General features: G+C 46.3%; 3 protein-coding genes and 1 pseudogene across 3 annotated transcripts; 3 read left to right on the top strand and 1 right to left on the bottom strand.

Annotated features, from left to right (window-relative positions):
- The first annotated feature begins 12,460 nt into the window (after positions 1-12,460).
- On the top strand, positions 12,461-13,744 carry LOC149445463 (gastrula zinc finger protein XlCGF66.1-like). The gene is made up of 3 exons (XM_089653795.1): positions 12,461-12,720; positions 13,213-13,404; positions 13,491-13,744. The coding sequence occupies exons 1-3, from the start codon at positions 12,556-12,558 to the stop codon at positions 13,680-13,682; spliced, it is 549 nt and encodes a 182-aa protein (XP_089509921.1). The 5' UTR covers positions 12,461-12,555; the 3' UTR covers positions 13,683-13,744.
- Positions 13,745-34,803: 21,059 nt separating this feature from the next.
- Positions 34,804-36,391, top strand: LOC149445462 (uncharacterized). The gene has a single exon (XM_089653771.1). The coding sequence runs from the start codon at positions 34,804-34,806 to the stop codon at positions 36,118-36,120; it is 1,317 nt and encodes a 438-aa protein (XP_089509897.1). The 3' UTR covers positions 36,121-36,391.
- Positions 36,392-56,243: 19,852 nt separating this feature from the next.
- Positions 56,244-133,682, bottom strand: LOC149445460 (uncharacterized; annotated as a pseudogene).
- On the top strand, positions 96,972-98,195 carry LOC149445461 (uncharacterized). Its single transcript, XM_089653755.1, has 4 exons — positions 96,972-97,315; positions 97,432-97,530; positions 97,620-97,846; positions 97,926-98,195. Exons 1-4 carry the CDS (start codon positions 97,231-97,233, stop codon positions 98,193-98,195), a joined length of 681 nt encoding a protein of 226 aa, XP_089509881.1. The 5' UTR covers positions 96,972-97,230.
- Positions 133,683-144,179: the final 10,497 nt, after the last annotated feature.

Genomic DNA, 144,179 nt, shown 5'->3' with positions numbered 1-144,179 from the left:
GTACAGAGTGGTGGTGGGTTCCTGGGGCTTTGAATTCCAGCACCGGGCACTGCCAGAGCCTGTGTCATGGGAAGGTATTGAAGTGTCTCGTGAAGATGTTCAGCACTGACCCCTGACTACCTTTTAGTCGATAATGCACCAACAGACCTCCTCTAAGAACAAGTGACCACCAAGGGGTGAAGGACCGCCCTCCTTCATTCCACTTGGTATACTGGAAAACAATGAGATGGTAAGAAGGTGAAGGTTGTCTTCCTTTCCTGATAGGAGTTCTGTAAGGAGGTCTGGAAAGTAAATACAGCAATGTAAGGGGCCCTATGCTCCATACTCCTGACCCCGGCACTCCATCATTGTGTTGGCTGCATAGTGTAATGATTGCCCATTGGCTGCCTGTGTAGTGTCATCATTGCCCTTTGTAGGCCATGTATGGTCAGGATGGTCCTTGTCTTGTCTATTTATTGTCAGTGCTGTTTGTTTAGAGGACCATATTACTAGAATTTATCTCCACAATGAGGAGAATTATCCGGCCCCGGAAGTGGGGGAATGTTCTGCCCCTGAAGGGTTTCATCTGGGTTCCCACACTATATATGTGTGTATCATCATCTGCTGGAGATAAAAGACGTCACAGTGACTATGGAGGAAGAGGACGGACATGACTGTGGAGGAAGAGGACGGACGTGACTATGGAGGAAGAGGACAGACATGACTATGGAGGAAGAGGACGGACGTGACTATGGAGGAAGAGGACGGACGTGACTGTGGACGAAGAGGACGGACGTGGCTGTGGAGGAAGAGGACGGACGTGACTGTGGAGGAAGAGGACGGACGTGACTGTGGAGGAAGAGGACGGACGTGACTGTGGAGGAAGAGGACGGACGTGACTGTGGAGGAAGAGGACGGACGTGACTGTGGAAGAAGAGGACGGACGTGACTGTAGAGGAAGAGGATGGACGTGACCGTGGAGGAAGAGGACGGACGTGACCGTGGAGGAAGAGGACGGGCGTAACCATGGAGGAAGAGGACAGGCGTGACTATGGAGGAAGAGGACGGGCGTGACTATGGAGGAAGAGGACGGGCGTGACTATGGAGGAAGAGGATGGACATGACTATGGAGGAAGAGGACGGATGTGACTATGGAGGGAGAGGACAGACATGACTATGGAGGAAGAGGACAGACATGACGGGGGTTACTGGGTGTAAATAGGAAATAACAACTTATTACCTCCTCTGCTGCCACTTCCACAAATGTTTCCGATCTGCTTCCTCCCAACTCACCTCTCGGAATGTCCTTCCTGTACCTGACATCACTTCCTGTCTGTACCTGACATCACTTCCTGTCTGTATCCCATAGAGAAGTCCTGTCTGGGGAGAAATGAGATCACCATCTTGTGGATTTCATAGGAACTGCAGCCCCGAGAAACGTCCCCTAATAACATTCCAGCATTGTATCTACCTTACAGGGATACCAGGGAAGATCAAAAAGAACTAAAAAAGTAAGAAACAATAAACCTAACTCTTATGCAACCAACTGTTTATATAATATATTTTACTACAGATAGAAAAGTCTTAAAGACACAGAACACAAGATAAAAACAAAATACATAATAAAACAGAGACCTCCAAAACAGATATTTTTGGGTAAAATATGCAAAAATACATCCTAAAGTATAAAAATATCTATCAATCCACTCATAATGAAGATGTTGGACATAAATGACAAGGATGTAATGGTCACAGAGGAATGGTGGTGGAGATCTCTCACAGTAAGAACACTTCCTTGAATGGTTCTATAAATAAAGAATGAATCCTGGAGGGAATAAAGCTGTAAAGCAATAAATAATATATAAACTGGGCCATCCACTTCATCCATAAAGACATTGTGATTGAAGATCTTCTAGATCACATAGAAGGAGGACTCATCCATGATTTCATACATTTGTTTGGAAGGATAGAACAATCCTCAGAAGGGAACATGTAGGATGACAGGAAAGGCTCCTGACTGGTGAGATCCTCCAAACATAATGATGACATCCATGAACTGGAGCGAGCTCGTTGGGGTGATAAAGCCAATCTGGAAACACTGTGTAGACGTTCTCCAAGAACTCAGCACACTCCAGGTGTGGAGAAAGTCTCCAGGTGGGTTTAGCCTGCCATTTATCATAGGTAGAAATGTCCACACATGGACTTCCACAGGGACCCCCGAGACTACATATAGAACCTGTACAGTGTCCCCTGTAATGAACTGCTTCCCACCAGGCCTATAGCAGAATGACAGCTGAGAGGGATCTCTCCCATCCTGGGTGGACATCATATGAAGTCCTCCAAGTCTAGTGGCTCTGCTGTATCTTGATATGTCACCTGCTGTGTCCACCAGATAACAGATCATTGTACCAGGCCAGCCCAGTACCATGTGATTGCTGTGACCAATCACAGTGATCACATGACAGTTGTACACAATGAATGGCTTGCATTCATAGCCATTCATTGTGTACTATTGTGATGATCTCTGTGATTTGTCACTGGCTCACTACCTCTGCTGGAAGTTTACTCCAAGCATCAACTACTCTTTCAGTAAAATAATACTTTCTGAGATTAGTTGTGAACTTTCCTCCAGTTAGTTGGAGGTCATGTCCCGTGTTCTTCATTTTGGTTTCATATTGAAAATCCTGCCCTCCTGAACCTTCTTCACTCCCTTGTTGTATGTAAAGGTTTCAGTCATGTCTCCCCTTTCCCTTCTCTCCTCCAGACTGGACATGTTACGTTTCTGAAGTCTCTCCTGATATCACTATTTGTATTCCCCGTCTCTGGACTCGTTCTATCTTATCAATACCTTTATGTAAGTGAGGTCTCCAGAACTGGACACAGTATTCTAAATGAGGTTGCTGGTGACCCCTCTAGTGATAGAAAGATCTATATAGAGGAATCAGGACCTCCTTCCTCCTGCCAGTGACCCCTCTAGCGATATAAAGATCTATATAGACGAATCAGGACCTCCTTCCTCCCGCCGGTGACCCCTCTAGTGATATAAAGATCTATATAGAGGAATCAGGACCTCCTTCCTCCTGCCGGTGACCCCTCTAGCGATATAAAGATCTATATAGAGGAATCGGGACCTCCTTCCTCCTGCCGGTGACCGCTCTAGTGATATAAAGATCTATATAGAGGAATCAGGACCTCCTTCCTCCTGACGGTGACCCCTCTAGTGATATAAAGATCTATATAGAGGAATCAGGACCTCCTTCCTCCTGCCGGTGACCCCTCTAGTGATATAAAGATCTATATAGAGGAATCAGGACCCTCTTCCTCTCGCCAGTGACCCCTCTAGTGATATATAGATCTATATGGAGGAATTAAAAAGAGAACAATCCCCTGCGCTTGAATGGAAAAATCCCTACCCCTAAGCTGCTAACACTTCCCTTCAACCATAAAGTCTAAATAATCGATATATAATGGTGTAGCGCTAAATAAATACTAACATAAGTGACCAAAATCAGACTAAATATGATGAATAAACAATCAGAAGTGAAAAAGTGTACCAATAATAAATTAGTGCACACACACAATCAATATAAAAGGATAACCCCAACTACAGGGACCAAACTAAGTGAATAACATAATTAGTGCATGTGTACAAAAACATCTGTGAAAATATTATATATATATCCACTAATAAAAAGTCCACACACTGTTCCAATAATGTTGATTAGTGCTCCACAGCAATAACTTGCATTTAAATAAATGTGAATCCAGTGCCAACAACTCGTGAATCCAAAAACATCCAAAGTGCCCCCTCAACTCCTAAAAGTGACCACAAGGGCCAGCTCGCTTTAGGGTAAGACACGCTTTCCCAGGAATAGCCTCGTCACCACCGGATGGACCCTCCTGGATATCCCACAGGCTTTTATCCTCCTGAGTCCTCCAATCCCCTGGTACTTGTAATAGTAGTTCACCCACACAGGATCATAACTCATTTGTGATCTCATACCTGAGAGCTTGGTGAGCACAGGGTCCACAGCATGTCACTCCACCTCCGATCACCGACCTGCACTCCCGATCCACTGCTGGCTGCACTCAGAGTCCCCGTACAAGCTACCCTGAGAGCCAGGATCCTATTCCTGGGAAAGCGTGTCTTACCCTAAAGCGAGCTGGCCCTTGTGGTCACTGTTGTGGACTTTTTATTAGTGGATATATATATAATATTTTCACAGAGTGTTTTTGTACACATGCACTAATTATGTTATTCACTTAGTTTGGTCCCTGTAGTCGGGGTTATCCTTTTATATTGATTGTGTGTGTGCACTAATTTATTATTGGTACACTTTTTCACTTATGATTGTTTATTCATCATATTTAGCCTGATTTTGGTCACTTATGTTAAAAAGGTTGTGAGAACCACAATCGGGCTCAGGGTAGGATTTCTGCTGCTGTTCCTAATTTTGAGATATGGATTGCGTGCACGCCGGAAAATAATTACACGGACAACTGTCCAGTACAACCACTTTCACATCATCTCATCTCTGTTTATTGCAGGGCGGTGCTTAACCTTTTATACATAGAAAACAATAGAGTACACGTCACTATTACGTATATACAGTCACATTCTAAAGGCACATTTTGCTTGGCTGAAATATAGGAGAAATGTAGAAACTTGATGCTTGCTTCTCATCCCGTTATCTATTCACTCCCCTTCACATACTCAAAGCCTAAGTGAAATCCTCTCAGTGCGAAGGGAGGGGTTGAGAGCATCACTCTGAGCAAACAAGTTAAGGAGGACTGCAAAGCCCAGCAGACAAAAATATATACGCAGAACACATATATTTAGAAATATGAAAAAGTATAAAAGTAAATATGTATAAAATGTATATTTTAAACAGGAAACAGAATAGGCATTTTACCAAATCCATCAGAATGTTAGTATTTATTTAGCGCTACACCATTATATATCGATTATATGGAGGAATTGGGACCTCCTTCCTCCTGCTGGTGACCCCTTTAGTGATATATAGATCTATATGGAGGAATTGGGACCTCCTTCCTCCTGCTGGTGACACCTCTAGTGATATAAAGATCTATATAGAGGAATCGGGACCTCCTTCCTCCTACTGGTGACCCCTCTAGTGATATAAAGATCTATATAGGGGGAATCGGGACCTCCTTCCTCCTGCCGGTGACCCCTCTAGTGATATAAAGATCTATATAGAGGAATCAGGACCTCCTTCCTCCTGCCGGTGACCCCTTTAGTGATATATAGATCTATATGGAGGAATCAGGACCTCCTTCCTCCCGCCGGTGACCCCTCTAGTGACATAAAGATCTATATAGAGGAATCGGGACCTCCTTCCTCCTGCCAGTGACCCCTCTAGTGATATAAAGATCTATATAGAGGAATCAGGACCTCCTTCCTCCTGTCGGTGACCCCTCTAGTGATATAAAGATCTATATAGAGGAATCGGGATCTCCTTCCTCCTGCCGGTGACCCCTCTAGTAATATAAAGATCTATATAGAGGAATCAGGACCTGATTCCTCCTGCCGGTGACACCTCTAGTAATATAAAGATCGATATAGAGGAAACGGGATGTCCTTCCTCCCACCGGTGACCCCTCTAGTGATATTGAGATCTATATAGAGGAATTGGGACCTCCTTCCTCCCACCAGTGACCCCTCTATTGATATAAAGTTCTATATAGAAGAATCTGGACCCCCTTCTTCCTGCCGGTGACCCCTCTAGTGATATAAAGATCTATATAGAGGAATCGGGACCTCATTCCTCCTGATGGTGACCCCTCTAGTGATATAAAGTTCTATATAGAAGAATCTGGACCTCCTTCCTCCTGACGGTGACCCCTCTAGTGATATAAAGATCTATATAGAGGAATCAGGACCTCCTTCCTCCTGACGGTGACCCCTCTAGTGATATAAAGATCTATATAGAGGAATCAGGACCTCCTTCCTCCTGCCGGTGACCCCTCTAGTGTTATAAATATTTATATAGAGTAATCAGGACCTCTTTCCTCCCACCTTTGACCCCTCTAGTGATATAAAGATCTATATAGAGGAATCAGGACCTCCTTCCTCCTGCCTGTGACCCCTCTAGTGATATGTAAATCAATATAGAGGAATCAGGACCTCCTTCCTCCTTCTGTGGACCCTTCTAGTGTTATAAAGATCTATATAGAGGAATCAGGATTTCTTTCCTCCTGCCGGTGACCCCTCTAGTGATATTAAGATCTATATAGAGGAATCGGGACCTCCTTCCTCCTGCTGGTAACCCCTCTAGTGATATATAGATCTTTGTGGAGGAATCAGGACCTCCTTCCTCTCGCCAGTGACCCCTCTAGTGATATGTAGATCTATATAGAGGAATCAGGACCTCCTTCCTCCCGCCGGTGACCCCTCTAGTGATATAACAATCTATATATAGGAATCAGGACCTCATTCCTCCTGACGGGGACCCCTCTATTGATATAAAGATCTATATAGAGGAATCAGGACCTCCTTCCTCCTTCTGTGGACCCATCTAGTGAAAAATAGATTTATATAGAGAAATCAGGACCTCCTTCTGTGATGATTGTGTGCAATAGAGACACGGACGTTGTACATGACAGCCATCTTGTTCGTTCTCAGCCATATTCTCTCCTGTCCTCCCTTTGTCCATGGAATGCATAGCTGTATGTCGAACGGAGGTCAACAGGATCTCTTATCGTAAATAAAACACAGATAGATCATCTCCAGGGCTGTAAACCATTAATTAGTCTGGTTCCAGGGGGTCTGCTGGAAAACCACTTTCCTCTGCCTGATCACAAAACAATAACTCAGTCATGACCTGTTAGGATATAAGAGATAGAGCGTGCCATAAAACGTACATTCCACAAGTCATTTTTCATACAATTCATAAACTTCAGCAGGAACTGGGCACATTAATATGAAGTATATATTCGTATAGATCATTTTAATATGTGTCACACAAGACCTTACATCACTATGTTAGTGCCTACAAGACAGAAGAAGCAGTCTCTTTCCTCCTGGGTGACAAGGGTTTGCCATGTTTGGTATCTTTGCATTTGGAATATAATTCTGAATATTAATCTGTCAGTTGCTAGGATGCTACCTGTACCTATTGGAGGTTATTGACTTTAGTATGAAATTGGAAATGGGTACTAATAGGATGCAGGAGATCCGCTGAGACATAGAAAGGGAAATGGGAGCTAATAAGCTGCAGGAGATCTGCTGAGAAAATGAAAAATTAAATGTGTATGAAATGGATGGATTTGCAGACACTTCCAGAAGATGATGTTCATTATGAGTGGATTGATATATATTTTTATACTTTAGGATGTATTTTTGCATTTTCTTCCCTGGAAGGATCAGGTTTGGTGGGATCTGTCTCATTAGCTATACATTTGTATTTTGTGTTTGTAAAACTTTTCTATATGAGCTACCCCCTCATCACCCCTCTCCCTCGACACAACCCACAGGGACTTCATCACTGCTCAAACTCCCTCCAACCCCATCCCCTCTCACACAGCTACCCCCTCATCACCCCTCTCCCTCGACACAACCCACAGGGACTTCATCACTGCTCAAACTCCCTCCAACCCCGTCCCCTCTCACACAGCTACCCCCTCATCACCCCTCTTCCACAGCCCCACCACTGCTCTGACCTCCACTTCCACCCCACCCAACATTCCTCATATTGAAGCCCTCTCAACACTCCACACCTTCGACCTTACTACCATCGAGCAAGTCTCCAAGGTCCTCTCTGATGCCCACCTCACCACCTGCCCCCTCAACCCTATCCCCTCACAACTCCTACGACCTCCCTCCCCCTCTATCCTACGCTCCTTCACCCACATCTTTAATCTCTCCCTCTCCTCCGGCACTTTCCCCTCCCCTCTGAAGCATGCACACATCACCCCCATACTTAAAAAGCCCTCCCTGGACCCCAATGACCCGAACAACCTCAGACCCATCTCCCTGCTCCCATTCACATCCAAACTCCTTCAGCGCTTAGTCTACACCCACCTATGCTCTCACCTCAATGACAACAACCTCCTCGATCCCCTACAGTCTGGCTTCCGTCCCCTACACTTCACCGAAACTGCCTTACTCAAACTCTCCAACGACCTGCTAATCGCCAAAGCTAATGGCCACTATTCAGTGCTCCTACTCCTTGACCTCTCTGCGGCCTTCGACACCGTCCACCACTCCCCTTCTTCCTCAAAAAACTACACTCCCTCGGCCTCATAGATTCCGCTCTCTCCTGGCTCTCATCCTACCTGTCACAACGCTCTTTCAGTGTTACCTATAATGCTACCACCTCCCCCTCACTCCCCCTCTCTGTTGGAGTCCCTCAAGGCTCTGTCCTCGGGCCCCTTCTCTTCTCCATCTACACCTCCTCCCTTGGCCAACTCATACACTCTCACGGCTTCAACTACCACCTCTATGCTGACGACACACAAATCTATCTCTCAACCCCCCACCTCACCCCCTCGGTCTCTGCCCGAATCACACACCTACTGAGCGACATATCAGACTGGATGTCGCTCCACTTCCTTAAACTGAACCTCTCCAAAACCGAGTTTCTTGTCTTCCCCCCAGCCTGGACACCACCTCCCATTGACTTCTCAATCACATCCAACAATGCCACCATCAAACCCGCCCCGCAGGCCAGAGTAGTTGGTGTCATTCTGGACTCCAACCTATTCTTCCAGCCCCAAGTCCAATCATTAAGTAACTCATGCAGACTCCACCTCGCCAAAATTTGCACGTTCCTAACCCCAGAAACCACTAAACAGCTCATCCACTCCCTCATCATATCACGACTCAATTACTGCAACTCCCTCCTCACTGGTCTGCCTCACCGCTGGCTATCCCCGCTTCAGTCGATCCTGAACACGTTTGCCAGACTCATTCACCTTTCCAACTGCTCCGTTTCCGCCACCCTCCTCTGCCAATCCCTCCACTGGCTTCCGATTGCGCAACGTATCAAATTCAAAATCCTAACACTGACGTACAAAGCTGTCCACCATACTGCCCCGAACTACATCACCGACCTAATATCCAAGTACCACCCAACACGCACACTCCAATCCTCACAAGACCTCCTTCTCTCTAGTTCCCTGGTCTCCTCCTCCCATGCCCGCCTCCAGGACTTCTCCAGGGTGTCACCCATCCTCTGGAACTCCCTACCCCAACCCATCAGACTATCACCTACTCTCCTCTCCTTTAGGCGCACCCTGAAAACCCACCTCTTCAGGGAAGCCTACCCCACCCCCTGCTAACTTGCCGATCTCCTCCGCTCTTCCTACCACTCCATCCCCCACAGCGATCTCCTCCTGTACCTCCATCCCCTCCCTCCTAGATTGTAAGCGCGAAAGAGCAGGGCCCTCAAACCCCTCATGTTTTGCATTGTATTGGTATTGTACTGTCACATGTTCTGTCCCCCTTTGTAATGTACAGCGCTGAGCGAACTATTGGTGCTTTATAAATACTGTAAAAATAATATATGTAATAAGAGATGTTTGTTGAACAGTTGGTTACATAAGAGTTACATTTATTTCTTCTTCCTTTATTCAGTAATGTTTAATCTCCTGTAGTATCCCTGTAAGGTACATAATATACGGGAATGGGGATTATGGGATGGATCTCGGGGCTGCAGTTCCTCTGAGCTCCACAAGGTGGGGATCTCACTTCTACCCAGACAGGAAGTCTCTCTGGAATGCAGACAGGAAGTGATGTCAGGCACAGACAGGAAGTGATGTCAGGGACAGACAGAAAGTTCCAGATGAGAGTTGAGGTAGGAAGAAGTATAGAGGAGACGTTGGTGAAAGTGGCAGCAGAGGAGGTAATAAGATGTTATTTCCTATTTACAACAAATGTATATAAATCTGAGGCTCTTTTAGGAATGTTTTCGGCTTTAAAAAAATGAAAGGCGCTTTATAGCAACTTAAATGTGTAATATGTGTAACATTGTTCTGTTTATCTCCTCCTCCCCTCCCCCGCCTGTCTCCAGCACCGCACCCGGGGACTAGCAGGGAGGGGAGAGACTTTGCAGTGTAATGAGAACCGATTGGCTGCTACTCAGGAAAGGGGAGTGTCCAGCTTATCCTTTCTCCCTTTCACTCCCAGAGCCATATTTTGCACACATTAAAAAAATCATTTTATCCTGAAGATGACACAAAACCCCCAAACTATCGATTTTCTGAAAGTAGAGACTTTAGAGAATAAAATAGTGGCAGTTCTAATTTTTTATGTCACAAAATATTATCACAAAGTCTAGGAAATGCCAAATTTCAGTAAAAAATACACTTAAGCTGATTTCAGGGCACAAAAAGCAATAAATGACCCATTTATGTGTAAAAATATAAAAGCCGAGGTTGCAGCGAGTAAATAGATATCCAACATGTCAAACCTTAAGTTGTGTGTGCTGAAATGGTGACAACCTTTAGTCCCCGGTATTATCTATAGGGGACACATTTATAGCCCCTTCTAGGTCATCAGTATAGAGTACGGAGGAGGTCTGCTCCTAGAATTATCCTCTCATTCTGGTGTGACCGGCGATATGTAACGTGTATCACAATCAATGTTATCACGTGTAGGCGCTCCAGCGTGTGCTCTTGCGTTTGGGTGCGCATATATGTGGGGGTGGGGGGCCTCAACATGTTTTAAGGGAAGAAGTTATGTACTTGGGTGTAACTTTAATTCTTTACAATTAAAAAAAACATTTTTACTTAAGGGGACAAAGTCCTCTATGTGATGACTTTTGATGACAGGTTCTCTTTATTGAGACATCCAGGGTCTAAAAGACCCCCAATGTTCCCCTGTACTCCATTGGATGTAATGTAGAGCACATCGCACCGCATTACATTCTTTGCTGGCCTCGATGGTTGGGAAATCTGTCATAACATCACTTCTGGGTCAGGACAAGAAGGGAGTGAACATGTCCGCTCTCCTCCGCCCCCTCTACCCTCCGACACCCGCTGACCCGGGCCCACAGATGGGCAAGCAGAGCCGGGGAAGCATAGTAGGTACAGGAGAGGTTCACACACACGGGGTGGCAGAGGCTGGCACCTGAAAGGAGAGCCCTGCGGCTTGCCCTCAGCAGGGATAAAGAATAAACACAATACTTGCCCGGCCCCCAGAACTACATGTCCCGGGCGTCGGGTGATGTAAAGTGACCATCCCTGCATGATGAGCCGACATTGACCTCACAGCACTGCCTCAGAGCAAACTAGTCATAGGAAGGATCAGATTTATCATTCCTTGTCTGCAGATCTAATACTCATCAAAACCAGTTCAGAGACCAAACAAACCCAACAGAGAAAAGGGGCCCCGGACCTCAAAATTGTAGTAAACACTAAACAGTCCAAACAAAATGTCTTCCCATGGGGGGAGTAGTTCTTCAATGTCCAGCAACCCTCCTATTCCCCCCTCACATCCACATCCTATTATTGTGTGACCAATACCATCCAAATCATTCTTACTTTCATTTCCCAAAGTTATCCGTCTACAAGGAGACCTGTATAGATCACATGATGGCACCAATGAGGATGGAGGAGGACCGGAGTCACATGACTGAGAAGATACTAAACCTCACCCTGGAGATCATCTACCTGCTGACCGGAGAGGTGAGGAGGATTCTGGGAGGTCACATGACATCACTCTTATCTCTATTAATAAAACACATACCTGACCGGAGAGGTGAGGAGGATTCTGGGAGGTCACATGACATCACTCTCATCTCTATTAATAACACACAGACCTGACCGGAGAGGTGAGGAGGATTCTGGGAGGTCACATGACATCACTCTTATCTCTATTAATAAAACACAGACCTGACCGGAGAGGTGAGGAGGATTCTGGGAGGTCACATGACATGACTCATCTCTATTAATAAAACACAGACCTGACCGGAGAGGTGAGGAGGATTCTGGGAGGTCACATGACATCACTCTTATCTCTATTAATAAAACACAGACCTGACCGGAGAGGTGAGGTGGATTCTGGGAGGTCACATGACATCACTCTCATATCTATTAATAAAACACAGACCTGACCGGAGAGGTGAGGAGGATTCTGGGAGGTCACATGACATCACTCTTATCTCTATTAATAAACACAGACCTGACCGGAGAGGTGAGGAGGATTCTGGGAGGTCACATGACATCACTCTTGTCTATTCTGGTCAATAGACCATTTTATTTTTGCACACATTTAGATGATGTCAGGTGGTTGATATTGTTTTATTTGTCTCCTGATCTGTAGGATTATGTTGTAAAGAAGAAGTCTAGTGGGGAGCCAATCTCAGGAGGATGGAGCAGAACCCAGAGCCTCACCATGGTGCCTCCATCTCATTCTCTGATACCTGAGAGGGAGAAAGAGCAGAAGATTCTGGAACTGACCACCATGATGGTCCATCAGCTGACAGGAGAGGTGAGCGGTGCCGGGAATTCTGGGACATTCTCCAGTAACAGACAAGGGATGTGTCTGGATGGTGACTGTATCATTGTGTGTGTCAGGTTCCTATAAGGTGTCAGGGTGTCACTGTCTATTTCTCCATGGAGGAGTGGGAGTATTTAGAAGGACACAAGGATCTCTACAAGGACGTCATGATGGACAATCAGCAGACTTTGGGTTTTGTGAAGATTGTAAGGAAGGAATTTCCCCGGAATGAGACGATATTGAAGCTCACCCTGGAGATCCTCAGCCTGCTGACTGGAGAGGTGAGTGTAATGAAGGGGTTAAATCTGACTCAGCTGTACACTGGGAGGTATTCAGAGTCACTTGAAGTCTTCTGATGTTCTGTAATCAATAACAACATCCACACAAGTACTATGAATACATAAAGTGTCCGGACTCTATGAGATTTGGTTATAGCACAAGATGGCGGCATTGGTTATAGAAGAGAACAATCTCAGCTTTAGTCCAATCAGTGAGACCCATGATTACCAGCATGCCACGCCCACTGACCACTAAATCCATGGGTGACATTTCCTGGTGGGTCAGTGAGCCTTACTAGTAAACCATTAGTGACTCTATTATATGACTTCTAGAAGGAGCTATAAATCTGACCCCATTGTCATCATATCATTGGATGGAGATGTCTGTCCTTTGCTGAGTCGGCACATTGTGGCCAATCCCTGGAGAATAAATCTAGAGCTGACCATAGAAGTGAGGGATTATGGGAGAGTGAGATTTATCTTTGTATCACACAGAACTGTACAGGAGTCATGAAGAAATCTACCGACAATGACACCAGAAGGAGATCTCATCGTATGACCACAAGATCCTCGAGAATCCAGAATCCCATCACCATCCCCCCACCTCCATCCCTGATCCCTACAAGACAGAAGACACAGAAGATTCTAGAAGTCACCAAGAAGATGATGGAGCTGCTGACAGGAGAGGTGAGCGGTGCCGGGAATTCTGGGACATTCTCCAGTAACAGACAAGGGATGTGTCTGGATGGTGACTGTATCATTGTGTGTGTCAGGTTCCTATAAGGTGTCAGGGTGTCACTGTCTATTTCTCCATGGAGGAGTGGGAGTATTTAGAAGGACACAAGGATCTCTACAAGGACGTCATGATGGACAATCAGCCGCCCCTCACATCACCGGGTAAGAGGAGACTTTATTGTAAAGGAGAGAGCAGTACGGAGGATCCACCTAGATCCCCCATCATCTGATAAACACATAGAAACAATGGATTCAGTCAGTGTGTGTGTTTCCTACAGATGGATCCAGTCATGGGAACCCACCAGAGAGATGTCCCCGTCCTCTGTATTCCCGGGATTCCACACAGGAAGGTCACACCATCCCTCATTGTTGCAAGGTTGGTGGGATGGAGCATCTAGAACATGGACTTGTGGAGATGATATGTGGAAGTGTATGTGACCTTACATTTTACAGATGATATTTTCTCTCATTTCCTTGATTTAGAGTGGAGATCCAATCGATATAGAATTTGAGGTGAAAGCAGAAGAAGAAGAGGCGTATGTGAGGGATGATCAGCAGTCTATGGAGGAGGATGGAATAACGGGGACATTTATAGAGGAGGACACTCCTACAGAGATCAGCACAGGTGGGTCATGAACACTAAATCCATTCCTCCACCCATACTGCTCACTGATTGGTCCAGAGTAGGGCGGGGACTGGGTGATATCAGCCTGTAATCCCCTGGTCACTTTCCTGAGCTGTGTTCCCCGTCCTGTATTCCTGGATTTCTCTCGGATAATCTTCCTTCTCTGTGCTGCAGACAAAAGAATCCAGGACTTTCCTACAGCAATCCCCCCTTATCCCCCCCATCATGTATTATACATGGTGATCATATCCCCCCTTATGTATTATACATGGATATCATATCCCCCTTATGTATTATACATGGAGATCATATCCCCCCTTATGTATTATACATGGAGATCATATCCCCCCTTATGTATTATACATGGTGATCATATCCCCCTTATGTGTTATACATGGAGATCATATCCCTCCTTATGTATTATACATGGAGATCATATCCCCCCTTATGTATTATACATGGAGATCATATCCCCCCTTATGTATTATACATGGAGATCATATCCCCCCTTATGTATTATACATGGAGATCATATCCCCCCTTATGTATTATACATGGAGATCATATCCCCCCTTATGTATTATACATGGAGATCATATCCCCCTTATGTATTATACATGGAGATCATATCCCCCCCTTATGTATTATACATGGAGATCATATCCCCCTTATGTATTATACATGGTGATCATATCCCCCCTTATGTATTATACATGGAGATCATATCCCCCCTTATGTATTATACATGGAGATCATATCCCCCCCTTATGTATTATACATGGAGATCATATCCCCCCTTATGTATTATACATGGAGATCATATCCCCCCTTATGTATTATACATGGAGATCATATCCCCCCTTATGTATTATACATGGAGATCATATCACCCCTTATGTATTATACATGGAGATCATATCCCCCCCTTATGTATTATACATGGTGATCATATCCCCCTTATGTATTATACATGGAGATCATATCCCCCCTTATGTATTGTACATGGAGATCATATCCCCCCCTTATGTATTATACATGGAGATCATATCCCCCTTATGTATTATACATGGAGGTCATATCCCCCCTTATGTATTATACATGGAGGTCATATCCCCCCTTATGTGTTATACATGGTAATCATATCCCCCCTTATGTATTATACATGGAGATCATATCCCCCCTTATGTATTATACATGGAGATCATATCCCCCCTTATGTATTATACATGTAGATCATATCCCCCCTTATGTATTATACATGGAGATCATATCCCCCCTTATGTATTATACATGGAGATCATATCCCCCTTATGTATTATACATGGAGATCATATCCCCCCCTTATGTATTATGCATGGAGATCATATCCCCCCTTATGTATTATACATGGAGATCATATCCCCCCTTATGTATTATACATGGAGATCATATCCCCCTTATGTATTATACATGGAGATCATATCCCCCCTTAGGTATTATACATGGTGATCATATCCCCCCCCCCTTATGTATTATACATGGAGATCATATCCCCCTTATGTATTATACATGGAGATCATACCCCCCTTATGTATTATACATGGAGATCATACCCCCCTTATGTATTATACATGGAGATCATATCCCCCCTTAGCTATTATACATGGTGATCATATCCCCCCCTTATGTATTATACATGGGGATCATATCCCCCTTATGTATTATACATGGAGATCATGTCCCCCTTATGTATTATACATGGAGATCATATCCCCCCCTTATGTATTATACATGGAGATCATATCCCCCCTTATGTATTATACATGGTGATCATATCCCCCCTTATGTATTATACATGGAGATCATATCCCCCCTTATGTATTATACATGGAGATCATATCCCCCTTATGTATTATACATGGAGATCATATCCCCCCCTTATGTATTATACATGGAGATCATGTCCCCCCTTATGTATTATACATGGAGATCATATCCCCCCCTTATGTATTATACATGGAGATCATATCCCCCCCTTATGTATTATACATGGAGATCATATCCCCCCTTATGTATTATACATGGTGATCATATCCCCCCTTATGTATTATACATGGAGATCATATCCCCCCTTATGTATTATACATGGAGATCATATCCCCCTTATGTATTATACATGGAGATCATATCCCCCTTATGTATTATACATGGAGATCATATCCCCCCTTATGTATTATACATGGAGATCATATCCCCCCCTTATGTATTATACATGGAGATCATATCCCCCTTATGTATTATACATGGAGATCATATCCCCCTTATGTATTATACATGGAGATCATATCCCCCCTTATGTATTATACATGGAGATCATATCCCCCCTTATGTATTATACATGGAGATCATATCCCCCCTTATGTATTATACATGGAGATCATATCCCCCCTTATGTATTATACATGGAGATCATATCCCCCTTGGGATTTTTAATATCAGACCCGATATTGTTTATAAATATATTAATAAGTCGGGGTCCCAACACTGAACCTTGGGGTACCCCACTAACCCCTTCCATTGAAGACACTGAACCTTGGGGTATCCCACTAATCACACTGAACCTTGGGGTACACCACTAAACACACTGAATCTTGGGGTACTCCCACTAAGAACAGTGAACTTTGCGGTACCCAACTGGCACCCCCAGACCATTCAGAGTATGAATCATTACCCACTACTCTCTGAATACCATCTTTTAGCCAGTTTTCTATCCATTTACATTCAGATTTTTCCAGCCCATAGACTTTACCTTACACATTAGCCGTGTGTGGGGAACTGTGTTTAAGTATACCACATCCACCGCCACCCCTCTGTCCAAGTATACCACGTCCACCATCACCCCTCTGTCCAAGTATACCACGTCCACCGCCACCCCTCTGTCCAAGTATACCACGTCCACCGCCACCCCTCTGTCCAAGTATACCACGTCCACCGCCACCCCGCTGTCCAAGTATACCACGTCCACCGCCACCCCTCTGTCCAAGTATACCACGTCCACCGCCACCCCTCTGTCCAAGTATACCACGTCCACCGCCACCCCTCTGTCCAAGTATACCACGTCCACCGCCACCCCTCTGTCCAAGTATACCACGTCCACCGCCACCCCTCTGTCCAAGTATACCACGTCCACCGCCACCCCTCTGTCCAAGTATACCACGTCAACCGCCACCCCTCTGTCCAAGTATACCACGTCCAACGCCACCCCTCTGTCCAAGTATACCACGTCCACCGCCACCCCTCTGTCCAATTATACCACGTCCACCTCCACCCCTCTGTCCAAGTATACCATGTCCACCGCCACCCCTCTGTCCAAGTATACCATGTCCACCGCCACCCCCTGTCCAAGTATACCACGTCCACCGCCACCATTCTGTCCAAGGATTTGCTCACCTCCAATCTAACCTGTTTCATGATGGTTTAATCCCAGCTCACCTCTACATGTTGTCTACAGTAAACATTTAAGCTTCCACTGATTACAGAATACTAATACTGAGAGTCCTGACCCTTATACTATATAACTTGTACATTACATACTCCTGACCCCTGCACTATATACTCTATGTTGTACATTACATACTCCTGACCCCTGCACTATATACTCTATGTTGTACATTACATACTCCTGACCCCTGCACTATATACTCTATGTTGTACATTACATACTCCTGACCCCTGCACTATATATTCTATGTTGTACATTACATACTCCTGACCCCTGCACTATATACTCTATGTTGTACATTACATACTCCTGACCCCTGCACTATATACTCTGTGTTGTATATTACATCCTCCTGACCCCTGCACTATATCCTCTATGTTGTACATTACATACTCCTGACCCCTGCACTATGTACTCTATGTTGTACATTACATACTCCTGACCCTGCACTATATACTCCATGTTGTACATTACATACTCCTGACCCCTGTAGTATATACTTTATGTTGTATGTTACATCCTCCTGACCCCTGCACTATATACTTTATGTTGTACATTACATCCTCCTGACCCCTGCACTATATATTCTGTGTTGTACATGACAACTTCTGAGCTCTGCACTATATACTCTATGTTGTACATTACATACTCCTGACCCCTGCACTATATACTCTGTGTTGTACATTACATACTCCTGACCCCTGCACTATATACTCTATGTTGTACATTACATCCTCCTGACTCCTGCACTATATACTCTATGTTGTACATTACATACTCCTGACCCCTGCACTATATACTCTGTGTTGTACATTACATACTCCTGACCCCTGCACTATATACTTTGTTATACATTACATACTCCTGACCCCTGCACTATATACTTTGTTGTACATTACATACTCCTGACCCCCCCCCCCCCTGCACTATATACTTTATGTTATACATTACATACTCCTGATCCCTTGCACTATATCACTGGTCGGCAAGCCGTGGCTCGCGAGCCACATGCGGCTCTTTACACACTCTAATGCGGCTCTTCTGTGTGCCGGGCGCCCGCTCCCCTCCCTCCTCTCGGGCGGCCGCCCCAAAAGTCAGGACTCTGCAGCTAGCCCAGCAATGTGCAAACTTCGGCCTGCGGGCCGTATATGGCCCGGCGGACCTTTTAATCCGGTCCGCGGAGCGTGGCAAACACTGGCTGTCAGGATGTAGGCGGGGCAGCGTGACGAACTTCTCTCCTCTCACAGTCCGCCCTGAAGACCGGAACGGCGCGGGAACACGGCGAGAGGAACGCGCGGAGCAAAGGTAAGTGAATTGACACAATATGGGGGATGAATTACTATATGGGGGATGAATTACTATGGGGGATGAATTACTATAGGGGGGATGAACTACTATGGGGGATGAATTACTATATGGGGGATGAATTACTATGGGGGATGAATTACTATATGGGGGATGAATTACTATGGGGGATGAATTACTATGGGGGATGAATTACTATATTGGGGATGTATTTTCAGTTTTAAAAATGTGGCTCTCAAAATAAATTTCAATCGTGGTTTTGGCGAGATTTGGCTCAGTTGAAAAAAAAGGTTGCCCACCACTGCACTATATACTCTATGTTGTACATTACATCCTCCTGACCCCTGCACTATATACTCTATGTTGTACATTACATCCTCCTGACCCCTGCACTATATACTCTATGTTGTACATTACATACTCCTGACCCCTGCACTATATACTCTATGTTGTACATTACACACTCCTGACCCCTGCACTATATACTCTATGTTGTACATTACATCCTCCTGACCCCTGCACTATATACTCTATGTTGTACATTACATACTCCTGACCACTGCACTATATACTCTATGTTGTACATTACATCCTCCTGACCCCTGCACTATATACTCTATGTTGTACATTACATACTCCTGACCCCTGCACTATATACTCTATGTTGTACATTCCATACTCCTGACCCCTGCACTATATACTCTATGTTGTACATTACATACTCCTGACCCTCCCCGCACTATATACTCTATATTGTACATTACATACTCCTGACCCCTGCACTATATACTCTGTTGTACATTACATACTCCTGACCCCTGCACTATATACTTTATGTTGTACATTACATCCTCCTGACCCCTGCACTATATATTCTGTGTTGTACATGACAACTTCTGAGCTCTGCACTATATACTCTATGTTGTACATTACATACTCCTGACCCCTGCACTATATACTCTGTGTTGTACATTACATACTCCTGACCCCTGCACTATATACTTTGTTGTACATTACATACTCCTGACCCCTGCACTATATACTTTGTTGTACATTACATACTCCTGACCCCCCCCCCCCCCTGCACTATATACTTTATGTTATACATTACATACTCCTGATCCCTTGCACTATATCACTGGTCGGCAAGCCGTGGCTCGCGAGCCACATGCGGCTCTTTACACACTCTAATGCGGCTCTTCTGTGTGCCGGGCGCCCGCTCCCCTCCCTCCTCTCGGGCGGCCGCCCCAAAAGTCAGGACTCTGCAGCTAGCCCAGCAATGTGCAAACTTCGGCCCGCGGGCCGTATATGGCCCGGCGGACCTTTTAATCCGGTCCGCGGAGCGTGGCAAACACTGGCTGTCAGGATGTAGGCGGGGCAGCGTGACGAACTTCTCTCCTCTCACAGTCCGCCCTGAAGACCGGAACGGCGCGGGAACACGGCGAGAGGAACGCGCGGAGCAAAGGTAAGTGAATTGACACAATATGGGGGATGAATTACTATATGGGGGATGAATTACTATATGGGGGATGAATTACTATAGGGGGGATGAACTACTATGGGGGATGAATTACTATATGGGGGATGAATTACTATGGGGGATGAATTACTATATGGGGGATGAATTACTATGGGGGATGAATTACTATGGGGGATGAATTACTATATTGGGGATGTATTTTCAGTTTTAAAAATGTGGCTCTCAAAATAAATTTCAATCGTGGTTTTGGCGAGATTTGGCTCAGTTGAAAAAAAAGGTTGCCCACCACTGCACTATATACTCTATGTTGTACATTACATCCTCCTGACCCCTGCACTATATACTCTATGTTGTACATTACATCCTCCTGACCCCTGCACTATATACTCTATGTTGTACATTACATACTCCTGACCCCTGCACTATATACTCTATGTTGTACATTACACACTCCTGACCCCTGCACTATATACTCTATGTTGTACATTACATCCTCCTGACCCCTGCACTATATACTCTATGTTGTACATTACATACTCCTGACCACTGCACTATATACTCTATGTTGTACATTACATCCTCCTGACCCCTGCACTATATACTCTATGTTGTACATTACATTCTCCTGACCCCTGCACTATGTACTCTATGTTGTACATTCCATACTCCTGACCCCTGCACTATATACTCTATGTTGTACATTACATACTCCTGACCCTCCCCGCACTATATACTCTATATTGTACATTACATACTCCTGACCCCTGCACTATATACTCTGTTGTACATTACATACTCCTGACCCCTGCACTATATACTTTATGTTGTACATTACATCCTCCTGACCCCTGCACTATATACTCTATGTTGTACATTACATACTTCTGACCCCTGCACTATATACTTTATGTTGTACATTACATACTCCTGGCCCTCCCCGCACTATACACTCTATGTTGTACATTACATACTCCTGACCCTCCCCGCACTATACACTCTATATTGTACATTACATACTCCTGACCCCTGCACTATATACTCTATGTTGTACATTACATCCTCCTGACCCCTGCACTATATACTTTAAAGGCAAATTTGTCTTTTTTAGATTTTTGATCAAATCAAACATTACATAACAGGAAAATTATAAGAATATCAACAATAAAATGGGCAAGAATAAAGCACAATATAGGTAGTAGTATGATTCATGGGGATGGAGAAATACGTATCCAACCAGAGCTACAAAAGAGGTGTCGCCAAACAGGTGATATTCAACAATAACAAAATCATACCATAAAGCCTAGAAAATATACCCAATCAGAGAGCAAGGGAGAAAAGGGGGGGAGGGAAGGAGAATGGAGACATCAGATTGAAAGATATTGAAGGAAGAGAGGAAAGTAAAGGGAGAGAGTCAGGAGACAGGCATAGTGACAAGTGCAGACAAGGGGGGAGGGAAGGAGAAGGGAGACATCAGATGGAAAGATATTGAAGGAAGAGAGGAAAGTAAAGGGAGAGAGTCAGGAGACAGGCATGGTGACAAGGGCAGACAAGGGGGGAGGGAAGGAGAAGGGAGACATCAGATGGAAAGATATTGAAGGAAGAGAGGAAAGTAAAGGGAGAGAGTCAGGAGATAGGCATGGTGACAAGTGCAGACAAGGAGGGGAGGGAAGGAGAAGGGAGACATCAGATGGAAAGATATTGAAGGAAGAGAGGAAAGTAAAGGGAGAGAGTCAGGAGACAGGCATGGTGACAAGTGCAGACAAGGGGGGAGGGAAGGAGAAGGGAGACATCAGATGGAAAGATATTGAAGGAAGAGAGGAAAGTAAAGGGAGAGAGTCAGGAGACAGGCATGGTGACAAGTGCAGACAAGGGGGGAGGGAAGGAGAAGGGAGACATCAGATGGAAAGATATTGAAGGAAGAGAGGAAAGTAAAGGGAGAGAGTCAGGAGACAGGCATGGTGACAAGGGCAGACAAGGGGGGAGGGAAGGAGAAGGGAGACATCAGATGGAAAGATATTGAAGGAAGAGAGGAAAGTAAAGGGAGAGAGTCAGGAGACAGGCATGGTGACAAGTGCAGACAAGGAGGGGAGGGAAGGAGAAGGGAGACATCAGATGGAAAGATATTGAAGGAAGAGAGGAAAGTAAAGGGAGAGAGTCAGGAGACAGGCATGGTGACAAGTGCAGACAAGGGGGGAGGGAAGGAGAAGGGAGACATCAGATGGAAAGATATTGAAGGAAGAGAGGAAAGTAAAGGGAGAGAGTCAGGAGACAGGCATGGTGACAAGTGCAGACAAGGAGGGGAGGGAAGGAGAAGGGAGACATCAGATGGAAAGATATTGAAGGAAGAGAGGAAAGTAAAGGGAGAGAGTCAGGAGACAGGCATGGTGACAAGTGCAGACAAGGTGACCATCCATCGGTATCCCAGCAGGCTGATCCCACTGGTTGTACCCCAGCATGGACTACAGAGCCTCACCGAGGAACACACCAGGGGGAGTGGGGCACAACTCCATTAAAGCACAACAGGGGAACACAAGTCTCGGAGTAATAAAGAGGAGGAGAAATGGGGCCAGACTGACCACAACTTGTGTTTATCGTAGGTATCATTAGCAAATGCCAGCATTTCCTCCATACACATGGTATCATGAAGTACCGAGACCCACAGGGGGAGAGGCGGGGGAGTAGCCAATTTCCAAAAGAGAGGTATCAATTGGCAGGTCGCGGATAGAAAGTAACACAGCAAATATTTCTTCTGCAAAGCCAGTGAACCCGGTAAGATAGAGAGGAGAGCAATTTCCGGGGAGGGGGTCAAGGACTCCCCATAAATCTTGTCATATAGAGCAAAGACCTGTCACCAGAAGGGGTGTATTAGGTCGCAGTCCCACCAGATATGGAGCTTTGGTACAGCCCCAGCATAGATTGGATGTACAAGGAACTATTCTGTGTAAAGAGACGGGGTCTCTGTACCATCGAGAAAGGGGCTTAACCCCTTCCATACCGGGCAATTTTACACCTTCCTGCCCAGGCCAGTTTTCACGTTTCAGCGCTCTCACACTTTGAATGACAATTGCGCGGTCATACAACACTGTACCCAAACTAAAATTGTATCATTTTCTTCACACAACTAGAGCTTTCTTTTGGTGGTATTTAATCACCGCTGGGGTTTTTATTTTTTGCTAAATTAACAAAAAAATCAAAACATTTTGAAAAAAACACACGTTTTTCTTTGTTTCTGTTATAAAAGTTTGCAAATAAATAATTGTTCTTCATAAATTTAGGCCGAGATGTATTCTGCTACATGTCTTTGGTGAAAATAACCCAAATTAGGATGTATTATTTAGTTTGTAGGAAAGTTATAGAGTTCACAAACTATGGTATATATCAAATATTGATCAATCCTGAAGTACTGACAGCCAATCTAATTTCTTGAGGTCCAAGAATGTCAGAACAGTACAGATATCCCCCAAATGTCAGGACGGTACAGATATCCCCCAAATGTCAGAACGGTACAGATATCCCCCAAATGTCAGGACAGTACAGGTATCCCCCAAATGTCAGGACAGTACAGATATCCCCCAAATGTCAGGACGGTACAGATATCCCCCAAATGTCAGGACGGTACAGATATCCCCCAAATGTCAGGACGGTACAGATATCCCCCATATGTCAGAACGGTACAGATATCCCCCAAATGTCAGGACAGTACAGGTATCCCCCAAATGTCAGGACAGTACAGATATCCCCCAAATGTCAGGACGGTACAGATATCCCCCAAATGTCAGGACGGTACAGATATCCCCCAAATGTCAGGACGGTACAGATATCCCCCAAATGTCAGGACGGTACAGATATCCCCCAAATGTCAGAACAGTACAGATATCCCCAAATGTCAGAACAGTACAGATATCCCCCAAATGTCAGAACGGTACAGTACAGATATCCCCCAAATGTCAGGACGGTACAGGTATCCCCCAAATATCAGGACGGTACAGATATCCCCCAAATGTCAGGACGGTACAGGTATCCCCCAAATATCAGGACGGTACAGATATCCCCCAAATGTCAGAACGGTACAGATATCCCCCAAATGTCAGGACGGTACAGGTATCCCCCAAATGTCAGGACGGTACAGATATCCCCCAAATGTCAGAACGGTACAGATATCCCCCAAATGTCAGGACGGTACAGGTATCCCCCAAATGTCAGGACGGTACAGATATCCCCCAAATGTCAGGACAGTAAAGATATCCCCCAAATGACCCCTTTTTGCAGAGTAGACAGTCCGACGTACTTCATAAGAGGCATAGCGAGTTCTTTGAAGTTGTATTTTTTTTGTCATTTTTCAGAAAATTAAAAAAATTAGTTTCACTATTTTTTTTTACATACTGTCACCAGTGCAGTACAGCCTCATCATATAACTGGCATGGCGGTGATCAGAGACACTGACTGGTGACAGTATGAAAAAAAATATATATTTTTTTTTTATTTATTTTTTTTTAAATTTTCATATTTCACTATGTGAAGTGATCAGTATTTTTTTTTTTTTTTTTTTTACACAATTTGCTTATAGCAAAGAATTACTTTGCTATAAGCAAGCATTTACCTGAATGACATTGATTTCAGTCAGGTTTTTTTTTTGTGCTTAGCTGTGATTTGGCCACAGCTAATCACATGACATGTGCATGTGATTAGCTGTGACCATTCACAGCTAGACACTAGTATACAATGGATGGCATGAATGAAGCCACCCATTGTATAAAACTGTCATGTGACCTGCTGTGATTGGTCACAGCAGGTCACATGGTATCGGTAATGGGGTCCGATACTCAGATCTGTCATCAGCTGTGTCTGAGGTACATGGCCGGTTACAGATTGTGCCGCTGCGTGGCTCTGCAGGAGTGCAATCTGCGCCTGTGCGGGATGACGCCATATGGCGTCCACCCAGAACGCTGATGACATTTGCCGGCCGCCATTCGGCCATAGGGCGGGGGGCAAATGGTTAAAGTTCTTTTCTTGTGAATAACAAGAAATAGAGGTGAAATAGAATGACGTGGACCAGTCAGCTGCCAAGATGTCTTTATCGAGATCTCGCGCCCACGCCTTGGTGTAGGGAGGGAGATCGGAATAAAGAGCATTGTGTAGACCTTTATATAAGGAGGTTAGGGCATGTCTAGGCAGATTAGAGAGGGAGCATAGCCCCTCAAACTCAGTAAGCGGACGATGAATGTCGGAGTTTGCAAAATGTGGATAAGTGTAAAGTGGTCAACCAATCCCGAGATCCGCCCCGCAGGAGCGGAAGACCTGATTGAGGGCAGATGAAGTCTCGGGCTACGGGCCATAAGGTGCGTGTAAAGGGACCAATGACAGAAGAGCCCAAGCCCTGAGGGAGAGCAGGGTTGTCAAACGGGTGATAAAGGAGAGGGATCAGACGATAAAAGAGCAACAATGTCCTGTTGGTACCACAATCACATTACAGCCACAGTCAATGGGGACAGGTCGAGAAAACGCCGGTGGTCTCGACTATAACCCCACGGCAAAGCCCGAAGATCGACCGGAGACAAATCTTGTTCAATCATACAAGAGGCTTTAAGGAAGGGCCTGGGAAACCAGTCAAGGATCCGGGCCAGCAGTATGGCTCTGTAGTGTAGTTCAAAGTCCGGTAAACCTACTCCGCCTCTGGACTTTGGGTATGAAAGCACCCTATATTTTAATCGTGAGAAACCTTGGCGCCAAATCTAATTGAAAGGGAATGTAGGGAGAGGAAGAAACTCTTAGGTACAGTAATTGGTACAGTCTGGAAAACGTATAGTAATTTCAGTAAGGTGTCCATTTTGAGGGTGTTGATGCAGCCGAACCAGGGCAACGCCAAAGCACCCCAGGACGCCAGATCCTTTCGGATATGAGAAACCAAGGGTAAGTGTGACGGAAGCGTAAGAAGGACAGAACACACAAGGCAGATGGCAAACACTTAAAGCTTTATTAAAACCGACAACAGTCACTCAATGGGGAGTAGTGCAGGGAGAGAGAGTCCAAAATACTTGTAATCCAGCCCCGGTGGGCAAAGTTAAAGTCTCCACAGCAATTTGTAATCCAAGAGGCAGTTCATAAGCAGTCAGGGAAGCACAAGGGAAGCATACACTCACGCAGGGCTGATGCGGTGGTCTCAGGCAGAGCTGATGTGGTGGTCTCAGGAAAAGCTGACAGCATTTCAGGCAGGGCTGATGTAGCTTCAGGGGTCCCCCTTCCTTCAATGGGGCTCAGGCAGAGCCAGGGGGCCACTATAGTCCAGCCGCAGCTGAACCCCTCAGTAGTTGCACAGCAGAAATAGCACACAGGAGAGACCAGCACTGACCTCTTAAACCCCCTGAGCAGGACGAGAGGTGGAGGGGGGTCATTAGCAGGATGGCAATGGAGGGACTGGCGTAATTGAGTTTAGGGACATTTTGGATGACACTGGAGAGAATGGACAGGAATGGAACTACAGTAATTTAATTTGTAGCTGTAAACAGAAAAGACTGGTTGGACAGGATGGACACTGAAACACAATAATTGAATTTTCAGCTGTAAACAGAAAGGACTGGTTGGACAAGATGGACACAATAATTGAGTTTGCAGCTGTAAACAGTGTAACAGTGGGGAAAATACATTAATACAAAAGTAAGGCAATAATTAGTGGGGAAGATATTATAATTAGGCAAACGACTGGTTGGACAGGATGGACACAATGTAGGACATCTGGGCACAACACAATATTTAGATTTGTAGCTGTAAATAAGATAACAATGGGGGAGGATACACTAATTTAATTTGGGACCTTTGTGGAGGGGCGCGAGCCCAAACCTATCTGTTCTAAAGTAAGATGTAAGAAACGCTAATCAACGTGATTGAACGCTTTCTCAGCATCAAGTGAGAGGAGGCAAGCCTTTAAGCCATGTCACTTGATATAAGAGATGAGATGGATAGTTTTAGAGGTGTTATCCCTAGCCTCACGACCTGGGACAAAACCAACCTGATCACAATGAACCAAAGTTGGTAAAAAAGGTGAGAGGCAGTTCTCTAAAAGCTTCGCAAAAAGCTTAACATCTAGGTTAAGTAGAGAGACTGGGTGGTAGCTACCGCAGAGAGATGGGTCTTTATCCGGCTTCGGGATAACCGAAATGTTGGCCAACAAAAAGGCTGAAGAAGGCACATTCAGATCATCGATGGTATTAAAAGCTTGGGCTAAAAGCGGGGCCAGTGAGGCGGCAAAAAATTTGTAAAAGCAAGGGGTAAACCTGTCCAAGCCCGGGCACTTACCTGCCTTCAGGGCCTTGATCGCCCCAAGGACTTCCACAGTCGAGAAGGGCTCTTCCAGAGCCAATGCATCCTGAGTATCTAAGACAGGCAGTGCCGTCTCCGTAATGTATTGAGACATAGCCGTAAGAGAAGAAGCAGGAAGAGTATCAGGATGCACTGCGGATAGGTTATAACGCTGAGAATAGTAACGCTCAAACGTGGATGAAATTCCTCGATTATGGTAGTTTAGTATTGTCGGGCGCCTTGATGTGCTGGATCGGACGATGGTATGGCCGGGGGTGGAGTACTCGTGCTAAGTGTTGACCACATTTATTTGTTAGGAAGTAGTAAGTGTTGTGTGCTTTGTCTCGTGCAATAAGAAAAGAAGAATCTAACAGTTGAAGTAAATCTCTGTGAGCATTAGTTATGTCCACCACAATCCTCGGGTCTATCGTGCTCTTATGAGAAGATTCCAGGCACACAATGAGTAAGAACAAGCGATGCATTTCTGCCGTTCAAGACTATTTTAAACAAGAGCCATGCTTAGTAAGAACTCTAATAACACATTTAAGAGTCTCCTATTGATTAAGAGAGACAGTTGTGTCTGAGGAGTGATCAAGAACAAAATGTTGTATAGTCTGCAAAGCCTCTGTGGTACACAAAGAATCCTTGAGCAGAGTATCATTCAAGCGCCAAGAAATGTGGTGCAAAGATGATGATCGGTCCTGAATCGTAAGATGTATTGGGGCATGGTCAGACCACAGGAAGTGACCGATGGAGGAAGAAGTCGGACAATCAAGGAGAGACTGCGTCACAAAGAAATAGTCAATACAACTGTATGACGTGTGAGCCACAGAATAATAACTATATTCGTGCTCCGAAGGGTGTTGGGTTCACCAAACGTCCACAAGGTGTAGGTCATGCAGGCGCGACTTAATAAGGGATAAGATCGATGAAAGGTGAGAAGATTTACCCATGGAAGAGTCCAGGTCTGGAGAAAGAGCTACGTTAAAGTCCCCTCCAACAATGTAACAGGGACCCCCAAAATCGGACAGCTTAGAGAGGACCTTTGCAAGAAATGGAGCTTGATCTTGGTTGGGAGCGTATACATTCGCCACTGTGAAAACAAAATCTTGGAACTTTAATTTGAGGAAGAGGTACCGACCCACTGGGTCTATTAGTGAGTCCAAGACCTCCGGGCCAAAGGTATGATGAAAAGCAATCGACACCCCTAGAGATCTAGCCAGCGGGTTAGTATTACTGAGTATAATAATGATTGCGGAGGACTGAGATACCATCGGAGTGGAAATAAGTTTCCTGAAGGAGCATTATCTGCGAGCCATCTTTGTGAAAATGATAGAGCATCTGACCCCGCATCGCCGGAGTGTTGAAGCCCCTACAATTAATAGAGGAACATTTAATTTGGAGTCATAGTCATTGGCAGTGGAGCAAATAGGAAAAAGACGCATCACAAACAAGGCTGCGCAAAACCTCTCCCGAGCTCTGAGGAAAACCCACCTCTTCAGGGAAGCCTACCCCACCCTCACCTAACAGCCGCTGCCCTTCCCTCCTCCTACCACTCCATCCCCCACAGCCATTTCCTCCTGTACCTCTACCCCCTCCCTCCTAGATTGTAAGCTCGAAAGAGTAGGGCCCTCTTACCCCTTGTGTGCTGTTTGTTGTTACTGTTCTGTTTCATGTATTGTCCCCCCCTCTATTGTACAGCGCTGAGCAAACCCTTTGGCGCTATATAAACTCGATAAATAAATAAAATAAATAAATAAAAGAAAGAAGAAGAGAAAGGATAAAAAGAGGAGAAGGGAAAAGAAGAAAAAAAGGGAGGGAGGAGCAGAAAAAGAATGAAAAGCAGAAGAAAAAAACTAACAGACAGACAAGCTGTCTGAAAACACATACAGTGTGGTACAACACAGTACACTGAAGACCTAGGTGGGGAACGTCAAAGGCGCATGAATCCGATCCCGACCCAGGCCTCCCACAGGCAATTAATAACTTCAGGGAGGGTCCCCCTCAGACAAGAATGACCCCCCTTATAAAACATACTCAATGAACCCTCAAACAGGCATGAAAAAATAGACACCTTCCTCAATAGATAAACATATACACATAACCAGGTGCAGATGAGGTGAATAGAGGGAGGGCCCAAGGCCCCTGAGACCATGGCTGGAGGCACCCCAGTCCACCACAGCAAACGGCGACGGTGTCACCCGAGAACAATCCTTGAGCCATGGCCCCAGGGCCCGGAAGGCAACGAGCACAAATATAAAAGTCACTGAACCAACAGGAGCAACCAAAAGAGGCAATCAACCCATAAAAAATAGGAAAAAGGGTGCAAACGTCTCAAATTACTTGGACAGTAGATCATCTTTCTGGGAAGAGGACCTGGAATGCTTCTTTTGGACGGACCGCTGCCAGGGAGAGGGAAATGGGAGACCTGGTGTCGGGAGCTGAAAGGACCAGTCCGGGAGGGACACCTGAGGTAGCTCGAGCACACCTAGGAATGTGGGACAGTCTCCAAGAGTGCAGAATTGAGCGGATTTACCATGCTGTGAAGCTTGAAGTTGAAACGGAAATCGCCAATGATAGCGGATATGCCTTTCCTGCAACATCTGAGTGAGAGGACGCAGAGCCCTGCGCATGGCCAGAGTCTGGTAGGAGAGGTCAGGAAGTAGCATCACCGGCACTTCATTGAATACAATGGTATCCTGCAAGCTGGCTGCACGCATGATGGCGTCTTTGATCTTGAAGTAGTGAACCCTGCACAAGGTGTCATGAACAAAAGATGGATCAGGATTCCTGGTGCCCAGCGTGCGATGTACTCGATCCATCTATATAGGTGTCTTTAGGTTGCTGTAAGAGTTGATTGAAGATAGCGGTAACCACCGCGGCTAAATCTTTAGATTCAATGGATTCTGGATGCCCCTAATCTGCATCTTGTTACGGCGGTTTCTGTTCTCAATGTCATCTTGTTGGTACATGAGATGTTGTATAGGGACCGTGTGGGAGTTAAGGGTCTCTTTGTGGGTTTGTAAGGCGTTAGTTACGCCATCAGCGGTACTTTCAATCCTTTCGAGACACGTACAAACGTCTTGTTTAAGAGCAGAAATTTCCTGTTTGTACGCTCAATATGTTTCACACATTGCTCAAAATCCGTCTTCATAGGGAGAGATTTGATGTAAGTGTGTAAGGATCGCATGTGGGACTGCAGATCCCAGCTATCCTCAGAACAAAGAGAAGCCGGAGAAGGGCTGCAGGACCCCTGTGTGTCCTGTGGTCTTAGTGTAGAAGAGGGGCTGTGGGACCCCTGTGTGTCCTGTGGTCTTAGTGTAGAAGAGGGGCTGTGGGACCCCTTTGTGTCCTGTGGTCTCAATGGTGAAGAGGGGCTGTGGGACCCCTTTGTGTCCTGTGGTCTTAGTGTAGAAGAGGGGCTGTGGGACCCCTGTGTGTCCTGTGGTCTTAGTGTAGAAGAGGGGATGTGGGACCCCTGTGTGTCCTGTGGTCTCCATGGTGAAGAAGAGGGGCTGTGGGACCCCTGTGTGTCCTGTGGTCTTAGTGTAGAAGAGGGGATGTGGGACCCCTGTGTGTCCTGTGGTCTCCATGGTGAAGAAGAGGGGCTGTGGGACCCCTGTGTGTCCTTTGGTCTTAGTGTAGAAGAGGGGCTTCAGGACCCCTATGTGTTTTGCGGTCTTAGTGTAGAAGAGGGGCTGCAGGACCCCTGTGTGTCCTGTGGTCTCAATGGTGAAGAAGAGGGGCTGCAGGACCCCTGTGTGTCCTGTGGTCTCAATGGTGAAGAAGAGGGGCTGCAAGACCCCTGTGTGTCCTGTGGTCTTAGTGTAGAAGAGGGGCTGTGGGACCCCTGTGTGTCCTGTGGTCTCAATGGTGAAGAGGAGGGGCTGCGGGACCCCTGTGTGTCCTGTGGTCTTAGTGTAGAAGAGGGGCTGTGGGACCCCTGTGTGTCCTGTGGTCTTAGTGTAGAAGAGGGGCTGTGGGACTCCTGTGTGTCCTGTGGTCTTAGTGTAGAAGAGGGGCTGCGGGACCCCTGTGTGTCCTGTGGTCTTAGTGTAGAAGAGGGGCTGTGGGACCCCTGTGTGTCCTGTAATCTCATAGCAGAAGAGGGGCTGTGGGACTCCTGTGTGTCCTGTAGTCTCAATGGTGAAGAAGAGGGGCTGCGGGACCCCTGTGTGTCCTGTGGTCTTAGTGTAGAAGAGGGGCTGTGGGACTCCTGTGTGTCCTGTGGTCTCAATGGTGAAGAAGAGGGGCTGCGGGACCCCTGTGTGTCCTCTGGTCTTAGTGTAGAAGAGGGGCTGTGGGACCCCTGTGTGTCCTGTGGTCTTAGCATAGAAGAGGGGCTGTGGGACTCCTGTGTGTCCTGTGGTCTCAGTGGTGAAGAGGGGCTGTGGGACTTCTGTGTGTCCTGTAATCTCATAGCAGAAGAGGGGCTGCGGGAACCCTGTGTGTCCTGTAATCTCAGCAGAAGAGGGGCTGCGGGACCCCTGTGTGTCCTGTAATCTCATAGCAGAAGAGGGGCTGTGGGACCCCTGTGTGTCCTGTAATCTCATAGCAGAAGAGGGGCTGTGGGACCCCTGTGTGTCCTGTGGTATCAGTACAGGAGAAGGTGCTTTTGCAGGATCCCCAGGGAGGAGAGAGAGATAGAGCCCCGTGGGCTTACCTGCCCATCTTCCGGCAGCCCTGTGTATAAGAGGGATGAGGAGGGAAGAGCCATCAGCGCCATCTTTGAGGTTGGGGCACCCGAGGCCTCAGCCGTGGATTGGGCCAGGAACCAGCTTATTGGGCCGCCAGACCGGTCCCCGTTGCTCCCTGGGGGGTCCAGTGTTGTTTCTTGCACATGAGGAGGGATGCGGAGAGCCTGGGAGGGAGATAGGAGCCTGTGAAGGAGGTCCAGGCCAAGAGCTGTGCAGAAATGCTGCATAGCTTGTCATGCGCCAAGCCACGCCCCCCGCTCTATATACTTTATGTTGTACATTAGATCCTCCTGACCCCTGCACTATATACTCTATGTTGTACATTACATACTCCTGACACCTGCACTATATACTCTGTTGTACATTACATCCTCCTGACCCCTGCACTATATACTCTGTGTTGTACATTACATACTCCTGACCCCTGCACTATATACTCTGTTGTACATTACATCCTCCTGACCCCTGCACTATATATTCTGTTGTGCATTACATACTCCTGACCCCTGCACTATATATTTTGTTGTACATTACATACTTCTGACCCCTACACTATTTACTTTGTTGTACATTACATACTCCTGACCCCTGCACTTTATACTTTATGTTGCACATTACATCCTCTTGACCCCCCCCTGCACTAGATACTCTGTTGTATATTACATCCTCCTGACCCCTGCACTATATACTCTGTTGTACATGACATCCTCCTGACCCCTGCACTATATACTCTTTGTTGTACGTTATATACTCCTGACCCCTGCACTATGAACTCTTTGTTGTACGTTGCATACTCCTGACCCCTGCACTATATATTTTATGTTGTACGTTGCATACTCCTGACCCCTGCACTATATATTTTATATTGTACATTACATACTCCTGACCCCTGCACTATATAATCTGTTGTACATTACATACTCCTGGACCCTGCACTATATACTCTATGTTGTACATTACATACTGCTGATCCCTGCACTATATACTCTATGTTGTATGTTACATACTCCTGATCCCCGCACTATATATATATTTTATATTGTACATTACATTCTCCTGACCCCTGCACTATATGCTCTATGTTGTACATTACATACTCCTGACCCTTGAACTATATACTGTCTGTTGTACATTACATACTCCTGGCCCCTGCACTATATACTCTTTTACATTACATACTCCTGACCCCTGCACTATATACTCTATGTTGTACATTACATACTCCTGACCCCTGCACTATATACTCTGTTGTACATTACATACTCCTGACCCCTGCACTATATACTCTATGTTGTACATTACATACTCCTGACCCCTGCACTATATAATCTGTTGTACATTACATACTCCTGGACCCTGCACTATATACTCTATGTTGTACATTACATACTGCTGATCCCTGCACTATATACTCTGTTGTATGTTACATACTCCTGATCCCCGCACTATATATATATTTTATATTGTACATTACATTCTCCTGACCCCTGCACTATATGCTCTATGTTGTACATTACATACTCCTGACCCTTGAACTATATACTGTCTGTTGTACATTACATACTCCTGGCCCCTGCACTATATACTCTTTTACATTACATACTCCTGACCCCTGCACTATATACTCTATGTTGTACATTACATACTCCTGACCCCTGCACTATATACTCTGTTGTACATTACATACTCCTGACCCCTGCACTATATACTCTATGTTGTACATTACATACTCCTGACCCCTGCACTATATACTCTGTTGTACATTACATACTCCTGACCCCTGCACTATATACTCTGTGTTGTACATTACATACTCCTGACTTCTGCTCTCCCCCTCCCCCCACTGCTATATATATATACATAATATGGATTCTCTTTTGTTACACCCATTTCCTCCCAGCTGGACATTTTATATTGGATGATGTGATTGGAGCACAGACTTTTACATGGTGATAATAATGTGATAACATCCTCCAACTTTGGACCCTTAAACAGAAAGTGATAATGAGGGAGGAGTCAATACCCCAATGATGGTGGTCTTCAGGATCAGTCCAGTCTTCATCTTGGTTGTTCCCCCATCCTTACTCTCTGACTCTGGAGGGGCTCAGCCCCGCTGTTCTTCATGACTAAATCATGGACTAAATAAGGAAGTGCAGTACTTCTTGTGTTGGGAAGATGGTGATGAGTGATAGAGGGGGTGGGGACCCTCGTCCTATAATCCCCTCATCACTGTCCCTCCTATAAAAGACAGTTCTGGTTGTTTCCTCACTCTCTGACTAAGGTCCATGAATAAAGAAATGACCTGGTAGGAGATCAAAGGAGCCATTTCCTAGTTCCCTTGAGGGTGGAATTGTAAGCTCCTCACAGACCAAGCTGCCTGATGTGGGCGGAGTCCTGGTTTGGGGGAACCAATCCGCTCCTGTCTAGTAATCCTCTTTGTCTTTGTATTTTAGTCCATGGCCGGGAGATGAGGAAAACCTCCGAGGATTGTCTCACTTTGACTCCGGACTGGAAAGTAGAAGATGAGGACATCACACAGTATAGTCCAGGAGAAAACCCGGCTCCCTCCAATGTCCATCCGGCACCACCCAGTGTAGATGGACCATCAGATTCCTCGTATCCTGAGGAACCTCAGACTGTGCGAGACCGGGCCGGCCTTCCAACAGGGAAGAGCTTGTCCTGTACAGAGTGCGGGAAAGGATTCCGTTATAAATCCAAACTCAATGCGCATAAAAGATCTCACACGGGGGAGAAGCCGTATTCCTGTCCTGAGTGCGGAAAATGTTTTTCACAGAAGTCCACTCTTTACGCACATCAGAGATCTCACACAGGGAAGAAGCCATATTTTTGTCTTGAGTGCAGGAAATGTTTTTCGAAGAAGTCCACTCTTTACACACATCAGAGATCTCACACAGGAGAGAAGCCGTATTCCTGTTCTGAGTGCGGAAAATGTTTTTCACAGACGTCCGCTCTTTACACACATCAGAGATCTCACACGGGAGAAAAGCCGTATTCCTGTCATGAGTGTGGGAAATGTTTTTCACAGATGTCCACTCTTTACAAACATCAGAGATCTCACACAGGGGAGAAGCCGTATTCCTGTTCTGAGTGCGGGAAATGTTTTTCACATAAGTCCAGTCTTCATCAACATCAGAGATCTCACACGGGGGTGAAGCCGTATTCCTGTCCTGAGTGCGGGAAATGTTTTTCACATAAGTCCAGTCTTCATCACCATCAGAGATTTCACACGGGGGACAAGCCGTATTCCTGTCCTGAGTGTGGAAAATGTTTTTCAGTGAAGTCCAATCTTTACACACATCAGAGATCTCATACAGGGGAAAAGCCATATTCCTGTCCTGAGTGCGGAAAATGTTTTTCATTGAAGTCCAATCTTTACACACATCAAAGGTCTCACATGGGGGAGAAGCCGTATTCCTGTTCTGAGTGTGGAAAATGCTTTTCAGAGAAGTCCTATCTTCATAAACATCAGAGATCTCACAAAGGGGAGAAGCCATATTCTTGTCCTGAGTGCGGGAAATGTTTTCCACAGAAGTCTCATCTTCACACACATCAGAGATCTCACACAGGGGAGAAGCCATATTCCTGTCCTGAGTGTGGGAAATGTTTTTCAGTGAAGTCCAGTCTTTACACACATCAGAGATCTCACACAGGGGAGAAGCCATATTCCTGTCCTGAGTGTGGGAAATGTTTTTCATGGAAGTGCAATATTTCCAGACATCAGAGATCTCACACGGGTGAGAAGCCACGTTCCTGTCCTGAGTGAGGGAAATGTTCCTCACTGAAGTCCTGTCTTCCTGTACATCAGGGGTCCCACACAACCCTGGAGGTGTATTAGTGCCTTGAGTGCGGGAAATGTCTTCTAGATGAATTTTGCTGGACATCCCAGCTCATGTGGGGAAGAAGCACACCCTGATGTACACACACCTGGGAAGGAATGGCACAAACAATTGGCACTTCCTACGTTGTCCCAAGTCTATGTAGATGAATGCTGATTAATATCACATAAAAGTCCCAATAAAATTCAGTGAATAAAACCGATGTCCGTCTGCTAGAGTCCATCCGGGGGGGACAAGCTTGTCCTTGGAGCAGAATCTGGCTGCCGTGTAAAGAAGACAAGTGGGGCAGGAAAAAGCCCCTTTAAGTGTAGCCCCCCTAATACATGTCTTGGTATACAAGGCAGGCCCCTCCCATAAAGCCAGAGTAAGCAGGCTCATCAGTAACACATCACCGGGAAGAACTCCAGAGTGATCGGTGTGTGCCGCTGTCTATGGGGGAGGAAGGTGGCCAGCGGACATCCCACAGCTGGAAATCAGGGCTGGAACGCACTGTGGACCGCAGTGCTAGCGTGATGACGTCACCTGGGACAAAAACACCATGTTCCTTAGCATGTGCAATGTCTAACAGTCGTGTTCTCCTTTGTCAAGGAGCTTTGAGATCTTCCCGGTGATGTGTTACTGATGAGCCTGCTTATTCTGACTTTATGGGAGGGGCCTGCCTTGTATACCAAGAAATGTATTAGGGGGGCTACACTTAGAGGGGCTTTTTTCTGACCCTCTGATATACACCTCAGATATACTCCATGGATGATCTTCACCATGGAAGAAACAGTTCAGCAGCTGGTCCTGATCACCACTTTACAGCTTTACCAGTGTGTTGTGATCACCATACCAGCGTGTCCTGATCACTGCCATACCAGCAGGTCCTGATCACCATACCAGTCGTTCCTGATCACTGCCATACCAGCGTGTCCTGATCACTGTCATACAAGCAGGTCCTGATCACTGCCATACTTGTGGGTCCTGATCACCATACCAGCGGGTCCTGATCACTGCCATACCAGCGGGTCTTGATCACTGCCATACCAGCGGGTCTTGATCACTGCCATACCAGTGGGGCCTGATCACTGTCATACCAGTGGGTCCTGATCACTACCATACCAGTGGGTCCTGATCACCATATTAGTGGGTGCTGATCACCATACCAGCGGGGCCTGATCACTGTCATACCAGCGGGTCCTGATCACTATACCAGTGAGTCCTGATCACCATACCAGCGGGTCCTGATCACCACCATACCAGGGGGTCCTGATCACTGCCATACCAGCCGGTCTTGATCACTGCCATACCAGCGGGGCCTGATCACTGTCATACCAGTGGGTCCCGATCACCATAACAGCGGGTCCTGATCACTGCCATACCAGTGGGCCCTGATCACTGCCATACCAGCGGGTCCTGATCACCATACCAGCGGGTCATGATCACCATACCAGCGGGTCCTGATCACCATAGCAGTGGGTCCTGATCACTGCCATACAAGTGGGTCCTGATCACTGCCATAGTAGTGGGTCCTGATCACCACCCCTTTATATCCTGATCACTGCCATACTAGTGGGTCCTGATTACTGTCATACCAGTGGGTCCTGACTACTGTCATACCAGCGGGTCTTGATCACTGCCATACCAGCAGGTCCTGATCACTGCCATACCAGCAGGTCCTGATCACTGCCATACCAGCAGGTTCTGATCACTGCAATACCAGCGGGTCATGATCACTCCCATAACAGCGGGTCCTGATCACCATACCAGTGGGTCCTGATCACTGCCATACTAGTGGGTCCTGATCACCGCCATACCAGTGGGTCCTGATCACCACCCCTTTATATCCTGATCACTGCCATACTAGTGGGTCCTGATTACTGCCATACCAGTGGGCCCTGATCACCATACCAGCGGGTCCTGATCACTGCCATACTAGTGGGTTCTGATTACTGCCATACCAGTGGGCCCTGATCACCACCCCTTTATATCCTGATCACTGCCATACTAGTGGGTCCTGATCACCACCCCTTTTTATCCTGATCACTGCCATACCAGTGGGTCCTGATCACCACCCCTTTATATCCTGATCACTGCTTACTAGTGGGTCCTGATTACTGCCATACCAGTGGGTCCTGATTAATGTCATACCAGCGGGTCTTCATCACTGCCATATCAGCAGGTCCTGATCACTGCCATACCAGTGGGTCATGATCACCAGACCAGTGGGTCCTGATCACCATACCAGTGTGTCATGATCACTGCCATACCAGTGGGTCCTGATCACCATACCGGCGGGTCCTGACCACCATTCCAGTGGATCCTGATCACTGCTATACCAGTGGGTCCTGATCACCATTCCAGTGGGTCCTGATTGCCATACCAGTGGGTCCTGATCACCGCCATACCAGTGGGGCCTGATCACCGCCATACCAGCGTGTCCTGATCACCATACCAGCAGGTCCTGATCACTGCCATACCAGCGTGTTTTGATCACTGCCATACCAGCGGGTCCTGATCACTGCTATACCAGCGGGTCCTGATCACTGCCATACCAGCGGGTCCTGATCACTGCCATACCAGCGGGGCTTGATCACTACCATACAAGCGGGACCTGATCACTGCCATACTATCGGGTCCTGATCACCATATTAGGGGGTGCTGATCACTGCCAAACCACTGGGTCCTGATCACCGCCATACCAGTGGGTCTTGATCACTTTCATACCAGTGGGTCCTGATCACTGCCATTCCAGTGGGTCCTGATTGCTGCCATACCAGTGGGTCCTGATCACCGCCATACCAGTGGGTCCTGATCACCGCCATACCAGCGGGTCCTGATCACTATACCAGCAGGTCCTGATCACTGCCATACAAGCGGGGCCTGATCGCTGTCATACCAGCGGGTCCTGATCACTATACCAGTGGGTCCTGATCACCATACCAGCGGGTTCTGATCACTGCCATACCAGTGGGCCCTGATCACTGCCATACCAGCGGGTCCTGATCACCATACCAGCAGGTCCTGATCACTACCATACCAGCGGGTCATGATCACCATACCAGCAAGTCCTGATCACTGCCATACCAGCGGGTCATGATCACCATACCAGTGGGTCCTGATCACCATAGCAGTGGGTCTTGATCACTGCCATACAAGTGGGTCCTGATCACTGTCATACCAGCGGGCCCTTATCCCAACCATCATCTGTGAGGTGAGAGAGCCATTACAGCTGTGAGTAGATTTCAGCCTTGGCACACAGTTCACACACATTCACAAAACATTGCCAGCCAGCTCACAGTATCTGTGATCTTTGCCCAACAGTGTCTAGTGTGAACCAACCACAGCCAGCCATCAGTCCCTCACTGCAGTGATGTCAGACTGCTGTACACCAGCACCAGTGTCCTGATTACTACCACACCATCATCCTGATCACTGCCATACCAGTGGGTCCTGATCACCACCATACCACTGGTCCTGATCACCGCCGTATCGGTGGGTCCTGATCACCATCATACCACTGGTCCTGATTACCACCATACCAGTGGGTCCAGATCACCACCATAGCACTGGTCCTGATCACTGCCATACCAGTGGGTCCTGATCACCACCATAGCACTGGTCCTGATCACCACCATACCACTGGTCCTGATCACTGCCATACCACTGGTCCTGATCACCGTCATACCAGTGGGTCCTGATCACCACCATACCAGTGGGCCCTGATCACCACCATACCAGTGGGTCTTGATCACCACCATACCAGGGGCAACAATATGTCCAAAAAATTGTTCCCAAGCGATGCAAGCGGCAAGCACCAGCCGGCTCTTGGCAAGAGAAGATGATCAAATATACACTTAATGTCCCATGTACCAACAAGATGGTGCAGAAAACAGTGGTCCATACTGCATTTCAACTCATACAAACACCAGTTTAACCTCTTCATGCCGGTGCCTCCCGGCCCTTTTTTTTTTTGTATTAACAATTTTTATTGGTTTTCATGCGATTACAAACAGTATGATTTAAAGAAGATAAGGAAAGAAAATAAGCATAACAGAAAGGTACATCGATGGCAAAACTACATATGGTCAGGACCAGTGGTATCACATAACAGTGCGGAAGTAATCAGGGTCTTACATTTTGGGCCGGCATAGAGGAAATGAAGGTATCCCACGGGAGCCAAATCATCTCAAACACAGCAAACGAACAACTATGTGATGCAGTCAAATACTCCATCTGTCTTACATCAGCAATAAGTTTGTACAAAATCGGCAATGAAGGGGGAATAGAAGACAACCAACACAAAGGAATGCTTCTCCTGGCCGCGGTCAGAACATGTACAGCAAGTTTTCTGGCCAGTTTAGGTAAACCTGGGAATGGCAAGCCCAGCAAAAAATGCAGTGGGTCAAATTGGAGAGAGATATGCAACAACGATTGCAACAAGGAGCGAACCTCTTCCCAAAAAGGAACAATGGAGCTGCATGTCCAAAAGATATGATAGAGAGAACCGGGATCTCTACTACAGCGCCAGCAGGCAGGAGAAGCATTCGGATTATAAGCATGAAGAACTTCAGGAGTTTTGTATCATAACATCATGATCTTGTATATATTTTCCTTAAAAACCACACAGACAGAAGATCTAGATGCATTTTCCCAAATTTTCTTCCACGTTAACATATCAATATCACGTTGTACAAATTGAGACCACCTACGCATGTAAAGGTGAGTGTCATTGGATAAAGGGGGGGCATCCATAAGGAGTTTATAAGTATTAGAGATAATACCCCTTTGGTGGGGACCCTGCATACATAAACGTTCGAAAGGAGTAGGCTTCCCCAGGATCAATGAGGGTGATAGGGTAGAAAAAAATGGCGTATTTGAAAATATATATATAGGTGATGAGAAGGTAGAGAAGCTTTTTTCTGAAGATCCGGGAATGAGTGTAACTTACGAGTCATTGGGTGTACCAAGTGACGCAATTGAAAAAGGTTAGCTACTACCCAGAGAGACATCCGGGATATGGCCATATTGTCTGGAAGAGTAGGGTTATAGAGGATATTTGTCAGTGGGGAGCATTCAGAGGCCAGTGTGAATTTAGCCTTACATTTCTTTCAAACAGTGAAAAGTGCATGGGACCAAGGAATAGGTGGCGGAAGGAAGAGACATCCACTGCTGAGGTCGACCAAAGGAGGGAACATGGATGAGCTGGGGACAGTTGAAATGATTCAATCTCAGTCCATGTGTTAGGAGGATAGTGGGTGGACCATGACATGAGAAAACGAAGGTGAGTTGCATAGAAGTATGTTATTATATCTGGCGCCCCCAATCCCCCCCTAGAGCACGTGGAGAGCAGAACAGAACGTGCAATCCTGTGCCGCTTATTGTGCCAATTAAAATGTAGGAAAGATTTCTGAAGGGAGTGAAGTTTGGACATAGGAACGGGGACGGGGAGAGTTGCAAACAGGTATAAAAGATTGGGTAACACGGTCATTTTTAAGACGTTGATGCGTCCGAGGAAAGAGATGGGCAAGGTATCCCAATGTTTCAGAGAGCGAGAAATTGCTATAAATAGTGGGGGGAAATTGGCCTCGTATATGGATTGGTAAGAGGAAGTAAGATTAGTACCTAAATATTTTAAAGAATGGGTGCACCACCGGTAGGGAAAGGCTTGCTGAAGCGAGGTTAGAACAGCAGGTGGAACATGTATTGGGAGTGCCTCAGTTTTGGACGTGTTGACTTTGTAGCCTGATATAGCCCCAAATTGTTTCAGAGTCTCATGCAAAATCGGTAAGGTGGTGTGGGGGCTCGTAAGTGTGAGGAGGATGTCATCTGCAAATAACGATAATTTGTACTCATGGGTATGGGATTGTATCCCGCGAATATCCGGATTCATCCTGATGGCGATGGCTAATGGTTCCAGACAAAGAATGAACAGCAAGGGAGAGAGTGGGCAACCCTGACGTGTGCCGTTTGACATCTGAAAGGGAAGTGAAAGAAAAGAAGCTAATCTGACCTGCGAGAAGGGGGATGAATAAAGGGCCTTCAAGGCTGCTACAAATGGGCCTCTAAAACCAAATCTCTCCAAGACCATGAACATATAAGGCCAACTTAAACGGTCGAAAGCTTTTTGAGCATCTAAGCTCAATAACACAGCAGGGGTAGAGGATCGGTTAACCAAGTCAACCAGATCAATAGATCTCCTGGTATTATCTGCAGCATGTCTGGCAGGTACAAAGCCCACTTGGTCCCTATGTATGAGTATGGAAATAATTCCGGACAGTCGGTTGGCCAAAATTTTAGTGAAAATCTTATAATCGGAATTAAGTAGGGCAATGGGGCGGTAGTTGTCTACAATAGAGTGATCCTTATCGGGTTTAGGGATAACCAAGATATATGCACGGGAGAATTCAGTCTGGGGTGTGACCCCCTTGAAAAGATCTCGATAAAAAGAGAGGAGATGAGGTGCCAGAATACCAATAAAAGATTTATAATAGGAGTAGGGCAATCCATCCGGTCTTGGGGCTTTACGAGAAGGGAGATGTTTAATTGTGTCCAGTAATTCCTCTAGCGTAATGTCAGCATTAAGGGTGGCAATGTCTGAAGGTGATATTCTCGGAAGTGACAAAGGGTCAAAAAAATTATCAAACGATGACTGTGTGAGGGGCGGGTGAAGATCTGGGGTCAAACAGTTATACAGTTTCCCATAGAATGAGCCAAAAAGGGTTGCCATATCCCGAGGGTCATAGGTAGGGCTTCCATTTAACTGTATTAAAAGGTCAGGCATCGTAGAAAAATTCCAGATTTTTATGGTCAGTGAGAACAGTTACAGGATGCAGTACACCCACACATCAGTGAGGAGGGAAGATTGTCTGCAATGTGAGTGTTATCCTTTTTTACTCTTTGGAAATAAAACAAGTGGATTTAATACTACACTTAGAGAGTTTTTCTTTGGCTCACTGGATTGGTGAGCTATCACTCTTCAGGACTGCCCTGACTGAATAGGGGCTCTTTGGAACCCTGCTGAGGAGATCCAGGGAAGGAAGGAAGCTGCTGGCCTTTACATACTAAGGATCCAGGTGATCCTGCAAGCCTGTTGGCCCTTCGGGGTCAGTAGGAGGAGGTGAGGGGGCAATTTAGCCATATACGGAAGGAGTTTGGCACAGTCACGGTTTTATTCATTATCACAGCTGCACACCGCATGTATATATATATTTTTCTTTTCACCGAAAGGACATTGTTCTCATTTTATACACATATGTGGTTTTATTTGTGTGGCACTGTGTGAGCACTGCTAAAGTTTTTTTCTTATTGGACATTTTTTTTGAAGCATTATTTATCGAATGTATGCACAATATGTTTATGGTCATGGTTTGGCACAAAATTTTTTATTTTTATTAAGGGTTGGCACTAATATATATCACTGTTGATATTTTTGTCATTTGTATTACTATTGAGTTGTAGTTGTTTTGAGCGCTGCACTACTTTTTTACAAGTTACAGGATGATTAGCCCCTTCTAGCAGATGCCTCCATTCAGAAAAGGCTTCCTTAATTGCCAGTAGCTCTTTATTCCCAATGTCGTAATTACTTTCAGCTGAGGACATCAAACAAGAAAAGAAGGCACAAGGATGAAGCTGCATTTTTTCACCACTTCGCTGAGACAGGATCGCTCCCACGGCAGAATTGGAGGCATCCACTTCCACTATAAAGGGTAGTTCAGGATCGGTATGTACCAAGATTGGTGCAGAAGTGAAAAGAGTTTTCAGTTTTTCAAACGCAGCTTGTGCCTCAGAGGTCCACATGAAGGGTACCCCTTTCTTTGTAAGCTGTGTGATTGGAGCTATCACTCTAGAAAAGTTTATTATAAATTTTCTGTAAAAGTTGGCAAACCTGCCGAAACGTTGAATCTCCTTAACATTTCCAGGTGCTGACCAATCTACCACTGCTTTGATTTTCTCGGATCCATGCTCACGCCCCCTGAAGAAATGATATAGCCTAAGAACTGGATCTGGGTCTGTTCAAACTCACATTTCTCCAATTTAATGTAAAGTCTATTTTTCCTTAATCTTTCAAAAACTGTGCAAACATGTGTGCGGTGCTCCTCCCAATTATCGTAAGAGATAAGGATACCATCCAGATAGGCAATTACAAATTGGTCCAACAGATCACGAAAAACATCATTGATAAAATGCTGAAACGTTGCAAAGTCCAAACGGCATTGTAGCAAACTTGCTCATCAGAGATGGACGTGGAGTTCCCCTGTTTTATTAGAAGTATTCCTCAATCCTTTATTCCTTACCCCCTCCCTTCCTGAGAGGCACAGGGACAGATGTGTAAGTCTTAAAAGTTGCTGGCAGACTGGAGCAGCAGGGGGTCCAGCACTACAAAGCCCCCCCCTCCATAGAGACAGCAGACTCTCTTTCCAAGGAACCTGTTTGATTTCACACCTCGGGGAAGGATGGCAGAACCTTCTCAAGAGTTCAAGGCATTCCCCAGAAGCACAAACATGATAACATTTTTAACAGATCTGGTTTTCCGTTTCATATCATGGATTATGACAGATGTTGGTTCTAATTCAGAGTTCGCTCGACTGACCCCTCCCTAAACAGCGTATTGGTCAGTTACTCAGAGCCATTCCCCTGCTGGGGGACTTTTAAAAACTCAAGCTAACAGGCCTAAAAAAAAAAAGCTAAAGAGATCTCCTAATTTTAACATCGTAACAGCAGGAGATCAAAGACCCTTCGCTCTGCAACTTAGATCTGCTTACCTTAAGGCTGAACATGACAAGTAACTTAACCTTTTAACTTCTCCTTGTTATCTCTTTGCTGTGCTACTTTCTATGTATATACAGTTGCAAGAAAAAGTATGTGAACCCCTTGGGATTACATGGAGTTTTGCATGAATTGGGCATAAAATGTGCTCTGAACGTCATCTAAGTCACAACAATAGAAAAACTAGTCTGCTGAACATAATACTACACAAACATTAGATGTTGCCATGGTTTAATTGCACATAACATGTAAACATTCACAGTGCAGGGAGGAAAAAGTATGTGAACCTTTGGACTTAATAACTGGTTGACCCTCCTTTGGCAGCAATAACCTCAACCAAATGTTTCCCGTAGTTGCAGATCAGACCTGCACAACGATCTGGAGTCATTTTGGACCACTCCTCTTCACAAAACTGTTTCAGTGTAGCAATATTCTTGGGATGTCTGGTGTGAATCGCTCTCTTAAGGTCATGACACAGCATTTCAATCGGGTTGAGGTCAGGACTCTGACTGGGCCACTCCAGAAGGCGTATTCTGTGCTGTTGCAGCCATTGTTTTGTTGAATGACTTGTATGCTTTGGGTCATTGTCCTGTTGCATCACCCATCCTCTGCGGAGCTTCAGTTGGCGGACAGATGGTCGTAAGTTTTCCTGCAAAATGTCTTGATAAACTCTGGAATTCATTTTCCCATCAATGACAACAATCCATCCAGGCCCTGAGGCAGCAAAGCAGCCCCAAACCATGATGCTCCCTCCGCCATGTTTCACAGTGGGGATGAGGTTTTGATGTTGGTGTGCTGGGCCTTTGTTTCTCCACACATAGTGTTGTGTGTTCTTCCCAAACAACTCAATCTTGGTTTCATCTGTCCACAGTATATTTTGCCAGTAGTGCTGTGGAACATCCAGGTGCTCTTTTGCAAACTTCAAACGTGCTGCAATCTTCTTTTTGGACAGCATTGGCTTCCTCCGTGGTGTCCTCCCATGTACTCCATTCTTGTTTAATGTTTTCCTTATTCATCTTACCAACCGATCAACAACTGCTGCTAGACTCATACACCTCACCAACCGATCAGGGACTGCCGCTAGACTCATACACCTTACCAACCGATCAGTGACTGCTACTAGACTCATACACCTTACCAACCGATCAGAGACTGCTGCTAGACTCATACACCTTACCAACCAATCAGCAACTGCTGCTAGACTCATACACCTTACCGACCGATCAGCGACTGCCGCTAGACTCATACACCTTACTAACCGATCAGCGACTGCTGCTAGACTCATACACCTTACCAACCGATCAGAGACTGCTGCTAGACTCATACACCTTACTAACCGATCAGCGACTGCTGCTAGACTCATACACCTTACTAACCGATCAGCGACTGCTGCTAGACTCATACACCTTACCAACCGATCAGTGACTGCTGCTAGACTCATACACCTTACCAACCGATCAGTGACTGCTGCTAGACTCATACACCTTACCAACTGATCAGCGACTGCTGCTAGACTCATACACCTTACCAACCGATCAGAGACTGCCGCTAGACTCACACACCTTACCAACCAATCAGCGACTACTGCTAGATTCATACACCTCACCAACCAATCATTGACTGCTGTTAGACTCATACACCTCACCAACTGATCAGTGACTGCTGCTAGACTCATACACCTTACCAACTGATCAGCGACTACTGCTAGCCCCACCAACCGATCAGCGACTGCTGCCCCTCTCTGCCAATCCCTTCACTGGCTTCCACTAACCCAACATATAAAATTCAAAATACTAACCACAACTTACAAAGCCATCCACAACACTGCCCCCAGCTACATCACCAACCTCAGCCACAGATACCGCCCAAATCACCCACTCCGCTCCTCCCATGATATCCTCCTCTCTAGCTCCCTCATCACCTCCTCCCATGTTCTCCTCCAGGACATCTCCAGAGCCTCTCCCATCCTATGGAACTCCCTACCACAGTATGTCTGGTCAGTCCCCACCCTGTCTGCCTTTAGGTGATCTTTGAAAACTCACTTCTTCAGGGAAGCCTACCCCACCTCCACCTAAGAACTGTACTTGAATCACCTCCACCAGATCATCCCTTCTGTATCACCTCCCCCTTCCTTCAGATTGTAAGCTCCTTGAGCCGGACCCTCCTATTCCTTCTGTACTGAAATGTGTTGTAATTGTACCGCCCCCCTTATATTGTACAGCGCTATGCAGACTGTTGGTGTTATATATATCCTGTATAATAATAATAATAATCATATACTCCTGACCACTACACTTAGTTTGCAGGGCTGTATATAATAGTCTCCTGGCACTCTGGGCCATTATTCATGATTAACTGTAAACTGATGACCTGTAAAGGCTTTTGAAGTCACCTATGAGAAATGTTTCATCGTTACACCGACACACACAATTTTTTTTTCTACTCTTTATTATATTTTTACTTTTAACAAGATTGTAGTCATAAAATCAGAAAATAGTAAAGGCAGAAATCCGATTGGTTAGGAAGATCCCTTGTCTGGAATGTGGGGGCGGAGTCATTATTATTGGTGTACAATACAATACACAACGTGTTCCATTATTATAACAAAGTATTGTAGAAAAGATCCCAACATAGAAAATGGGGGAAAGGAGGAAATAAAGGCGGATATGAAGGGGAATCTGTGTACGGGGAACACCTTAACAATCACCACCATTTTATTCTCCAGGGCCTCTGATGTCACAGAATAGATGTTTGGGGGTTTATCTCATCTTCAGGACCAAAATCTGCATTTTCCCATGTGTGCAAAATCATGCCGAAACAGCTCTGGCAGTGAGAGGGTTAATGTGGGCTAGATGGGATCACTCTGCTGGGGTGACATTAGAGCTCCCCCTAGCTGCAGCCTGGTAATAACATTGCTGGGAGGTCTATTCATTTCTCTGCTCCATACTTCCCGTCTTTATAGAAACGTCTCCTGACATTTGGGGGTCTATTCATAGAATGTGTAGAACCATTCACCTGGTGAAAGTGCATGTCCATTCCTCCTGTGTGAATGGGGAATGGTGAATGTTAGGAGTCTATTTGCTGAGCTGGATGAACATTTCCCATTGATTTCAAAAGAAACATGTTGCCCTTGTACACTAGGTGGTGCTGATTACTATGATACTTAGCGCCATCTAAAGGCCAAACAAGCAATTTTGGATTTTAAATCAATGATTGGATTAATGATATGGTATTATTTATTTATGTTCTTCAACTCATAAATGTATGAGAGTGATCTCCGGTATTTGTATGACACCCCCCCTCACATAGTACACTAATAATATGTTGGGGGGGTGATCTCCGGTATTTGTATGACACCGCCCCTCACATAGTACACTAATAATATGTTGGGGGGGTGTGATCTCCGGTATTTGTATGACACCGCCCCTCACATAGCACACTAATAATATGTTGGGGGGGTGTGATCTCCGGTATTTGTATGACACCCCCCCTCACATAGTACACTAATAATATGTTGGGGGGGTGATCTCCGGTATTTGTATGACACCGCCCCTCACATAGCACACTAATAATATGTTGGGGGTGTGATCTCCGGTATTTGTATGACACCGCCCCTCACATAGCACACTAATGATATGTTGGGGGGGTGATCTCCGGTATTTGTATGACACCGCCCCTCACATAGTACACTAATAATATGTTGGGGGGGTGTGATCTCCGGTATTTGTATGACACCCCCCCTCACATAGCACACTAATAATATGTTTGGGGGGTGTGATCTCCGGTATTTGTATGACACCGCCCCTCACATAGTACACTAATAATATGTTGGGGGTGTGATCTCCGGTATTTGTATGACACCGCCCCTCACATAGCACACTAATAATATGTTGGGGGGGTGTGATCTCCGGTATTTGTATGACACCGCCCCTCACATAGCACACTAATAATATGTTGGGGGGTGTGATCTCCGGTATTTGTATGACACCGCCCCTCACATAGCACACTAATAATATGTTGGGGGGTGTGATCTCCGGTATTTGTATGACACCGCCCCTCACATAGTACACCAATAATATGTTGGTGGGGGTGTGATCTCCGGTATTTGTATGACACCGCCCCTCACATAGCACACTAATAATATGTTGGGTGTGTGATCTCCGGTATTTGTATGACACCGCCCCTCACATAGTACACTAATAATATGTTGGGGGGTGTGATCTCCGGTATTTGTATGACACCCCCCCTCACATAGTACACTAATAATATGTTGGGGGGGTGATCTCCGGTATTTGTATGACACCGCCCCTCACATAGTACACTAATAATATGTTGGGGGGGTGTGATCTCCGGTATTTGTATGACACCGCCCCTCACATAGCACACTAATAATATGTTGGGGGGGTGTGATCTCCGGTATTTGTATGACACCGCCCCTCACATAGTACACTAATAATATGTTGGGGGGGTGATCTCCGGTATTTGTATGACACCGCCCCTCACATAGCACACTAATAATATGTTGGGGGTGTGATCTCCGGTATTTGTATGACACCGCCCCTCACATAGCACACTAATGATATGTTGGGGGGGTGATCTCCGGTATTTGTATGACACCGCCCCTCACATAGCACACTAATAATATGTTGGGTGTGTGATCTCCGGTATTTGTATGACACCGCCCCTCACATAGTACACTAATAATATGTTGGGGGGTGTGATCTCCGGTATTTGTATGACACCCCCCCTCACATAGTACACTAATAATATGTTGGGGGGGTGATCTCCGGTATTTGTATGACACCGCCCCTCACATAGTACACTAATAATATGTTGGGGGGGTGTGATCTCCGGTATTTGTATGACACCGCCCCTCACATAGCACACTAATAATATGTTGGGGGGGTGTGATCTCCGGTATTTGTATGACACCGCCCCTCACATAGTACACTAATAATATGTTGGGGGGGTGATCTCCGGTATTTGTATGACACCGCCCCTCACATAGCACACTAATAATATGTTGGGGGTGTGATCTCCGGTATTTGTATGACACCGCCCCTCACATAGCACACTAATGATATGTTGGGGGGGTGATCTCCGGTATTTGTATGACACCGCCCCTCACATAGTACACTAATAATATGTTGGGGGGGTGTGATCTCCGGTATTTGTATGACACCCCCCCTCACATAGCACACTAATAATATGTTTGGGGGGTGTGATCTCCGGTATTTGTATGACACCGCCCCTCACATAGCACACTAATAATATGTTGGGGGGTGTGATCTCCGGTATTTGTATGACACCGCCCCTCACATAGCACACTAATAATATGTTGGGGGGGTGATCTCCGGTATTTGTATGACACCCCCCCTCACATAGCACACTAATAATATGTTGGGGGGGTGTGATCTCCGGTATTTGTATGACACCGCCCCTCACATAGTACACTAATAATATGTTGGGGGTGTGATCTCCGGTATTTGTATGACACCGCCCCTCACATAGCACACTAATAATATGTTGGGGGGGTGTGATCTCCGGTATTTGTATGACACCGCCCCTCACATAGCACACTAATAATATGTTGGGGGGTGTGATCTCCGGTATTTGTATGACACCGCCCCTCACATAGCACACTAATAATATGTTGGGGGGTGTGATCTCCGGTATTTGTATGACACCGCCCCTCACATAGTACACTAATAATATGTTGGGGGGTGTGATCTCCGGTATTTGTATGACACCGCCCCTCACATAGCACACTAATAATATGTTGGGTGTGTGATCTCCGGTATTTGTATGACACCGCCCCTCACATAGCACACTAATAATATGTTGGGGGGTGATCTCCGGTATTTGTATGACACCCCCCCTCACATAGTACACTAATAATATGTTGGGGGGGTGTGATCTCCGGTATTTGTATGACACCGCCCCTCACATAGTACACTAATAATATGTTGGGGGGGTGTGATCTCCGGTATTTGTATGACACCGCCCCTCACATAGCACACTAATAATATGTTGGGGGGTGTGATCTCCGGTATTTGTATGACACCGCCCCTCACACTAATAATATGTTGGGGGGTGTGATCTCCGGTATTTGTATGACACCCCCCCTCACATAGTACACTAATAATATGTTGGGGGGTGATCTCCGGTATTTGTATGACACCCCCCCTCACATAGCACACTAATAATATGTTGGGGGGTGATCTCCGGTATTTGTATAACACCGCCCCTCACATAGCACACTAATAATATGTTGGGGGGTGTGATCTCCGGTATTTGTATGACACCGCCCCTCACATAGCACACTAATAATATGTTAGGGGGGTGTGATCTCCGGTATTTGTATGACACCCCCCCTCACATAGCACACTAATAATATGTTGGGGGGGTGTGATCTCCGGTATTTGTATGACACCGCCCCTCACATAGTACACTAATAATATGTTGGGGTGTGATCTCCGGTATTTGTATGACACCGCCCCTCACATAGTACACTAATGATATGTTGGGGGGTGTGATCTCCGGTATTTGTATGACACCGCCCCTCACATAGTACACTAATAATATGTTGGGGGGTGTGATCTCCGGTATTTGTATGACACCGCCCCTCACATAGCACACTAATGATATGTTGGGAGGGTGTGATCTCCGGTATTTGTATGACACCGCCCCTCACATAGCACACTAATAATATGTTGGGGGGGGTGATCTCCGGTATTTGTATGACACCGCCCCTCACATAGCACACTAATAATATGTTGGGGGGTGTGATCTCCGGTATTTGTATGACACCGCCCCTCACATAGCACACTAATAATATGTTGGGGGGTGTGATCTCCGGTATTTGTATGACACCGCCCCTCACATAGCACACTAATAATATGTTGGGGGGTGTGATCTCCGGTATTTGTATGACACCGCCCCTCACATAGTACACTAATAATATGTTGGGGGGGTGTGATCTCCGGTATTTGTATGACACCGCCCCTCACATAGCACACTAATAATATGTTGGGGGGTGTGATCTCCGGTATTTGTATGACACCGCCCCTCACATAGCACACTAATAATATGTTGGGGGGTGATCTCCGGTATTTGTATGACACCGCCCCTCACATAGCACACTAATAATATGTTGGGGGGTGTGATCTCCGGTATTTGTATGACACCGCCCCTCACATAGCACACTAATAATATGTTGGGGGTGTGATCTCCGGTATTTGTATGACACCGCCCCTCACATAGTACACTAATAATATGTTGGGGGGTGATCTCCGGTATTTGTATGACACCGCCCCTCACATAGTACACTAATAATATGTTGGGGGGTGTGATCTCCGGTATTTGTATGACACCGCCCCTCACATAGCACACTAATAATATGTTGGGGGGTGTGATCTCCGGTATTTGTATGACACCGCCACTCACATAGCACACTAATAATATGTTGGGGGGGTGTGATCTCCGGTATTTGTATGACACCGCCCCTCACATAGTACACTAATAATATGTTGGGGGGGTGTGATCTCCGGTATTTGTATGACACCGCCCCTCACATAGCACACTAATAATATGTTGGGGGGTGTGATCTCCGGTATTTGTATGACACCGCCCCTCACATAGTAGACTAATAATATGTTGGGGGAGGTGTGATCTCCGGTATTTGTATGACACCGCCCCTCACATAGCACACTAATAATATGTTGGTGGGGGTGTGATCTCCGGTATTTGTATGACACCGCCCCTCACATAGTACACTAATGATATGTTGGGGGGGTGATCTCCGGTATTTGTATGACACCGCCCCTCACATAGTACACTAATAATATGTTGGGGGAGGTGTGATCTCCGGTATTTGTATGACACCGCCCCTCACATTACACTAATAATATGTTGGGGGTGTGATCTCCGGTATTTGTATGACACCGCCCCTCACATAGTACACTAATAATATGTTGGGGGGGTGTGATCTCCGGTATTTGTATGACACCGCCCCTCACATAGCACACTAATAATATGTTGGGGGGGGTGTGATCTCCGGTATTTGTATGACACCGCCCCTCACATAGTACACTAATAATATGTTGGGGGGCGTGATCTCCGGTATTTGTATGACACCGCCCCTCACATAGCACACTAATAATATGTTGGGGGGTGATCTCCGGTATTTGTATGACACCCCCCCTCACATAGCACACTAATAATATGTTGGGGGGTGATCTCCGGTATTTGTATAACACCGCCCCTCACATAGTACACTAATAATATGTTGGGGGGTGTGATCTCTGGTATTTGTATGACACCGCCCCTCACATAGCACACTAATAATATGTTAGGGGGGTGTGATCTCCGGTATTTGTATGACACCCCCCCTCACATAGTACACTAATAATATGTTGGGGGGGTGTGATCTCCGGTATTTGTATGACACCGCCCCTCACATAGTACACTAATAATATGTTGGGGTGTGATCTCCGGTATTTGTATGACACCCCCCCTCACATAGTACACTAATAATATGTTGGGGGGTGTGATCTCCGGTATTTGTATGACACCGCCCCTCACATAGCACACTAATAATATGTTGGGGGGTGTGATCTCCGGTATTTGTATGACACCGCCCCTCACATAGTACACTAATAATATGTTGGGGGTGTGATCTCCGGTATTTGTATGACACCGCCCCTCACATAGCACACTAATAATATGTTGGGGGGGTGTGATCTCCGGTATTTGTATGACACCGCCCCTCACATAGCACACTAATAATATGTTGGGGGGTGTGATCTCCGGTATTTGTATGACACCGCCCCTCACATAGCACACTAATAATATGTTGGGGGGTGATCTCCGGTATTTGTATGACACCGCCCCTCACATAGTACACTAATAATATGTTGGGGGGGTGTGATCTCCGGTATTTGTATGACACCGCCCCTCACATAGCACACTAATAATATGTTGGGGGGGGTGTGATCTCCGGTATTTGTATGACACCGCCCCTCACATAGTACACTAATAATATGTTGGGGGGCGTGATCTCCGGTATTTGTATGACACCGCCCCTCACATAGCACACTAATAATATGTTGGGGGGTGATCTCCGGTATTTGTATGACACCCCCCCTCACATAGCACACTAATAATATGTTGGGGGGTGATCTCCGGTATTTGTATGACACCGCCCCTCACATAGTACACTAATAATATGTTGGGGGGCGTGATCTCCGGTATTTGTATGACACCGCCCCTCACATAGCACACTAATAATATGTTGGGGGGTGATCTCCGGTATTTGTATGACACCCCCCCTCACATAGCACACTAATAATATGTTGGGGGGTGTGATCTCTGGTATTTGTATGACACCGCCCCTCACATAGCACACTAATAATATGTTAGGGGGGTGTGATCTCCGGTATTTGTATGACACCCCCCCTCACATAGTACACTAATAATATGTTGGGGGGGTGTGATCTCCGGTATTTGTATGACACCCCCCCTCACATAGCACACTAATAATATGTTGGGGGGTGTGATCTCCGGTATTTGTATGACACCGCCCCTCACATAGCACGCTAATAATATGTTGGGGGGTGTGATCTCCGGTATTTGTATGACACCGCCCCTCACATAGCACACTAATAATATGTTGGGAGGTGTGATCTCCGGTATTTGTATGACACCGCCCCTCACATAGCACACTAATAATATGTTGGGGGTGTGATCTCCGGTATTTGTATGACACCGCCCCTCACATAGTACACTAATAATATGTTGGGGGTGTGATCTCCGGTATTTGTATGACACCGCCCCCCACATAGTACACTAATAATATGTTGGGGGGTGTGATCTCCGGTATTTGTATGACACCGCCCCTCACATAGCACACTAATAATATGTTGGAGGTGTGATCTCCGGTATTTGTATGACACCGCCCCTCACATAGCACACTAATAATATGTTGGGGGGGGGTGATCTCCGGTATTTGTATGAGAAGATCAACATGTGACATGGCTGAATGAATGCTGGTCATATTAGTTCATCTATTCTCTAAGTGGGGCGGTATCTATTGGGCCAATCCCTTTTACAAACCACACATAATATCGCCCTTCAAAGTGAAAACAGAAACGATTTGCACAAAATCAAAGAGTAGAAATATTTTCCGGTGGATCCCCTCTACCCAGACCCCATATGTAGACATAGAGCAACAAGCTGTGTTCTCTCTCGTGCCGCACTCCTCCAACCACCCAAACCCACACAGAAGCCAAGGGAAATAATGAGAGGAAAGTTCCCCCCTAGTTTGGGGCGGAGTTCTCCTTCCCTCCTGTTGGGGGATGGGAGAAGGATGGACTGAAGACAGAGAGACGCTTCGGGGTCACCACTGTTCTGTAGAGCCTTGAAATGAAGGACATCAACTTCAGAAGTTCTTGTTGTCTGTGTAAAGTTCCCCGATAACGAGATCTGGGCTCTCCCGGCTTCTAGCTCTGTAACCCGCTATATCAATATCAGGAAACGCAACTCCGACACCCAAGAAGGGCTGAAGTTGTGTCCTTCATTTCCAGGATCTACTGACCACTCTGCACCCCGACATTTACTGCACTTCATCCATGTCTTTGGGGGCCTCTCATCTCCTTATCAACTGTTTCTTCCATGATGAAGATCAGCCATGGAGTATATCTGAGGTGTATATCAGGGTGTCAGAAGGGGACAGGAAGGAGCCCCTCTAAGTGTAGACTCACTAATAAATATATTGGTATACAAGGTCAGCAACAAACAGTAAACAGGCTCATCAGTAAAACATCCCCGGGAAGAGGTCCAAGCTCCTTGAGCACACATGACTGTTACAGACATTGCACATGCTCAGAAACATGTTGCGTTCTTCCCAGGCAACATCATCACGCCAGCACTGCGGTCCACACTGCGTTCCAGCCCTGATTTCCAGCTGTGGGATGTCTGCTGGCCAGCTTCCTCCCCCATAGACAGCGGCACACACCGATCACGCTGGAGTCCTTCTTCCCGGTGATGTGTTACTGATGAGCATGCTTACTCTGACTTTATGGGAGGGGCCTGCCTTGTATACCAAGAAATGTATTAGGGGGGCTACACTTAGAGGGGCTTTTTCCTGCCCCGCTTGTCTTCTTTACATGACAGCTAGTGTCTGCTCCAAAGACAAGCTTGTCCTCCCTGGATGGACTTTCAAAGACGGACATTTCCCGCACTTAAGACACTGATACACCTTGAGGGTTATGTGGGACCCCTGATGTACAGGAAGATAGGACTTCAGTGAGGAACATTTCCCTCACTCAGGACAGGAATATGGCTTCTCCCCCGTGTGCAATCTCTGATGCCTGGAAAGATCAGACTCCTGTGAAAAACATTTCCCACACATAGGACAGGAATACGGCTTCTTCGCTGTGTGGCATCTCTGATGTTTGTAAAGACCAGACTTGTCTGAAAAACATTTCCCGCACTCAGGACAAGAATAAGGCTTCTCACCTGTATGAAATCGCTGATGTGCATAAAGATTGGACTTCTGTGAAAAACATTTCCCGCACTCAGAACAGGAATACGGCTTCTCCCCCGTGTGAGATCTCTGATGGATGTAAAGAATAGACTTCCTTGAAAAACATTTCCCACACTCAGGACATGAAAATGGCTTCTCCCCAGTGTGAGATCTCTGATGTGTGTAAAGATTGGATGTCTTGGAAAAACATTTACCACACTCAGGACAGGAATACTTTTTCTCCCCCATGTGAGACTCCTGATGTTTGTAAAGACTGAACATCTCTGAAAAACATTTCCCACACTCAGGACAGGAATATGTCTTCTCCTCCATGTGAGATCTCTGATGCCTGTAAAGATTGGACTTCAGTGAGAAACATTTCCCACACTCAGGACAGGAATATGGCTTCTCCCCAGTGTGAGATCTCTGATGTGCGTAAAGACTGGATTTGTCTGAAAAACATTTTCCACACTCAGGACAGGAATATGGCTTTTCCCCTGTGTGAGATCTCTGATGTGTGTAAAGATTGGTCTTCTGTGAAAAACATTTCCCGCACTCAGGACAGGAATATGGTTTCTCACCTGTGTGGAGCCTCTGATGTATTTGAAGATTGGACTTTCGTGAAAAACATTTCCCGCACTCAGAACAGGAATACGGCTTCTGTCCCGTGTGAGATCTTTTATGAACCTTAAAATTGGATTTAGATTGGAAACCCTTCCCACACTCAGTACAGGAGAAGTTCTTCCCTGTTGGAAGGCCGGCCCGGTCCCGCACAGTCTGAGGTTCCTCAGGATACGAGGAATCCGATGGTCCATCTACACTGGGTGGTGCCGGATGGACATTGGAGGGAGCCGGGTTTTCTCCTGGACTATACTGTGTGATGTCCTCATCTTCTACTTTCCAGTCTGGAGACAAAGTGAGACAATCCTCGGAGGTTTTCCTCATCTCCCGGCCATGGACTAAAATACAAAGACAAAGAGGATTACTAGACAGGAGCTGATTGGTTCCCCCAAACCAGGACTCCGCCCACATCAGGCAGCTTGGTCTCTGAGGAGCTTAGAATTCCACCCTCAAGGGAACTAGGAAATGGCTCGTCTGATCTCCTACCAGGTCATTTCTTTATTCATGGACCTTAGTCAGAGAGTGAGGAAACAACCAGAACTGTATAGGAGGGACAGTGATGAGGGGATTATAGGACGAGGGTCCCCACCCCCTCTATCACTCATCGCCATCTTCCCAACACAAGAAGTACTGCACTTCCTTATTTAGTCCATGATTTAGTCATGAAGAACAGCGGGGCTGAGCCCCACCAGAGGTCAGAGAGTGAGGATGGGGGGAGAACAACCAAGATGAAGACTGGACTGATCCTGAAGACCACCATCATTGGGGTATTGACTCCTCCCTCATTATCACTTTCTGTTTAAGGGTCCAAAGTTGGAGGATGTTATCACATTATTATCACCATGTAAAAGTCTGTGCTCCAATCACATCATCCGATATAAAATGTCCAGCTGGGAGGAAATGGGTGAAACAAAAGAGAATCCATATTATGTGTATATATAGCAGTGGGGGGAGAGCAGAAGTCAGCAGTATGGAATGTACAACATGGAGTATATAGTGCAGGGGTCAGGAGGATGTAATGTACAACATAGAGTATATAGTGCAGGGGTCAGGACTGTGGAATGTACAACATAGAGTATATAGTACAGGGGTCAGGACTGTGGAATGTACAACATAGAGTATATAGTACAGGGGTCAGGAGTATGTAATGTACAACATAGAGTATATAGTACAGGGGTCAGGAGGATGTAATGTACAACATAGAGTATATAGTGCAGGGGTCAGGAGTATGTAATGTACAACATAGAGTATATAGTACAGGGGTCAGGAGCATGTAATGTACAACATAGAGTATATAGTGAAGGGGTCAGGAGGATGTAATGTACAACATAGAGTATATAGTGAAGGGGTCAGGAGGATGTAATGTACAACATAGAGTATATAGTACAGGGGTCAGGAGCATGTAATGTACAACAGAGTATATAGTGCAGGGGTCAGGAGTATGGAATGTACAACAGAGAGTATATATTGCAGGGGTCAGCAGTATGTAATGTACAACATAAAGTATATAGTGCAGGGGTCAGGAGTATGTAATGTACAGCATAGAGTATATAGTGCAGGGGTCAGGAGGATGTAATGTACAACATAGAGTATATAGTGCAGGGGTCAGGAGTATGGAATGTACAACATAGTATATAGTGCAGGGGTCAGGAGTATGTAATGTACAACATAGAGTATATAGTGCAGGGGTCAGGAGTATGTAATGTACAACATAGAGTATATAGTGCAGGGGTCAGGAGTATGGAATGTACAACATAGTATATAGTGCAGGGGTCAGGAGTATGTAATGTACAACATAGAGTATATAGTGCAGGGGTCAGGAGTATGTAATGTACAACATAGAGTATATAGTGCAGGGGTCAGGAGTATGTAATGTACAACATACAGTATATAGTGCAGGGGTCAGGAGTATGTAATGTACAACATAGAGTATATAGTGCAGGGGTCAGGAGTATGTAATGTACAACATAGAGTATATAGTGCAGGGGTCAGGACTCATAATATTATTATTCATCAATCAGTAGAAGCTTAAATGTTTACTGTAGACAAGTTGCAGAGATCCCACACCGCTGCCTCCCATCTCCTGAGACTGCACTCAGTGACTTGGGTCTGAGACACTACAGACATATCCCTCCACCCGGCACAGCCAGCAGATAACAGAGAAGGTCCCCTGGAAGAGTCAGGCACAAGGCAGGAGACCCCAGTCACATGTCCTGGGTGCCTACATTATGCAATGCTTAGAGTAAAAATGAACATTTTGCTGCCAGCTGAACCCCAGAACCTCCATAAATCCAGTCTAGATACATAAATTGTGTCTGCAGCACAGAGAAGGAAGATTATCCGAGAGAAATCCAGGAATACAGGACGGGGAACACAGCTCAGGAAAGTGACCAGGGGATTACAGGCTGATATCACCCAGTTCCCGCCCTACTCTGGACCAATCAGTGAGCAGTATGGGTGGAGGAATGGATTTAGTGTTCATGACCCACCTGTGCTGATCTCTGTAGGAGTGTCCTCCTCTATAAATGTCCCCGTTATTCCATCCTCCTCCATAGACTGCTGATCATCCCTCACATACGCCTCTTCTTCTTCTGCTTTCACCTCAAATTCTATATCGATTGGATCTCCACTCTAAGTCAAGGAAATGAGAGAAAATATCACATTAAAAAATTCACACATCCCCCCTACAAGTCCGTGTTCTAGATGCTCCATCCCACCAACCTTGTAATAGTGAGGGATGGTGTGACCTTCCTGTGTGGAATCCCGGGAATACAGAGGACGGGGACATCTCTCTGGTGGGTTCCTGGTATTAGGTGGCTCCATCATATCTTTGTGTCCTTCTGAAAACTCCTCCATCACTCCATACTCCTCATCCTCCTCTTTATACTCTTCTTTAACATCAATATTATCATCCCCGAGGATTCCACTCTGAAAGATATAATAAAACATTCATTGTAACAAACATGCTGTGTATAAATCACACCTACCAATAATTGTCATCATCTACCTGATGATGGTGAGGGATGGTGTGACCTTCCTGTGTGGAATCCCGGGAATACAGAGGACGGGGACATCTCTCTGGTGGGTTCCCATGACTGGATCCATCTGTAGGAAACACACACACTGACTGAATCCATTGTTTCTATGTGTTTATCAGATGATGGGGGATCTAGGTGGATCCTCCGTACTGCTCTCTCCTTTACAATAAAGTCTCCTCTTACCCGGTGATGTGAGGGGCGGCTGATTGTCCATCATGACGTCCTTGTAGAGATCCTTGTGTCCTTCTAAATACTCCCACTCCTCCATGGAGAAATAGACAGTGACACCCTGACACCTTATAGGAACCTGACACACACAATGATACAGTCACCATCCAGACACATCCCTTGTCTGTTACTGGATAATGTCCCAGAATTCCCGGCACCGCTCACCTCTCCTGTCAGCAGCTCAGTGATCTCTCTGGTGACTTCTAGAATCTTCTGCATGTTGTGTCTCCCAGGGTTTAGGGAGTCACATGGAGGCACTGTGATGGTCATATGATCACCTGACTTCAGAGGAGGAAATCTCTGTATTGGGGAACCAATAGGAATATCATGTTAGACTCCCAGAATCCTCCTCACCTCTCCGGTCAGGTCTGTCTTTTATTAATAGACATGAGAGTGATGTCATGTGACCTCCCAGAATCCTCCTCACCTCTCCGGTCAGGTCTGTGTTTTATTAATAGAGATCAGAGTGATGTCATGTGACCTCCCAGAATCCTCCTCACCTCTCCGGTCAGTCTGTGTTTTATTAATAGAGATGGGAGTGATGTCATGTGACCTCCCAGAATCCTCCTCACCCCTCCGGTCAGTCTGTGTTTTATTAATAGAGATGGGAGTGATGTCATGTGACCTCCCAGAATCCTCCTCACCTCTCCGGTCAGCAGGTAGATGATCTCCAGGGTGAGGTTTAGTATCTTCTCAGTCATGTGACTCTGGTCCTCCTCCATCCTCATTGGTGCCATCATGTGATCTATACAGGTCTCCTTGTAGACGGATAACTTTGGGAAATGAAAGTAAGAATTACACTCACCGGCCACTTTATTAGGTCCACCTTGCTAGTGCCCAGAAAATCTCCCCCACACCATGACACCACCAGCCTGAACCATTGATACAAGGCAGGATGGATCCATGCTTTCATGTTGTCTATGCCAAATCCTGACCTTACCATCTGAATGTCACAGCAACCAGTCTGCCCATTCTCCTCTGACATCAGCAAGGCATTTTCCTCCACACAACAGCCGCTCACTGGGATATTATCCCTTTTTTCGGACCATTCACTGGAAACCCTAGAGATGATTGTGGGTGAAAATGCCAGTAGATCAGCAGTTTTTGAAATACGCAGACCAGCCTGCCTGGCACCAACAACCACACCACATTCAAAGTCACTTAAGTCCCCTTTCTTCCCCATTCTGATACTCAGGTTGAACTTCAGCAAGTTGTCTTCACCACGTCTAGATGCCTAAATGCATTGAGTAGCTGCCATGTGATTGGCTGATTAGCAATTTGTATTACCCAGCAATTGAACAGGTGGATTGAATAGGGTGGCCAGTGAGTGTATTTGGATGGTATTGGTCACACAATAATAGGATGTGGATGTGAGGGGGGAATAGGAGGGTTGCTGGACATCTAACCACCTCAATACCGGACACTTCCACCCCCTTCCTGACCAGAACACTTTTCAGATGTCAGTGCTGTCGCAGTTTGGATGACAATTGTGCGGTCATATACAGTACTATTCTAGGCTCTGCCTAGTCTGTGCAAAAATTGTGTCCCATCCCAACGTGTCCAACTGCAAGAAAATCCATCCAAATTCAATATAAATCCCTCATAAATACTGAATAGAAAAATAAAATCATCAATATTAATAGTTCTTTTATATCAGTTGATGTGCTTGTGCCTCTCCAATCACACTGCGCCAACCAACCGTGCGGAATAAAGTGCCTTGTGCCTCTCCAATCACACTGCGCCAACCGACCGTGCGGAATAATGTGCCTTGTGCCTCTCCAATCACACTGCGCCAACCGACCGTGCGGAATAAAGTGCCTTGTGCTCCTCCAATCACACTGCGCCAACCAACCGTGCGGAATAAAGTGCCTTGTGCTTCTCCTTTCATCAAAGTGCAGATCTTGTGCTTCCCTCCAGTGCCCCCCCTCCAGTGTAACCCCTCCGGTACTCCCCCTCAGTGCTACCCCTCCAGTGCCCCCCCTCCAGTGTAACCCCTCCGGTACTCCCCCTCAGTGCTACCCCTCCAGTGCTCCCCCTCCAGTACTACCCCTCCAGTGCTCCCCCTCCAGTGCTCCCCTTTCAGTGCCCCCCTCCAGTGCTCCCCCTCAGTGCTCCCCCTCCAGTGCTCACCCTCCAGTGCTCACCCTTCAGTGCTCCCTTCCTCCACCACAGGATGTGGACTCTTGCACTGGAATAAGAGTCCTATGTGCTGTGTCATGGTCCTGGTTAGTCTGGAGCTTGTAGTCCTCCTGGATGATTGTGTACAATTCCCCCCCCCCAATATATCATACAACTGATGGTTTATCTCATGATGTATGCAGGGAGGAGATAACAACAATCACCCACATGGTGTCATTCCATTTATTACAAACTTCCTTTACAGCAAACCATATACCTCACATTTGTATATAATATACAAGCAAAATGTCCGACCGAAAGTGTCCCATCCACATGAGTCTCACCATTCGGGAATTACATCACCGCAGCTGTCACTGACGCATTTCCCCTCCTCTAGGGGGCTGTAAGAGGATTGGCTACTGGTGGTAGATGGTCCTATTTATACTGTGTGTCTCCATATCTCCGAGACCACTTCCCCTTCCTGTCCTAACCCGGTGTCACCTCCGTGTCCTCCCGTGGCCTTGCGTGGTCATGCAACACTGAACCCAAATGACATTTGTATCATTTTTTAGACAGATAGAGCTTTCTTTTGGTGGTACAGCATTAATTCACCACTGGGGGGGGGGGTCATTTATTGCTAAACAAATGAAAAAAGACTAAAAATTTTGAAGAAAAAAAATTTTTTCTTTGTTTGTTATAAAATTTAGCAAAAAAGCTATTTTTCTCCTTCACTGATGGGCACTGAAAAAGCTGCAATGATGAACAGGCACTGATGGGCACTGATATGCTGCACTAATGGGCACTGATATGCTACACTGATGGGGCTGCACTGGTGGGCACTAATAATCAGTAAATGTCCCCTGTCACAGGAAAGCTGGGAATTGTTTTTCCTTTCCTTTCCTCAGACAGTGACAGCGCTGAAGACAGGAAATCCCAATAACCGGCTTTGGTTAACATGTGATCAGCTGTGATTGGATACAGCTGATCACATGGTAAAGAGACAACATCATTGGATCTTTTCCCTGATCAGGGATGTGTTGAGCTCCCCACCAATCACCATGCTGCGTCCCCCTCCACCTGCACAGCAAGAGTGGGAGGACATCATACAACGTCCTTCCAGAAGGAGAGAGGTCCTGTCCGCCGTCATTGTACAATAGGCCGGGTGGGAACCAGTTCAGGACTTCTGTCCTCCTGGAAACACATTTAGTTTGGAGTGTTTAGTGTTTGATGCATATTTGAGGTCCCGGGACCCTCTTGTCCATCCAGATCAGAAATCCCCTTTTCTCTGTTGGGTTTGTTTGGTCTCTGAACTGGTTTTGATGAGTTTTAGATCTGCAGACAAGGAATGATAAATCTGATCCTTCCTATGACTTGTTTGCTCTGAGGCAGTGCTGTGAGGTCAATGTCGGCTCATCATGAGGTCCAGGAAGGGGAACTTGATAACTATTGACTAGAGTTGCCTGATAATCAGGATAATTGGCAGAACTCCGGCTGCAAGGCTCCAATCTCCAGCAGCCTGTTGACTGACAGGAGTGATGTCACTGTCACTCTCTGCAGTAAGAGAAGGGATTGGATGGGATAGCAGGAGGATGGTGCTGGTGGGGTAGAGAGCTGTGGGGGAGGAGTCTGTTCTCTTCCCTCCAATGACAGCCCAGTGTGCGTAGGAGGACAGTAGGGGGTTTCTCTTGGTTGCCAAGTATTGTCTGGAATCTAGGACATTGTACAGGGTGGCGGTGGGTTCCTGGGGCTCTGAATTCCAGCACCGGGCACTGCCAGAGCCTGCGTTATGGGAGGTATTGGAGTGTCTCTGAACGATGTTCAGCACTGACCCCTGACTACCTTTTAGGCAATGCTGCAGAAACAGACATCCTCTAAGAAAAGTGCCCACCAAGGGCCCAGAGTCCTTCAACTACTCTTCATCCTTAAGGCCCCAAGCTCCACTACCCTTCCGGGGCCCCAAAGTTCCTTATCTGTAGTACCCCCTGAGAGACCCCTCAGCTCCTCTACTTCCCTCAGACTCCTCAGTATTTTCCTCCCTCTGACACCAATGATGGAACATATTCTTCATGGCCGGCTGGGGAATGTTTTCTTCCTCCTCACCAGCAATGTAAGGGTCTCTATGCTCCATACTCCTGACCCCGGCACTCCATCATTGTGTTGGCTGCATAGTGTAATGATTGCCCATTGGCTGCCTGTGTAGTGTCATCATTGCCCTTTGTAGGCCATGTATGGTCAGGATGGTCCTTGTCTTGTCTATTTATTGTCAGTGCTGTTTGTTTAGAGGACCATATTACTAGAATTTATCTCCACAATGAGGAGAATGTTCCGGCCCCGGAAGTGGGGGAATGTTCTGCCCCTGAAGGGGTTCATCTGGGTTCCCACACTATATATGTGTGTATCATCATCTGCTGGAGATAAAAGACGTCACAGTGACTATGGAGGAAGAGGACAGACATGACTATGGAGGAAGAGGACGGACGTGACCATGGAGGAAGAGGACGGACGTGACCATGGAGGAAGAGGACGGACGTGACCATGGAGGAAGAGGACGGACGTGACCATGGAGGAAGAGGACGGACGTGACTATGGAGGAAGAGGACGGACGTGACTATGGAGGAAGAGGGCGGACGTGACTATGGAGGAAGAGGGCGGACGTGACCGTGGAGGAAGAAGACAGACATGACTATGGAGGAAGAGGACAGACGTGACTATGGAGGAAGAGGACGGACGTGACTATGGAGGAAGAGGACGGACGTGACTATGGAGGAAGAGGACGGACGTGACTATGGAGGAAGAGGACGGACGTGACTATGGAGGAAGAGGGCGAACGTGACTATGGAGGAAGAGGGCGAACGTGACTATGGAGGAAGAGGACGGACGTGACTATGGAGGAAGAGGACGGACGTGACTATGGAGGAAGAGGACAGACGTGACTATGGAGGAAGAGGACGGACGTGACTATGGAGGAAGAGGGCGAACGTGACTATGGAGGAAGAGGACGGACGTGACTATGGAGGAAGAGGACGGACGTGACTATGGAGGAAGAGGACGGACGTGACTATGGAGGAAGAGGACGGACGTGACTATGGAGGAAGAGGACGGACGTGACTATGGAGGAAGAGGACGGACGTGACTATGGAGGAAGAGGACGGACGTGACTATGGAGGAAGAGGACGGACGTGACTATGGAGGAAGAGGACGGACGTGACTATGGAGGAAGAGGACGGACGTGACTATGGAGGGAGAGGAAGGACGTGACTATGGAGGGAGAGGACGGACGTGACTATGGAGGGAGAGGACGGACGTGACTATGGAGGGAGAGGACGGACGTGACTATGGAGGGAGAGGACGGACGTGACTATGGAGGGAGAGGACGGACGTGACTATGGAGGGAGAGGACGGACGTGACTATGGAGGGAGAGGACGGACATGACTATGGAGGGAGAGGACGGACGTGACTATGGAGGGAGAGGATGGACATGACGGGGGTTACTGGGTGTAATTAGAGAATAGCATTTTATTACCTTCTCCTCTGAGCTACCCACTATCATCCTTGGAGATTTCAACATCCCTGTCAACATTGACAACCCGGACACATCCCATCTCCTCCACTTAACCTCCTCCTTTGCACTTGCACAGTGCATACAATCCACCACCCACTCCAATGTAAGTATCCTGGACCTTGTCTTCTCCAACCGCTGCGCTCCCCACAACCTCACTAACTCCCCCTTCCCTCTCTCTGACCACAACCTGATCACCTTCTCTGTCTCCTCGTCCTCCAACACCTACCCCTCCAAATGTCACACTACTACCAGCCGAAACCTCCGCAACCTTAACCCTGCCCCCCTCCACTCTGCAGCTGATCAACTCTACGACCGCATCCTCCCCCTGTCCTGTCCCGACTTGGCTATGACTGCCTACAACAACGCGCTGTCAACAGCCCTTGACTCACTAGCGCCTTTAACCACACGCAACATCAGACCTCGACCGCTCCAGCCTTGCCAGACTGATCACACCAAAACCCTCAAACGACACAGTCCTGCCCTGGAGTGACTATGGCGCAAAACCAAATCCCAACAAGCCTTCACCCACTACAAATCTGCCTTCCACACCTACACCTCCTCCCTCCACGCAGCCAAACAAGCCTACTTCCTGACCCTCATCAAGGCCCTCTCCTCCAATCCTCGCCGACTCTTCTCCACCTTCAACTCTCTACTCTCGCCACCCCCACCTCCACCCAGCACCTCACTCACTGCCCTTGAGATTGCCAATCACTTCAAAAACAAGATTGACACAATTCTCAAGGACATTGCCGCAACTCACACGCCCTCTCAACCCGTCCCCCTCACACAGCTACCCCCTCATCCCCCCTCCCCCTCGACATAATCCGCAGGGACTTCGTCGCTGCTCAAACTCCCTCCAACCCCGTTCTCCCTCACTCAGCTACCCCCTCATCACCCCTCTCCCACGGCCCCACCACTGCTCTGACCTCCTCTTCCACCCCATCCTACATTCCTCATACTGAAGCTCCCCCAACACTCCACACCTTTGACCTTACTACCATCGAGGAAGTCTCCAAGATCTTCTCTGATGCCCGCCTCACCACCTGCCCCCTCGACCCTATCCCCTCACAACTCCTACAACCTCTCTCCCCCTCCATCGTACGCTCCCTCACCCACATCTTCAATCTCTCCCTCTCCTCCGGCACTTTCCCCTCCCCTCTGAAACATGCACACATCACCCCCATACTTAAAAAGCCCTCCCTGGACCCCAATGACCCGAACAACCTCAGACCCATCTCCCTGCTCCCATTCACATCTAAACTCCTCGAGCGCCTCGTCTACACCCGCCTAAGCTCTCACCTCAACGACAACAACCTCCTCGATCCCCTACAGTCCGGCTTCCATCCCCTACACTCCACCGAAACTTCCCTACACTCCACCGAAACCACCCTACACTCCACCGAAACCGCCCTACACTCCACCGAAACTGCCCTACACTCCACCGAAACCGCCCTACACTCCACCGAAACTGCCCTACTCAAACTCTCTAACGACCTGCTAACCGCCAAAGCTAATGGCCACTATTCAGTGCTCCTACTCCTTCACCTCTCTGCGGCCTTCGACACAGTTGACCACCCCCTCCTCCTCAAAAAACTCCACTCCCTCGGCCTCAGAGATTCTGCTCTCTCCTGGCTCTCATCCTACCTGTCACAACGCTCCTTCAGCGTTACCTATAATGCTACCACCTCCCCCTCACTCCCCCTCTCTGTTGGGGTCCCTCAAGGCTCTGTCCTCGGGCCCCTTCTCTTCTCCATCTACACCTCCTCCCTTGGCCAACTCATACACTCTCACGGCTTCAACTACCACCTCTACCGCCGACGACACACAAATCTATCTCTCAACCCCCCACCTCACCCCCTCGGTCTCCGCCCGAATCACACACCTACTGAGCGACATATCAGACTGGATGTCGCTCCACTTCCTTAAACTGAACCTCTCCAAAACCGAGTTTCTTGTCTTCCCCCCAGCCCGGACCCCACCCCCCATTGACTTCTCCATCACATCCAACAACGCCTCCATCAAACCCACCCCGCAGGCCAGAGTACTTGGTGTCATTCTGGACTCCAACCTATCCTTCCAGCCCCAAGTCCAATCTTTAACAGACTCGTGCAGACTCCACCTCTGCAACATCGCCAAAATCCGCACGTTCCTAACCCCAGAAACCACTAAACAGCTCATCCACTCCCTCATCATATCACGACTCGACTACTGCAACTCCCTCCTCACTGGCCTGCCTCGCCGCTGGCTATCCCCGCTTCAGTCCATCCTGAATATGGCTGCCAGACTCATTCACCTTTCCAACCGCTCCGTTTCCGCCACCCCCCTCTGCCAATCCCTCCACTGGCCTCCAGTATCCTCCACCCCCCTCTGCCAATCCCTCCACTGGCCTCCAGTATCCTCCACCCCCCTCTGCCAATCCCTCCACTGGCTTCCGATTGCGCAACGGATCAAATTCAAAATCCTAACACTGACGTACAAAGCCGTCCACCATACTGCCCCGAACTACATCACTGACCTAATATCCAAGTACCACCCAACACGCACACTCCGCTCCTCACAAGACCTCCTTCTCTCTAGTTCCCTGGTCTCCTCCTCCCATGCCCGCCTCCAGGACTTCTCCAGGGTGTCACCCATCCTCTGGAACTCCCTGCCCCAACCCATCAGATTATCACCTACTCTCCTCTCTTTTAGGCGCACCCTGAAAACCCACCACTTCAGGGAAGCCTACCCCACCCCCTGCTAACTTGCCGACCTCCTCCACTCTTCCTACCACTCAATCCCCCACAGCTATCTCCTCCTGTGCCACCATCCCCTCCCTCCTAGATTGTAAGCTCGAAAGAGCAGGGCCCTCGATCCCCTCATGTGTTGCATTGTATTGGTATTGTTCTGTCACATGTTCTGTCCCCCTTTGTAATGTACAGCGCTGAGCGAACTATTGGCGCTTTATAAATACTGTATAATAATAATAATTACCTCCTCTGCTGCTTCTTCCACCAATGTCTCCTCTCTACTTCCTGTCTGCACCTGACATCATTTCCTGTCTGCACCTGACATCACTTCCTCTCTGTCCCTGACATCACTTCCTGTCTGTCTTCCATAGAGACTTCCTGTCTGGGTAGAAGTGAGATCCCCACCTTGTGGAGCTCAGAGGAACTGCAGCCCGAGAAGCGTCTGGTAGTGTGACCCCGGCCTTGTGCTGGGTGTGTATGGACTGTAGATCCTTATAGAGGGGTCACCTCCACTCCCACCAAGGGGGACAGAAATATATGACTCCTCGGGGGAGGGGTTTTGGCCCCTTTGATTTTGCAGTAACATTGATTGCAGATTTAGTCCTGTAGGACATCTGGTATATGGATACAAAGCCCCCCAGCTGGGAGTAAAGGGTGGAAATGGCTGGTGACCCCCAGATTTGGGCAATGATGTCATCACTATAAATGGATAAAACCCGCGCTATGTGTAACAACTCCAAACCTACAAAAACCTTCTAGCGGACTGCTGCTGTAACAAAGGGAAGGATTCCCTGTCATCTAGAAGAGCATTATGTGTCACAGCGCTGTCCTATTGTGTGTGCACAGAAATCATCACAAATACACTACAAATATGTGGAGACATTCAGAGATAAAGAGCTCGGGGCTCCAAATCCTATTCTCTGCACATCCACTGCTTCCACTTTACACCCACTTCATTGGTCTTATGGGGTTTATCAATAAATGAAGGAAACTGAACCGTGTGCAAATCCATCCACAACATAAAGTGCTTTGTGCTCAAGATGCTGCTCCATGCACATCCACTGCTTCCACTTTACACCCACTTCATTCATCTCATCAGATTTGCTGCTATAGGAAATCATCTCAAATCCTGTGCAAATCCATGGAGACAGACAATATTGTGTGCTCAGTATAGTGTTCTCTGCAAGTCCACCGCTTCCACTTTGCATCTACTTCAATCCACTTATTTTACTACAAAAATCCACCAATCAGTGAAAAGTTGATAAGGTGTGAAAGTGCTCCGCCCTCCAAACTGTGTCAGCTATAGTGTAGCCACGCCTTCTTCCACCTCTTGTACACGGGATGGTGAGGGCGCCCCCTAGTAGTGCTTCCTCCTCACCACACCAATAGGACTCCCAGCTTTTCAGCTCCCAGAGTCAGAAACATCCTTCACACTCTCCTCATCTCCGATGGTAAAGGAACCGGATCCTCCTCGCTCACTCCTGCAAGTCTGCTGCGGGTTCTGTCAGTCTCCCTCCTAGACTCCGCCTCCGACCGCCGTTCCAGCAGGAGCTCCGCCTCTAAATACACACTCAGGGAGGAGAGAAAAGGGAACCCGACATCGTGTGACACCTTTTATTACATGGAAATACGAAAATCAACGGGACTAATGCAATCACATTTATCCGCTGAGACATAGAAAGGGAAATGGGTGCTAATAGGCTGCGGGAGATCCGCTGAGACATAGAGAGGGAAATGGGAGCTAATAGGCTGCGGGAGATCCGCTGAGACATAGAGAGGGAAATGGGTGCTAATAGGCTGCAGGAGATCTGCTGAGACATAGAGAGGGAAATGGGTGCTAATAGGCTGCGGGAGATCCGCTGAGACATAGAGAGGGAAATGGGAGCTAATAGGCTGCGGGAGATCCGCTGAGACATAGAGAGGGAAATGGGTGCTAATAGGCTGCAGGAGATCCGCTGAGACATAGAAAGGGAAATGGGTGCTAATAGGCTGCAGGAGATCCGCTGAGACATAGAGAGGGAAATGGGTGCTAATAGGCTGCGGGAGATCCGCTGAGACGTAGAGAGGGAAATGGGTGCTAATAGGCTGCAGGAGATCCGCTGAGACGTAGAAAGGGAAATGGGAGCTAATAGGCTGCAGGGGATCTGCTGAGACATAGAGAGGGAAATGGGTGCTAATAGGCTGCAGGAGATCTGCTGGAACGTAGAAAGAGAAATGGGTGCTAATAGGCTGCAGGAGATCTGCTGAGACATAGAGAGGGAAATGGGAGCTAATAGGCTGCAGGAGATCTGCTGAGACATAGAGAGGGAAATGGGAGCTAATAGGCTGCAGGGGATCTGCTGAGACATAGAAGGGGAAATGGGTGCTAAAAGCCTGCGGGAGATCTGCTGAGACATAGAAAGGGAAATGGGAGCTAATAGGCTGCAGGGGATCTGCTGAGACATAGAGAGGGAAATGGGAGCTAATAGGCTGTGGGAGATCCGCTGAGACGTAGAGAGGGAAATGGGTGCTAATAGGCTGCAGGAGATCTGCCGAGACATAGAGAGGGAAATGGGCTTTAATAGGCTGCAGGTGATCTGCTGAGACATAGAGAGGGAAATGGGAGCTAATAGGCTGCAGGAGATCTGCTGAGACATAGAGAGGGAAATGGGAGCTAATAGGCTGCAGGAGATCTGCTGAGACAGTGAAATGTGTATGAAATGGATGGATGTGCAGACACTCCCAGAAGATGATGTCATTATGAGTGGATTGATATATATTTTTGCATTGTCCCCCCCAGAAGGATCAGGTTTGGCGGGATCGCTCTCATTAGCTATACATTTGTATTTTGTGTTCTGTGTTTGTAAGACTTTTCTATATGTAATAAGAGATGTTTGTTGAACAGTTGGTTACATAAGAGTTACATTTATTTCTTCTTCCTTTATTCAGTAATGTTTCATCTCCCGTAGTATCCCTGTAAGGTACATATTATACAGGAAGGGGGATTATGGGATGGATCTCGAGGCTGCAGTTCCTCTGAACTCCACAAGGTGGGGATCTCACTTCTACCCAGACAGGAAGTCTCTATGGAATGCAGACAGGAAGTGATGTCAGGCGCAGACAGGAAGTGATGTCAGGTACAGACAGGAAGTGATGTCAGGCACAGACAGGAAGTGATGTCAGACACAGACAGGAAGTTCCAGATGAGAGGTGAGGCGGGAAGAAGTATAGAGGAGACGTTGGTGGAAGTGGCAGCAGAGGAGGTAATAAGATGTAATTTCCTATTTACAACAAATGTATATAAATCTGAGGCTCGTTTAGGAATGTTGGGGGCATTAAAAAAATGAAAGGGGCTTTATAGCAACTCAAATGTGTAACATTGTGCTGTTTATCTCCTCCTCCCCTCCCCCGCCTGTCTCCAGCACTGCATTCCAGGACTAGCAGGGAGGGGAGAGACCTGACAGTGTAATGTGAACCGATTGGCTGCTCCTCAGGAAAGGGGAGTGTCCTGCTTATCCTTTCTCCCTTTCACTCCCAGAGACGTTTTTGCATTTTTTGCACATAAAAAAAATCATTTTATCCTGAAGATGACACAAAACCCCCAAAAATATCGATTTTCTAAAAGTAGACACTTTACAGAATAAAATAGTGGCAGTTCCAATTTTTTATGTCACAAAATATTATCACAAAGTCTAGGAAATGCCAAATTTCAATAAAAAATACACTTAAGTTAATTTCAGGGCACAAAAAAGCAATAAATGACCCATTTATGTGTAATAATATAAAAGCCGAGGTTGCAGCGAGTAAATAGATATCCAACATGTCAAACCTTAAGTTGTGTGTGCTGAAATGGTGACAACCTTTAGTCCCCGGTATTATCTATAGGGGACACATTTATAGCCCCTTCTAGGTCATCAGTATAGAGTACGGAGGAGGTCTGCTCCTAGAATTATCCTCTCATTCTGGTGTGACCGGCGATATGTAACGTGTATCACAATCAATGTTATCATGTGTAGGGGCTCCAGCGTGTGCTCTTACATTTGGGAGTGCATATATGTGGGGGAGGGGAGCCTCAAAATGTTTTAAGGGGAGGAGTTATGTACTTGGGTGTAACTTTAATTGTTTACAATTAAAAAAAAACATTTTTACTTAAGGGGACAAAGTCCTCTATGAGATGACTTTTGATGACAGGTTCTCTTTATTGAGACATCCAGGGTCTAAAAGACCCCCAATGTCTCCCCTGTACTCCATTGGATGTAATGTAGAGCACATCGCACCGCATTACATTCTTTGCCGGCCTCGATGGTCAGGAAATCTGTCATAACGTCACTTCTGGGTCAGGACAAGAAGGGAGTGAACGTGTCCGCTCTCCTCCGTCCCCTCTACCCTCCGACACCCGCTGACCCGGGCCCACAGATGGGCAAGCAGAGCCGGGGAAGCATAGTAGGTACAGGAGAGGTTCACACACACGGGGTGGCAGAGGCTGGCACCTGAAAGGAGAGCCCTGCGGCTTGCCCTCAGCAGGGATAAAGATTAAACACAATACTTGCCCGGCCCCCAGAACTACATGTCCCGGGCGTCGGGTGATGTAAAGTGACCATCCCTGCATGATGAGCCGACATTGACCTCACAGCACTGCCTCAGAGCAAACTAGTCATAGGAAGGATCAGATTTATCATTCCTTGTCTGCAGATCTAAAACTCATCAAAACCAGTTCAGAGACCAAACAAACCCAACAGAGAAAAGGGTCCCCGGACCCCAAAATTGTAGTAAACACTAAACAGTCCAAACTAAATGTCTTCCCATGGGGGGAGTAGTTCTTCAATGTCCAGCAACCCTCCTATTCCCCCCTCACATCCACATCCTATTATTGTGTGACCAATACCATCCAAATCATTCTTACTTTCATTTCCCAAAGTTATCCGTCTACAAGGAGACCTGTATAGATCACATGATGGCACCAATGAGGATGGAGGAGGACTGGAGTCACATGACTGAGAAGATACTAAACCTCACCCTGGAGATCATCTACCTGCTGACCGGAGAGGTAAGGAGGATTCTGGGAGGTCACATGACATCGCTCTTTTCTCTATTAATAAAAAACAGACCTGACCAGAGAGGTGAGGAGGATTCTGGGAGGTCACATGACATCACTCTTATCTCTATTAATAAAACACAGACCTGACCGGGGAGGTGAGGAGGATTCTGGGAGGTCACATGACATCACTCTTATCTCTATTAATAAAACACAGACCTGACCGGAGAGGTGAGGAGGATTCTGGGAGGTCACATGACATCACTCTTATCTCTATTAATAAAACACAGACCTGACCGGAGAGGTGAGGAGGATTCTGGGAGGTCACATGACATCACTCTCATCTCTATTAATAACACACAGACCTGACCGGAGAGGTGAGGAGGATTCTGGGAGGTCACATGACATCACTCTTGTCTATTAATAAAACAGACCTGACCAGAGAGGTGAGGGGGATTCTGGGAGGTCACATGACATCACTCTTGTCTATTAATAAAACAGACCTGACCAGAGAGGTGAGGAGGATTCTGGGAGGTCACATGACATCACTCTTATCTCTATTAATAAAACACAGACCTGACCGGAGAGGTGAGGAGGATTCTGGGAGGTCACATTACATCACTCATCTCTATTAATAAAACACAGACCTGACCATAGAGGTGAGGAGGATTCTGGGAGTCTAACATGATATTCCTATTGGTTCCTCAGAGATTTCCTCTTCTGAAGTCAGGTGATCATATGACCATCACAGTGCCTCCATGTGACTCCCTAAACCCTGAGAGACACAACATGCAGAAGATTCTAGAAGTCACCAAGAAGATGATGGAGCTGCTGACAGGAGAGGTGAGCCGTGCCGGGAATTCTGGGACATTATCCAATCACTGATAGTATCATTAGGATCTGTACATTATCTGCATTGTTACCATTGATGGGTTTTGTATTATGCATTTAGAGTGGAATCCTCGGGGATGATAATATTGATGTTAAAGAAGAGTATAAAGAGGAGGATGAGGAGTATGGAGTGATGGAGGAGTTTTCAGAAGGACACAAGGATATGATGGAGCCACCTAATACCAGGAACCCCCCAGAGAGATGTCCCCGTCCTCTGTATTCCCGGGATTCCACACAGGAAGGTCACACCATCCCTCACTGTTACAAGGTTGGTGGGATGGAGCATCTAGAACATGGACTTGTAGAGATGATGTGTGGAATTTTCATGTTAGCTTATATTTATATATTATGTGAAATTTCTAATTTTCTTGATTTAGGGTGATTATATAAAAGTTGAGGTGAAAGCAGAAGAAGAAGAGGCGTATGTGAGGGATGATCAGCAGTCTATGGAGGAGGATGGAATAACGGGGACATTTATAGAGGAGGACACTCCTACAGAGATCAGCACAGGTGGGTCATGAACACTAAATCCATTCCTCCACCCATACTGCTCACTGATTGGTCCAGAGTAGGGCGGGGACTGGGTGATATCAGCCTGTAATCCCCTGGTCACTTTCCTGAGCTGTGTTCCCCGTCCTGTATTCCTGGATTTCTCTCGGATAATCTTCCTTCTCTGTGCTGCAGACACAATTTATGTCTCTAGACTGGATTTATTGAGGTTCTGGGGTTCAGCTGGCAGCAAAATGTTCATTTCACCATAAGTGTTACTAGACCTAGACACCTGGGGTGTGTGCTTTGGGTAGTCTTCCCCATGTCCGGGTCTAGTAAGATGTCTGACAGAACATTTCTCCCAGGGTTCCTTGCTCTGTGGTCTGCTGGCTGTGCCGGGTGGAGGGATATGTCTGTAGTGTCTCAGACCCAAGTCACTGAGTGCAGTCTCAGGAGATGGGAGGCAGCGGTGTGGGATCTCTGCAACTTGTCTACAGTAAACATTTAAGCTTCCACTGATTACTGAATACCAATATTATGAGTCCTGACCCTTACACTGTATAATTTATATTGTAATTTACATACTCCTGACCCCTGCACTATATACTCTGTTGTACATTACATACTCCTGACCCCTGCACTATATACTCTATGTTGTACATAACATACTCCTGACCCCTGCCCTAATGCTCTGTTGTACATTACATACTCCTGACCCCTGCACTATATATTCTGTTGTACATTAAATACTCCTGACCCCTGCACTATATACTCTTATGTTGTACATTACATACTCCTGACCCCTGCACTATATACTCTGTTGTACATTACATACTCCTGACCCCTGCACTATATACTCTATGTTGTACATTACATTCTCCTGACCCCTGCACTATATACTCTATGTTGTACATTACATACTCCTGACCCCTGCACTATATACTCTGTTGTACATTACATACTCCTGACCCCTGCACTATATACTCTATGTTGTATATTACATACTCCTGACCCCTGCACTATATACTCTGTTGTACATTACATACTCCTGACCCCTGCACTATATACTCTATGTTGTACATTACATACTCCTGACCCCTGCACTATATACTCTGTTGTACATTACATACTCCTGACCCCTGCACTATATACTCTATGTTGTACATTACATCCTCCTGATCCCTGCACTATATACTCTATGTTGTACATTACATACTCCTGACCCCTGCACTATATACTCTGTTGTACATTACATACTCCTGCCCCTGCAGTATATACTCTGTTGTACATTATATACTCCTGACCCCTGCACTATATACTATATATTGTACATTACATTCTCCTGACCCCTGCACTATATACTATATATTGTACATTACATTCTCCTGACCCCTGCACTATATACTCCATGTTGTACATTACATACTCCTGACCCCTGCACTATATACTCTGTTGTACATTACATACTCCTGACCCCTGCACTATATACTCTGTTGTACATTATATACTCCTGACCCCTGCACTATATACTCTACGTTGTACATTACATACTCCTGACCCCTGCACTATATACTCTATGTTGTACATTACATACACCTGACCCCTGCACTATATACTCTATGTTGTACATTACATACTCCTGACCCCTGCACTATATACTCCATGTTGTACATTACATACTCCTGACCCCTGCACTATATACTCTGTTGTACATTACATACTCCTGACCCCTGCACTATATACTCTATGTTGTACATTACATACTCCTGATGTCAGGGCTCCCAGGTGTGACCAGAGTTGTGTGACTGACGCAGGGAAACGCAGACTTCAGATATGTGATAAACAATGTAATTTATTAACACTAACAATACAAACATAAACGCAGTGCAATACTAAACATAATACAGTGCAAACAAACCAAACCAACCACCCACAGATAACAGTACATACAAGCAAGCGTCGTCAGGCAGGCCGGGTCAATATCAATAGGGCAGGTAGGTACAGGGGGAGCAAGCAGAGATTGGTCGGGGTCACAGGCCAGGTTCAGCAGGTAGCAAGCAGCGTAGTACAGAGGGTCAGGCAGAGGGATGGTCAGGGTCACAAGCCAGGGATCAGAACAGGTAGCAAGCAGCGTGGTACAGAGGGTCAGGCAGAGGGATGGTCAGGAGCGAGCCGGGATCAGAGCAGGAGAAGTCAGCAGCGGTTCAGATCAGGCAGGGTCAGCAAAGGAACAGAAACAGGATGCAGGACAGAAACAGGATACAGGGCTCAGGACAAACACAACACCAAGGCAGAGTCTGTGGGTCTGGCCATCCCTTAAATACCCCAGCATAATCAGTTCCAGGTGTTAGCTGGCTGCAAAGTTGAGTCTCTGATTGCTGGGAGCATCCGCTGGCCAGCCCTGGTACTGCAGATCAAAAGGCAGGTGAGTCCCACCATTGCTGGCCAGTCCATTCCTGACACCTGACCCCTGCACTATATACTCTATGTTGTACATTACATACTCCTGACCCCTGCACTATATACTCTATGTTGTACATTACATACTCCTGACCCCTGCACTATATACTTTATGTTGTACATTACATACTCCTGACCCCTGCACTATATACTCTATGTTGTACATTACATACTCCTGACCCCTGCACTATATACTCTTTGTTATACATTACATACTCCTGACCCCTGCACTATATACTCTATGTTGTACATTACATACTCCTGACCCCTGCACTATATACTCTGTTGTACATTACATACTCCTGACCCCTGCACTATATACTCTATGTTGTACATTACATACTCCTGACCCCTGCACTATATACTCTATGTTGCACATTCCATAGTCCTGACTTCTGCTCTCCCCCCTCCCCCCACTTCTATATATACACATAATATGGATTCTCTTTTGTTCCCCCCATTTCCTCCCAGCTGGACATTTTATATCGGATGATGTGATTGGAGCACAGACTTTTACGTGGTGATAATAATGTGATAACATCCTCCAACTTTGGACCCTTAAACAGAAAGTGATAATGAGGGAGGAGTCAATACCCCAATGATGGTGGTCTTCAGGATCAGTCCAGTCTTCATCTTGGTTGTTCTCCCCCCATCCTCACTCTCTGTCCTCTGGTGGGGCTCAGCCCCGCTGTTCTTCATGACTAAATCATGGACTAAATAAGGAAGTGCAGTACTTCTTGTGTTGGGAAGATGGTGATGAGTGATAGAGGGGGTGGGGACCCTCGTCCTATAATCCCCTCATCACTGTCCCTCCTATAAAAGACAGTTCTGGTTGTTTCCTAACTCTCTGACTAAGGTCCATGAATAAAGAAATGACCTGGTAGGAGATCAGAGGAGACATTTCCTAGTTCCCTTGAGGGTGGAACTGTAAGCTCCTCAGAGACCAAGCTGCCTGATGTGGGCGGAGTCCTGGTTTGGGGGAACCAATCAGCTCCTGTCTAGTAATCCTCTTTGTCTTTGTATTTTAGTCCATGGCCGGGAGATGAGGAAAACCTCCGAGGATTGTCTCACTTTGTCTCCAGACTGGAAAGTAGAAGATGAGGACATCACACAGTATAGTCCAGGAGAAAACCCGGCTCCCTCCAATGTCCATCCGGCACCACCCAGTGTAGATGGACCATCGGATTCCTCGTATCCTGAGGAACCTCAGACTGTGCAACACCGGGTCGGCCTTCCAACAGGGAAGAGGTTTTGTACTGAGTGCGGGAAGGGATTTCATTATAAATCCGGTCTTAATGAGCATATAAGATCTCACACAGGGGAGAAGCAGTATTCCTGTTCTGGGTGCGACAAATGTTTTTTGCAGACGTCTGATCTTTCCAGACATCAGAGATCTCACACAGGAGATAAGCCATATTCCTGTCCTGAGTGCGGGAAATGTTTTTCAAGGAAGTCCCATCTGTGCAGACATCAGAAATCTCACACGGGGGAGAAGCCATATTCCTGTCCTGAGTGTGGGAAATGTTTTGCACAAAAATCAGATCTTGTCAAACATGAAAGGTCTCACACAGGTGAGAAGCCGTATTCTTGTCTTGAGTGTGGGAAATGTTTTTCAGTGAAGTCCAGTCTTTACACACATCATAGATCTCACACGGGGGAGAAGCCATATTCCTGTCCTGAGTGTGGGAAATGTTTTTCAGTGAAGTCCCATCTTTCCAGACATCAGAGATCTCACACAGGGGAGAAGCCACTTCCCTGTCCTGAGTGAGGGAAATGTTCCTCACTGAAGTCCTGTCTTCCTGTACATCAGGGGTCCCACACAACCCTGGAGGTGTATTAGTGCCTTGAGTGCGGGAAATGTCTTCTAGATGAATGTTGCTGGACATCCCAGCTCTTATGTGGGGAAGAAGCACACCCTGATATACACCTCAGATATACTCCATGGCTGATCTTCATCATGGAAGAAACAGTTCATAAGGAGATCATAGGTCCCTAAAGACATGGATGAAGTGTGGGACCGGGTTGGCCATTGATGGCAGGAGAAAAATAAAAATGGAGTCCTGCCCTGTGATTGGCTGAGTACATTTTGTGGTGGGAGATTTCACAAACACTTGGAGGTCTTTTTAAAAATAAATATTTCTACCTCCTTTATACCGGACACTTCCACCCCCCTTCCTGCCCAGGCTGACTGGTAACTATCAGCGCTCTCACACTTTGAATGACAATTACACCGTCATGCAACATTGTACCCAAATTATATTTTTGTCATATTTTCACACAAATAGATATTTATTTTGGTGGTATTAAACACCACTTTTTACCATTTCTGCTTGTTTCTTGTTTTTACAAATAAATCGTCTTTCCTTATAAATGTAGACAAAGGTGTATTCTGCGCCATTTCTTGGGTACAATAACCCCAATCAGTGTCTATGATTCAGTGTGTAGGAGAGTTATAGAGTCTACAAACTATGGGATAGATGTCTGAAAATCCATCATGTCTGATGACGGCAGATCTCATTTCTGAGGACCAAAAACACCAGAACGGTACAAATTGTCAGAACTTTATCTGTGAGGAAATAATCCGTATACAATTCATGGAAACAGGCGGGATCTGGAATGAAGGAGATTCCCTACTAATTCTCACAAAGTAACCGACATCCCAGTTCTGTATTTGTGATAATTGGAAGATAAAACGCAATAATGTGCAAAAATATATATTTATTAATAATATAAATCAGTACAAAATGGGGATGAAATCTAATAGGTGATGATAAATAATAAACAATACAAGATAACAGTACAATGATCTAATCCACAATAATGGGGAGAAATACAAGCCAGCAATTACTTCCAAATATTAATGAATTACATCCAACTGTCTGGAAATGTCGTGTAAGAAATCAGTAACTCAGCAACATGTGACAACAGATATACAAATCCCCCCCGTGATCTCTCTACAGCCAGATATTCAACGCTCAACGTGTACCTTGCCATGACTTGATCTGGAATCCCATACACAGGCCAATCCAATCCGCTTACAATCTGAGATGAAGATGTAATGTTACATGAAGTAGTCTACCTTGTCATATATATACTGTATACATCCGGATAAACCATTGACTAGAAGCCAGAATCAGCTTCAGGGATATGTAAAATCAATCTTCCCCAGAGGAGTGAAATGATAATAATTTATACTGCAGGTAAAATGACGTCACATCCCCTCCTGTGCTCACCAGAACCGTTATCGGACTAAACAATGTATCTGGAGATATAAGGGGAGTACAAGTTATCTGAGGAAAATGAAAGTTCTAGTTCCCAATATGGACTGTATGGTGTCAGTGATGTCAGCTTTCAGTGCGCTCACTTCAGGGGGTGTCTGTGTCCGTCTGTTGCCCCTTGTCTCCTGTCTTGTGAGGTCTTGTTTTGTGATGTGTGTCCTCTTCTCTGTCCGTCTCTTACTACATTAGAGAGAACTGCTTTTCTGCCAGGTTTGGTGTCACACAGACTGGTACCCATGTCACTGCTAATAATGTATTACTGAAAGTGGTTGTAACCCTAAAAAACACAAATCCGTCTAATCCTGCAGTTGGGTAGATTTTACCTTTACTGAGCCATTCAGCTTAGTCTGGTATCTTGAAGCAATCCCTTTCTCCAGAAATCCCGCCTGATCTTCTGACCAGAATAAATCTGACACCAGCAGAAATATGGTGTCACCACTCCCCTTCTCCTGTGAGTGACAGGCTGTGCTAAGGATGAGACCAGTATGAGCCTCCATGTAATACACTGCAAGGGGTGGGGGAGGGGGTGTCCTCTCCATGCTGGTCTCTGCCTTCACAAGATCCACAACTCAGCACTCATCAGCACCAGTGATTGTTCCTGAGCCGAGGCTGGAGGGGGTATTGTGTGACATCATATCTCCGCCTACTATGCTCTGGTCCTAAGCCACGCCCACAGACCATCAGGTTTTGGAGGGCGGAGACAAGCTAAAGGAGCATTTTTCTGCGGTACACTCACAGCTGTATGGATGTTTACATTAAAATGTATTCATTTATGGAAAAAAGTAATTTTTTAATATTTGGGTTTACATCCACTTTAAGTGATTCTGGAAAAAACAAATCTACCTAAATATCCTACAAAAAGATGAGTTCATTATACTGAGACTTCTTATCTCACGTCTTCTGTAACATAACAACGTTGTCATACAATGAACTCAAACTGATACTTTATAATGTTACAAACAGAATATCCCCAATATATCAATATGTATTCATTGTTAAACCATTTCATATAAATATATGTATGTGGAAATGGAATATAGTAATATAAACCTGGATGACATAAGTAAGCAAGCATTCACTTCATGTAATACTAATAATAATATAATTGACATTTTTGGATCAGATATTCCTGTCACATAATAATAACACCATATACAATGTAAGGTATAATATGCACTCTTTCCAGAGGATCATGGGAAATAATCATTGTGACCAGTTCTTGTGTCCTTTGTTCCATCTAGACATGGACTCATCCATTTATCTTACCACTTGGTGTCATGTCTAGTCTTCATCTTGTAGCCGTCTCATCCCACCATACCCCCCCCAGATTTATAACCTGGGAACATAAACTGTAACCACCTTGGAACGCTCTTAGAATCTGTGTTCAGAAACCATGAAATAGAATATACAGAACAAAATGGCTTCCACCATGTCCATGTAGAGATGATAAGTTCAGCCTTCCTGCTTCATTCTGTGAGCCCAGAACAGTTCCGTCATTTCCCCCCTCTTTTTCTCCATGGTATTCAGGTGAACAACCTAAGACATATCTGGGACAAAGGTCGGAGTATAAGTCATTTACTGCAAAGAGTGAGGCCTTTCTTCATCCTGGATTGAGGAATGTTTTCCTCTTTTCATCCAAACTGATAACGGCATGGTGGTGTCTTAATAAAAATGAACTGCAAAGTAGTTGTTTCCACCATCATACCCAACATCGAGAATACAAAGCTTGTAATAAAAAATGTGATGAATCACTTTGGTCGTTGATTTGTAGACATTGGTTGAGTAGTGAATGTTTTCCTGGCGTGTTCCAACATGACCCGTACTCTTGCTTGAGCTCGGTTTATGTGGCAGTATACCATTCTTGTATTTCCACAAGTTGTAGCTGGGATATGTGGTAGTTTCTCTCAATGGATATCTTTAGATCCAAATTCACAAAGATCTTCTGAGATAATATCTCTCTTTCTGTTAGTAAGAATCCTGGAACATCTTTCCTGATGAGGGACCCGGTCCAATGATAGGTTTGGACTTGAGGTGGACACCAAGGATAAAGACCATCCAAACGATCGCTGTGTCTTTGGTAGCCATCCACATCTTTACCAAATAATGATCTGGTCTGTTTGGACCTTCAGTCTTGATCAATATGGACTCAATATGAATTTTATTAAAGAAAAACAGTTTTAATATGTATTTTTATCAATTCATTAATTACGTATTCTAGCTATGCTGGATATTAACTGATTAACCACATTATTATGGTATTCTGCTATAATTAGTATGTCCAATAAAACTGCATAGGACTTGAGATATGAACATCTGGATGTTGAGAGAAAAACATCAGAATGTTCAATCATTATAGTAACATTCTCTTATGGTACAAATACAAAATCATCTTCTACATTACCTTGCATCATTCTCAGTTGAGACCTAGGATGACAGGCACGGAATCAATTAATATGAACCCATTTCTCCACACAATCTCCATTTATGACAATTCTTGTTTTATATACCACAGATAATTTTGTTTCAGTATTAGTATACGGACCTTTCCATGAAGGAAGACATTTCTTTTCCTTGACTCTATCTGGAGCACAGTTGTATAAATACACTTTATCACTTACTTTATGCTCCTTCTTGGTAATTTTGAGATGGTAATAAGTTTTGTTGCTTACCACGGCTTTCTCTAGATTCTTCTGTGCAAAGGCAAAAGCATGTTGTAGGTTCTGTCGAAGGTTTTCAACATATTGATGTGTCGTGGCTGCATTGATCAGGGTATGGTCAGATGTGTGATACAACAGAAGTTGTGGAAGTACATTTTCCTACCTATCATCCACTCAAATGGTGACATCTTGGTTGTGGTACTTGGAGTTGTTCTAATAGCCATGAGCACTAAAGGTAACGTCATATCCCAGTCTTTACCTGATTCTTTCATGAATTTCTTCAGGATGTTGAGGATTGACTGGTTATAGCACTCTACTTCTCCGCTAGATGCTGGACGATAGGCAATGTGTAACTTACATTTGACACCTGACATTTTCCACATCTTAGACATTACCTCACTTGTAAAATGTCTGCCATGATCCGAATCAATCTTTTGAGGAAGCCCAAATGTGGAAAATACATGGTTAATGAGTGACGTGGCACATGTTTCAGTGGTGTTATTGGGAGCCGGTAAACATCCTACCTACTTAGTAAATAAACAAGTGACTGTCAACATGTATTTGTTTCCTGTAGATGATTTTGTGACAGGACCAATAAAATCCATCTGCAAATTGGACCATGGCAATGAGAAACCCTTCTTCTGAAGTTGGACATGATGGCTGAAACTGAGCACAAACTAGACAACCCTGACAGTAGGTTTGAACATTCTTCAACATATGAGGGCAGTAAGCATAATCCCGGAGTAATTCGTAGGGAATCTTCTCACCTCGGTGACCTGCTGTAGGTGCTTCATGAGCATGTTGTAACATGAGTCCTCTACATATAGTGGGGACTCCCCATTGTTGGACACCATTTTTGGATGTTCTTATCAGTAATCCATCTCTAATACTGAATTGAGATTTGGATGTCACTAATAATTGGAGGTCTTCTTCTTGGGCGTAGTCTTCCTCCAATATAGGGTTGTTAACAGGGTCTTCAATGTAAGTGAATATAAATGCAGAGCACAAATAAAAGCAATCAGATGCAGTGGTACTAATACCTAGTGTGAGGCGTTGAACGCATGTGCAAACATGTGCATGATCAGCAAACTGTATTCATACCATAATATAAATAAATAGAACATACAAATGAGTATAATCAATGCAATATGTGCAAAACCTTGTGTGAGAAGTGATAAACGTATGTGCATAGATGTGCGTGGTTACCTGACACCTATATCCTATATCCCATGTACTAGTATATAATCATATATCTTCTAAACCATATTTATCAAGTGACCAATCACCTCCACATAATATAGTCCTTCATGTGCATCAACGTGGGAAGTCCTTTATATACAGTGCTCACAATCCACCGTCCAATACTCCTCCAAAATGACATTGATCTGTGCCTTTACCTGCACGGTGCTTCAAGTGATAACCAGTGATCACATTCCTGCTCATTCACATCCAGATGAAGGGCTCTTGTGTCACCCTTCAGTGTGCATACACCCCGGACACACTATTGCCCTCACTAGAGATGAGCGAATTTCTCAAAAATTTGATTCGGCTTATTCGGCGAATTCCAGTATGAAATTCGATTCGATGCGAATTTCTTCGCTACGAAGTTAACTTATTAAAAGGGTTTCTAGGCTTCAGAGAGCCTTTAAATTAGTGCAGAACACTGTACCTTTAATTTAAATGCCCTTGGAGATGAGGAAGGAGAAGGAGAAGGATGAGAAGAAGGAGAATGAGAAGGATGAGAAGAAGGAGAAGGAGAAGGATGAGAAGAAGGAGAAGGATGAGAAGAAGGAGAAGGAGAAGGATGAGAAGAAGGAGAAGGAGAAGGATGAGAAGAAGGAGAAGGATGAGAAGAAGGAGAAGGATGAGAAGAAGGAGAAGGAGAAGGATGAGAAGAAGGAGAAGGAGAAGGATGAGAAGATGGAGAAGGAGAAGGATGAGAAGAAGGAGAAGGATGAGGAGAAGGAGAAGGATGAGAAGAAGGAGAAGGATGAGAAGAAGGAGAAGGATGAGAAGAAGGAGAAGGAGAAGGATGAGAAGAAGGAGAAAGATGAGAAGAAGGAGAAGGATGAGAAGAAGGAGAAGGATGAGAAGAAGGATGAGAAGAAGGAGAAGGATGAGAAGAAGGAGAAGGATGAGAAGAAGGAGAAGGATGAGAAGAAGGAGAAGCAGAAGGAGAAGGATGAGAAGAAGGAGAAGGAGAAGGATGAGAAGATGGAGAAGGAGAAGGATGAGAAGAAGGAGAAGGATGAGAAGAAGGAGAAGGAGAAGGATGAGAAGAAGGAGAAGGAGAAGGATGAGAAGAAGGAGAAGGATGAGAAGAAGGAGAAGGAGAAGGATGAGAAGAAGGAGAAGGATGAGAAGAAGGAGAAGGATGAGAAGAAGGATGAGAAGAAGGATGAGAAGAAGGAGAAGGATGAGAAGAAGGAGAAGGATGAGAAGAAGGAGAAGGATGAGAAGAAGGAGAAGGATGAGAAGAAGGAGAAGGATGAGAAGAAGGATGAGAAGAAGGATGAGAAGAAGGAGAAGGATGAGAAGAAGGAGAAGGATGAGAAGAAGGAGAAGCAGAAGGAGAAGGATGAGAAGAAGGAGAAGGATGAGAAGATGGAGAAGGAGAAGGATGAGAAGAAGGAGAAGGAGAAGGATGAGAAGAAGGAGAAGGAGAAGGATGAGAAGAAGGAGAAGGATGAGAAGAAGGAGAAGGATGAGAAGAAGGAGAAGGATGAGAAGAAGGAGAAGGATGAGAAGAAGGAGAAGGATGAGAAGAAGGATGAGAAGAAGGAGAAGGATGAGAAGAAGGAGAAGGATGAGAAGAAGGATGAGAAGAAGGAGAAGGATGAGAAGAAGGACAGTTCTGTGACAGTTTCTGTCTATTTCTGACAGTTCTGGGACATTCACTCCATACAGCGGTTTCAACCGCTGTATGGAGGGAATGTCATAGAACTGTCAGAAATAGACTATTTCTAACAGTTCTGGGACACTCACTCCATACAGCGGTTGAAACATTGTATCTATTTGTTTCCATAAATGGATCCATTTATGGAAACAAATAGATACAATGTTTCAACCGCTGTATGGAAGGAATGTCCCAGAACTGTCATTAATAGTCTATTTCTGACAGTTCTATGACATTCCCTCCATACAGCGGTTGAAACATTGTATCTATTTGTTTCCATAAATGAATCCATTTATGGAAACAAATAGATACAATGTTTCAACCGCTGTATGGAGTGAGTGTCCCAGAACTGTCATAAATAGTCTATTTCTGACAGTTCTATGACATTCCCTCCATACAGCGGTTGAAACCGCTGTATGGAGTGAATGTCCCAGAACTGTCATAAATAGTCTATTTCTGACAGTTCTGGGACATTCACTCCATACAGCGGTTTCAACCGCTGTATGGAGGGAATGTCATAGAACTGTCAGAAATAGACTATTAATGACAGTTCTGGGACTGTCCTTCCATACAGCGGTTGAAACATTGTATCTATTTGTTTCCATAAATGGATCCATTTATGGAAACAAATAGATACAATGTTTCAACCGCTGTATGGAAGGAATGTCCCAGAACTGTCATAAATAGTCTATTTCTGACAGTTCTGGGACATTCCCTCCATACAGCGGTTTCCGGCAAAAAGTGTATGTGCAGAGTTCCTCTATTCTGCAGATACACTTAGAGGAGCTCTGCAGATACACTTAGAGGAGCTCTGCACATACACTTTTTGCCGGCTTGGAATTATTCTTATTTTCATCCTACTTCTTCTTCTTCTTCTTCTTCTTTATCCTCATCCTCATCCTCTTCTTCTTCTTCTGAGGATGAGGATGAAGAAGAAGAAGAAGAAGAAGTAGGATGAAAATAAGATTAATTCCAAGCCGGCAAAAAGTGTATGTGCAGAGCTCCTCTAAGTGTATCTGCAGAGCTCCTCTAAGTGTATCTGCAGAATAGAGGAACTCTGCACATACACTTTTTGCCGGCTTGGAATTATTCTTATTTTCATCCTACTACTTCTTCTTCATCCTCATCCTCATCCTCTTCTTCTTCTTCTGAGGATGAGGATGAAGAAGTAGAAGAAGAAGAAGAAGTAGGATGAAAATAACAATTCCAAACCGGCAAAAAGTGTATGTGCAGAGTTCCTCTATTTCTAACAGTTCTCTGACAGCTTCTTCACATGTACAGCGGTTGAAACATCTGTATCCTAAATGGAAACTAATAGATACAATGTTTCAACCGCTGTACATGTGTTCCTTCTGTCAGAGAACTGTCAGAAATAGCGGAGCTCACTGCAGGGGCACTTTTGCCGGCTGATCGGGAAATATTCGATTCGCGCACCCGAAGTAGGCAAAATTTCGGATTCGACGCGAATCGAATATTTCCTGAAATTCGACTCGAATTCCGGTTCGCCTGGTTCGATTCGCTCATATCTAGCCCTCACCTTCAGGTTTGTCCTGCATCTCAGGTCATACTGTGCTTTTTCCCTTGTAACCCGGGCAGGTATACTGGTACAAACTGCTCACCACCCTCAGCTCTTTAAAACTCTCCAGCTCCGCTCCATATCATAGAAAAGAACACTCCAAATAGTGTAATATTTCCAATAAAATATACCTTTATAAAAATAATATAATAATGAACTCACATTTAAAAGTGTCCACCTGGGACATTGCAGGGTGAAATCTCTATTGGGATATGTGATGGTCCTATACCAAGATGGCGGCCCATGCACTTCCGGTATTACTGTTTGAGATCATCGGCATATAGGGGGCAGTATAGGATTGGGAAGGATTTGGGTTTCTCTGACATGTCTTCTGCAACATGACAAGGGTTGACCTTTAACCTTGGCTAGTAAGGACATCACTATATTACCAGATAACGGCTTTTCTGACGGGTTGGTTTCAGACAAACTTGTACCAAAGTCACTGCAAATAATGTATTAAGTGATTCTGGAGAAGAAAAATCTACCTATATATCCTACAAAAAGATGAGGTCATTATACTGAGACTTCTTATCTCACATCTTCTGTAACATAACAACGTTGTCATACAATGAACTCAAACTAATACTTTATAATGTTACAAACAGAATATCCCCAATATATCAATATGTATTCATTGTTAAACCATTTCATATAAATATATGTATGTGGAAATGGAATATAGTAATATAAACCTGGATGACATAAGTAAGCAAGCATTCACTTCATGTAATACTAATAATAATACAATTGACATTTTTGGATCAGATATTCCTGTCACATAATAATAACACCATATACAATGTAAGGTATAATATGCACTCTTTCCAGAGGATCATGGGAAATAATCATTGTGACCAGTTCTTGTGTCCTTTGTTCAACCTAGACATGGACTCATCCATTTATCTTACCACTTGGTGTCATGTCTAGTCTTCATCTTGTAGCCGTCTGATACCACCATACCTCCCCCCAGATTTATAACCTGGGAACATAAGCTGTAACCACCTTGGAACGCTCTTAGAATCTGTGTTCAGAAACCATGAAATAGAATATACAGAACAAAATGGCTTCCAGCATGTCCATGTAGAGATGATAAGTTCAGCCTTCCTGGTTCATTCTGTGAGCCCAGAACAGTTCCGACAACCTGGTAATCTATGACTGGCTCATAACCCTGTGGGGTGGTAACCTATAGGCACCTGCTGATCTATGATTGGCTCATAACCCTGTGGGGTGGTAACCTGTAGGCAGCTGCTGATTTCCGATTGGCTCATAACCCTTTGGACTGGTAACCTGTAGGCACCTGCTGATCTACAATTGGCTTATAACCCTGTGGGGTGGTAACCTGTAGGCACCTGCTGATCTATGATTGGCTCATACTCCTGTGTATCCTGATCAGATGATGATTGCAGCACTCCCAATATTGTTCATATAATGGAGTGCACAGTGTGTTCCATCCAAGAAGGGCAGCAAGGTAGAAGCCGGCAATTACAGGCCAGTGAGTCTAACATTGGTGGTAGTCAAGTTAATGGAATCACTCCTGAAAGGAAGGATCATTGATCATCTACACAACTTGCTGGATCCAAAGCAGCATGGCTTTACTGGGGGCAGACCATGGCAGACTCATCTGATTGGACTTTTTGACTATATCACCAATGTTTTGGACCAGGGTGGTGCTGTGGACATAGAATATCTTGATTTCAGCAAGGCATGTGATACAGTTCCACATAATGATCTAATACAGAAGTTGGACAAGCTAGGACTTAGCCCTTGGGGGGTTCAGTGGATGTGCAGTTGGATAAAGGATAGATACCAGAGTGTGGTTGTAAATGGGGATCACTCAGAACAGAGAGCAGTCACTAGTGGTGTACCCCAAGGCTCTGTACTGGGTCCTGTTCTATGTAATCTATATGTAAGGGATATAACTAAAGGGTTGTTGGGTAAGGGGATGTCTCTTTGCTGATGACACAAAGGTGTGTAATAAGGAGGATATCCCTGGAGGTGTCTGTAACATGGAACAGGATCTGGCATTGCTGGATGATTGATCAGAGAAGTGGAAATTTCAGTTCAATGTTTCTAAATGTAACATAATGCACCTAGGGAAAAATAATCCCTTTAGAGAAAACAACATTGGGGGTTATGTTGCTTGACAGCACTTCAGAAGAAAAGGATTTGGGGTACTTATTTAGATCTTTATATCACTAAAGGGGTCACCGGCAGGAGGAAGGAGGTCCCGATTCCCCTATATAGGTCTTTATATCGCTAGAGGGGTCACCGGCAGGAGGAAGGAGGTCCCGATTCCTCTATATAGATCTTTATATCACTAGAGGGGTCACCTACGGGAGGAAGGAGGTCCCGATTCCTCTATATAGGTCTTTATATCGCTAGAGGGGTCACCGGCAGGAGGAAGGAGGTCCCGATTCCTCTATATAGATCTTTATATCACTAGAGGGGTCACTGGCAGGAGGAAGGAGGTCCTGATTCCTCTATATAGATCTTTATATCGCTAGAGGGGTCACCTGCAGGAGGAAGGAGGTCCCGATTCCTCTATATAGATCTATATATCGCTAGAGGGGTCACCGGCAGGAGAAAGGAGGTCCCGATTCCCCTATATAGATCTTTATATCACTAGAGGGGTCACCGGCAGGAGGAAGGAGGTCCCGATTCCTCTATATAGATCTTTATATCACTAGAGGGGTCACCAGCAGGAGGAAGGAGGTCCTGATTCCTCTATATAGGTCTTTATATCACTAGAGGGGTCACCAGCAACCTCATGTAGAATACTGTGTCCAGTTCTGGAGACCTCACTTACATAAAGGTGATAAGATAGAACGAGTCCAGAGATGGGGAATACAAATAGTGATATCAGGAGAGACTTCAGGAACGTAACATGTCCAGTCTGGAGGAGAGAAGGGAAAAGGGAGACATGACTGAAACCTTTACATACAACAAGGGAGTGAATAAGGTTCAGGAGGGCAGGATTTTCAATATGAAACCAAAATGAAGAACACGGGACATGACCTCCAACTAACTGGAGGAAAGTTCCCAACTAATCTCAGAAAGTATTATTTTACTGAAAGAGTAGTAGATGCTTGGAATACATTTCCAGTAGAGGTAGTGAGCCAGAGACAAATCACAGAGATCATCACAATAGTACACAATGAATGGCTATGAATGAAAGCCATTCATTGTGTACAACTGTCATGTGATCACTGTGATTGGTCATAGCAATCACATGGTACTGGGCTGGCCTGGTACAATGATCTGTCATCTGGTGGACACAGCAGGTGACATATCAAGACACAGCAGAGCCACTAGACTTGGAGGACTTCATATGATGTCCACCCAGGATGGGAGAGATCCCGCTAAGCTGTCATTCTGCTATAGGCCTGGTGGGAAGCAGTTCATTACAGGGGACACTGTACAGGATCTATATGTAGTCTCGGGGGTCCCTGTGGAAGTCCATGTGTGGACATTTCTACCTATGATAAATGACAGGCTAAACCCATCTGGAGACTTTCTCCACACCTGGAGTGTGCTGAGTTCTTGGAGAACGTCTACACAGTGTTTCCAGATTGGCTTTATCACCCCAACGAGCTCGCTCCAGTTCATGGATGTCATCATTATGTTTGGAGGATCTCACCAGTCAGGAGCCTTTCCTGTCATCCTACATGTTCCCTTCTGAGGATTGTTCTATCCTTCCAAACAAATGTATGAAATCATGGATGAGTCCTCCTTCTATGTGATCTAGAAGATCTTCAATCACAATGTCTTTATGGATGAAGTGGATGGCCCAGTTTATATATTATTTATTGCTTTACAGCTTTATTCCCTCCAGGATTCATTCTTTATTTATAGAACCATTCAAGGAAGTGTTCTTACTTTGAGAGATCTCCACCACCATTCCTCTGTGACCATTACATCCTTGTCATTTATGTCTAACATCTTCATTATGAGTGGATTGATAGATATTTTTATGCCTTTGGATTTATTTTTGCATTTTTTTTACCCAAAAAGATCTGTTTTGGAGGTCTCTGTTTTATTATGTATTTTGTTTTTATCTTGTGTTCTGTGTCTTTAAGACTTTTCTATCTGTAGTAAAATATCTTTTTTAAACAGTTGGTTGCATAAGAGTTAGGTTTATTGTTTCTTACTGTTTTTTAGTTCTTTTTGATCTTCTCTGGTATCCCTGTAAGGTAGATACAATGCTGGAATGGTCTTTAGGGGAAGTTTCTTGGGGCTGCTGTTTCTCTGAAATCCACAAGATGGGGATCTCATTTCTCCCCAGACAGGACTTCTTTATGGGATACAGACAGGAAGTGATGTCAGGTACAGACAGGAAGTGATGTCAGGTACAGACAGGCCATTCCGAGAGGTGAGTTGGGAGGAAGCAGATCAGAGATATTTTGCTGCACTTGGCAGCAGAGGAGGTAATAAGATGTTATTTCCTATTTACACCCAGTAACCCCCGTCATGTTCGTCCTCTTCCTCCATAGTCATGTTCATCCTCTTCCTCCATCATCATGTCCGTCCTCTTCCTTCATAGTCACGTCCATCCTCTTCCTCCATAGTCATGTCCGTCCTCTTCCTCCATAGTCATGTCCGTCCTCTTCCTCCATAGTCGCTGTGACGTCTTTTATCTCCAGCAGATGATGATACACACATATATAGTGTGGGAACCCAGATTACCCCCTTCAGGGGCAGAACATTCCCCCACTTCCGGGGCCGGAACATTCTCCTCATTGTGGAGATAAATTCTAGTAATATGGTCCTCTAAACAAACAGCACTGACAATAAATAGACAAGACAAGGACCATCCTGACCATACATGGCCTACAAAGGGCAATGATGACACTACACAGGCAGCCAATGGGCAATCATTACACTATGCAGCCAACACAATGATGGAGTGCCGGGGTCAGGAGTATGGAGCATAGAGCCCCTTACATTGCTGCTCAGGAGGAAGGAAACATTCCTTTTTAACAGAAAATGTATATAAATCTGAGGCTCTTTAAGGAATGTCCGGGGGGTTTCAAAAATGAAAGGGACTTTATAGCGACTAAAACATTTAATATGTGTAACATTGTTCTGTTTATCTCCTCCTCCCCTCCCCCGCCTGTCTCCAGCACCGCACCCGGGGACTAGCAGGGAGGGGAGAGACCTTGCAGTGTAATGAGAACCGATTGGCTGCTCCTCAGGAAAGGGGAGTATCCGGCTTATCCTTCCTCCCTTTCACTTCCAGAGCCCTTTTTGCAAACATTTAAAAAATCATTTTAGCCCTAAAGATGACACGAAACCCCCAAAATATTGATTTTCTGAAAGTAGAGACTTTAGAGAATAAAATAGTGGCAGTTCTAATGTTTTATGTCAGAAAATATTATCACAAAGTCTAGGAAATGCCAAATTTCAGTAAAAAATACACTTAAGTTAATTTCAGGGCACAAAAAAGCAATAAATGACCCATTTATGTGTAAAAATATAAAAGCCGAGGTTGCAGCGAGTAAATAGATATCCAACATGTCAAACCTTAAGTTGTGTGTGCTGAAATGGTGACAACCTTTAGTCCCGGTATTATCTATAGGGGACACATTTATAGCCCCTTCTAGGTCATCAGTATGGAGTACGGAGGAGGTCTGCTCCTAGAATTTAATGGTGTGAACCTCCTGCACTCCTAACTCAATACTGATGACATAAAAAACTCCTAATAAGAGGAAGCTGCTGCCATCTATCATATACCTTATGACAGGGAAACAACCAAAAACACAATAAATTGATGCAGCGCTACCTAATATATAAATAATAAGTGAATAGAAATACTGAATATACAAACATATACTAATGAGTGATCATCATAGAATTATATACAGTGAAACCAATACATGTGTAGAAGTGCCGGCCTTGTATAGTGTCCCCAATACTCAGTGTTAGCCGGATCGGCCCGGTCACTGCCAGCACTAGTGTTCAGCCCCTCCACTGTTCTTCACAGAAGATTTGTACCAATTGTGGGCCAAGGCAATTTATACACCACAATACATGGCCGCCCCCCAAATTCAGCTCTTGTCACACAATTCACATGGAACTCTATCACGGGTTATGAATGTAAAACTTATTGGGCCGAACCCTCAACATGGACATTACAGAAAAGAATGAATTGCAGTCATATTGGTCCGCAGACCCGATTCATCGTATGTCCGTGTTCTCTGCTGGTACATATATGTCCAACATGGACCAGCAATGTACTGGAACGTCGCTGGACTTGGAGTGGTTATACCGGGAGGATGCTTGCAGCTACAGGCATCATTCTAGTGCTGGTTTCTTAGCTGGTGGGCGGCTTTCATGTAAAAGTAATCCTAGTGGCCAATTAGCTGCAGAATTGTTTTTACCATCATTTTAAATGATTTCCTATAGCAGCAAATCTGATGAGATGAATGAAGTGGGTGTAAAGTGGAAGCAGTGGATCTGCATGGAGCAGCATCTTGAGCACAAAGCACTTTATGTTGTGGATGGATTTGCACACGGTTCAGTTTCCTTCATTTATTGATAAACCCCATAAGACCAATGAAGTGGGTGTAAAGTGGAAGCAGTGGATGTGCAGAGAATAGGATTTGGAGCCCCGAGCTCTTTATCTCTGAATGTCTCCACATATTTGTAGTGTATTTGTGATGATTTCTGTGCACACACAATAGGACAGCGCTGTGACACATAATGCTCTTCTAGATGACAGGGAATCCTTCCCTTTGTTACAGCAGCAGTCCGCTAGAAGGTTTTTGTAGGTTTGGAGTTGTTACACATAGCGCGGGTTTTATCCATTTATAGTGATGACATCATTGCCCAAATCTGGGGGTCACCAGCCATTTCCACCCTTTACTCCCAGCTGGGGGGCTTTGTATCCATATACCAGATGTTCTACAGGACTAAATCTACAATCAATGTTACTGCAAAATCAAAGGGGCCAAAACCCCTCCCCCGAGCAGTCATATATTTCTGTCCCCCTTGGTGGGATTGGAGGTGACCCCTCTATAAGGATCTACAGTCCATACACACCCAGCACAAGGCCGGGGTCACACTACCAGACGCTTCTCGGGGCTGCAGTTCCTCTGAGCTCCACAAGGTGGGGATCTCACTTCTACCCAGACAGGAGGTCTCTATGGAAAACAGGAAGTGATGTCAGGTACAGACAGGAAGTCTATGGAAGACAAACAAGTGATGTCAGACAGGAAGTGATGTCAGGTAAAGACAGGAAGTGATGTCAGATACAGACAGGACATTTTAGGGGAGAGGTAAATCAGGAGGAAGCAAAGAGGAGACATTCCTGGATCTGGCGGCAGAGGAGGTAATACGTAGATGAACCCCTTCAGGGGGAGGAGTTGATGATAATATATTTGCCCCCAAAGCTGGCCTACATGGTTCAGTTTTATCGTTCAGCCAGCGGGATGACCATAAAAACTGAAGTGATTCCCCCATCCACACATTGTAGGTGGATGGGGGAATCCTCCCCGCTGCACTCTTGTATTCTGACAATGGGGGGACTCCTCCGCTCTCAGAATACACAGATCAGCACTGAAGCTATTGGCTGCAGCCGCTGGGGGAGTGGCTTTTATCCGGCAGTGGCCACACATGGATGGAAATGTGAGCGATCCCTGCTGAACCAGCTGAATTTCCATGGATCTATGGTCACCTTCAGTGACTTCCTCCCCTCCCCCTCATCTTCTTCATGATGGAAGTCATGCTGAGATCATCTCCCATTGGCTGAGCAATATTCTCATTTGTCTCTCAGCTCCTTCTTGCTATTCCTCGTCCTGCCTGTTGTTTCCTTGGATTGATTTTCTGTGTAGTGACCCCGGCTTGGTCTCTTGGATGCGCTCGTCTGTTGCTTGCCCTGACCTTTCTCCTGATTCCTGGACCTCCTCCTCATCTCTCCTCCATATCCTCTTACACAGCTTTTCTCCACACCTGCAGTGACCCTGGGGGGAGGAAACTTGGCACCAGCACGCCGCCAAATCCATCCCCACCATTAGGGGCTCTGGAGACAATTGTCTGCTATTTACACTCCGTTCCTCCGCACGTCACCTGATCACATGACCGCTTACTGCCACAGATTCCGGACAGATTTCTGGATGGTAAAGGTCAAAGTTCACTCTTCAGTTTAGGAGAGGTAGGACGCACCCAGGAACTATGATTTGGTTTGCATGGGAGTCTCATATAGAGGACCCCTCAAATCTCCCCATCCAAATGTCCCTCCATCCGGAGTCTATATGTCCTATGACATCACACTGACCTCACAGCTCCTCCCCCCAATGTCCCTTCATCCAGAGTCAGAGAATCCTATGACATCACACCGACCTCACAGCTCCTCCTCCCAATGTCCCTCCATCCAGAGTCAGAGAATCCTATGACATCACAATGACCTCACAGCCCCTCCTCCCAATGTCCCCCCATCCAGAGTCAGAGAACCCTATGACATCAGACTGACCTCACAGCTCCTCCTCCCAATGTCCCTCCATCCAGAGTCAGAGAATCCTATGACATCACACTGACCTCACAGCCCCTCCTCCCAATGTCCTTCCATCCAGAGTCAGAGAATCCTATGACATCACACTGACCTCACAGCTCCTCCTCCCAATGTCCCTCCATCCAGAGTCAGAGAATCCTATGACATCACACTGACCTCACAGCTCCTCCTCCCAATGTCCCTCCATCTTGTCTTTTTCCCTGTTCCTCTTAGGATGTGGGGCCCCTTGGTATCCTCACATGTAAAGTGGGACTGTTGGTCCTGCGTTGTATGTAATGACATCAGAATGCTGCAACAAGCCTATACCCTGCGTAGTGTGGGGGTCCTGTGGGGGGAAATTATACCTCAGCCTGAAGTGGGGCTTTAATAAAATGGAGACCTGAATGGAGAGGTGAGGAGGATTCTGGGAATATCATTTGATGTGACTATTTGTGTTCAGATGTAGAGTTTTCCTCCTGTGAAGTCTGGAGATCATATGACATCACATTGCCTCCACCTCCCTCCCTGATAGAAGAGAGAAAGAAGAAGAAGATTCTAGAAGTCACCAGAGAGATCACTGAGCTGCTGACAGGAGAGGTGAGCGGTGCCGGGAATTCTGGGACATTCTCCAGTAACAGACAAGGGATGTGTCTGGATGGTGACTGTATCATTGTGTGTGTCAGGTTCCTATAAGGTGTCAGGGTGTCACTGTCTATTTCTCCATGGAGGAGTGGGAGTATTTAGAAGGACACAAGGATCTCTACAAGGACGTCATGATGGACAATCAGCCGCCCCTCACATCACCGGGTAAGAGGAGACTTTATTGTAAAGGAGAGAGCAGTACGGAGGATCCACCTAGATCCCCCATCATCTGATAAACACATAGAAACAATGGATTCAGTCAGTGTGTGTGTTTCCTACAGATGGATCCAGTCATGGGAACCCACCAGAGAGATGTCCCCGTCCTCTGTATTCCCGGGATTCCACACAGGAAGGTCACACCATCCCTCACCATCATCAGATAGATGAGGAACAATCACTGATAGTATCATTAGGATCTGTACATTATCTGCATTGTTACCATTGATGGCATTTTTATTATATATTCAGAGTGGAAACCTGAGAGATCCTAAAGTTGAGGTTAAAGAAGAGATAAAAGAGGAGGAGGATGAGGATGGGGGGATGGAGGAGTCAGAGCTTCTAAAAGAACACAAAGATCTGTACCAGGACACCATGGTGGAGTCATCCAGCTACAGGAACCCACCAGAGAGATGTCCCCGTCCTCTGTATTCCCGGGATTCCACACAGGAAGGTCACACCATCCCTCACCATCATCAGGTAGATGATGACAATTATTGGTAGTTGTGATTTATACACAGCATGTTTGTTACAATGAATGTTTTATTATATCTTTCAGAGTGGAATCCTCGGGGATGATAATATTGATGTTAAAGAAGAGTATAAAGAGGAGGATGAGGAGTATGGAGTGATGGAGGAGTTTTCAGAAGGACACAAGGATATGATGGAGCCACCTAATACCAGGAACCCACCAGAGAGATGTCCCCGTCCTCTGTATTCCCGGGATTCCACACAGGAAGGTCACACCATCCCTCACTATTACAAGGTTGGTGGGATGGAGCATCTAGAACATGAATTCATGGAGACAATGTGTGGGTATTTTCTGTGACCTTATATCTTACAGATGATATTTTCTCTCATTTCCTTGATTTAGAGTGGAGATCCAATCGATATAGAATTTGAGGTGAAAGCAGAAGAAGAAGAGGCGTATGTGAGGGATGATCAGCAGTCTATGGAGGAGGATGGAATAACGGGGACATTTATAGAGGAGGACACTCCTACAGAGATCAGCACAGGTGGGTCATGAACACTAAATCCATTCCTCCTGAATATATTTATTCAAGATGGCGGCGGGAGCAGACATGCGTTAGGAGCTCCTGCGCTCCTAGCCCCAATCCGCTGCCATCCGGGCCGCAGCGGACCCCAGCGGGGCCCCTAAGACACTCCCGGCCCAGCCCGACCACCAGGGAAGGCTTCTGGACCTTTTCCCGGAGCTCTGGGAATCGTGGCCTACCCGCGCACCTGAAGCCGGGGCCTCAATTTTTGCCGCGGCCGAGCCGCGACCGGACCGCATCGCCGGACATCCACCCGGACTGTCTCCGCTCTGCCCACCGGGTCCCACCGACCTGCCTGCCTGCCCAGGGCCCTCCCCATCAGCCCTGGGTCCTCGTTGACTACCCTGGACCACCAGGAACCGGCACGGCCTCACGGTCTCCCTGGAGCCCTCCCTGCTAGCTCAGGGACCACCCCAGACCGCCCGCTTCCAGCTGCTGACACCCTGCCGCCACCTCGGGGCACCCAGCATCCAACACCCAGCGGCCCTGCCTGGGAACTGCTTTGGGCCTCCCAGTACCCTGCGGGCTGCCCTGCACCAGCCGGCCCCAGACCAGGGACCTTTCCAGGATGCCGCTGCACCTCCGCTACCTGCACCGAAAGGGTAAGCCTCCCCTTTGGGGCACCTACCACTGAACTGCCCAAACCCTATCCAATTCGGCGGAGCCAAGCCTACCACGTGGCCTTACCGCTCCCACCGACGCAGGTCCCCCAGCACCCCCAGTCACTGGCCCACAACATCCACCTGCGCTGCTCACCTCACCCACGGACGCTGAGCCAGACTGCGACTAACCCACTCCACCTCCAGACGTCGGTCCTCACCACCTCCTGCCAACGGCCCCTCTACACCGCCTAACGCCGGTTCCTTCATACACCACCTGATGCCGGGCCCTTCAGCACCATCAGTGCCTCCCGACGCTGAGTCCTCAGCGCCTGGCCCTCAACATCCGCCTGCGCCGGCTCACTTCGTTCACGGACGCTGACCCTACTACAGCTGCCAACGCCTAGCCTACTCCACCTCCAGACGTCGATCCATACCACCTCCTGATGACGACCCTTCCACTCCTCCCGACGCCGGGCCCTTCAGCACCCTCAGCGCCTCCCGACACCGAGCCCTCAACACCTGGCCTCAACTTCTCCGGTCTCCAAGCCGCCAGCATCACCAGATGCCGCGCCTACTGCACCCCAGACGTCGCGCCCTACGACCCCTCCGCTCAACGAACCACCACATCCACTGATGACGTGCTGCCGCACCCACGGACACCAACCTACTTCACCCGCAGACTACTACCAACCAGCTGCTATCCTTGCTGCCCTCCACTCTCCCTCTCCCCTCCCAGAAGAACTCAATAGTCTCCTCCACAGCGCTTCAGACGCTCTGCTTCACCATCCCGGACTTGCACCCCCTCACCTCCCACGGCATTTCGGACACTTCACTTTGCCATCCCTGACCAGCACCCCTTCACCCCCCTGACCTTTCCAGCACCCCGCTCACCCCAACATGCCGCCCGCGCTCCTCCTCCTCGTCCTCCTCTCCTCCATCCTTAAAACCGCCTCCCTCTACCCGCCCACCCCCACTAAGCAGCTCTATATCGCCCCCTCGCTTCTCCCCTCTCCTCATTACGGCACCCACCACCTCCTCCTGCTACTCCACTTCCCCGCTGACCCACTTGCCACCACGTCCAGACCCACACGCTCCTACACCTCCCGTTCCCATGCCACCTTCCTCACCCTCCTCCTTCTCATATCAGCTGGAGACATCTCCCCGAACCCTGGCCCCTCACCACCTCACCCCCCCCCTAGAGCCCCCCCTGCTCACGCCAGCCGACGCAACCGCCTCAACCTCATACATGCACCCCTCCTCCCCATCTCTTGTTTGCACTCCTGAATGCTCGTTCGAGTTGCAACAAACTTACCGCCATCCACGACCTCTTCATCTCCCGCTCCCTAAACCTCCTAGCAGTCACCGAAACCTGGGTACAGGCCACCGACTCCACTTCCCCCGCGGCACTCACCCATGGAGGTCTCATCTGGACCCATTCGCCAAGACTGAGCGATCGCAGAGGTGGTGGTGTCGGCCTGCTCCTTTCACCGCTGAGCACCTTCCAGGTCCTCCCTAACCCACCCTCTCTATCCTTCCCCTCCTTTGAGGCGCACTGCATCCGACTCTTCTCACCCACCCCCCTAAGGATCGCAGTGATCTACAGGCCCCCCGGATCCATACCCCGCTTCCTGGATGACTTAGCCGCCTGGCTCCCCTTCTTCCTCTCCTCTGAGCTACCGACCATCATCCTCGGGGACTTCAACATCCCCATCAACGACAACACCCCGGCTACTTCCCAATTCCTCCACCTAACCTCCTCCTTCGCGCTCACACAGTACACGCAATCCTCCACCCACATCGGAGGGAACACCCTGGACCTCGTCTTCTCCCACCTCTGTACCCTCAACCAGTTCTTTAACACCCCCTTCCCTCTCTCTGACCACCACCTCATCACGTTCTCCATCTCCCCTTCCCCCAACTCCCCCCCCCCAAAACGCCAAACCATCACCAGCCGCAATCTCCGCAACCTGAACCCGGCCCCCCTCCACTCGGCTGCCGACCGCCTACACGACAGCATCCTCCCACTGTCATGTCCTGACCTAGCCACCACCTTGTACAACGACTCACTGTCAGCTGCCCTAGACTCTCTGGCACCCCTAACCACACGCAACATCAAACCCAGACCGCTCCAACCATGGCAGACCGACAGCACTAAACGCCTCAAACGTCGCAGTCGCGCACTGGAGAGACTATGGAGCAAAACCAGATCCCCTCACGCATTCTCCTTCTACAAATCTGCCTTCCTCACTTACACCTCCTCCCTCCACGCCGCCAAGCAGGCCTACTTTGTTAACCTAATCAACACCCTCTCCTCCTGCCCTCGCCGACTCTTCTCCACCTTCAACTCCCTACTCTCCCCCCCCCCCCCTCCTCCACTCAGTACCTCACTCACCGCCCACGAGATTGCCACCCATTTCCATAACAAGATTGACACTATCCATAAGGACATTGTCAACTCGCAATATACCTCCCCACCTAGCCTCCCCACCCCCGTCACCCCTTCTTCTCCCCCCTCCTCTGCCCTCACAACCGCACTGCCCTCCACCGCTCCCAAGGCCCCGCCCACCGTAACCCCCCCTGCACTGCACTCCCTCAGCCCTGTCACTACTGAGGAAATCGTCAAGGTCCTCTCAGAAGCCCGCCTCACTACCTGCCCCCTGGACCCTATCCCCTCTCAACTCCTCCGGTCACCCCCCTCTTCCCTCATCCGCTCCCTCACCCACATCTTCAATCTCTCCCTCTCTACTGGCGCATTCCCCTCCCCCCTAAAGCACGCACATATCACCCCCATCCTCAAAAAGCCCTCCCTGGATCCCGCAGACCCCAACAACCTCAGACCCATCTCCCTGCTGCCACTCACCTCCAAGCTCCTTGAGCGCATAGTCTACGATCGCCTAAGCGCCCACCTTACTGACAATAACCTCCTTGACCCATTACAGTCCGGCTTCCGTCCCCTACACTCCACCGAAACCGCCCTCCTCAAAATCATTAACGACCTACTAAACGCCAAAGCCAAGGGCGACTACTCTGTCCTCCTTCTCCTGGACCTCTCCGCGGCCTTCGACACAGTCGACCACCCCCTCCTCCTTAATAAACTACTCTCCCTTGGCATCAGAGACACCGCTCTCTCCTGGTTCTCATCCTACCTATCCCGACGCTCCTTCAGTGTCACCTACAATGGTACCACCTCCCCCTCCCTCCCCCTCTCTGTTGGGGTCCCCCAAGGCTCTGTCCTTGGACCCCTTCTCTTCTCCATCTACACCTCCTCCCTGGGCACACTCATACACTCCCATGGCTTCAATTATCACCTCTACGCTGACGACACCCAAATCTACCTCTCCACCCCCCACCTCACCCCCACTATCTCCGCCCGCATCACTCACCTCCTAAACGACATCTCAGACTGGATGTCGCTACATTTCCTCAAGCTTAACCTCTCCAAAACCGAGCTCCTCATCTTTCCCCTGCCCCCCCCCCATCCTATCCATCACCACCACCAACACCACTATCATTCCCGCCCCGCAAGCCAAAGTCCTTGGCGTCATTCTTGACTCGAACCTCTCCTTCCTGCCTCATGTCAAATCACTCACAAACACATGCAGGCTCCACCTCCGCAATATTGCCAAGATACGCTCCTTCCTCACCCCAGACACCACCAAACTTCTAGTACACTCCCTCATCATCTCACGCCTTGACTACTGCAACTCTCTTCTCATTGGCCTACCCAAGTGCAGGCTCTCCCCGCTCCAGACCATCCTGAACTCAGCGGCCAGACTCATCCACCTCACCACCCGCTCCACCTCTGCCACCCCCCTCTGCCTCTCCCTCCACTGGCTCCTGATTGCCCAACGCATCAAATTTAACCTTCTAATCCTGACCTACAAAGCCGTTCACAACACTGCCCCTGACTACCTCACCAACCTGATCCCCAAGTACCACCCTACCCGTACCCTTCGCTCTTCACAGGACCTCCTTCTATCCTGCTCCCTGGTCTCCTCCTCCCATGCACGACTGCAGGACTTCTCCAGGTCCTCCCCTATCCTCTGGAACTCACTGCCCCAATCCATCCAACTGTCGCCTTCCCTCCCCACATTCAGGCGCTCCCTCAAAACCCATCTCTTCAGGGAAGCCTACCCCACCCTCACCTAACGGCCATCCTCCCTCATTCCTCCCACCACTTCATCCCCCTCAGCCACTTCATTCCCCTCAGCCACTTCCTTTTGTTCCACTACCCCCTCCCTCCTAGATTGTAAGCTTGAAAGAGTAGGGCCCTCTTACCCCTCGTACGCTGTCTGTTTTTGTGGTACTGGTTCATGTATTGTCCCCCCTATTGTACAGCGCTGAGCAAACCCTTTGGCGCTATATAAACTCCATGTAATAATAATAATAATAATTCCTCCACCCATACTGCTCACTGATTGGTCCAGAGTAGGGCGGGGACTGGGTGATATCAGCCTGTAATCCCCTGGTCACTTTCCTGAGCTGTGTTCCCCGTCCTGTATTCCTGGATTTCTCTCGGATAATCTTCCTTCTCTGTGCTGCAGACACAATTTATGTATCTAGACTGGATTTATGGAGGTTCTGGGGATCAGCTGGCAGCAAAATGTTGATGTTCACCATAAGTGTTGGATGACCTGAGACATGTGTATTGGGTCTTCTACCATGTATCAGATCTAGTAAAATCTCTGACAGAGCAATTCTCCCAGGGTTTCTTACTCTTTTATTTGCTGGCTGTGCCGGGTGGAGGGATATGTCTGTAGTGTCTCAGACCCAAGTCACTGAGTGCAGTCTCAGGAGATGGGAGGCAGCGGTGTGGGATCTCTGCAACTTGTCTACAGTAAACATTTAATATTCCACTGATTGATGAATAATAATATTATGAGTCCTGACCCTTACACTGTATACTCTATGTTGTACATTACATCCTCCTGACCCCTGCACTATATACTCTATGTTGTACATTACATCCTCCTGACCCCTGCACTATATACTCTATGTTGTACATTACATTCTCCTGACCCCTGCACTATATACTCTATGTTGTACATTACATCCTCCTGACCCCTGCACTATATACTCTGTTGTACATTACATACTCCTGACCCCTGCACTATATACTCTATGTTGTACATTACATACTCCTGACCCCTGCACTATATACTCTATGCTGTACATTATATACTCCTGACCCCTGCACTATATACTCTATGTTGTACATTACATACTCCTGACCCCTGCACTATATACTCTATGTTGTACATTACATACTCCTGACCCCTGCACTATATACTCTATGTTGTACATTACATACTCCTGACCCCTGCACTATATACTCTATGTTGTACATTACATACTCCTGACCCCTGCACTATATACTCTATGTTGTACATTACATACTCCTGACCCCTGCACTATATACTCTATGTTGTACATTACATACTCCTGACCCCTGCACTATATACTCTATGTTGTACATTCCATACTCCTGATTCCTGCACTATATACTCTATGTTGTACATTACATACTCCTGATTCCTGCACTATATACTCTATGTTGTACATTACATACTCCTGACCCCTGCACTATATACTCTGTGTTGTACATTACATACTCCTGACCCCTGCACTATATACTCTGTGTTGTACATTACATACTCCTGACCCCTGCACTATATACTCTGTGTTGTACATTACATACTCCTGACCCTTCCCTATATACTCTATGTTGTACATTGCATACTCCTGACCCCTGCACTATATACTCTGTTGTACATTACATACTCCTGACCCCTGCACTATATACTCTATGTTGTACATTACATACTCCTGACCCCTGCACTATATACTCTGTGTTGTACATTACATACTCCTGACCCCTGCACTATATACTCTGTGTTGTACATTGCATACTCCTGACCCCTGCACTATATACTCTATGTTGTACATTGCATACTCCTGACTTCTGCTCTCCCCCTCCCCCCACTGCTATATATACACATAATATGGATTCTCTTTTGTTACACCCATTTCCTCCCAGCTGGACATTTTATATCGGACGATGTGATTGGAGCACAGACTTTTACATGGTGATAATAATGTGATAACATCCTCCAACTTTGGACCCTTAAACAGAAAGTGATAATGAGGAAGGAGTCAATACCCCAATGATGGTGGTCTTCAGGATCAGTCCAGTCTTCATCTTGGTTGTTCTCCCCCCATCCTCACTCTCTGACCTCTGGTGGGGCTCAGCCCCGCTGTTCTTCATGACTAAATCATGGACTAAATAAGGAAGTGCAGTACTTCTTGTGTTGGGAAGATGGCGATGAGTGATAGAGGGGGTGGGGACCCTCGTCCTATAATCCCCTCATCACTGTCCCTCCTATAAAAGACAGTTCTGGTTGTTTCCTCACTCTCTGACTAAGGTCCATGAATAAAGAAATGACCTGGTAGGAGATCAGATGAGCCATTTCCTAGTTCCCTTGAGGGTGGAATTGTAAGCTCCTCAGAGCCCAAGCTGCCTGATGAGGGCGGAGTCCTGGTTTGGGGGAACCAATCAGCTCCTGTCTAGTAATCCTCTTTGTCTTTGTATTTTAGTCCATGGCCGGGAGATGAGGAAAACCTCCGAGGATTGTCTCACTTTGTCTCCAGACTGGAAAGTAGAAGATGAGGACCTCACACAGTATAGTCCAGGAGAAAACCCGGCTCCCTCCAATGTCCATCCGGCACCACCCAGTGTAGATGGACCATCGGATTCCTCGTATCCTGAGGAACCTCAGACTGTGGGGGACCAGGCCGGCCTTCCAACAGAGAAGAGGTTCTCCTGTACTGAGTGCGGGAAATGTTTCTGTTCTAAGTACAATCTTAATGTGCATAAAAGATGTCACACAGGAGAGAAGCCGTATTCCTGTCCTGAGTGCGGGAAATGTTTTTCAGAGAAGTCCAGTCTTCACAAACATCAGAGATCTCACACAGGGGAAAAGCCATATTCCTGTCCTGAGTGCGGGAAATGTTTTTCAGAGAAGTCCAGTCTTCACAAACATCAGAGATCTCACACAGGGGAGAAGCCGTATTGCTGTCCTGAGTGCGGGAAATGTTTTTTAGATAAGTCCTATTTTCACAGACATCAGAGATCTCACACAGGGGAGAAGCCTTACTCCTGTTCTGAGTGCGGGCAATGTTTTTCAGTCAAGGACAGTCTTCACACACATCAGAGATCTCACACAGGAGAGACGCCGTATTTCTGTTCTGAGTGTGGGAAATGTTTTTCATGGAAGTCCTCTCTTTCTAAACATCAAAGATGTCACACAGGGGTGAAGCCGTATTCCTGTCCTGAGTGTGGGAAATGTTTTTCACATAATTCCAGTCTATACACACATCAGAGGTCTCACACAGGGGTGAAGCCGTATTCCTGTCCAGAGTGCGGAAAATGTTTTTCATGTAATTCCAATCTTTGCAAACATCAGAGATCTCACAAAGGAGAGAAGCCATATTCCTGTCCAGAGTGCGGGAAATGTTTTTCAGAGAAGTACAGATTTTACACACATCAGAGATCTCACACAGGGGAGAAGCCGTATTGCTGTCCTGAGTGCGGGAAATGTTTTTTAGATAAGTCCTATCTTCACAGACATCAGAGATCTCACACAGGGGTGAAGCCTTACTCCTGTTCTGAGTGCGGGCAATGTTTTTCAGTCAAGGCCACTCTTCACACACATCAGAGATCTCACACAGGAGAGACGCCGTATTTCTGTTCTGAGTGTGGGAAATGTTTTTCATGGAAGTCCTCTCTTTCTAAACATCAAAGATGTCACACAGGAGTGAAGCCGTATTCCTGTCCTGAGTGCGGGAAATGTTTTTCAGACAAGTTCATTCTTCACACACATCAGAGATCTCACACAAGGGAGAAGCCGTATTCCTGTCCTGAGTGTGGGAAATGTTTTTCACATAAGTCCGGTCTTCACAGACATCAGAGATCTCACACAGGGGAGAAGTCGTATTCCTGTCCTGAGTGCGGGAAATGTTTTTCACTCAAATCCAGTCTTCACGATCATCAGAGATCTCACACAGGGGAGAAGCCGTATTCCTGTCCAGAGTGCGGAAAATGTTTTTCACGTAATTCCAGTCTTTGCAAACATCAGAGATCTCACAAAGGAGAGAAGCCGTAATCCTGTCCAGAGTGTGGGAAATGTTTTTCACAGAATTCCAGTCTTCACACACATCAGAGATCTCACACAGGGGTGAAGTCTTATTCCTGTCCAGAGTGCGGGAAATGTTTTTCAGACAAGTATCATCTTTCCAAACATCAGAGATCTCATACGGGGGGAGAAGCCATATTCCTGTCCTGAGTGTGGGAAATGTTTTTCACAGACGTCCCATCTTTCCAAACATCAGAGATCTCACATGGGGAAAAGTCACTTTCCTGCCCTGAGTGAGGGAAATGTTCCTCACTGAAGTCCTGTCTTCCTGTACATCAGGGGTCCCACACAACCCTGAAGGTGTATTAGTGCCTTGAGTGCGGGAAATGTCTTCTAGATGAATGTTGCTGGACATCCCAGCTCTCATGTGGGGAAGAAGCACACCCTGATATACACCTCAGATATACTCCATGGCTGATCTTCATCATGGAAGAAACAGTTCATAAGGAGATCAGAGGTCCCCAAAGACATGGATGAAGTGTGTGACCGGGTCGGCCATTGATAGCAGGAGAAGAATAAAAATGGAGTCCTGCCCTGTGATTGGCTGAGTACATTTTGTGGTGGGAGATTTCACAAACATTTGGAGGTCTTGTCACACATCTCTCTAACACAGGTGGTCAGACACTATATCTGGCTTCTGTGGTCCTTATCTATAGCAGCCCTTTTCCCATAAGGCAGGCAGGCCTACTGGTACTCGTTGCCCCCAGGACTGATACACAATGCTATAGTGCCTGGCTACCACACCAGGGTAGGTGCAAACTGAGCACAGCAACAGGTACTTGTGGTTGGCAGAAAGGCAGAATGGTTCAATGACAGTCCAGGTACAAGGCGAGTTCATCTCACGAAAATGCATCAGATATCCCAACCAGGCAGTGTTTGGGACAGGACCCCATTGTCTGGGACTGAAGATCTGGCTCTATGTCTGTTTTTTTGGTCGGCTTGTGAGATTCCATTTGTGATCTATCATTTAATAAATGTGATATTACGGTAATGCTCCCTCTTGGGTGTTGTCTTTGACAGTTCCTAGATTCCCCCATCTGTGGAGGACTGCACCTCATCAAGTGACAGATAACGTGTGGAATTGTGAAGCACCAAGATTTGAGTGTTGTTGTGTTTGGCAACATTTGATCGACAAGGCAGGCAATATTCAGAGTAATCAGGGTCCAATCCCTGGTCAAAGACAGGCAGAGTTCAGAGAGTAATTGATATCTGATCCAAGGTCATAAACAGAGGAATACAAACAGCAGAGCAGGACAGACCGACAGGGAGCTTAAACATGCATTATACACACTATCACTAACATGAGACTGCAGGTTTGGCTGGCTTAAATCAGATTTATTCTCCACCCAGAGACTTGCTGCATCATAGCTAAAACCAGGATGCTTTAATGAGACCATCAGTTGTGATGGATTGGGGGCACTAGACGTTCCTGACATTAACCTCCATCTGAAAAGGGGCCAATAATCCCTTAAAGGCATGTTGGGCATCCAGCATAGGACCATCAGGCTGGGCATCCAGCAAAGGACCAGCATGCTGAGCAATGGTCGGGGCAGGGGTGAACTGACCATTTGGAAACTCGGGCACTGCCCGAGGGCCCAGGGTCAGTAGGGGGCCCCATGAGATGCCCCTGGTAGCTTTTTCATAGGCTTTTTGAGTTTGGGCAAGGACACAGGGGCCCCATGATCCCCTATTGCCCGGGGGCCCCATGAGTTGTCAGTCTGCCCCTGGTCAGGGGATCAGCAAAGTCAGGTTGGTTAGCAGGCATAGAGTTTATGAAGCCAAACTGGACAGCAGAGAACCTGTAACATCAGGTTGGATAGCAGGTGACATGGTACTGAAGTCAAGCTGAATGCAGGCTGCATGCAGAGTGGCCTGAAGACAAAGTTGTGGGCTCCACATGGCTGAATGAGGCAGTTTATCCAAAGGCTGGACGGAACTTCTTAGACAGGTTTCAGCAGATATAGTTGCAGTAGGGTGAGGCCCGGTTACTGAAAGTCCCAAAAATGAAAAAGGGCACAATTGGCCTGGGCTGAATCAGAACAACTGGTGCGGAGGCAGACTGGACCACATTGGCAGGTGTAGAGACAGACTAGACCGCATCAGCAGGTGTAGAGACAGACTAGACCACATCAGCAGGTGTAGAGACAGACTAGATGACATCAGCAGGTGTAGAGACAGACTAGACAGCATCATCAGGTGTAGAGACAGACTAGACCACATCAGCAGGTGTAGAGACAGACTAGACCGCATCAGCAGGTGTAGAGACAGACTAGACCACATCAGCAGGTGCAGAGACAGACTATACCACATCAGCAGGTGAAGAGACAGAGTAGACCGCATCAGCAGGTGAAGAGACAGACTAGACCGCATCAGCAGGTGCAGAGACAGACTAGACGACATCAGCAGGTGTAGAGACAGACTAGATCTCATCAGCAGGTGTAGAGACAGACTAGATCACATCATCAGGTGTAGAGACAGACTAGACCACATCGACAGGTGTAGAGACAGAGTAGACCACATGGGAAGTTGTAGAGACAGACTAGACCGCATCAACAGGTGTAGAGACAGACTAGACCACATTGACAGGTGTAGAGACAGACTAGACCGCATCAGCAGGTGAAGAGACAGACTAGACCACATCAGCAGGTGTAGAGACAGACTAGATCACATCAGCAGGTGTAGAGACAGACTAGACCACATTGACAGGTGCAGAGACAGACTAGACCACATCGACGGGTGTAGAGACAGACTAGACCACATTGGAAGTTGTAGAGACAGACTAGACCACATCAGCAGGTGTAGAGACAGACTAGACCACATCGACGGGTGTAGAGACAGACTAGACCACATCGACTGGTGTAGAGACAGACTAGACCGCGTCAGCAGGTGTAGAGACAGACTAGACCGCATCAGCAGGTGAAGAGACAGACTAGACCGCGTCAGCAGGTGAAGAGACAGACTAGACCGCGTCAGCAGGTGTAGACAGACTAGACCGCATCAGCAGGTGTAGAGACAGACTAGACCGTGTCAGCAGGTGTAGAGACAGACTAGAGCGCGTCAGCAGGTGCAGAGACAGGCTATACCACGTCAGCAGGTGAAGAGACAGACTAGACCGCATCAGCAGGTGCAGAGACAGACTAGACCGCATCAGCAGGTGAAGAGACAGACTAGACCGCATCAGCAGGTGCAGAGACAGACTAGACCGCATCAGCAGGTGAAGAGACAGACTAGACCGCATCAGCAGGTGTAGAGACAGACTAGACCGCATCAGCAGGTGCAGAGACAGACTAGACCGCATCAGCAGGTGAAGAGACAGACTAGACCGCATCAGCAGGTGTAGAGAGACTAGACCGCATCACCAGGTGAAGAGACAGACTAGACCGCATCAGCAGGTGAAGAGACAGACTAGACCACATCAGCAGGTGAAGAGACAGACTAGACCACATCAGCAGGTGTAGAGACAGACTAGATCACATCATCAGGTGTAGAGACAGACTAGACCACATCAGCAGGTGTAGAGACAGACTAGACCACATCGACAGGTGTAGAGACAGACTAGACCACATCGACAGGTGTAGAGACAGAGTAGACCACATGGGAAGTTGTAGAGACAGACTAGACCGCATCAACAGGTGTAGAGACAGACTAGACCACACTGGAAGTTGTAGAGACAGACTAGACCACATCAGCAGGTGTAGAGACAGACTAGATCACATCAGCAGGTGTAGAGACAGACTAGACCACATTGACAGGTGTAGAGACAGACTAGACCACATCGACGGGTGTAGAGACAGACTAGACCACATTGGAAGTTGTAGAGACAGACTAGACCGCATCAGCAGGTGTAGAGACAGACTAGACCACATTGACAGGTGTAGAGACAAACTAGACCGCATCAGCAGGTGTAGAGACAGACTAGACCGCATCAGCAGGTGAAGAGACAGACTAGACCGCATCAGCAGGTGAAGAGACAGACTAGACCGCATCAGCAGGTGAAGAGACAGACTAGATCGCATCAGCAGGTGTAGAGACAGACTAGACCGCATCAGCAGGTGTAGAGACAGACTAGACCACATCAGCAGGTGTAGAGACAGACTAGACCACATCAGCAGGTGTAGAGACAGACTAGACCACATCATCAGGTGCAGAGACAGACTAGACCGCATCAGCAGGTGTAGAGACAGACTAGACCGCATCAGCAGGTGTAGAGACAGACTAGACCGCATCAGCAGGTGCAGAGACAGACTAGACCACATCAGCAGGTGCAGAGACAGACTAGACCACATCAGCAGGTGTAGAGACAGACTAGACCACATCATCAGGTGTAGAGACAGACTAGACCACATCATCAGGTGTAGAGACAGACTAGACCGCATCAGCAGGTGTAGAGACAGACTAGACCGCATCAGCAGGTGTAGAGACAGACTAGACCGCATCAGCAGGTGTAAAGGCAGCAGAAATTGAGGACAAGTCAGCCTGGATATGCATCCAAGGGTGTTTATGGACAGGCAAAGGAAGGGGTAATCCAGAGTGTTGGACTTTTGAGGACTTATAGTGAGCACAGATTCTGCAGCTCTTACACAGAAACAGAAGTCCTTATGGAGAGAGGCCACTAAAGCCCACGAGAAACCAAAGAAAAGGTTTTATTACTCCCTGGGAGCTCGGCCATCTTAGCTGGATATGCCTCTGAAAGCACTGTAAGCCTAAGGTGGAGGGGAACAAACAGCTTTCCAGGGGGTAGAATAAGCAGAGCACTAGACGGGGCCCTAAAAATAGAGTTTAATAGTTCAGGAGAAGGGCCCTTTTCTTGGCTTATTGGAGCAGCTGGTGACACAGTGGCCATGGTCCTCACAGTACAAGCAGAGGCCCTGAGATCTTCTAGCCTTTTCCCCAGAGGATAAAGGATAGGCCTAACCTGAACCGGCTTCTTGGATCTGGGGCCTTCCACCCCGAGTCAGGTGACCAGTGGTGGAAATCAGAACAGTATTGTTCAGCGATGTATTTATCCTGATGGTTAGTTTCTGCTGAGTGGGCACGGTCAGGATTATCATTGATTAAACCCAACTGACCTTCAGGCTGGGTCATCTGTGAGGAGACTAAAAGCCCAAGACTGGGGGCCCCTGCAACCATGTAACAACAAGGTTAACCCGTGTCCTTCAGAACCAGAAGAATGTGGTCTGAGCTTGAAGCATAGTAAACAACTGTTTTTAAAGTTGGAAAACATGTCGGGTCACCAGAAACATGACCAGGCGGGATAACCCTGGGCTCTGGTTCCTGCATTACTGCTGGGGGTGCGTTTACATGCACAGACTGTTGGATTTTAGACACATATAATACTTCTTTTAGTGTCTTGAGGCAATTATGAATGAAAGAGCCGTTGAAATAAAAAATAAAGTGTGATTTTATTCTATCACACAATGGTGTAAAATAACAATGTAAAGCGTATCATGAACAGTTCCATGGAGATACAACTACTGTAGAAATAACAATGTAAAGCGTATCATGAACAGTTCCATGGAGATACAACTACTGTAGAAATAACAATGTAAAGCGTATCATGAACAGTTCCATGGAGATACAACTACTGTAGAAATAACAATGTAAGTGTATCATGAACAGTTCCATGGAGATACAACTACTGTAGAAATATCAATGTAAAGCGTATCATGAACAGTTCCATGGAGATACAACTACTGTAGAAATAACAATGTAAGTGTATCATGAACAGTTCCATGGAGATACAACTACTGTAGAAATAACAATGTAAAGCGTATCATGAACAGTTCCATGTAGATACAACTACTGTAGAAATATCAATGTAAAGTGTATCATGAACAGTTCCATGGAGATACAACTACTGTAGAAATAACAATGTAAAGCGTATCATGAACAGTTCCATGGAGATACAACTACTGTAGAAATAACAATGTAAAGTGTATCATGAACAGTTCCATGGAGATACAACTACTGTAGAAATATCAATGTAAAGTGTATCATGAACAGTTCCATGGAGATACAACTACTGTAGAAATAACAATGTAAAGCGTATCATGAACAGTTCCATGGAGATACAACTACTGTAGAAATATCAAGAAGAAGTGTAAAGAAAAAGTCACCATTATTGTCATAACTGTCTGACCATGTGCAACGTCCATCTTCTTCTTGTCCTTCACGAGACTTTGGGAAGAAACCGGAAATAGACGGAAGTGACGATCTTGTCTTGCAACAAGCACCTGTTCCAGCTTCTCATACGTGTGTGTGTGTGTGATAGATGACAGATAGATGTGACATATGAGATGTGATAGATGTGACAGATGATAGAGCCGTGTAGACTGGCCAGGGACAGGACGGGGTTAATCATGGAGAATAGGACTCACTGGTGGAAGCCTAACTTTTATTCTTACTATGAGGAAAGTAAGTCATACTATGCGAGGAGGTTTAAATGCACACTTCTGGGTTTAGATGGTTTTTATTTCCCATAAGGCAGTGGTGTTCTGCAAACAAAAGGCAGTTCTAAGACAAGATGATCAGCAACACGTGAATGATGCAAAAGGGGCTCTCTGGACTCTGATGAAAGGTGGACTATGGGAACCCAGGTTAAAATGGAATGATGGGAACTATGATGAATGTTGGGGCTTTGGTTACCAGAGACCCCCTTATATCAGAGTTACCCTTTACACCAGAGTCTGCAGTGATCCCCCTTACATTAGAGTCTCCTCCTCACATCAGAGTTCCCAATGCCCTTCCTTAAATCAGAGTCTCCCTTACATCAAAGTCTGCAGAGTCCACCCTTACAGTATATAGGAACTCCAAGAGTTCATATGTAGAGGGGATTCCAATGTAAATGGGGAACTCTGTGGATTCCAATGTAAAGGGGGAACTCTGTGGATTCCAATGTAAAGGGGGAACTCTGTGGATTCCAATGTAAAGGGGGAACTCTGTGAACTTTGATGCGGGAGGGCTCTTATGATTTAATCCATATGAGTAGAAATGTTATTTAATAAAAAAAAATCTGTATAGTTCCGCTAAAGTGTTCCGTTTTGGCTTGAAGAAAAGGTGGCAATACTACCCAAGATGACAGGAAGGGGGCCTGCTGCAGAACATGCGAAAGTGTCTCCCTGTGGGACCAAAATAGAGGGCTCAGCAACAGAGAAAGGGGCTCCGGGATCGGTGGAACGGGCCCCAGGCTTGGGGGGGGCCCCGGTGCAAGTAACCATGAAGGCCCCTGACTTTTGGTACCAGAGCCCTTCCCCCTGAGCCCAAGGCCCTTTCCAAAGTGTTTTCAAATCAAATCCATCCAAGGCATGTCTCTGGTGATCAATGTCATACTTGTGGTTGTGGTTAAACCAAACTGTCAAACCTTCAAATGTCTGCTGTCATAGATGATCACATGTGCTGCACCATGACAACTGCACATCTAATCTGAGGGTAAGATGGCAACTTCCTTGGCTGTAAAGGACAGGAGGGTTTAGTGCCAGGTTTACAGAACTAATTAGTATTTAGTAGATATGTGTGATTTCGTTTGTTCAAGTTAATTGTTTGGACAAAAATTAGATTAACCTCCCTGGCGGTCTGATTATTTCATTTTTGGTGCTGAAAGCGGTACATTATTTTGCATGGAAATATGTAGTTTTTTTTATTGTAGGCTGTAATTTTTAGGAATAACTCCCTGAAATCTGTCTGAACAAGAGTCTAAATCATACATTTAATTCAATAATATAATCAAACCAAAAACACTGAAATGTGAAATATAGCGCCAAGTTCGCACATCGCTGAGCAAAGTCGCAGAATCGTTTTCAGTGTCTGATGAGGAATTTCCCCCACAAATCATTATCACTCAATTCTGCAAGTGGTTCTGATTTACTATCGCTGTTCTCTAGCCGGTCTAAAACCGCTTTTGACGTAAAGGGACGCTTTTTGGACGCCATGGACTTTTCTAAGTTTCCAGGCAGAAAGAACAATCAAAATGCAGACAGGGGACAGGACAAAGCACTCGGGACAAAATGTATGTGAAATGGGTTGAAACAGCAATGTTTTACTATGTAAAATCATTTTGAAAAAAATGACATTTTTTTTAAATTTTCAAATTTCCCACCGCCGGCGGTGCCCGTACGTCCCGACGTCACAGGGACCGGAGGAGATGGCCGGGGATGCTGCAGGGGACACATCGCGGGAGCGAAGGACAAGGTAAGCACTGCAGGGACTCCCTATGCAGCGCCGCATGGTAAGCCTGAGGGTAGCTCGGGGTTACCGCTTTTGGTACTGACATTTTACCCCGAGCTACACTCAGGAATACCGTTAGGGAGGTTAAAAAAGATTGGGGTAGGGAGTTCCAGAGGATGGGATGACGCCCTGGTGAAATCCTGGAGACGAGCATGGGAGGAGGAGACAAGGGAGCTAGAGAGTAGGAGGTCTTGCGAGGAGCGGAGTGTACGGTTTGGGTGATATTTAGAGACAAGGTCAGTGATGTAATTTGGGGAAGTATTATGAACAGATTTATACAGTTGTGTTCAAAATAATCGCAGTGTGTTGAAAAAAGTGAATAAAGCTGAAAATCCTTCTAATAGCTTTTATTTCCATCCACACAAATGCATTGGGAACACGACACATTCTATTCCAAATCAAAACATGAAGAAAAATACATCAAATTTGTGTTGTTCCTCTAAAAAAATGGAAGAAAAGTGAATATTAGACGGTTCAAAAAAATCTCAGTGTTTGTATTCTTCTTTACAAACTCAAACATTCACTATATAAACTGAGAAATGTTTGAAGATTTTGCTTTCCTTTGAATGACTTCATGAATATTTGGTTGTAGTCGCACTGTTTCTGAGAACTGCTGTACATCTGTGTTGCATGGAGTCCCCCAACTTCTGGCCCCTGTGATCAGGTATTCCAGCCCAGGATGATTGGACCACATTCCACAGTTCTTCTCTATTTCTTGGTTTGGCCTCAGAAACGGCATTTTTAATGTCACCCCACAAGTTTTCTATTGGATTAAGATCCGGGGATTGGGCTGGCCACTCCATAACGTCCATCTTGTTGGTCTGGAACCAAGATGTTGCACGTTTACTGGTGTGTTTGGGGTGGTTGTCTTGTTGGAACACCCATTTCAAGGGCATTTCCTCTTCAGCATAAGGCAGCATGACCTCTTCAAGTATTCTGATGTCTTCAAACTGATCCATGATCCCTGGTATGCGATAAATAGGCCCAACACCGTAGTATGAGAAACATCCCCATATCGTGATGCTTGCACCACCATGCTTCACGGTCTTCACAGTGTACTGTGGCTTGAATTCAGTGTTTGGGGTCGTCTGACAAACTGTCTCCGCCCACTAGACCCAAAAAGAACAATCTTACTTTCATCAGTCCACAAAATGTTCCACCATTTCTCTTTAGGCCGGTCAATGTGCTCTTTGGCAGATTGTAACCTCTTCAGCACATGTCTTTTTCCCAACAGTGGGACTTTGCGGGGACTTCTTGCAGATAGCTTGGCTTCACATAGGCGTCTTCTAATTGTAACAGTCCTCACAGGGAACGTCACACCTTCTTTCATCTTCCTGGAGCTGATTGTTGGCTGAGTCCTCACAGGGAACGTCACACCTTCTTTCATCTTCCTGGAGCTGATTGTTGGCTGAGTCCGCCCCATTTTGGCTATTCTTCTATCCATTCCAATGGTAGTTTTTCGCTTTCTTCCACGTCTTTCAGGTTTTGGTTGCCATTTTAAAGCATTTGCCATCATTTTAGCTGAGCAGCCGATCATTTTCTGCACTTCTTTATATGTTTTCCCCTCTCCAATCAACTTTTTAATCAAGGTACGCTGTTCTTCTGAACAATGTCTGGAAAGACCCATTTTCCTCAGAATTTCAGAGAGAAATGCACTGTAACCAGCATGTACAACATTTGCTGCCTTCCTTCCTTAAATAAGGGCAATAATTGCCACCTGTTTATCAAAGAATGAATGACCTCACTAATAGAACTCCACACTGCTATTATTTTGAACACGCCCCTTTCAATGAGTGATTCAATGACACAGAATCAGCAGCATGCATGTCATGACTGTCGGGTCTGTTGGATTTCTATGACTCTACTACACCTGCTAGGAAATTATTTGCCATGTAGAGATATCATTTCCACCAAAAACAGTGATTGATCCGGTTAGTGATGTCTGACTGCTATTATTTTCAACACAACTGTACATCAGTGTTAGTGTTTTGAATTTTATCCATTGGGCAATTGGAGGCCAGTGGAGGGATTGGCAGAGAGGGGTGGAGGACACTGAGTGGAGGCCAGTGGAGGGATTGGCAGAGAGGGGTGGAGGACACTGAATGGAGGCCAGTGGAGGGATTGGCAGAGAGGGGTGGAGGACACTGAGTGGAGGCCAGTGGAGGGATTGGCAGAGATGGGTGGAGGACACTGAGTGGAAGCCAGTGGAGGGATTGGCAGAGAGGGGTGGAGGACACTGATTGGAGGCCAGTGGAGGGATTGGCAGAGAGGGGAGGCAGATACAGAACGGTTAGTAAGGTGGATGAGTCTGGCAGCAGCATTCATGATAGACTGAAGAGGGGATAGCCTGCGATGAGGTCGGCCAATGAGGAGGGAGTTACAATAGTCAAGGTGAGATATAACAAGGGAGGGAATAAGTTGCTTAGTGGTTTCCGAGGTTAGGAACGGGCGTATCTTGGAGATGTTGTCTTGGTGAAGTCTGCAAGATTTGGACAGTGATTGGATTTGGCGGTGAAAGGACAGATGGGAGTCTAGGATTACACCTAGTACCCTGGCATGAGGGACTGATGGTTGTATTATTGATCTTGATGGAGAAGTCAGGGGAGGGGGCACGGGCTGGGGGGAATACTAAGAGCTCAGTTTTGGAAAGATTGAGTTTGAGGAAGTGGAGTGACATCCATGCCGATATGTCACTTAGTAGGTTATTAATGTGAGAGGAGACTGAAGGGGCGAGGTGAGGAGGAGACTGAAGGGGTGAGGTGAGGAGGAGACTGAGGGGGTGAGGTGAGGAGGAGACTGAAGGGGTGAGGTGAGGAGGAGACTGAAGGGGTGAGGAGGAGACTGAGGGAGTGAGGTGAGGAGGAGACTGAGGGGGTGAGGTGAGGGGTAGAAAGATAGATTTGTGTGTCATCAGCATAGAGATGGTAGTTGAAGCCGTGGGAGGTTATCAAGTTACCAAAGGAGGAGATGTAGATGGAGAAGAGAAGGGGTCCAAGGACAGAACCTTGAGGGACCCCAACAGAGAAAGGGAGTGGCAGCGTACATCTATCCAAATAGACATAATAATGAATCTGACTGAATCCAAAAAAGTTCTAACAACATTTTCAGATACATTAGGAAGTAGGTTGTTAAGAAGCAGGCGACCGCTGCATCCTGCCAGAGGGATCCCCGCTGTCAACAGAATGTAAACAAAACAAGTGCCGGTTTAAAAAAATAAATAATAAAAAAACAGCATAGAGGTCCCCCCAATCCATACCAAGCCCATTGGATCTTGTATGGATTTTGAGGGGAACCCCATGCCAAAATTAAAAAACAGAATAGGGTCTACCCCCAAATACATACCAGACCCTTATCCAAGCATGCAGATTGGTAGGCCAGGAAAAGGGAGAACAAGGGAGCATATAGTATAGTAGCTGGTCAATAAGCATCATATCTGGCAGAGGTGACAGGTTCTCTGGTAGTGAGGGGGTTGGTGTTCTGCCTCTCTCCTAGTGATCAGTTCCCCAGAAGTATCTGGGACCAAACCCATGGTATGGAGATCTCATGTACCTGGCCACATGGTATGGGAGAGCTGAAGGAGTGAAGAGAAGTGAACACATGAGATACGTCCTAGGTGTACATCGGGACCCCATTCTGTCACTGGTAGTGAGGTGGCAGAGGTATCGCTGGGCTGGTGGGTAGAACATGGGCTCAGTGTGTCCCTCCTAATGCTACATACAATGAGGAAGGTGTGTAGTGACATGGGATGTATATTACACAGCTGCACATGGTGTACAACTCATCTGTAGGCCGGGCTTCTGCCTAACCAATGACTTTCACATTAACACAGCCCCACCTGGTCCTGGGCATTGATGAGTGTGCACACGAGAGGAGCAGTACCCCTGCCTGCAGAGCGAGTAACCCCGCCCACAGGGAGCCGGGGAGGATCCTGGGACACAGAAGGTTTATTACCTTAGAATTCATTAATGTCAAAGAAAACGTTAGAACCACTATAACCTCTTCACACTGACAGGACGCATAAATGCGGCTGGGCCTTGACGCCGAGCAGCCGCGTATTTCAATTTCTGCCTTTTGGTGGGTAGCTTTAGCTTCTTTCTCTGCGGCCTGAGCCTCCATTTCTGCGGCCTGAGCCTCCATTTCTGCGGCCTGAGCCTCCATTTCTGCTTTCTTATGTGTGGCCTGAGCCTCCATTTTTGTGGCCTGAGCTTCCATTTCTTTGGCCTGAGCCTCCATATCTGCTTTCTTTTGTGCGGCCTGAGCCTCCATTTCTGCAACCTGAGCCTCCATTTCTGCTTTCTTATGTGCGGCCTGAGCCTCCATTTCTGCGGCCTGAGCTTCCATTTCTGCTTTCTTATGTGCGGCCTGAGCCTCCATTTCTGCGGCCTGAGCCTCCATTTCTGCTTTCTTATGTGTGGCGTGAGCCTCCATTTCTGCGACCTGAGCTTCCATTTCTGCTTTCTTTTGTGTGGCCTGAGCCTCCATTTCTGCGGCCTGAGCCTCCATTTCTGCGGCCTGAGCCTCCATTTCTGCTTTCTTATGTGTGGCGTGAGCCTCCATTTCTGCGACCTGAGCTTCCATTTCTGCTTTCTTTTGTGTGGCCTGAGCCTCCATTTCTGCGGCCTGAGCCTCCATTTCTGCGGCCTGAGCTTCCATTTCTGCTTTCTTATCTGCGGCCTGAGCCTCCATTTCTGCGGCCTGAGCTTCCATTTCTGCTGCCTGAGCCTCCATTTCTGCGGCCTGAGCCTCCATTTCTGCAGCCTGAGCTTCCATTTCTGCGGCCTGAGCCTCCATTTCTGCAGCCTGAGCTTCCATTTCTGCGGCCTGAGCCTCCATTTCTGCGACCTGAGCCTCCATTTCTGCAGCCTGAGCCTCCATTTCTGTGGCCTGAGCCTCCATTTCTGCGACCTGAGCCTCCATTTCTGCAGCCTGAGCCTCCATTTCTGCGGCCTGAGCCTCCATTTCTGCGACCTGAGCCTCCATTTCTGCAGCCTGAGCCTCCATTTCTGTGGCCTGTGCCTCCATTTCTGTGGCCTGAGCCTCCATTTCTGCGGCCTGAGCCTCCATTTCTGCTTTCTTCTGGGTGAAAGCTGCCTGAATTTTAGAATCTTCACCATCAGCACGGCTTTTATTAGTTGCTGACTGAGTGCAGAGAACCTTGATTGTATGGATTGGGAAGATGTTGAGGAGTGTCTAGTAGACGCAGAGCGATCAGATCTGGATTCATGGAGATGTTATCCTCACTTCTGCCTCTGTCTTTGTTCGCACCACTAAATTGTCTCTGCAAGATTGAGCTCCTGAACCCCTTCATCCTCCAATGACTCCTGAGTGTTGTACGGCTGTAACAGACCAATATATGTAACACAGTCTTTTATAATTCTCAGAGGCAACATTCAATTGCTGGATAGCGCCCTCTAGTTGTAATGACTCATGAGATTGTTGGGGGAGGGGCAGACATGCGTTTACCAGTATTACACCACAAGTCATTAATATTACACAGCAATTCTGACTTGTCAGCATTAAGATTTTCTTGCACTTTAACTGACAATTGCGCGGTCATGCAACGCTGCACCCTAATGAAATTTATCTCCCTAAAAAAATCAAATTTCATCCTAAATTTCAACCAATATGTATTCTGCTCCATGTCTTTGGTAAAAATAATCCCAATACGTGTAAATTAATTGGTTTACATGAAAGATATAGCGTCTACAAATGGTGGCGTAGATACTGGGATTTTTTTTTTAGATACTAGTAATGGTCAGTGGAATTGCAGCGGGCATTCTGACACTGGAGGGAACTGACTTGGTGTCACTGACATCTGCAGTGACACCAATACAGTGATCAGTGCTAATAAAAAGCACTGACACTGTACTAATGGCACTGGGCCGGAAGGGGTTAACATCTGAGGCAATCAAAGGGTTAACTGTGTGCTGTTTCAGTATGGGGGCTGTGTGTGTGCTTCACTGTGCGCACACTGCTATGCAGAGCCATACAAAGCAGTGCGCAGGAGCTGATGAGAGAGATCTGTATTGTTTATACACAGATCTCTCAACCATCAGTGATACACAGCAATCGCCAGGTGCCGGCAGGGAATCACTATCTGGGATCCAGTGAGATTGACAGCTGAGGCCACCAATGGCAGCGCTGGTAGGACATGAACATGTGGCTCATGTGCGCCCCCTACCCTGAATTGCAAAATAATGTATATATATACATGATATTACACACCCCTGCTGCCCTGTAGCAGTATTTCTGTTATAAGGTGGAAGGAAAGCGGTTAATATATTTATTTATATACATTTTTAACACACACTTTTTTTTCTCTCAGAAAGGACAGAGAGAGATACAATGTGTAATATAATGTATATAATGATACAATGTGTAATATGATGTATATAATGATACAATGTGTAATATGATGTATATAATGATACAATGTGTAATATAATGTATATAATGATACAATGTATAATATAATGTATAAAATGATACAATGTGTAATATAATGTATATAATAATACAATGTATAATATAATGTATATAATAATACAATGTATAATATAATGTATAAAATGTGACAATGTGTAATACAATGTATATAATGATACAATGTATAATATAATGTATATAATGATACAATGTATAATTGAATGTATATAATGATACAATGTATAATATAATGTATATAATGATACAATGTATAATAGGATGCATATAATGATATAATGTATAATGATACAATGTATAATATAATGTATATAATGATACAATGTATAATAGAATGTATATAATGATACAATGTATAATAGGATGTATATAATGATACAATGTGTAATATAATGTATATAATGATACAATGTATAATGGAATGTATATAATGATATAATGTATAATAGGATGCATATAATGATATAATGTATAATGATACAATGTATAATATAATGTATATAATGATACAATGTGTAATATAATGTATATAATGATACAATGTATAATGGAATGTATATAATGATACAATGTGTAATAGTATGTATATAATAATACAATATATAATATAATGTATATAATGATACAATGTGTAACATATATAATGATGCAATGTATCTCTCTCCTCCATTCAGAGAGAGAAAACAAGGGGGTGGTCTTCATAATGACTGATCACTGTGATAGCCAATCAGAGGCTATCACAGCGATCATGTGACTTGGAATTGAGAGTTCCAGGACCCGGGGCTCTCAGTGACACCCCGGTGTTTGTGCTGGGAGTGCGCCGTGCGGTGTGCTCCCAGGACAAAGACAGGTACACAAATTAGCGGCCCCACGGAACAAATCCCAGGTCTGAGAGGTCACTAATTTGCGTGCGCTCGGCATCAAGGGGTTAAACCAACACTATGACACCAGCCATTTATTTAAAATGGTAAATTCTGCATTTGGCCTTTAGATGGCGCTAAGTATCCTAGGAATTCTCACCATCCAATAGACAAATGTGGTATTTTCCATGTGAAATGGATGGAAACCCTTCAAGCAGCTCAGCAAAGAGCCTCCTACCATTGGTCCCCCCATCCCATTCACACAGAAGGAATGGACTGTACCGGCACTTCTACCTGGGGGAGTTGTTGTTCCATTTATTAATAGACTCCTAAATGTCAGGAGACGATTATTTATTGTATTTATTATTAATACTTCCCTACCCGGCCAATTCTGACATTCCGACATGTAAAAGTCATTATTTGCTGGGAAATGACTGAGAGCCCCCAAATATTATATATAAGCAGAGACCCTGGAGAGGAACATGATTGCTGGTACAATATTTGTCGCTCCGTATTTCTGCAGATTTTCTTTAATGTACATTTTTTAGAAAGGAAACTTTACCTCATGTTAGTGCAGCAAACACAATATAATACCGTTTTGGGGGTAAAAGATGATGTTATGCCGAGTAAATAGATACCTAACATGTCACGCTTTACAATTACAAATGCCAGTGGAACGGCGCCAAACTACGGGGCCTAAATACCCCCCATAGGTGTCACTCAGGATACCAGTGTAGAGTTACACAGGAGGTCTGATGCCGGAATTATCGCTCTCACTCTGACATTTCCAGCCATACCTGTGTGGAGACACGTGTGGTGAGAACACCGTTTACAATGCGTGGTGGACTTCGGTATGTGTTAGCCTTTGTGTGCAAACACAGGGGGGGGGTGCTTTCATTTTTTTCTTTTAATTTTTTTCTATTTTTACTCTGTCCCAATTTATTTATTACTTTTATTGCTACCAGACAGGTTCTCTTTACTGAGACATCTGCAGTCTATTGGACCCCAGATCCCAATCTGACCATAAAAACATCCGACCAAACCAAGATCAGTTCATTCTGATGCTTTCACAAGCTGGAAATGGCTTGTTTACATCTGAGTGACTCTGGAAGTGACACAATCCTCGTTCCTTCTACATCCACGGGGGTTCCTTTATCCAGATCACAGCTCACCTCCTCATAGATTGTTAATAGGTTGGTCTGACAAGAACGATCTTTTCCCATAAATCCATGCTGGGTACTACTAATGATACTATGTTCATCAGCAAATTCTTGGGTATGGTCCCTTATCATCCCTCCAATAGTTTACAAACTATTGATGTTAGGCTGACTGGCTTGGAGTTTCCAGATATGTATCTCGGTCCTTTCTGGAATACTGGAACCACGTTAGATTTTCACCAATCTGCTGCCACCATTCCGGTCAGTAAGCTTTCCTAAAGATGAGGGATGACTGTCTATCAATGACCTGGCTTCATTCTTTGAGGACTCTCAGGTGCAAGCCATCTGGTCCTGGTGATTCATTCATTTATTTATTTTAGACCTTCTAGTCTTTTGTAAGGGACTGCTACACTGACCACTGATAAAAGGGAATCCTTCTCCCATTGGTCACCAATGTAAGGGACCACTACACTGACCACTGATAAAAGGGAATCCTTCTCCCATTGGTCACCAATGTAAGGGACCACTACACTGACCACTGATAAAAGGGAATCCTTCTCCCATTGGTCACCAATGTAAGGGACCACTACACTGACCACTGATAAAAGGGAATCCTTCTCCCATTGGTCACCAATGTAAGGGTCCACTACACTGACCACTGATATAAAGGGGTCCTTCTCCCATTGGTCACCAATGTAAGGGACCACTACACTGACCACTGATATAAGGGGGTCCTTCTCCCATTGGTCACCAATGTAAGGGTCCACTACACTGACCACTGATATAAGGGGGTCCTTCTCACATTGGTCACCAATGTAAAGGATCACTACACTGACCACCAGGGGCGGACTAACCATTTGGTAACTTGGGCACCGCCCGATGGCCCGGGGTCAGTAGGGGGCCCCATAAGATGCCCCTGGTACCTTTTTCATAGGCTTTTTTGAGTTTGGGCAAGGACACAGGGGCCCCATGATCCCCTATTGCCTGGGGGGCCCATGAGTTGTCAGTCTGCCCCTGCTGACCACTCATATAAGGGGATCCTTCTCCCATTGGTCACCAATGTAAGGGACAAATACAATGACCACTGATATAAGGGGTCCTTCTCCCATTGGTCACCAATGCAAGGGACCACTACACTGACCACTGATAAGGGGTCCTTCTCCCATTGGTCACCAATGTAAGAGACCACTACACTGACCACTGATATAAGGGGGTCCTTCTCCCATTGGTCCTCAATGTAAGGGACCACTACACTGACAACTGATATAAGGGATCCTTCTCCCATTGGTCACCAATGTAAGGGACCACTACACTGACCACTGATATAAGGGGGTCCTTCTCCCATTGGTCCTCAATGTAAGGGACCACTACACTGACCACTGATAAAAGGGAATCCTTCTCCCATTGGTTACCAATGTAAGGGGCTGATACACTGACCACTGATATAAGAGGGTCCTTCTCCCATTGGTCACTAATGTAACCACCAGTGGTCACTACACTGACCACTGATATAAGGGGGTCCTTCTCCCATTGGTCACCAATGTAAGGGACCACTACACTGACCACTGATATAAGGGGGTCCTTCTCCCACTGGTCACCAATGTAAGGGACCACTACACTGACCACTGATATAAGGGGGTCCTTCTCCCATTGGTCACCATCGTAATGGACCACTACACTGACCACTGATATAAGGGGGTCCTTCTCCCATTGGTCACCAATGTAAGGGACAAATACAATGACCACTGATATAAGGGGTCCTTCTCCCATTGGTCACTAATGTAAGGGACCACTACACTGACCACTGATATAAGGGGGTCTTTCTCCCATTGGTCACCAATGTAAGAGACCACTACACTGACCACTGACATAAGGGAGTCCTTCTCCCATTGGTCACCAATGTAAGGGACAAATACAATGACCACTGATATAAGGGGTCCTTCTCCCATTGGTCACTAATGTAAGGGACCACTACACTGACCACTGATATAAGGGGTTCCTTCTCCCATTGGACACAAATGTAAGGGACCACTACACTGACCACTGATATAAGGGGGTCCTTCTCCCATTGGTCACCAATGTAAGGGACAAATACAATGACCACTGATATAAGGGGTCCTTCTCCCATTGGTCACCAATGTAAGGGACCACTACACTGACCACTGATATAAGAGGTCCTTCTCCCATTGGTCACCAATGTAAGGGACCACTACACTGACCACTGATATAAGAGGTCCTTCTCCCATTGGTCACCAATGTAAGGGACCACTACACTGACCAATGATATAAGGGGTCCTTCTCCCATTGGTCACCAATGTAAGGGACCACTACACTGACCACTGATATAAGGGGTTCTTCTCCCATGGGTCACCAATGTAAGGGACCACTACACTGACCACTGATATAAGGGGGTCCTTCTCCCATTGGTCACCAATGTAAGGGACAAATACAATGACCACTTGGGATGATCTCTGGGTTTAGTGGTCGGAGAGTAGGGATGAGACGACAGTACAAACCAAACTGCCTGTTCCGGTCCCGTGTTTTGCAGGAGCCGATCATCACATATAGAAGAGACATTTCTACCACTTCTATATATAACAGCTTCCCGCTGTCACTGGTGCCTGAGGAAGACATGGATGGGTACAGCGGCCACACCCCCAGGAATCAGTGATATCATTGGGAATCCCTGCCATGTAAGGAAGGGGGCGGGGATAGCAGTGACATCACTGACCAAATATGGTCACTGGTCACATTTGGGTAATAAGGTCCCACCATCCCTGTCCCTTCACTTATGTAGATGATGACAGTTCAGGGAGCTGTCATTGGGCTGGTGCTATTGTCGGGTACTATATACCCCATACTCATTAACATGGGGGAACGGTATATGGGGGCCCCTTGTTATTAAAGGGGGCTTCCAGAATCCAATATGATCCCCGCCCACAGATCCCCACAGCCACCAGCCAAGGAGCTATGCCTGGGGGAATCCTCCTGGTAAGGTGACCCCCCTGGTAAGGTGACCCCCATGTTGTGGTCATGTGGCCTGATATGGATCAGGAGGGGGGGCACACTACAGCCCCCCTCTGCACTCTGTATGGTGGGCTGTATATGATATACTGCTGACCCCCGCACTCTGCGCCGTTATTGAAGGGTGTGAGGTGTCACCGAGGAGCAATGTTCTATATTGAAGTTTGCCCTCATTGCACCGACACACACAATAGTTTTTGTTCAATAAATGTTTTATTATAATTTTACATTTAACAAGATTGAAGCATAAAAATCAGGAAATAGTAAAGGAAGGAATCCGATTGGTCAGGAAGATCCCTTGTCTGGAATGTGGGGGCGGAGTCATTATTATTGGTGTACAATACAATACACAACGTGTTCCATTATTATAACAAAGTATTGTAGAAAAGATCCCAACATAGAAAATGGGGGAAAGGAGGAAATAAAGGCGGATATGAAGGGGAATCTGTGTACGGGGAACACCTTAACAATCACCATGGCCGCCGGGCCTCCTCGTGGCTCCGGCGGTGGAATGACGTCATGCTCTGCAGAGCGTGACGTCATTCCACCGCCGGAGCCACGAGGAGGCCCGGCGGCCATCATTACTGGGGTCAGTACTGCTGCATATATATGTTCTCACATGATGTATAATATGCACACTGCCCTGCTGCTTTTATAAATAAATATTTACCTTTTGGACATACTATACTATCTCTGGCATTTGTCTTCTGGGGCTCCTGCTTGGAGCTATCATTCCCACAGAGAAAGCACTTTGCCACCCTGAGAGGAAGTTTTTTGCATGGAGCACCTGGCTGACCTTAAGGGGACCCCTGGACCTGACTAAAGAGTCTGTGATGACCCACCGTGAGGGAGATGCCTGGCTGCCTAACCTCTGATGTATCTATTGCCTGTGATGCATGATCACACATGTGCATAACCCATACGTTTCCGGTGAGTGCGCATTTCTGTTATTTGACAGAGTGGAGGCCGTGGGAATTCGTATTTCTACAGTGAATCATTGTGGATACTTGATTATTATCTTATTGACTCTTTTACCTTGCTAAGCGCTGCACTTTGTTGTTTTAAGATTATATTCTCCTTATGAACTGTTTCTTCCATGATGAAGTTCAGCCATGGAGTATATCTGAGGTGTATATCAGGGTGTGCTTCTTCCCCACATGAGAGCTGGGATGTCCAGCAACATTCATCTAGAAGACATTTCCCACACTCAAGGCACTAATACACCTCCAGGGTTGTGTGGGACCCCTGATGTACAGGAAGACAGGACTTCAGTGAGGAACATTTCCCTCACTCAGGACAGAAAAGTGGCTTCTTCCTCGTGTGAGATTTCTGATGTTTGGAAAGATGGGACTTCCGTGAAAAACATTTCCCGCACTCAGGACAGGAATATGGCTTCTCCCCCGTATGACATCTCTGATGTGTGTAAAGACTGGACTTCCGTGAAAAACATTTCCCACACTCAGGGCAGGAATACAGCTTCTCCCCTGTGTGAGATTTCTGATGGTTGTAAAAATTGCACTTCACTGAAAAACATTTCCCGCACTCAGTACAGGAATATGGCTTTTCCCCTGTGTGAGATCTCTGATGTGTTTGCAGACTGGACTTCTCTAAAAAACATTTCCCGCACTCAGAACAGGCAAACGGCTTCTCCCCTGTGTGAGATTTCTGATGCCTGTGAAGAACACACTTCTCTGAAAAACATTTCCCACACTCAGGACAGGAATATGGCTTCTCCCCTGTGTGATATCTCTGATGTGTGTGAAGATAGGACTTTTTTGAAAAACATTTTCCGCACTCAGAACAGGCATACGGCTTCTCCCCTGTGTGAGATTTCTGGTGCCTGTAAAGAATACGCTTCTCTGAAAAACATTTCCCACACTCAGGACAGGAATATGGCTTTTCCCCTGTGTGATATTTCTGATGTGTGTGCAGACTGGACTTCTCTGAAAAACATTTCCCGCACTCAGGACAGGAAAATGGCTTCTCCCTTGTGTGAGTCTTTTTATGACGATTAACACGGAATTTAGAAGGAAACCATTTCCCACACTCAGGACAAGAATACGGCTTCTCCCCTGTGTGAGATCTCTGATGTGTGTGAAGACTGGACTTCACTGAAAAACATTTTCCACACTCAGGACAGGAATACGGCTTCTCCCCTGTGTGAGATCTCTGATGTGTGTGAAGACTGGACTTGTCTGAAAAACATTTCCCACACTCAGGACAGGAATACGGCACCTCCCCCGTGTGAGATTTCTGATGTCTGAGAAGAATAGAATGATCTGAAAAACATTTCCCACACTCAGGACAGAAATACGGCTTCTCACCAGTGTGAGTTCTTTTATGCACATTAAGATTGTATTTAGTATGGAAACCCTTCCCGCACTCAGGACAGGAATACGGCTTCTCCCCCGTGTGAAATCTCTGATGTGTGTGAAGACTGGACTTGTCTGAAAAACCTTTCCCGCACTCAGGACACGAATGCGGCTTCTCCCCCGTGTGAGACCTTTTATGCACATAAAGACTGGATTTATAACGGAAACCCTTCCCACACTCAGTACAGGAGAAGCTCTTCCCTGTTGGAAGGCCGGCCCGGTCCCGCACAGTCTGAGGTTCCTCAGGATACGAGGAATCCGATGGTCCATCTACACTGGGTGGTGCCGGATGGACATTGGAGGGAGCCGGGTTTTCTCCTGGACTATACTGTGTGATGTCCTCATCTTCTACTTTCCAGTCTGGAGACAAAGTGAGACAATCCTCGGAGGTTTTCCTCATCTCCCGGCCATGGACTAAAATACAAAGACAGAGGATTACTAGACAGGAGCTGATTGGTTCCCCCAAACCAGGACTCCGCCCACATCAGGCAGCTTGGTCTCTGAGGAGCTTACAATTCCACCCTCAAGGGAACTAGGATATGGCTCCTCTGATCTCCTACCAGGTCATTTCTTTATTCATGGACCTTAGTCAGAGAGTGAGGAAACAACCAGAACTGTCTTTTATAGGAGGGACAGTGATGAGGGGATTATAGTACGAGGGTCCCCACCCCCTCTATCACTCATCGCCATCTTCCCAACACAAGAAGTACTGCACTTCTTTATTTAGTCCATGATTTAGTCATGAAGAACAGCGGGGCTGAGCCCCACCAGAGGTCAGAGAGTGAGGATGGGGGGAGAACCACCAAGATGAAGGCTGGACTGATCCTGAAGACCACCATCATTGGGGTATTGACTCCTCCCTCATTATCACTTTCTGTTTAAGGGTCCAAAGTTGGAGGATGTTATCACATTATTATCACCATGTAAAAGTCTGTGCTCCAATCACATCATCCGATATAAAATGTCCAGCTGGTAGGAAATGGGTGTAACAAAAGAGAATCCATATTATGTGTATATATAGCAGTGGGGGGAGGGGGAGAGCAGAAGTCAGGAGTATGTAATGTACAACATAGAGTATATAGTGCAGGGGTCAGGAGGATGTAATGTACAACATAGAGTATATAGTGCAGGGGTCAGGAGTATGTAATGTACAACAGAGTATATAGTGCAGGGGTCAGGAGTATGTAATGTACAAAATAGAGTATATAGTGCAGGGGTCAGGAGTATGTAATGTACAACATGGAGTATATAGTGCAGGGGTCAGGAGTATGTAATGTACAACATAGAGTATATAGTGCAGGGGTCAGGAGTATGTAATGTACAACATGGAGTATATAGTGCAGGGGTCAGGAGTATGTAATGTACAACATAGAGTATATAGTGCAGGGGTCAGGAGTATGTAATGTACAACATAGAGTATATAGTGCAGGGGTCAGGAGTATGTAATGTACAACATAGAGCATACAGTGCAGGGGTCAGGGGTATGTAATGTACAACATAGAGTATATAGTGCAGGGGTCAGGAGTATGTAATGTACAACATAGAGTATATAGTGCAGGGGTCAGGAGTATGTAATGTACAACATAGAGTATATAGTGCAGGGGTCAGGAGGATGTAATGTACAACATAGAGTATATAGTGCAGGGGTCAGGAGTATGTAATGTACAACATATAGTATATAGTGCAGGGGTCAGGAGTATGTAATGTACAACAGAGTATATAGTGCAGGGGTCAGGAGTATGTAATGTACAACATAGAGTATATAGTGCAGGGGTCAGGAGTATGTAATGTACAACATGGAGTATATAGTGCAGGGGTCAGGAGTATGTAATGTACAACATAGAGTATATAGTGCAGGGGTCAGGAGTATGTAATGTACAACATAGAGTATATAGTGCAGGGGTCAGGAGTATGTAATGTACAACATAGAGCATACAGTGCAGGGGTCAGGGGTATGTAATGTACAACATAGAGTATATAGTGCAGGGGTCAGGAGTATGTAATGTACAACATAGAGTATATAGTGCAGGGGTCAGGAGTATGTAATGTACAATATAGAGCATATAGTATAAGGGTGAGGACAAAAGAAGCGAAAAAAACAAAAGAAGGGAGTAGCAATGGGCGCGAAATTCGCGCCCAGTTTGGCAAATATCTTCTTAAGTAAATGGGAGGAGAAAGTAATTTTTAATAGAAAATGGGAAGGTCTGGTTCTATGGAAAAGATTTATTGATGATATCTTGGTGATTTGGGATGGTCCGAGGGTCTCTTGGGAAGCTTTTATTGAAGTGATTAATAAGAATGAACATGATTTGGGGTTTACTGTTAACATGGATAATCATTCAGTTAATTTTTTAGATTTAAATATTTTTATTGAAGATAATATTATGTACACTAAAACGTATTTCAAGGAGACCGATAGGAATGGTTACATTCCCACCCAGAGTTGTCACCATCCTACTTGGATAATATTGGAGAAGACGAGATTTGAAATAAGTAAAAGCTATATAGGAGATAAACAATACAAACCTTTATCTAATAAGCAGAAAAAGAATAATAATAAGGTGGAATATGCATTTATCTCGGGTTTTAATAACCAATATAGAGATACGGAAGCAATTTTCAATAAACATTGGCCTATTCTAAAAAAGGATCCTATTTTAGGACAAAAAGTTCCTACGAAGCCCCCATTTATTTATAGAAAATCAAAGAATTTGAGGGATATTTTAGTAAAAAACAATTTATCTCCTCCCATAAAAAAGAAAAAAACTATGTTTGAATTTATTGGATTTTTTCCATGTAGAAAGTGCAGTATCTGTAAAGTTACCAATATGAAAACAAGAAAGATTTCGGGTTTTACATCATGCAATACTGGTTATGATTTTAAAATTAAAGAGTTTATTACCTGCACTACTGCTTATGTCACATATTTATTGGAATGCCCATGTCGGCTCCAGTATGTGGGTAGGACCTCTAGGCCACTATATAAAAGGTTGAGTGAGCATGTCACTAATATTAAAAATGGTAAGAAGGATCATTGTCTCTCAAGACATTTTAAAGAGTATCACAATTGTAACCCTAGTGGCCTACGGTTTTGTGGGATTGACAAGATAGAGACACATTGGAGAGGGGGTGATAAGGTTAAGGCCATTTCAAAAAATGAAATGTTTTGGATTTTTGAGCTGCAGACACTAAAACCTAATGGCCTTAATGTAGACCTGGACCTGAATTGTTTTATTTCGAATTTTTAATGGTTTTTAAAGATTTTTAGATAATTGTCTGGAGTAGTAGGGGATAAGTGATTCGATTTGGGTAGTTCTTTAAGATGATTTAAGCCCCTGTTCCTGAATATAGAGTAGGTCTGACGCAGAGGGCTCCAACAGTACCTATTAGTGGGAGACTAAGTATCTGCAGAAATTGTATTGGCCTTCAAACAGAGGATATTTATAAATAAATACGAAAATAAATTGAATTAATAATATTTAAGAAATTAATTAGATAAATAAATATATAAATAAATTTGATATATTTAGTGTTAATTATTTTGTAAGAATTGATATTATGAAAGTGCACTGGCCTCCAAATAGAGAAAATAAATTGAATTAATAATATTTAAGTAATTCATTAAATAAATATATAAATACATTTAATAGATAAGATATTAGTGTTAATTATCTTGTAAGAATTGATATAATGATGATACATTGGGGGTGTGGCATATTATTTATCTATTTTATTTATTATATAGAAATTAGGTATTGGGGTATGGTTTTATATATAGTTTTAATAATGATTTTATAGTATCAAATGAACATGAGTAGTGTAGAAATGAAGTCTGTGAATAAGTAGAGTTCCTCTTTAATTTTTTGGTTCTATTAGTGTACTATTAGATGTATATCTGCCTAGATGGAGAAAGATAGTGACTTGTTACAATAAGGAGTAGATTGTATCTTTTTATGATTGATTTTAATTAATAGTAATGATTGTATTTGATTTAAAGGTGAGGATTATATGAGGTTTAGGGTTGATTATTTTGATAGGAGTAGGTTGTGCATATGTATATAGAATATGTTTTTATAATCTATTTGTAATAATACCAGCCGGGGTTTTATATGTTATTGAGAATGGTGATATATGACTATGTACTAAGTCGTTTTTGCGTATTGTACAGAAGTATATACCGTACTCCTATAAGTATGTATCGGACATTGCTGGCATTGCTCCCTGTTCCAATATGGCGGCGAGTAGTCTGACGCCATGAGGAGGAGGGGTACAAATAGAACTTGTCTGCTTGACGGTCACACCCCTTATGATTAAGTCAATGACGAAACGCGTCAAGGGTAGTGACGTCAAGACGTTTTACCGGAACCGGAAGTTTACTGGCGGCCATCTTGGAGAAGGGAAAATCGTGGAGTTACACTTGGACGTTTCCCTGGATGGTTGTGAGACTCCTTTCATTCCCTATTAAGCGGTTTTAAATCTTTTACCATGTGAGCAGTTTACATTAAAGTATATTTGATATATCTATCTTAGCATATTATACTATGTCCTGTGTGTTCTCTTGGAGATGAATACAAACAGAGTGTCTGAGGAGATCAGAGAGTACCGTGGTAACAAGAGAGGTCTGAAGTAAAATCTATGAGAGGGCTAGCCTGGAAAGTTCCTGAAGCATACTATTTTGGGATACTTACTATAAATAGAAGTGGCACTAAACTTTGCTGTGGCGTTGATGTGGTACTGTTGAGTGTTATATACATTCATTTTTTTCACTGATTCACGTTTGTTTCACGTTTTTCACTATTTTTTCACGGATATTCACTATATGAAGTATATGGAAATTGTTATGTATAAAGGGTAATGCACTATGTGATTTTCCTTTTTTTGAGGTGGATATATTTTGGGACATCGTTGGAAGAAATTTTTGGACTTTTTAGTTGGTGGATTGTACATAAATTTGAGTGGACTTTATTTTGTAGTGGACTGGATATATAAAAAAATAATAATGTTCATTTTTAGGACAAAGGTATATAGAGATATTATTTTTCACAGTTATTGTATATTAGGACAAATTTGTAAATTCACCGTCACTTTATATGATTTTGCACACCTTTAGGGGAGGGTGTTGATGGTGTTATAGGGCATTTATTTTATTTTGAAGGTGGTTTTTTTCTAAATATCAGCAGATAACAGAGAAGGTCCCCTGGAAGAGTCAGGCACAAGGCAGGAGACCCCAGTCACATGTCCTGGGTGCTACATTATGCAATGCTTAGAGTAAAAATCAACATTTTGCTGCCAGCTGAACCCCAGAACCTCCATAAATCCAGTCTAGATACATAAATTGTGTCTGCAGCACAGAGAAGGAAGATTATCCGAGAGAAATCCAGGAATACAGGACGGGGAACACAGCTCAGGAAAGTGACCAGGGGATTACAGGCTGATATCACCCAGTCCCCGCCCTACTCTGGACCAATCAGTGAGCAGTATGGGTGGAGGAATGGATTTAGTGTTCATGACCCACCTGTGCTGATCTCTGTAGGAGTGTCCTCCTCTATAAATGTCCCCGTTATTCCATCCTCCTCCATAGACTGCTGATCATCCCTCACATACGCCTCTTCTTCTTCTGCTTTCACCTCAAATTCTATATCGACTGGATCTCCACTCTAAATCAAGGAAATGACAGAAAATATCATCTGTAAAATGTAAGGTCACATAAAGAATCCACACATCATTACAAGTCCATGTTCTAGATGCTCCATCCCACCAACCTTGCAATGGGGAGGGATGGTGTGATCTTCCTGTGAGGAATCCCGGGAATACAGAGGACGGGGACATCGCTCTGGTGGGTTCCTGGTATTAGGTGGCTCCATCATCTCCTTGTGTCCTTCTGAAAACTCCTCCATCACTCCATACTCCTCATCCTCCTCTTTATACTCTTCTTTAACATCAATATTCTCATCCCCGAGGATTCCACTCTGAAAGATATAATAAAACATTCATTGTAACAAACATGCTGTGTATAAATCACAACTACCAATAATTGTCATCATCTACCTGATGATGGTGAGGGATGGTGTGACCTTCCTGTGTGGAATCCCGGGAATACAGAGGACGGGGACATCGCTCTGGTGGGTTCCTGGTATTAGGTGGCTCCATCATCTCCTTGTGTCCTTCTGAAAACTCCTCCATCACTCCATACTCCTCATCCTCCTCTTTATACTCTTCTTTAACATCAATATTCTCATCCCCGAGGATTCCACTCTGAAAGATATAATAAAACATTCATTGTAACAAACATGCTGTGTATAAATCACAACTACCAATAATTGCTCCTCATCTACCTGATGATGGTGAGGGATGGTGTGACCTTCCTGTGTGGAATCCCGGGAATACAGAGGACGGGGACATCTCTCTGGTGGGTTCCCATGACTGGATCCATCTGTAGGAAACACACACACTGACTGAATCCATTGTTTCTATGTGTTTATCAGATGATGGGGGATCTAGGTGGATCCTCCGTACTGCTCTCTCCTTTACAATAAAGTCTCCTCTTACCCGGTGATGTGAGGGGCGGCTGATTGTCCATCATGACGTCCTTGTAGAGATCCTTGTGTCCTTCTAAATACTCCCACTCCTCCATGGAGAAATAGACAGTGACACCCTGACACCTTATAGGAACCTGACACACACAATGATACAGTCACCATCCAGACACATCCCTTGTCTGTTACTGGAGAATGTCCCAGAATTCCCGGCACCGCTCACCTCTCCTGTCAGCAGCTCAGTGATCTCTCTGGTGACTTCTAGAATCTTCTTCTTCTTTCTCTCTTCTATCAGGGAGGGAGGTGGAGGCAATGTGATGTCATATGATCTCCAGACTTCACAGGAGGAAAACTCTACATCTGAACACAAATAGTCACATCAAATGATATTCCCAGAATCCTCCTCACCTCTCCGGCCATTTCTCTGTTTATTAAAGTCCCACTTCATAATGAGGTATAATTCCCCCCCACAGGACCCCCACATAAGTCAGGATAAAGCTTGGAGTAAGCAGTTCTGATGTCATTACATATAACAGGACAAACAGTCCCACTTTGTTAGTGAGAATAACAAGTACCTGCTGACATCCTCAGAACATCAGAAAAAAAAGCCAAATGGAGGGACATTGGGAGGAGGAGCTGTGAGGTCAGTGTGATGTCATAGAATTCTCTGACTCTGGATGGAGGGACATTGGGAGGAGGAGCTGTGAGGTCAGTGTGATGTCATAGGATTCTCTGACTCTGGATGGGGGGACATTGGGGGGAGGAGCTGTGAGGTCAGTGTGATGTCATAGGATTCTCTGACTCTGGATGGGGGGACATTGGGGGGAGGAGCTGTAAGGTCAGTGTGATGTCATAGGATTCTCTGACTCTGGATGGGGGGACATTGGGGGGAGGAGCTGTGAGGTCAGTGTGATGTCATAGGATTCTCTGACTCTGGATAGAAGGACATTGGGAGGAGGAGCTGTGAGGTCAGTGTGATGTCATAGGATTCTCTGACTCTGGATGGAGGGACATTGGGAGGAGGAGCTGTGAGGTCAGTGTGATGTCATAGGATTCTCTGACTCCGTATGGAGGGACATTTGGATGGGGAGATTTGAGGGGTCCTCTATATGAGGCTCCCATGCAAACCAAATCCTTTTTCCTGGGTGCGTCCTACCTCTCCTAAACTGAAGAGTGACCTTTGACCTTTACCATCCAGAAATCTGTCCGGAATCTGTGGAAGTAAGCTGTCATGTGATCAGGTGACGTGCGGAGGAACGGAGTGTAAATAGCAGACAATTGTCTCCAGAGCCCCTAATGGTGGGGATGGATTTGGCGGCGTGCTGGTGCCAAGTTTCCTCCCCCCAGGGTCACTGCAGGTGTGGAGAAAAGCTGTGTAAGAGGATATGGAGGAGAGATGAGGAGGAGATCCAGGAATCAGGAGAAAGGTCAGGGCAAGCAACAGACGAGCGCATCCAAGAGACCAAGCCGGGGTCACTACACAGAAAATCAATCCAAGGAAACAACAGGCAGGACGAGGAATAGCAAGAAGGAGCTGAGAGACAAATGAGAATATTGCTCAGCCAATGGGAGATGATCTCAGCATGACTTCCATCATGAAGGAGATGAGGGGGAGGGGAGGAAGTCACTGAAGGTGACCATAGATCCATGGAAATTCAGCTGGTTCAGCAGGGATCGCTCACATTTCCATCCATGTGTGGCCACTGCCAGGTAAAAGCCACTCCCCCAGCGGCTGCAGCCAATAGCTTCAGTGCTGATCTGTGTATTCTGAGAGCGGAGGAGTCCCCCCATTGTCAGAATACAAGAGTGCAGCGGGGAGGATTCCCCCATCCACCTCCAATGTGTGGATGGGGGGATCGCTTCTATTTCCTTCCATGACCTTTTTGTCCACTCACCCAGACCCAGTGGTCAGAAAGGTGGTGGGGTTGGTTTGCTTCTATCCCCACTGAGCACCTTTCAAGTCCTCCCTAACCCTCCCTCTCTATCCTTCTCTTCTTTCCAGACTCACTGCATCCGGCTGTTTTCTCCCATTTCTCTGAGGATTGCAGTGATCTATCGGCCTCCTGGACCCATGTCCCGCTTTCTTGATGATTTCTCCGCCTGGCTACCCTACTTTCTCTCCTCTGAACTACAAACTATCATTCTCGGAGATTTTACCATCCCTATTAATGTCAACAACCCGGCTACATCCCAACTCTTCAACATAACCTCATCTTTTGCATTATCACAATGTATACCGTCCTCCACTCACTCTGATGGGAATACATTAGACCTTGTTTTCTCCCATCTTTGCACTCCCTACAACCTCACAAACACCCCCTTTCCTCTCTCTGATCACAATCTCATCACCTTCACAGTCTCCTCGTCTTCAAACACCTATCCCTCCAAGCAGCAAACAATTACCTGCAGAAACCTTCACAACTTGAACCCGGCTCCTTTCCACTCTGCAACTGACCAACTCTATGACAGAATCTCTCCCCTGTCCTGCCCTGACCCGGCCACTGCTGTCTACAACAGTTCACTATTAGAGATGAGCGAATCGAAGTAGCCGAAGTGGAATTCGAGTCGAATATTGGAAAAATTTCGAATCGCGCCGAATCCGAAAAATAGCCTACTTCGGACGCGCGAATCGAAATTTTTCCGAAAATGGCGGCGGACATGTGCGGCGACGGAGCGGGGATGTCTGGGAAGGCGCGCAGACAAGGCGCGCTGACCCATAATGCATTCCTCAATGACATGTGATCGCATCAGCCAATCAGCAGCCAGCCAGCCAGCACTGTGTAATGGTCGAGCTATAAATAGCGGCCATTTTGGAATTCTTCATTTGCCTCCAGTCATTGAACAGAGGCAGACCGCTCTGTATTAGGGACAGAGTTAGGGCCACAGAAACGTTACTTGGGGACAGAGAAACGTTACTTAGGGACAGAGAACCATTACTCAGGGACACAGACTTGTTAATGAGGGCCACAGAATCGTTACTTAGGGACAAAGAAATGCTAGTTAGGGCCACAGAATTCTTACTCAGGGACAGACAGAATTGTTACTGAGTGCCAGAGAATTGTTACTTAGGGCCACAGAAACGTTATTAGGGCCACAGAATTGTTACTCAGGGACAGACACAGAATTGTTACTGAGGGCCACAGAACTGTTACTTAGGGCCACAGAATTGTTACTCAGGGACACAGAATTGTTACTCAGGGACACAGAATTGTTACTGAGGGCCACAGAACTGTTACTTAGGGCCACAGAATTGTTACTCGCACAGACACAGAATTGTTACTCAGGGACACAGAATTGTTACTGAGGGCCACAGAACTGTTACTTAGGGCCACAGAATTGTTACTCGCACAGACACAGAATTGTTACTCAGGGACACAGAATTGTTACTGAGGGCCACAGAACTGTTACTTAGGGCCACAGAATTGTTACTCGCACAGACACAGAATTGTTACACAGGGACACAGAATTGTTACTGAGGGCCACAGAACCGTTACTTAGGGCCACAGAATTGTTACTCAGGGACACAGAATTGTTACTGAGGGCCACAGAACTGTTACTTAGGGCCACAGAATTGTTACTCGCACAGACACAGAATTGTTACTCAGGGACACAGAACTGTTACTGAGGGCCACAGAACTGTTACTTAGGGCCACAGAATTGTTACTCGCACAGACACAGAATTGTTACTCAGGGACACAGAATTGTTACTGAGGGCCACAGAACCGTTACTTAGGGCCACAGAATTGTTACTCGCACAGACACAGAACTGTTACTCAGGGACACAGAACTGTTACTGAGGGCCACAGAACTGTTACTTAGGGCCACAGAATTGTTACTCGCACAGACACAGAATTGTTACTCAGGGACACAGAACTGTTACTGAGGGCCACAGAACTGTTACTTAGGGCCACAGAACTGTTACTCGCACAGACACAGAATTGTTACTCAGGGACACAGAATTGTTACTGAGGGCCACAGAACTGTTACTTAGGGCCACAGAACTGTTACTCGCACAGACACAGAATTGTTACTCAGGGACACAGAATTGTTACTGAGGGCCACAGAACTGTTACTTAGGGCCACAGAATTGTTACTCGCACAGACACAGAATTGTTACTCAGGGACACAGAACTGTTACTGAGGGCCACAGAACTGTTACTTAGGGCCACAGAACTGTTACTCGCACAGACACAGAATTGTTACTCAGGGACACAGAATTGTTACTGAGGGCCACAGAACTGTTACTTAGGGCCACAGAATTGTTACTCGCACAGACACAGAATTGTTACACAGGGACACAGAATTGTTACTGAGGGCCACAGAACCGTTACTTAGGGCCACAGAATTGTTACTCAGGGACACAGAATTGTTACTGAGGGCCACAGAACTGTTACTTAGGGCCACAGAATTGTTACTCGCACAGACACAGAATTGTTACTCAGGGACACAGAACTGTTACTGAGGGCCACAGAACTGTTACTTAGGGCCACAGAAATGTTACTCGCACAGACACAGAATTGTTACTCAGGGACACAGAATTGTTACTGAGGGCCACAGAACTGTTACTTAGGGCCACAGAATTGTTACTCGCACAGACACAGAATTGTTACTCAGGGACACAGAATTGTTACTCAGGGACACATAATCGTTGAATTAAAGAGTATGTCAGACAACATGCAGAGGAGTGGCAGAGGAGGCAATGTTTTAGGAGTGAGCAGACGTGGCAGCAGAGGAAGGGGTCGAGGCAGCACTAGAAGAAGTACTGGCGAGGAGAGTGGCTCGGTAGCCGGTCTAGAGACAGGTCTGTCTCCTGACCCAGACGCAGCCGAGGGGGCTAGTAGTGAGGCGGAGACCCAACTTGATGATGAGGAGGTTGATCGCACTTGGCTGCCTCGTCGTCATCAGGCAATTTCTTCCGCATCATCAGGAGAAGAGGGTGCCAGCTTGGCAGCGAGCGAAACAGTCGGTGGGTTGCCCAGGAGGCAGCAGGGTCGCATCAGTGTCAGTGGAGCCAAACGTCCACGGAGTAGAGCACCAGCTCCACTGCAGCCTACCACCACGGCCAGTAGTGGTGCCGGTGCGCACGGAGGAAGTAGCAGTCAGCCAGTGAGGAGTATCGGGGGCAAAGTTTCCTACTCGGTGGTGTGGCAATTTTTCGTCAAGCCGCCCGAGGAAGTAAACGTAGCCGTATGTCGACTATGTGGCCAGAAAGTCAAGCGTGGCCAGGGGGCCCATGTTGGGACTACAGCGTTGCGTCAGCATATGCAGCGTCGCCATTCGGTGGCCTGGGAAAACCGTGATAAAGATACGGCGGTTCTGCCTGCCCCAGCCCCCGCTCCATCACCCGCTTCGATACTTGCTCCGTCACCCGACGTCGTCAATCACCCTCTATCAGCCAGTCAAGGCTCCAACACCTCTGCTGAGGGGAGTTGTTGCTCGTTGGCATCTTCCGCTCATTCAGATGCTCCTTCTCCTGCTACTCCTCTTTTCGGATTCCGTCAACAGTCTTTCTTGGAATCCGTTTCCAAGAGACAACAGTTTGCGAGCACGCACCCGACGGTGCAAAAGCTGAACGTCCTCCTGTCCAAGTTGCTGGTGCTGCAGTCCCTCCCTTTCCAAGTGGTGGACTCAGCACCTTTCCGAGAAATGATGGCTTGTGCCGCGCCGCGGTGGAGAGTGCCAAGCCGGCATTTCTTCGCCATAAAGGCAGTGCCAGCCCTGCATTCACATGTAGAAGAGATGGTGGGCCAGTCTTTGAGCATGTCGGTCTCTGCCAAAGTGCACGGCAGCGCCGACGTGTGGAGCTGTAACTACGGTCAGGGACAGTACATGTCATTTACGGCCCACTGGGTGAACGTGGTGACGGCACAGCCGCACCAGCAACTTGGACAAGTCACGACGCTTTTGCCTCCACGTTTGCACGTCCTTGGTCCAGCAAACATGTCCGCCTCTACCACCTCTTTTTCCGCCGTGTCCTCAGCCGCCACCCCCGTGCCAAGTCCCATTACCCGACCGGCATATCACATGTGCAGGGCGCAACGGTGTCACGCTGTGCTGCACCTGGTATGCCTTGGCGAACGTAGTCACACAGGGGAGGAACTTCTGAGTGTAATGAACAGAGAAATCGACAGATGGCTGTCTCCGCGCAAACTGAAAATCGGAACCATGTTGACCGACAACGGAAAGAACATGGTGTCTGCTCTGCGTCAAGGAAGGTTGTGCCATGCGCCATGCATGGCTCACGTGTTCAATCTGGTTGTCAAGCGGTTCCTAAAATCCACCATCCCACTGCAAGACATCCTTAAAATGTCACGTAAACTTTGCATGCATTTCAGCCATTCCTACACCGCAAAGAACACCCTCATTGAGCTGCAGCGGCAGAACGGAATTCCACAGCATCGCCTGATCTGCGACGTTGCAACAAGGTGGAATTCAACCCTACATATGTTAGACCGCCTTTACGAGCAGCGAAAGGCCATCACCGATTTCCTGATGTTACAAGCGGATAAAGGTACTCCCCTGTGTAACTTCGATGTCAGCCATTGGCAGCTCATGCGTGACACCTGCCGCTTGCTCAGGCCCTTTGAGGAGGCCACGCTATTCGTGAGTCGGCAGGACTATGGGATGAACGACGTCATTCCTCTGTTGCACGTCCTGGAACAAATGCTGTTAACAATGGCTGGTCAGGGTGCGGTAGACGTGGCACACAGATCTCAACGCCACATGACCCCTGTGGGGCCAGGACAGGAAGAAGAGGAGGAGGTAGAGGAGGACATTTGTGCTCAGGAATTATTGAGTGAAATGGGTGGTTTTTCCACTCAGCGGACAGGAGTGGAGGAGCAGGAGCATCTGGTAGAGGAGGAGGAGGAGGAGACAGAGGACCCAGACGCACCGTGGCAGTATGCTGTGGAGATGGAGGCAGGGAGTCCCTCGCATTCCTTGGCACAAATGGCCCATAGCATGCTCGGTTGCTTGCGTAGCGACAGCCGAATAATAACCATCAGACAGAGGGATGACTTTTGGCTGTCCACCTTGTTGGACCCTCGCTATCGTTCCAAAATGGTGGCCTTTTTCACACCTGCTGAGAGGGAGGCCAAAATTACGTACTATAAAAACCACCTATGTAGTCAGTTGGTCTCTGCCTTTGTGCGCCAACGTCCATCCTCAGACACTGTGGGCCCTGTGCGCTCGCGTTCCGCTGCCATGGCAGCAGGGGAGGGGTGGGGTGGTAGGAGCAGTGGCAGCTCCACCAGCAGCGGCTGCCTCAGTCTGCAGTCGATGATGAGTAGCTTTCTTCACCAGCGCAGTGAGGAAACTACTAACCAGCCGCAGCAGCAGCAGCAGCAGCAGCAGCAGCAGCAGCAGCAGCAGCATCAGGTGGACCTGGAGCAGGAGCTCAAACAACAGGCTTGGGCCTACTTGGACAGCACCCTGCTAACCAAGGTAGACAATCCCCTTGACTACTGGGCAACGAAACTTGACCTTTGGCCCCAACTAGCTGAATTTGCCCTTGAAAGGCTGTCATGCCCGGCCAGTAGCGTGGCATCGGAGCGCGTGTTTAGTGCAGCAGGAGGTATTGCAACTCCGCGGAGGACACGACTGTCCACCCAAAGTGTGGAGAGACTCACGTTTGTGAAAATGAATCAGGCGTGGATTAGTCTGGATTTCAAACCACCAGTTCCTGACACAACTGACTAAATCCGCCATGAATCATGCCCCTGCCATGTGCCACTTTCAGGTCTCCTCACACACTGCTGGTGTGTTCCATTTTTTGTCATAGGGTGCTGGCAGATTACGGGCCTCCCATTGCTGCTGTCTCCATCGCCACACTCTGCCATGTGCCACATTCAGGTCTCTTCACACTGCTGTTGTGTTGAATTTTTTGACATAGGGTGCTGGCAGATTACGGGCCTCCCATAGCTGCTGCCAGGCCCCTAATCTGCCATGGGCCCCTATATACCGCCTCCTCATGCTGCTGCCAAGTCCAGAGTCTCTCATGGGTCCCTGTACGGCCTCCCATTGCTGCTGTCTCCATCGCCACACTCTGCCATGTGCCACTTTCAGGTCTCCTCACACACTGCTGTTGTGTTGAATTTTTTTACATAGGGTGCTGGCAGATTACGGGCCTCCCATAGCTGCTGCCAGGCCCCTAATCTGCCATGGGCCCCTATATACCGCCTCCTCATGCTGCTGCCAAGTCCAGAGTCTCTCACGGGTCCCTGTACGGCCTCCCATTGCTGCTGTTTCCATCGCCACACTCTGCCATGTGCCACATTCAAGTCTCTACACACTGCTGTTGTGTTGAATTTTTTTACATAGGGTGCTGGCAGATTACGGGCCTCCCATAG

Source organism: Staurois parvus, unplaced genomic scaffold (assembly GCF_062004578.1).
Source record: "Staurois parvus isolate SC_StPar_1 unplaced genomic scaffold, SC_StPar_1.0 ptg000720l, whole genome shotgun sequence".
Classification (NCBI taxonomy): domain Eukaryota; kingdom Metazoa; phylum Chordata; class Amphibia; order Anura; family Ranidae; genus Staurois; species Staurois parvus.
Note: the sequence above shows the minus strand (reverse complement) of the source record. Positions and strands in the feature narration are given on the sequence as shown.

What these genes read in the sequence shown, in the direction of transcription:
- LOC149445461 (XM_089653755.1), top strand. Translation starts at nt 97,231, where the DNA reads ATGGAGGAGTGGGAGTATTTAGAAGGACACAAGGATCTCTACAAGGAC. An exon ending in CATCCCTCACCATCATCAGA is followed by an intron (nt 97,531 to 97,619) that starts TAGATGAGGAAC and finishes TATATATTCAGA; the next exon opens with GTGGAAACCTGAGAGATCCT. An exon ending in CCATCCCTCACCATCATCAG is followed by an intron (nt 97,847 to 97,925) that starts GTAGATGATGAC and finishes TATATCTTTCAG; the next exon opens with AGTGGAATCCTCGGGGATGA.
- LOC149445463 (XM_089653795.1), top strand. Translation starts at nt 12,556, where the DNA reads ATGGAGGAGTGGGAGTATTTAGAAGGACACAAGGATCTCTACAAGGAC. An exon ending in TCAGCCTGCTGACTGGAGAG is followed by an intron (nt 12,721 to 13,212) that starts GTGAGTGTAATG and finishes TGTATCACACAG; the next exon opens with AACTGTACAGGAGTCATGAA. An exon ending in TGGAGCTGCTGACAGGAGAG is followed by an intron (nt 13,405 to 13,490) that starts GTGAGCGGTGCC and finishes TGTGTGTGTCAG; the next exon opens with GTTCCTATAAGGTGTCAGGG.
- LOC149445462 (XM_089653771.1), top strand. Translation starts at nt 34,804, where the DNA reads ATGAGGAAAACCTCCGAGGATTGTCTCACTTTGACTCCGGACTGGAAA.